Genomic DNA, 144,179 nt, shown 5'->3' with positions numbered 1-144,179 from the left:
TGTGTTTATGTGTATTGTATTTCTCATAGCAGGCCACTTAGCATATTTTATGGTTTGTTTGTTTGTCTCTTTCATTATATTTAAATTATATTGATACAAAGATTTGAAAGAGGGACAAAGGAGATCCACATGGACCACTAGATCCATGTGAACCATGTGAATGAGTCCTGACAAACTATGGGGATTAGGTAAACTAATTTTCTACTAGAAGAGAACACTGTTCTGCTTATCTCTATATTCCTGTCACATGGTGGAATTCTTGACTTTTGGTAGGAATGAATTGAACGTATAGAGTATGAAACAAAGCCCTATAAGCATCCCCTTTCATTTCACTTTGAAACCGTTCAGTATGTTGCCTAAGACCTATTTTTCATAATAATTCTTTCCATACGTGATTTGAAGGGCTTCCTTGGTGGCTCAGCTGGTAAAGAATCGGCCTGCAATGGAGGAGACCTGGGTTCGATCCCTGAATTGGGAAGATCTCCTGGAGAAGGGAATGGCTACCCACCCCAGTATTCTGTCCTGGAGAATTCCAGGGACGGTATAGTCCATGGGGTTGCAAAGAGTCAGAAACAACTGAGTGACTTTCACTTCACTTCACTCCTGTCTGATTTGAAGAATATATTGGATTCCCCTTGGAAATTAATGACATACTGAGCTTACCTTTTTCATTGATTAGACAGAAGTTTTAGATCATTTTGTACTGTTAATCCTTCTAGAGCTTGCTTTAATCTCATAGTGGTAGATAGACTGAAAAAAAAGAAAAGCTGCTATGAGTTCTTCCCTGATTGTATCCATGCCAGGTAGCAATAGTTTTTTCAGGTTCTCCAATAGTTAGAGGAATCTATTTCTCCACCCCATAAATCTGAGCTGGATTTGTGACTTGCTTAAACCAACAAAATGCAGTGAGAATTATGTGTCAGCTCCAAGCCTGCATTTCAAGAGGTTTCACATACATTTTCTCATACCTTTGAAACTCTGCCAATCTGGAAAGTGAACAATCCTGAGTTAGGTTTCCAAGTAATATACCCAAGGTCCAGCCATTTATGTAACCCCAGTCAATAGCCTGAAAAATCTCAGATTTGTGAGAGAGTCCATCCTCAATCAAGCAGTCAAGCCAACCCACCATGTGAGTGTAGATGCATGACTGGATCTAGCCAATATCAGCTGAATGGGGTCTTTACCTGTAAAACTACCTGGCTTTACCCAACTCTCATTCTAAGCTACTAACCCTTGAAGTGGTTTGTTAAGTAATCGTTTCTTACTCAGACTTTACCAAATGACCCTATTGTAAAACAGCAGCTTCTCTTCCCACGTTTTGCTCCAGCATTTCCTGCCCTTTCCCCATATTTCCATGTGCTTCTTCAGGAATATGCATTTATATACCCGTCTGGGGAGTATGCAATTTCCTCAGTTCTGTCTCACCACAGCAAAAAAATTTGAAGCAATGGATGGACCAGTGTCACAGCTCTGTTACAGTTCAGTTTTATTTGGTAAGCAAAGGAAAATACATCCTCGAGATAGGCTGACTCAAAAGAAGTGAAGAGAAGAGAAGGCTCAGCTTTGGCTCCTCTTTTTATATGTTTTTTCTCCTCCCCCTGAGCCTGCCTTATGTAAATTGGGCTAGCCAAGGAGGCTGTTTGCTTCACCTGAGGTTCTTTTTCATTCAGGTCCTTCGACATTTGTTCTATTTTTGCTCACTTTTCCCTGCTTTGTCTTTTAGCCACTACCATTCTGGACTCCTTTTCCTATTCTAACTACCTAATATATCTATATTTTATGTATTTATATGGTTTCTCCCAATCCCAAATCAGAATGGAAACTCCATGTGCACAAGGATCTTCTTTAATTCTGTTTTCTGCTATATCTCCAACAGCTAAAATTGCCTTGAACAGAATGAAAATGCAATTAAGTTTTTGTAATTAATCAATTAATTAATCTTGCCCATTTTATTCATATTATATATGGATTATTTTGCTTCTTTCATCTAAAATCCTCATCTACCTTGCCCCTCACTTGACTAATTCTGTTGCACCTGTCAGGTTTGCTACCCAGCATACTCATTACATTAAACAGAACAAACTGAATGGATGCATAGGTCACTGCAAGATTGCATGAAAACCTGTTCTAATATATAAAAATGACAACTCTTCCTAGTGAGATTCAGCCATAACACTTATTTAGAAAAATTAAATCTCTGAGTTTATCTCAACTTCTTCTTCAAGAAACTAATAAACTTAAGAACTTTACAGAGTATAGGTAGTTGATAGCTTGTTTTCAAGAACTCTCTTCCTGTTATTAATGATTTCACCATCTCCAAAAAAAAACAGAGGAATAGATTGGTGTTTCCAGGAAAACAAGAATGGTTACTTCTACCCTGTATCTCATTCCCTTCAAGTAAGCAAGCACACAGATTAGGAATATGCAGTTTGTTGATGGACATAAAACTAGCCATAGGATGAAACCAATTCTAGAAGGCAATTGATTGTACCTTCCCTGGTGGCTCAGATGGTAAAGAATCTACTTGCAGTGTAAGAGACCCAGGTTTGATCCCTGGGTTGGGAAGATTCCCCGGGGAAGGGAGTGGCTTGTTTGGAGAATTCCAAGAACAGAAGGAACCTGGCAGTCTATGGGGTCACAAGGACATGACTGAGTGACTATTTCTTTTCCTAGTAGATTAGTGTCACATTGTATTATATATGCTATTTAAGATGCAAGAATTTTAAGTTATCATCTAAAATAAATTGGATATATAACAACCTAAAAATGACTCAATTTAATACAAAAATTATTAAATGAGAAAGCATTAATCCACACAAAGTACACTTATGGAGTTGAAAAAATAAAAGATGTCATCAAAAGTTCAGTTGTATTACTTTTATTATTCTATATATATTTTATTCTAATATTCAAAGGTCAATTCAAAATGAAAGTATTTTTAAATCTTTTTCTCAAGAATTAAACATAAAAATTCTGTTTAACAATTTTAGAAGAGTTGTAAAAAATCTGAGAATATTTCAGATTTCTTGATAGTAAAGCAAGCATAATTTTTCAAGTCATAGTAATTATGCTGGCTATCACCCCATTACTAATATAATGTGAAGCTAATAAGCCAAGTAATTAGTATGCTCCAGGTCAGAATCTTCACCTCAGTGACTGGAGGGTAAATGAAGACAAAGCAGTGTAATATTAAACATACAAGCAAAAGAGTAGTAATATATTATAATAAAAATCTGAAAGAAGTTAAGAAGTAGTATATTTTCATTTGTGCATTGAAGAAAAATATAAGCAATTGATTTAGTCTTTATGCTTAGTGAAAGTTAAGACATTCATTTGTGTTGTTAATTGGTGATTATTAAATATATAAATGTTTAAGTGGAATGCACATATACGTATATAGCATGCATTAGATAAGGCTTTCCTGGTAGCTTAGTTGGTAAAGAATCTACCTTTATTGCAGGAGACCTGGGTTCAATCCCTGGGTCAGAAAGCTGCCCTGGAGAAGGAAATGGCAACCCACTCCAGTATTCTTGCCTGGAAAATCCTATGTACAGAGGAGCCTGGCAGGCTACATTCCACAGGGTCACAAAAGTCAGACAGGACTTAGCAACTAAATCACCATGATTAGATCAATATGCAGATCTTAATTAGCTACTGCAGTTTCTTAATTGTAATTAGTTTTTGTTGTTGTTGTTGTCTTGAAGAAAAACATAAAACTTAAACTTGCATCTTAGAGTTGGTGCGCTCATAAAAAGAAAAAAGTCAAACATAATCAGAAGTTTAGAGGAGTTTTCCTATTGTCTAGTTATTGGGGCTAACCACAAGCTGAAGCCGAAAGAGCACATGACTCCCCACTTCTATGTTCATTGTAATACTAGAGATAAGAAACAGCCTCCACTATGTAAGACTTCTTAAGACATACAGAACTAGTACTGAATACACCAGCCCTTACTCCATCCCAGAGAGAGGTTTATTTCTTTCTGGGAAGTACAGTGCTCTAAAAAGAAGTGATTCCCTTCCCTTAAGGGTGGAGGGGTCTTTGCCATCTTCCTCAGGTCAAGGTTCACAGGTAGAAGGATACATATAAGGGAGCACCCTTGAGACCAACACCTGTGAAAGTGAGGGCAAGGAACTAAGAATAGGTCGAGTTAGAAGTTGAGCTGTGATACAATGAAGTTAAGATGAAGGACTCAATCTGCTCTTTAGGGAGTTCTGGAGTTGATGGCTCTTTGGTGGAAAAGTCACAACTGTGGGCTAGGCATTTAACCCAGCCCATTTAGGTTAAATGTGCTAATTTAGCCTATTAGTTTAAACATAGGCATTTAACCTAAAATTCGTAAGAAAACTGAGGACTGGGGTCATTTTCTAGCAACACTCTCAGAGCTGCAGGAATAATCCCTTTTCTTGAGAGTAATTTGGGAAGCATGACGGCATTCATTTTGCTGAACTTTTAAATCTTGGCAAGAGATACAATTGAAAACTTACACATAGAAAAGGGGCAGAATTGCCACCACTGATCCTAGCACCTCTCAAGGTCCAAGTGATAAAAATGATCATTCCTAGAGTTCAAGAACTTACTGAAGAGAGTAGATGAGATCAAGAACATGCAACTTGTACAAAGAAAATTAGTATGAGTGTGTGGAGTTGTACAAAGCTACTGTGGGCATACTCATGGGTATAGGTTGTCACCTAAAAGTGGCTGCCAGATAGCGCAAGGGAAAACCAATTTCTAGGAGGTTTGTAACAATAACTGGTCATTTTGTGCCCTTACTTAGCTGGAGACATGGGGCAACCACAGAGGAAATCACAACATTATATAATTAAATGGGTAAACATAACCTTTTCCTTATTATTTTCTCTTTTCCATAACCAGAGAGGAAGGCTAAGAAAGGAGAGAGGGGAGAGTGAACAAAGCATCATATTTAATTCCCCCTACTCCAAACTATTAAAGCCACAAACAAATCGTAGATTACTCTCAGTCCATATGGTTGCAAAGAGTCAGACATGACTGAAGCAACTTCAGTCAGTTCAGTTCAGTCACTCAGTCATGTCTGACTCTTTGCGACCCCATGGACTGCAGCACGCCAGGCCTTCCTGTCCATCACCAACTCCTGGAGTTTACTCAAACTCATGTCCATTGAGTCGGTGATGCCATCCAACCATCTCATCCTCTAGCGTCCCCTTCTCCTCTCGCCTTCAATCTTTCCCAGCATCAGGGTCTTTTCAAATGAGTCACCTCTTTGCATCAGGTGGCCAAAATTTTGGAGTTTCAGCTTCAACATCAGTCCTTCCAATGAATATTCAGGACTGATTTCTTTTAGGAGGGACTGGTTGGATCTCCTTGCTGTCCAAGTGACTCGCAAGAGTCTTCTCCAACACCACAGTTCAAAAGCATCAATTCTTTGGCACTCAGCTTTCTTTATGGTCCAACTCTCACATCCATACATGAATACTGGAAAAATCATACCTTTGACTAGATGGACCTTTGTTGACAAAGTAATGTCTCTGCTTTTTAATATGCTGTCTAGGTTGGTCATAACTTTTTTTTCCAAGGAGTAAATGTCTTTTTATTTCATGGCTGCAATCACCATCTGCAGTGATTTTGGAGCCCCATAAAATAAAGTCTGCCACTGATTCCCCATCTATTTGCCATGAAGTGATGAGATTGGATGTCATGATCTTAGTTTTCTGAGTGTTGAGCTTTAGGCCAACTTTTTCATTCTCTTTCACTTTTGTCAAGAGGCTCTTTAGTTCTTCTTCACTTTCTGCCATAAGGGTGGTGTCATCTGCATATCTGAGGTTATTGATATTTCTCCCAGCAATCTTGATTCCGGCTTGTGCTTCATCCAGCCCAGCATTTCTCATGATGTACTCTGAATATAAGTTAAATAAGCAGGGTGACAATATATAGCCTTGACGTACTCCTTTTCCTGTTTGGAACTTAGCACACATCATATCTATTCTGGGTACTTCCCTGGTGGCTCATAAGTAAAGAATCTGCCTGCAATGCCAGAGCCACAGGAAACGAAGTTTCCATCCCAGGATCGGGAAGATCCCCTGGAGGAGGAAATGGAAACCCATTCCAGTATTCTTGCCTGGAGAATTCCATGCCTGGCGGGCTATGGTTCATAGGGTTGCAAAGAGTCCAACAGGACTGAAGCAACTTAGCACACACATCATGCACAATACAGAAGTATTGAAGATTTAAGGTCCTCGGGGCCACAGTTGACTTTTAAGGAATTGAAAATAAGAGATTAAAGCCCTACCTTTGTCCTTCAGAGCAGAATATTCTGAGATGCATTATAGGACTCCTTATAATCACCTAAAGGAAATCAGCATGCATGTGTGGCTCAGGCATGTCTGACTACTTTACCCATGGACTGCCAGGCTCCTTTGTCCATGGGGTTTTCCCAGGCAAAAACATGGGAGTGTGCTTGCATTTCCTACTCCAGGGAAACTTCCTGATCCAACCTATGTCTGCTGTGTCTCCTGAATGAGCAGGCAGATTCTGAGACACCTGGGAGGCTGAAAGGAAACCAGCACCAGTGGCTTCTAGAATATCCAACTTAATAAACTTTCTTGCATTTTCCTTCTTTGCTCTCTTGTTTCACTCTACTCCTCTTCTTTAATTTCCTTTCAAGGGTCTTTGTATTGAAAGTATAATTTTGTTCCTCACTGAACTTGATCAAGGAGACTTGATTGTATGTTTTCTCCCCATATCATAGATCTTTGTCAGCTTTATATTGCTGTTTTAGAAATGTGATAGTCTCAGAAATATTTCTACTTAAATTCTCAAGCACCAGAAAACTGCAAAAATAATGTATTACAACCTTGGGTTGGACTTGTATTTAAATAATCACAGACTATTTTAGGCTCTCTTTTTCAGAAACTACAGTTGTAGGACTATCAAAGTCACATTGAAATATTCATGTTATAACTTATATATAATATCAGACCTTCTAATAGCACACACTTTCCCTTCCACTTTATGATTTCTGCATTTTTTTTCTTCTCAGGAAAATGAATACACCTTGGACATTTATATAAATCATCAGTAGAGAAATGTTTGTACCTATCAAGCTGAACAAATGTTCTACACCCCTTTCATTGCCATGAATCTACCAACTGACTGCTTGTTTATTCATTGTGCTTACATGTTTGATTTATAAAGGAACAAAACTACATGATAGGATACATTAAGCATTACATCATTTTTTATAGTGAATCAATGAATAGCTTTGGTAGATTTGAAGGAACTTTCAATTAAAATAAATGCTGAGGATATAAACTTTAAATTAAAAAAAAATTTGATCTGAAAACATATTGAACCATCATTTGCAAAAAAAAAGTCAAGATAAAGCATTTATTTAAAGCATATTTTATGGAAACTTAAAGTAAAGGAGATCAGTCAGTTCATTTCAGTTGCTCAGTCGTGTCCAACTCTTTGCGACCCCATGAATCGCAGCACGCCAGGCCTCCCTGTCCATCACCAACTCCCGGAGTTTACTCAAACTCATGCCTGTCGAGTCGGTGATGCCATCCAGCCATCTCATCCTCTGTCATCCCCTTCTCCTCCTGCCCATATGAAAAAGCTGCCAAATATGACATAGGAGAGGGGCAGAAAGCATGTATAACCATTATGCTTACTCAAAATGCTTCTGAAAATATGGATACTGTGGTGTGATTGTGTATGTTAACATAATGTGTTACATATGATTCATTTGGAATCCATTATATTTGTCACAGTTCAAAAATTTTTCTCTTTTTTTAAATAAGAAATTTCCTTTATTAGAAATAACATTTGTATGTGGTTAGTGGTTCTGACTGATTGATTATATTCTTTGGAGCCAAAGATGGAGAAGCTCTATACAGTCAGTAAAAACAAGACCGGGAGCTTACTGGCTCAGATCATGAAACTCTTATTGCAAAATTCAGGCCTAAATTGAAGAAAGAAGGGAAAACCACTAGACCATTCAGGTATGACCTAAATCAAATCTCTTACCATTATACAGTGGAAGTGACAAATAGATTCAAGGGATTAGATCTGATAGAGTGTTGAAGAACTATGGATGGAGATTTGTAACATTGTACAGGAGGCAGTGATCAAAACTATCCCCAAGAAAAAGAAATGCTAAAAGGCAAAATGGTTGTCTGAGGAGGACTTGCAAAGAGCTGAGAAAAGAAGAGACATGAAAGGAAAAGAAGAAAAGAAAAGATATATCCATCTGAATGCAGAGTTCCAAAGAATAGCAAGGAGAGATAAGAAAGCCTTCGTAAGTGAACAATGCAAAGAAATAGAGGAAAACAATAGAATGGGAAAGACTAGATCTCTTCAAGAAAAGTAGATATATCAAGGGACCGTTTCATGCAAAGATGGGCACAATAAAGGACAGAAACGGTATGGACCTAACAGAAGCAGAAGATATTAAGAAGAAGTGGAAGGATACACAGAAGAGCTATAGAAAAAAGATCTTCATGACCCAGATAAACACAATGGTGTGATCACCAAGCTAGAGCCAGACATCCTAGAATGTGAAGTCAAGTGGGCCTTAGGATGCATCTCTATGAGGAAAGCTAGTGGGGATGATGGAATTCCAGCTGAGCTATTTCAAATCCTAAAGGATGATGCTGTTAAACTGCTGCACGCCATGTACCAGCAAATTTGGAAAACTCAGCAGTGGCCACAGGACTGGAAAAGGTCAGTTTTCACCACAACAGTGGTTCCTATACAATACTGCCTTTTTCAAGAATATACCTTAATATCAAGAATAGTAGTTTGGCTGTTTTGTTTTCCTCTTCTCTTTACCCTGGTACTGACTAATTTCTTCTTCCTTCATCTTGCTCTTAATTGTATATGAGAGTTAAAACAGAAATGTTATTGTCAGATATTTAGCAGTACTTATCAAAAGCAGACCGAATTTAGAGTTCTGTGTTCAAATTTCTCAACCAAGCTCTACAAGAAAAAAGTTGAGGTTACTCCTTAATTTCCCACTCATTTGTTTTGGCTACATGTGAAGAAAAGATCATTTTATGAAGTGAGATTTCCAAATGGATAATCTTCTATCCATATTTCAGAAATCAGGTCCAGCTCCTGAGAGACACAAATACACACATATAATCTAAAAAAAAAAAATATATATATATATATAAGGCAAAAATGAAGCCACATCCTAAAGAAAAGACATATTCACGATGAAGCACAAAGAAACATGTAGATGTTGTATGGACTGGGAGGGAGTATTTCTGGAACTGACCTCTGTGTATTCTATATGTTTATGTAAGAAGAGGTACATGAAAAGCCATTTGTGTTAGGACTGTAAGTGAGAAAATAACAAATAAGCAGGAATAAGTCTCTAATATATTTTTTAAATTGGAGGACAATTTCTTTACAATGTCATGTTAGTTTCTGCCATACAAACATGTGAGTCAGCTATAAGTAAGCAAACATCCCCTCCCTCTTAAGTCTCCCTCCCACTGCTCCCCCTCCATCCCACCCTTCTGGCTCATCATAGAACACTGAGCTGAGATCCCTGTGTTAAGCAGCAGCTCCCTCCTAGCTACCTATTTTACTCATGGTGGCATATATACGTCAAGGCTACTTTCTCAGTTCATTCCACCCTCTCCTCCCTCAGCTGTGTCCACAAGTCTATTCCCTATGTCTGCGTCTCTATTCCTGCCCTGCAAATGATTCATCAGTACCATTTTTCTAGATTCCATATCTACGCATTAATATATGATATTTGTTTCTCTCTTCCTGACTTACTTCATTCTGTATGACAGACTCTAAATTCATCAACATCACTAAATGACCCAATTTTGTTCCTTTATATGGCTGAGTAATATTCCATTTTATACATGTACCACAACTTCTTTATCCATTCATGGACATCTAGGTTGCTTCCCTGTCCTGGCTATTGTGTAAATAAGTAGTGCTGCAATGAACACCGGGGTTCATGTGTCATTTTGAATTATGATTTTCTCAAGATATATGCCCATCAGTGGGATTGCTGGGTCCATATGGAGATTTATCCCTAGTCTCTTAAGGAATTTCCATACTGTTCTCCATAGTGGCTATATCTCTAATGACTTTAAACTTCAGAGCTATTTGGATCTCTTTCTCTCTGTGTGTCTGTTCATGTATGTACGCATGCTCAGTCATGTCTGATTCTGGAACTCATGAGCTGTAGTTCACCAGGCTACTCTGTCCATGGAATTTCCAGGCAAGAATACTGGAGAGGGTTTCCATTTCCTACTCCAGGGGATCTTCCTGACCAAGGGATCGAACCTGCATCTCTTGTGTCTCTTACCTTGGCAGATGGATCCTTTTACCAGCTGAACCACCAGAGAAGCCCCCTTTGCTCTTTACTGCTCATTTATTGCTATACCAACCTATTATTGAATGTCTGTTCCATGCCAGACACTATTTTACTTATTAAATTTCTAGAGTAAATTTATGAAGTAAAATAAATTGTTTAACTTTTAAGAGGGAAGAAACTTAGGTTGGAAAATATTACAAGCTCTATAGTTTTGTACAAACTCTATAACTGATAAATATCAAAGTCAAGATTCTGTCCTTGGTCCTTTGGTTTTAAGAGTCCAGTCTGCTACTGCAACATATTTAAGGCCCTCCACTCCAATTAACAAGAAGTCTATCAATCTGTATCTGTGAAATGTTTCCACCAGAACCACTAGCAGTTCAGTTCACATCATCTTTCTCTAAATTATTTTCAACATATCTCCATCCTTCCAATATTTCCCCACTCCAATTCAATATCCAAATTGCTGCCAAAATTATGTTTATAAAATGCAATTCTGTTCCTGTCTCTCCCTTTTATAACAGCTTCAAATTTATGACCTGTTAGTTCATGACTCATAATTTTCACTGTTAAGCTGTACAGTAACATGGGGCATCCTCTATAATCACTTGTGCACATTTACCTTCCCTACAGGCTTAGAGAATAAACTGAAGAACTTTGAATCCAATGTTGACTTTCATGATGGTGTGCCATTATTTAGTCTAAGACAAACAGTTCAGTGTATACCTACGTGCAGGCTGTGTTCTAATGAGAAGAGCCAAGAAACATCTACCAGGGGGAACTGAGAAGAGAATGGTGGCACCATGAAATCTGTGGGTTTGCTATCCTGTAACTTCTGTATTTGCCTGCAAAGTCTTTGCCCACATACTAAATCAAGCATTGCCTCCTCTTTGAAATCATCATCAATTCTTCTTTAAAGGAGAGTTAAGCAGCCTTCTGGGCTTCTCTGATAGCTCAGTTGGTAAAGAATAAGCAGTCCTCTATGGCTTTGCATGACAATCTTGTAGATCGGTATCTGGCACAGATTATATTAGATTAGTCAAAGGTTTATGTGACTGTCTCTTCAATTTCAGAAATTCTTAAGGGTAAAGACTATATCTTCCTCAATTTTGTATTCCCAATGCATAATACAGATCTGACTTTTTATAGATAGTCACCATATATGTAATTAATTAGATTTTAGTGATCAACTGAAGGCTCTTAGTGGATATTCCTAAAGTTTTCAATCTTGTATGTTTTGCTTTTTTGATGAATTAAGTATATATTTAACACAAGAAAAGGACAACTTCCAAACAAAACAAACATTTATAACTTGAATTTAACATATCTTAAAATACTAGGGGTTTTGCAGTAATAGAGATGTGTATAAACTTTTTAAAAATTGATGCAACAAAATATGAAAACAAAACAAACCAACAAAAATTGCTTAGTATATTAATAATAAGCTTAAAATATAGCTTCATAAAATTATTATTTATTTTGTATCATTGACCGGGCTTCTCTGATAGCTCAGTTGGTAAAGAATTCTCCTGCAATGCAGAAGACCCTGGTTCAATTCCTGGGTTGGGCAGATCTGCTGATGAAGACATAGGCTACCTACTCCAGTATTCTTGGGCTTCCTTGTGACAGCTGGTAAAGAATCCACCTGCAATGTGGGAGACCTGGGTTTGATTCCTGGGTTGGGAAGATATTCTGGAGAGGGGGGAGGCTACCCACTCCAGTATTTTGGCCTGGAGAATTCCATGGACTGTATAGATCATTGATAAAAAAGAAAAGCACTTTTCTTGAATTGTTACACATAAGCAGTAACATAATATTGCAACTTATGCTGCAGTTATATTTTAAACTATAATTTTGGACTAAATTAACTAAATACTGTTAATTATTTACTTAATAATTAAGGAAGTCTATCTATTTCATCTTTTAGATCTCTTTTTTGAATCTCATGACTTCCTGTAACTTCTACAGCAGTTTCATGAATAATAATATATAGGGAATAACACATTTACAGTTTGCATGTGACAAAATATTTGCATATGGCCCTACCATTTAATTGATACTTTAGTTCAACACTGAATTAAATAACAGCTATTATTTCCCTCAAAGACGTCCCAGACATGGCACCATTTTCTTTTAGATTTTCAGGAAGCTCTAATATGTGATGCTGTTGCAATCCCTGATACTCTGATGGAAGGCTTTTTGTTTGAGCTTGGCTTAGGTTTTACTCTCTGCAAACTTATCATTTACTACCTGTTCCCACTATTGTGACACTGGAAAGTGATGTGTCTTTTGGTTTATGATCTCCCAGAAGCAGAGAATGAGATAGAAGTTAAGTGAGCACACCTTGGATAGTTACTTCAGGGAACATAGACAGTGTTTTCAGCAAGTGAAACAAGGGAAGGAAGGAAGTCAGTAAAGGGTTTATTATCAATCCAGTTACCACTGTGGGTAACTGGACCTAATCTACTGGTGAGTTCTGGGTAAAAGCATAGGAAATATCTCAGAGTTATCCTAACCAGAAGTAAAGGGTCTGTATATTTATGCATTAACTGCACATTAGGAAAAAACAGCTTTAAGAGTCAACAAAATCCAAATTTGGTATTGGAAAAACATAGATTAACAAATATGATAGTTTTCTTACAAGACCAATGTGCATGTGTGTGTATATGTATGTGTGTAAGAAAGAAAAAAAGAGAGGGAGGGAGGAAAGGATGGAAAGGGAGATAATATTAGGAATAAACACAAAAATGTCACAAAAAGGAATTAATACTCTAAGTTAAGAGAGTATTGAAATAATTGGATATGACTCGATACCAGTTATATGTCAAAACTCAGCTTATTGAAATTGTACCAACACTGCCAACCCAATACCTCCTTCTATTATATACATAGGTCCATAGCCCACAAAATTTGAGGTGCTGGATAAGACTCTTGAGAGTCACTTGAACAGCATGGAGATCAAACCAGTCAATCCTAAAAGAAATCAACCCTGAATATTCATTGGAAGGACTGATGCTGAAGCTGAAGCTCCAATACTTTGTCCACCTGATGTAACAGCCGGCTCACTGGAAAAGACCCTGATGCTGGAAATAATTGAAGGTAAAAGGAGAGGATGGCAGAGGATGTCATGGTTGGATAGCATCACTGACTTAATGGACATGAACTTGGCAAGCTCCAGAAGATAAAGAGGGTCAGGGAGGCCTGGCGTGCTACAGTCCCTGGGATAACAGAGAGTTGGACACAACTTAGTGACTGAACAATAACTAAAATGCCTTGAAAGCTGTGGTAGTCATCTTGTTACTTTTACCAAAATATCTGAATAACATGTTACTCATTAGTGAATCTTCATTAAGTATTGGGTAATGAGGTGATAAATATATTAATGGCATTATGTTGAATTTAATAAAACAAAAATCAAATGTATCTAACTTATAGGCATAAGAATATTATTTGGCCTAGAAAGATAGACTCTGAATACATCAGTACAGCTAATTGCAATTTCTAGTTTTGAACAGTATTAAATTCTCTTTATCTTGTATTAGGAAGATCAAAATAATTTGAGATGACCACTTAGAAGTTGTTTGCTTCTTAAAAATCACATTTTTTACTACTGGCTATGATCAAACACTCACAATATTGATGAAATGTGTAGTATTTATTATCCAGCATGAAACTATTCAGAGAAATGGCTATATGAAACTATACATTCCTTTGAATAGTTTTATTCACATCTGAATATAAGAAGAGAAGAATTTTCTACAGATCCTTTGAAAGATATTTGAAAGTGTTTCAGTTGCTTTACCACACTTCCCTACAGCCCTCGTCCAACCTTAAAATAAAACTGGAGAACATATCTCCTGTAATAACCTCATGAAAAGTTTTTATTGTCTAAAACTCTTTTATTTGTTAAACAATGTACAGTCGCTGAGCCTGTCTTCAAGAAAAGCACTGTAAACATGCATCTCTGGATGAGAAACAACATGATAATAGCGGACAAGATGGAAAGGTAATGTAAAGAAAGAATATATCTCTGTCTACCAATAGACTGCAATGGAAAATAATTGAGATGAGAAAAAAGTGATTCTATCTGGAAAAGTGAGATAGTTACCATTTTGAATAATCTGAATCACATATTAGTTGAATAGAGAGTAAGTTCATTTTTACTATGCTATGATAAAGCAGGACAGAGCTTGATGATATATAATATAGACATAATAATATAGAATAATAAATTATAGTGTACATTATTTTATTTCCCTTAATCTACACTTTTAGTGTAGTATATTTTAGTACATCTTTATATTACAGAAAGAAAGAAAACTAGGATCTCTGAATATGAGTACTTTCTATTGATTATATTTATGTCATCCAAATATAGTCATTTTCTTGGCAAAAACTATTTTTTTACAAGAAGGTCAAATTGGATGTGTCTGTGTTCTACTTGAGAATTAGCCACTCATTTGAAGAAACTCTATGGTTCATCTCTGTTTTATAGTTTTGTTTGTGTAAGGTTGTCTATTTTCTCAAGTGTAGGGATCTTCATTTCCTTAAATGCAGGAATTTTTTTATGGCACCAAAAACACAACAAAGGCTTTCATTCATTTTCCTGTGATAACAAGAATGTTGTGACATAAAAAAAAAAAAAAAATACTCACTCAATATGTAACCTTTTAAATTGAAAATATACCAAAGAAATAAAAATATTGCACACAATTCATTTCACCACAAAGGCCAATATCTCTATTTGTATACAAAATGAAGAAAAGAGATGGAAAAGAGGGATGATGAGAGACACACAGAGGGAGAGAAAGAAGTGCTTGAAATTAAATTGAAAACATAGACCAGAAAGAAAGATAAGACTCCAACAACACTGAAAAGACACAAAGAATTGAATCTGTTATAAATGATTTATGCTCCAGGATCATGAGGTTAAAAAGGCAAAAGCTTTAATGCTCACTCATGCGAGAATGTCAAGTCACTGGTCTAGATAAAGAATTTGACAGTAATAAGATTTTAAAAGCGGATATTTTCTGGTAGCATTGTCTGCCATAATAAATAGAGGTCATAAAGCTTTGGTCTAAACATATTCAGGGGGGATTAATACTACAAGCAGATCATTCATCTGAACTTTGAGAATGTACTTATAGGCCAATTTAATAAATGGATAATGACATAAAGACTATTTGTGAGTCTTAGGGAAGCACATGTCTCTTCTGAGGTTTTTCTTTTTCCACTATAATTCTTCTAGTTGATATTTTTTATTGCAAATTTGAATAAAGCCATGCTTCTTTTAGAGTCAAAAAATATATAAATCATTTATGTTAACCACAAAAACAGAAATGTCAACAGCACCATCATTAATTCCTATATGCCCAAAAAGGTGCTCAGAAAAGTGAGCCATATAATAGAAATGGATTTATTTTTAAGAAGATAATTTGAATTTTAGTGAATCATTCATTAAAAAAAAAAATCGGTTCGTCTTTTATGAGTTCACCCTTTACAGAGATTGATGCTTGACAAATAATCCCATTCATTTAAGCAACATATCAACTTAAAAGAAAAGTCAAGTTTGTGTCAAGGGATGTGAGTTAATGATTGAGCAAAATGGTTTATCTGGAACATATATTGCAAATATCTGACATTCATTTTGTACAAAAACAAAATTAAAGTTTCCCTTTGACTTCTAATACTAATTTTCATATACTAGCCATTTATTCATAATTTGTAAGTATACTAGCTGTATGTTTACAATTATGATTTATTATCAACTTAATTCACAGCACTTTGGAGATTTTATCACTTCCCTTGTATATAGAGATATAGTTGCCCAATACAACAACATATAAAATTCTTTTAAAAAATTGTACAGGAAAATTTAAATGCTTTAGAAGCATGCCTCTGTCATTGGCCCACAAACAAGCCTATTATTGTATTAGCATTAGACACTGGTAGGTAGGAGAGATATATTTCTTAGAATTTATATATGTATGTGTGTATGTGTTTGTGTGTATTTGCTCACAAAATTACCAAGAATTTGGAATTTGTATGACACAAAAAGAAAACAGCATCACCGCTAACAAAATCCAAAAATAAATTATATTAGGTTTTAATACATATGCCACATTCCAAATAATTCTGTGTATGCAATTTCCCTTTTAAAAAATATCATAAATCACCAACAGTTTACCATTTTGGTGGCTGCAAATATTACTTGTCACTTCACTTTACCCCTATTTAATAAAGTACTATTCTTTCCCCTATTGAATGGTTTTGGGAATTCAACCTGAATACAGATTATATATATTATATAACAGGAACATTTTATATCAATTTTTGATCTCTCAAATATAACTGATATATTTTGAAAGAAAGATGAAAAACCGATATCCTCCTCTGTAAGACAGATCTATCTATGGGAATTTATATACTAAAAGAAATGAAATCTTTACTACAGGTAATTGTTATGAACCATAATAGTTCATAACATTCTATTCACTTCATATTTACACACTCATTAAGTACTTATGAAAGTCATATGGAGTTATATGAAGAAAACTGAAGCAAAATTATTTGTAGCTACCAAAGCTAATCTTAGTAAGAAGTCGAAATAGGATTCCAAACCATCTGACTCTGGACCCAAACTCTTAATCATTATCTAATTACAGTGCAATTTCACTTAAAAATCTTGGTAGGAGATATTTTAGTCTTAGAGTGTTCTTTTATATTATTAAAATTGATATTGGTGTGCATGCATTTCCTTAAGAGAGCTTTGAAAATATTGCTTCCTAACTTGCAGTCCCCAGTGGCTAGCAATCATTTGAATTTTGTTTCTTTTTGCAAATTATATCCCCCCTTTCTCTTTAAATGTTTTAGCATTTTGTATTTATTATTGATATTATGAAATTTGATTATTATAACTCTAGATGTGAACCCTTTCCTCATTTCTGCTCATTCTTTCGCATGTAATTTTTTCAGTTTGGGTGAATTTCCTGTTAATGATTATTCCACTAGGCTCTCTCTTGGCTCTCCCTCATTCTCTTTGCTCTTCCCTAATGGAACTCCTATTATATGCAAGTTGGAATTTCACAATTCACCTCCTTAATATTGATACTTTAATTTTTCACAGTATCAAGCTTTAACACACACTTTTCCTTGTGCTAAGTTCTTTTGAAATCTTTATAATGACTTACTTGAGAAGTTCTTGCAACAACTTTAAGCCTATGCATATCTGGGTGTCATCTGTGAAGTTCTTTGTATGTTCATTCACTTGTTTCAAATAATGGTCTTCTGAATTTCCAAAATCTTAAATTAGTTGATATCCATAAAAATATGTCACCCATGTTCTTGTCATAGGTATGTAATATCCTCTTTCAGAATTCTGAAGTTAAGCATTATATTTATTTTGAAGAATTGGCAAGATTACTCTATTAATCCTAATTAATCAAGTTTCAATGTTTTCAATGATCATTTAATGACTTTTTATGTTGTTTTTCTGATATATTCAATATTCTTTTTCATCCTGCTTAAAATTTTTGGTTTCTTATTTGTTTATTTTCAATTGAAGTATTAATTTACAATGCTGTTTTCTTCTTTGTCTCTAATTTCATTGACATTTGTGTTTTAATAGTAGAGGTAACTTATTGTCAGGCTTCCTGGGTGGCTCAGAATCTTCCTGCCAGTGTCAGAGATGGGGGTTTGACCCCTTGCTGGGGAAGATCCCCTAGTGTAGGAAATAGCAACCCACTCCAGTATTCTCGCCTGGAAAATTCCCTGGACAGAGTAGCCTGACACGCTGCAGTTCATGGGGTTGCAAAGAGTCGGACACAACTTAGCAACTAAAAAAACAAACAAATTTATCATCAGAAGACAATTCTCTATAAATCTCTTGCTTTCTAAAACCTAGTATTAATAGCCCACTTGCCTTACGGCTATCTTTTTAAGAATGTTTGTATAAACAGACATCTCCAGAAAAATGGAGAAGTGACTTCCTCTGAAGGAGATGTATTTACACTCTCAAGTAATGGAGATGGAGATATCCTCCTTACCTGTTATATCTGAGGGTAAGAAGAAAACCTCTCTCCTTTCTTTAGAGAGATTTGCTTACAACTCAGGGTCTTTCTCTCTCCAGAAAGACAGATGCCCAAATTGGTCAGTAACCTTTGTGTAAGTAAGGGTTTTCTAATTTCTGGGTCCTTCTTCTGTAAAATATTTCTACTATATAAGCAGGTAATACTGGACTCCTGGGAACTGGGGCTTAGGTAACTAGCACCAATATGTTACTGGAGTGGGTGGCCACTCCCTTCTCCAGGGGATCTTCTCAACTCAGGAATTGAACCCAGGTCTCCTGCATTGCAGGCAGATTCTTTACCAAATGAGCTATGAGGGAAGCCCTAATATGTCACTACTTCTGTAAGAAATGAACTTTCTAAATTCATTCAGAGTCAGTTTTTTACCAGCTAAATCTTTGGAAGTGTTGCAAGCCAGTGTAATAGCTGCCACCATGCTAATGCTTGGTTGCTGCTTAACTCCTTTATCTTATAGAATTTCCATCCCCACCTGGGATTTTCTGGTGTTTCCTTGTGACTAGGTTCAGCTTGTACATTTTTGGTAGGAATACTACATAATATTGTGTCATTCTCAGCACCATAAGAAAAAGCACGTGATGTTCATTGGTACTACTACTGGTGATGTCAGTTCTGATCATTTAAAATGACTTAGTAAGTAATTTGTGGGGAGAAGTTTTGATTGTGTATAAATAATCTGTTCCTTACTAGTTTTGATATGTTTATTTCTTTAATTAATTATTACTATGATGGCAGGTAAATAGTGATTTTCTATCCTCATCTTCTTTTTTATATGAATGAGTGGTCATCCTATGATGAAGAGCTTTTACTTTTTATATATGTACACATTATCAGTAGGGCTTATGGATTCTCATTTTATTCAATGATGTATAGACTACTGCTGTCTTTATTTTAATATTGTGAATTTGGCCAGTGGCAGTCTCTGGGACTCTTTTCATGTTTTTCTCTTATATTGCTTTTGCTTTAACAATTTATGGAAAATTAATTTTTAAGCTTTTCCTCAGTCCTACTAATTAGTTGAGGGAATCAACTAATTCCCTCAAGGTGCTCTAGATGCTTTAAGTGGAAAATAATACTTAAGAAATCAATATGTGGGTGCTGGGTTTGCTCATTGCTACTGACATGCTATTGCTTATAGGTATTTCCGGAGGTAGAGACAGTGAATAAGTTCAAGATAAACTGTGGGATATTCTGCTATTTGTTTCAAAACAATGCTATGGAAAAGAGGGAGTTTGAGAAGATAAATGCAGAACAAAAAGAGTCATAATCATTGAATGTAATTGATGAAAAGCTGGGGTATATCACGCTATTTTATTTATTTTTGTAAATATTTGAAAAATTCCTTAATACACAACTTTAAATCAACAAAACCCCAGACAAACTCAAAAAACAAAAACAAAATTTCTAGCACTAACAGTCTTTCAGTTTGAAAAGCTATTCAAACGGATATGTAAGTATTTGGCATTGTCACAATACCTAAAGTAAAAAGAATCTTATAAAAATAGCAAAATTCCACTGAATATGTAAACAATTTCATTTCATGTAATTAATTTACTTTCTTATTTCCAAATTTTATTTCTAAATTCCTCTGAGTCAACACTAATTAATTAATGTATTTAATGCCTCTGGATTTCTCTTTTGCATATAGTTTAAATGAGGGGCTCAGTGGTAAAGAAGCCACCTGCCAAGCAGAACACATGGATTCAATTCCTAGGTTGGGAAGATCCCCTGAAGAAGGAAATGACAGCCCACTCAAATATGCTTGTCCTGGTAATCCTATGGACAGAGGATCACAAAAGAGTTGGCACGACTGGCAGACTAAAAACACAGCCTAGTTCAAACAGGTGCTAAAATTCTGGATATTATATAAAACTCCATCATCTGATCAAGTAGCCATATTCTTTTCCATCTACACTTGGGATCTGTGCCCCACTACCAAGTAACTACTTTTCTTCATCATTACATGCTTTGTACCCCTGTGATGCTAGGATACAAACATGGCCCCATTCTCAAGGGGCTCAGGTACCCTCACGGCATCATTCTGTGTTTCACGTCACTGTCTCCCTGTCTTGGGAGATTATATAATGGCTCACATTTAACAGACATTATCTGCAGAGAAAAATAGACCCTATTCCCTTAACTCTCACTTTCTCATAACAAGAAAGCAATTTAATCACCTCAGTCTTTGTCAAGTGTCCAAATTTGTTGCTGAATGTAAGGAAACTATTCTTGGCCATCCTTTCCAGAACCGGAAGAAAAAAAAAAGGAAATTCAAGTCCAAGATGGTAGAAAAATTACTGGTAATATAAAAAAAATTAATATATACTCTCTTATTCTTTTCAATATATGTGAATTTATGTGTTTAATTTATCACTAAAATTTTTCTGCTTTATAAAAATTATGAATTCATTATATTTTATTTAATTCTACTCACCATTAATGGACATTTTTGTTCCTAATTCTATAATCACTTTACAATAAAAATATCACTGGGAATTTAAAATTATGAATTATAATTCTACCATTTTTCAATTATTTAAGATAAAGTTTTCAGTCATTTGGGCTTCCCTTGTGGCTCAACAATATGCAAACCGTGAACTTCCAGATGTTCAAGCTGGTTTTAGAAAACGCAGAGGAACCAGAGATCAAATTGCCAACATCCACTGGATCATCGAAAAACCAAGAGAGTTCCAGAAAAACGTATATTTCTGCTTTATTGACTATACCAAAGCCTTCGACTGTGTGGATCACAATCAACTGTGGAAAATTCTGAAAGAGATGGGCATACCAGACCACCTGACCTCCTCTTGAGAAATCTCTATGCAGGTCAGGAAGCAACAGTTAGAACTGGACATGGAACAACAGACTGGTTCCAAATAGAAACAGGAGTACGTCAAGGCTGAATATTGTCACCCTGCTTATTTAACTTATATGCAGAGTACATCATGAGAAATGCTAGGCTGGAGGAAGCACAAGCTGGAATCAAGATTGCCAGGAGAAATATCAATAACCTCAGATATGCAGATGACACCACCCTTATGGCAGAAAGTGAAGAGGCACTAAAAAGCCTATTGATGAAAGTGAAAGAGGAGAGTGAAAAAGTTGGCTTAAAGCTCAACATTCAGAAAACTAAGATCATGGCATCTAGTCCCATCACCTCATGGGAAATAGATGAGGAGACAGTGGAAATAGTGTCAGACTTTTTATTTTTGGGGGCTCCAAAATCACTGCAGATGGTGACTGCAGCCATGAAATTAAGACTCTTCTTACTCCTTGGAAGGAAAGTTATGACCAACCTAGATAGCATATTAAAAAGCAGAGACATTACTTTGCTAACAAAGGTCCGTCTAGTCAAGGCTATGGTTTTTCCAGTGGTCGTGTATGGATGTGAGAGTTGGACTGTGAAGAAAGCTGAGCGCCGAAAACTTGATGCTTTTGAACGGTGGTGTTGGAGAAGACTCTTGAGAGTCCCTTGGACTGCAAGGAGATCCAACCAGTCCATCCTAAAGGAGATCAATCCTGGGTGTTCATTGGAAGGACTGATGCTGAAGCTGAAACTCCAATACTTCGGCCACCTCATGCGAAGAGTTGACTCATTGGAGAAGACCCTGATGCTGGGAGGGATTGGGGGCAGGAGGAGAAGGGGATGACAGAGGATGAGATGGCTGGATGGCATCACCAACTCGATGGGCATGAGTTTAAGTAAACTCCAGGAGTTGGTGATGCACAGGGAGCCCTGGCGTGCTGCGATTCATGGGGACTCCAAGAGTCAGACATGACTGAGCGACTGAACTGAACTGAACTGTGACTCAGCTGGTAAAGAATCCATCTGCAATGTGGGAGATCTGGCTTCAATCCCTGGGTTGGAAAGATCCCCTGGAGAAGGGAAAGGCTACCCACTCCAGTTTTCTGGCCTGGAGAATTCCATAGACTGTATAGTCCATGTTGTTGCAAATAGTCGGACACAACACTGCGACTTTCACTTTCAGTCATTTTCATCCTCATGTTAAATGATTACTGGAAAATGATTACAGTTAGGTAACAGACTATTTAATAAATACATGTTAATAAAATTTTTATTAATGCAATTATATAAAAATAAGCATTTGTTGAACTAAAAGATTCTTTGTTGAATAACTTTTCCTTATAAATAGTATATATATTAACAAATCTATAAAAGAAAGGATTATTTGGTTATGGTTGAGATACATTTGCAAAGTAATAGCAGAAACCTACTTGCAGTTATAGCTAGAGTGTAACTCAATGCATAGCTTCTTCCTGAAACATACTATACAAACACTACCTTTGTTATCAAATAGACAAAAATGTAAAAATCGCTGAGAAAAAGAAAGTCATAAGAGTTAAGGAGCATGGAAAATTTGTAATGCTACCACTACAGAAAATGTTGGCTTTGGGGTCATTTAAACTTTACAGACTATAGTAATTTCTATCATAATTCTGATATCTGCATTTTTATACTGTCCTGTTAAAGATATTTTTCATTGGTTTGTTGGAGGGCAAAGCTCCTCTGAATCTTTCTTCTTATCCCCTCCCCAAATTAAACACAAATGTTATTTAATATTTTCACACAAAAGAAAACTCCGCAACTCAAAGGGTCCAAGAAATTAACAACAAAATGCAGTTAGTACCTGTATACATATATCATAAGTCCAGTTTCAATTTAAGAAAGATTTGTTTTCCTTTTTTCCCATTTCTTTCTTTGTAAAATAATGTTTCTGTATATGTGTTTTTTTTAAGTACTAAAAATGTAAAACCTATCAGAAGATATCTTTATTTTTATCATAAATTTTTCTTCTTTGGTTTTTTTTGTGTATTACCATATGGCTGTCCATTACTTTATGGCTCAGTGCATAAAGAGTCAGGCTGACTGTGAAACCACATCTTGATAAGAATCGTCCAGCCATGGCATATCCCTAAGCATCTGGTTTGGGAAAATGGAATACATAGCCTAAGCATCTCTACACATCTGCATGAAAACACACTGGAGCTGGTTTCATTTGTTTGTTTCTTTCTACAGTTTAGAAAATGAAATCTGATGCATTTGAGGCTTACAATAATGATAGCAAATATTCTAAAGGCTTTCATATGCAAAATATTTTAATTGTCAAAGACTTGGAATAAATCTTGGCTTGCTTGCACTGAAATTTCTGTCCTTGGGACTTTGTTTCATTTTTCCCAGTTTGTATTATTAGTATTTCATCAAATTTTGCTTAAGATTTCTTTCTCTTGATGCCCTGAACAGTAGATACAAAAATCAACCCCTGCACACCCCCTCAAAAAAAAAGCGAACAAAACCAGAATTCAGTGCCACACTGAAATTGAATTTCATAACTAATGTTCAGGCTACAGTAATGTTCTTAGAAATTTTACATAATAATGAATGAAACAGCAAATCAAGTCTATTCCACTTTGAAGCACCAGGCTTTTGAAATTCTTAAGAAACCGTGATGGTGATATAAAACCTGAAGAGATGTGAAGCCCAACTAAAGCAACATTTCTCTCTGAAAAAAAAAAATATTATGACAGCATCAATTGCTATGAGCTCAAACGCTCTTGGTTTCTAGTACCTGTGTTCTCCTTCTACTTAAGACAGTTGAAATAGATCCACTTTTGCAGTCTCATTTACAACTCGATGAGGTCAGGAGATGTATTTTTGGCCAGTATAGGGTAAGATGAAGTAATACCTACAATATAAATGTCTGGCTCATTAAAAAAAAAAACCATGTTTGATTCTGTCACTATCTTTCTCCATATCCCAGCAGCTGAGACAGAGACCCCATCGCTGTATTCTCGGGCTCCGTGGGACGACCATGCCACAAATAGACTGCCAATGTCATTACTGAGAGTCCTCACACGTCACTAAGTAAAAGAACTTATTTATAAAAGCATTTATTTAATAAAAATAGTTATTAAGCCTCATTTTGATTTTGGGGTTTAATAGCAATAATTATATTCTGACTTTGTCTTCAAGACTATCTTGGCTATTTTTAGTCCTTTAAATTTCCATAACATTTTTCTGGAATCAGCTAGTAAGCTGCCAAACACACATGCACACAGGTGTATGCACACACAAAAAGCACCTGCTAGGACTGGGATTGCAATTGGTTTGAATCTATTTATAGATTAATTTTAGGACAATTTACAGACCAGCCTCAGAATATTAAACTTCTCCCCCAAAGCCATTACATATTCCTTTATTAAGCTCTAGTTATTCTTTACAATATTCCATTATAGTTTTCTATGTAAGTGTCTTGTATATTTTTTATTAGATATGGTATTTGATCATTTTAGCTTTCTAAATTATGTTTTTTTTAATTTCTTTGTTTTTTATCATTTATTGCTAATGTATAGAATAAATATTATTTTTAATTTTTTGAGGCGTAACACACAGCAAAGTGCACTGATCTTAAATGTACAGCTTGCTAAAATGTTACGTAGGTCCATAGTATTGTAACAAACACAAAGATCAAGAAAAAGAACTTTTGCAGAAACCAGTAAGTTCTCTTATGTATATTCTCAGTAAGTAACCATGAAATAGCCCCTCTAACTTCTACCACCTTAGATTATGTATATATATTTTAAATTTCTATAAAGGGAATCATATAATATATACTCTGTGGTCTCTTGTGCTCAATATAAAGTTTGAGATTTATTCATATTATTACATATAACAACCAGTTCAGTCTCTTAGTCGTGTCCGACTCTTTGCAACCCCATGAATCACAGCACACCAGGCCTCCCTGTCCATCACAAACTCCCAGAGTTTACTCAAACTCATGCCCATCGAGTCGATGATGCCATCCAGCCATCTCATCCTCTGTCGTCCCCTTCTCCTCCTGCCCCCAATCCCTCCCAGCATCAGGGTCTTCTCCAATGAGTAAACTCTTCACACGAGGTGGCCAAAGTATTGGAGTTTCAGCTTCAGCATCAGTCCCTCCAGTGAACACCTAGGACTTAGCTCCTTTAGGATGGACTGGTTGGATCTCCTTGCAGTCCAAGAGACTCTCAAGAGTCTTCTCCAACACCACATTTCAAAAGCATCAATTTTTTGGCGCTCAGCTTTCTTCACAGTCCAACTCTCTCATCCATACATGACGACTGGAAAAACCACAGCCTTGACCAGATGGACCTTTGTTGGCAAAGTAATGTCTCTGTTTTTTAATATGCTGTCTAGGTTGGTCATAACTTTCCTTCCAAGGAGTAAACGTATTTTAATTTCATGGCTGCAGTCACCATCCGCAGTGATTTTGGAGCCCCAAAAAATAAAGTCTGACACTGTTTCCACTGTCTCCCCATTTATTCCCTATGAGGTGATGGGACCAGATGCCATGATCTTAGTTTTCTGAATGTTAAGCTTTAAGCCAACTTTTTCACTCTCCTCTTTCAATTTCATCAATAGGCTTTTTAGTTCCGCTTCACTTTCTGCCATAGTGTGGTGTCATCTGCATATCTGAGGTTATTGATATTTCTCCCGGCAATCTTGATTCCAGCTTGTGCTTCTTCCAGCCCAGTGTTTCTCATGATGTATGCTCTGCATGTAAGTTAAATAAGCAGGGCGACAATATACAGTCTTGTTGTACTCCTTTCGCTATTGAAAGGTTGTTGCTGAACCATAAGACGCCAGGATTCTTGGCCTCCAGAGGAGATGAATTCAATCCGGGGCCAGAGACAAGGCTGGATCGCTCAGAGCTTTTGTGTAATAAAGTTTGATTAAAGTATAAAGGAGATAGAGAAAGCTTCTGACATAGGCATCAGAAGGGGGCAGAAAGAGTACTCCCCTCCTAGTCTTTAGCTGTATGTTATATAGTCATTCACAGTCTGTTAATGAAAAGAAAGGAGTGTCATAAAATTGAAAATGGCACCAGATAATTCATCCCTGGCCATAAAACGATTGATTTGAATCTTGTAGAAGGGCAGAATACCAGCAAATAGTTTCATTTACATAGATTAGGGGAACAATACCTGAGTAAGTAAGTTAGGCCATTTGGCGGAACCAACTTGAAGATAGAGTCTGGGGTACATTAACATAGCTTAAGACAACATTTCCATAAGAAAAAGAAATGTATTGGTTAACTCAAGGTTTGAGAGTAGTTAGCTTCAGGTGAAACCAGGTGTCATGGCAACACAGCATTTTAAGAGAAACCTTCTTTTAAATTTGTATAGAGAAGAAAAGAATATCGCTAGTTTTTTTTTTCCTCCTGCCACTTAAGAGAGATAAAAATATCTGGCACTTGCAGCCTCTTTCCTCCATTTGGAGACCCCCTGGCCTTCCTGCCTGTTACCCTCTCACTATTTGGAACCAGTCTGTTGTTCCATGTCCATTTGTAACTGTTGCTTCCTGACCTGCATACAGGTTTCTCAAGAGGCAGATCAGGTGGTCTGGTGTTCTCATCTCCTTCAGAATTTTCCAGTTTGTTGTGATCCACACAGTCAAAGTCTTTGGCGTAGTCAATAAAGCAGACATATATACACATATAACAATAGTCCATCTAATTTCATTGCTATATATGATTATATGAATATACTTTAATTTACTTATATATTCTCATGCTGATGAACTTTTGGTTTATTTCCCATATTAATCCTATACGATTAATATATCTGTATAGATTCTGATTCAGGACAATGACATAAGGTGAACCTGAACCAATGTCCCTCCCACAGACACATCAAATCTACATTCGGAGGAGTTTCTCCGAAAAACAGGAAAATCTGGTGACGTAACTAACCCCTTTACATCAGGCAAATGAGAGAGAAACCACATAGAAGCAGGTAGGAATAGCTGAGATCCAATCTCATTGCAAACCCTACCCCTCCTGCAGCAACCCATAATCGAGAGGAAACTCACAAACCCAGAGCTTTTCCCTAAGAAAAGGTTTATACCCCAGCTTTTAGGAGGAACACGTGAGAGATGAGCCCCCAAAGCATCAGACTTTGAAGACCAGTGGGACTTACAATCTACCAGAACGGCAAGGCTGTGGAGAACTGACCAATGACTGTCTGAGGGGCAAGGGCCTGCTGGGATACTCTCCAGCAATAAAGGCAGAAAGATGCCCTCTTCCCACCCCCTTGCTAAAGCTGGTAGATGTCACCATTTTTTTTCTCCTTCCTTCCCAATCTTTATGCTGTAGCCACAGGCACCATCTTTTATACTTGCCCTCTGCCTGACTAAAACTTTCAGATGCCATCTTTTTAAACATTGTTTTTCTCTTTTCTTTTCTCTATTTTCTTTTTCAAGGGGAGCCATCTTTCCATTCCCCTCTGCCATGCTTGAGAATGACAGTTGTTCCCAGAGGGAGCTTGTGCACATAATCTCAAACCACATTTTTAAACCGGGTGAGCCAGTTTTTGCAGCTGTCCTGCAGGAGATAATTCTTGATTGTTCATTTATAATGTCTTTCAGCATCTCTTCATAGGTCTCTTAAACTAAAATCCTACACGCCTATTATTGGGCCATGCCCCCCAACTCAGACACTGGAACCTGAATGTGAAGGCGGTACTGTTGCAGTCAGTAAGCCGTAGAACACAACATTCTTCTCAGCTAGGGCAACACTTTGTTGTTGCTCAGTAACTAACTTGTGTCCCACTCTTTGTGACCCCATGGGCTGCAGCATGTCAGGCTTCCCTATCCTTCCTTCACCATCTCCCAGAGTTTACTTAATGTCCATCGAGTCAGTGACACCATGCAACCAGTTCATCCTCTGTTGTTCATCCTCTTCTCAGTTCATCCTCTGTTGTTCATCCTCTTCTCAGTTCATCCTCTTCTCCTCCTGCCTTCAGTCTTTCCAGCATCAGGCTTTTTGCCAGTGAGTTGGCTCTTTGCATCAGGTGGCCAAAACACTGGAGCTTCAGCTGCAGCATCAGTCCTTGTAATGAATATTCAGGGTTGATTTTCTTTAAGATTGACTGGTTTGATCTCCTTGCTGTCCAAGGAACTCTCAATTATTTCAAAATTTAGAGATTCCCTTAAAGAACTGGAAATATTCTGTGTTGTCAGCAAACTGAGGCAATAGCTGATTGAAGAATATTTTAATAGGGTCAAATCTAGTTAGTGAATTTTGGTAATAAAGTATTTAAACACACTGGATTTGGCAGGTTAAGAATATTATTTTTCTAGAATTTTAGCTACACCAAAAACTCCATATGAGCAAAATGCATTTAATTAAAAACAAAACATTTCATGCTCAAGAGGTAAACATGGTGAAGAATTACAAACTATGCTATTTCTTTCCTTTTGAAGCAATTTTAACTGGTAATATTACATGACTAATACTTGATTTTATGCATCTACATATCATCCAAAATAAAAATATCAAGATAACCTATAATTTATACAATGCAGAAATGCTAAGTAATGTATGCACAGTCACATTTTTATTATTTAGATAATTGGATTGAATCTAACCATAATGTTTTATACCATGCTGTTTAAAAGCATTTTTATTGTGAAATATGACAGAGAAAATTTCATAAAATTTAAACAATTATTGAGGTGACTTCTCTGTAATTCTCAAGTAAGTTTGAAAAAATAATGTTTTTAGAAACTTTCATATGACTTCTTGACCATAACTTCCTCTATGCCCCCAGCAGTAGCTACTAACCTTTGTGGCATTTACTCCCTTATTTTTCTTATTTATTTTACTAGTATCTAAACAAAGTTTGGATTTTAAGTGTAGTCATACTACATATATTCTTTTGTGTCTTTCAACAGTATGCCCTTAAGCTTCTTATTTGTTTTTTGCTTATTTATGCAGTCATTTCATTTTCATGATTCTACAGATTTCCATAATATCAATGCATGATGATGTGTTTATATATTCTGTGGTTACTTGTGTTGCTTCCAGCTTTGATGTGTTACAAACACTGTTAGCATAAACCTTATGCATGTTTATGAATAAGCTTCCATTCTTGTGGAATATATACCTAAGCATGGGACTGTTGAGTTACATGTCGTGTTTGTTTTTTGCTTTACTAGACAGATACCACCCATTCTTTTCACAATATAGTTCTTACAATTACATATTGGCATTATCAAAGAATTCCAATTCCTCCACATCCTCCCAATATTTGTTCAAACTTTATAATTTCTTCAAATTGCTGGGTGTGTGATGCTATTTAATTGTGTTTGAATTATCAATAGCACTTACCTGATTCCCAGCAAGAGTGAACATATATGTTTATCTTTATTAGGCATTGGGAGTTATTATGTTGTTGTCATGAAGTCACATTTTCTATTCTTTACCAAGATATCTATTTTTCTTTTATTATTTACTGGTTAATATGCTTTGTATATTCTGGATACAACATATTTGCATGTTATAATCATTTAATTTTTTTTCCCACTCTATGACTTGTTTTTTAACTCTGTGTAGTCTCAGGAGAAAAAGAAACTAGGAGTGGCGTTGCAAATGTTACGGGTCACTTTTGTGAAATAAAGAGTTCTTTTAAAAAACACCTAAAATATACAGAAAAGTATTAAAAGAATGAACTACATAAAAGTAAAACCTTCTGTCCATAAAATTTGAAAGATGAGGGAAGGAAGGAAAGGGTAGAGGAGGGAAGAGAAAGGGGGGTCAGGGAAGGGAAAGAATGAAAGAAAGAGAAAAGAACAAGGCCATAAATGGGGAGAATATATTATGAAACATAAATAATAAAAATAAAATGAAATACAGATAGATGATAGTATTAGAAATCACTAATAGAAAATAAAAACAAAGAGAAAATATATGACTAAGATTATTTAGAAAAGAGACACAAATAATTTATAAATATGAATTGAACTTTTAGCCATCATATATATGTGATAGGAAACGCTTACAAGAGCACAATGTCACTGGCTTCTTTTCCTTACCTTTCTCTCAATACCCAGACATATGAAGATAAGATGAGACAAACATTAATTAATCAATATGGCACAAAGTGAAGAGGAACTAAAAAGCCTCTTGATGAAAGTGAAAGAGGAGAGTGAAAAAGTTGGCTTAAAGCTCAACATTCAGAAAACTATGATCATGGCATCTGGTCCCATCACTTCATAGGAAATAGATGGGGAGACAGTGAAAACAGTGGCTGACTATTTTTTAGGCTCCAAAATCACTGCAGATGGTGATTGCAGTCATGAAATTGAAAGACACTTACTCCCTGGAAGGAAAGTTATGACCAACCTAGATAGCATATTCAAAAGCAAAGACATTACTTTGCCAACAAAGGTCTGTCTGGTCAAGGCTATGGTTTTTCCAGTATTCATGTATGGATGTGAGTGTTGGACTATAAAGAAAACTGAGCACTGACGAACTGATGCTTTTGAACTGTGGTGTTGAAGAAGACTCTTGAGAGTCCCTTGGACTGCAAGGAGATCCAAGCAGTCCATCCTAAAGGAGATCAGTCCTGGGTGTTCATTGGAAGGACTGATGCTGAAGCTGAAACTCCAATACTTTGGCCACCTCATGAGAAGAGTTGACTCATTGGAGAAGACCCTGATATTGGGAGGGATTGGGGGCAGGAGGAGAAGGGGACGACAGGGGATGAGATGCCTGAATGGGCTCACCAACTCAATGGGCTTGAATTTGAGTAAACTCCAGGAGTTGGTGATGGACAGGGAGGCCTAGTATGCTGCAATTCATGGGGTCGCAAAGAGTCAGACACGACTGAGTGACTGAACTGAACTGAAATATAAAAACAGAAGGAAAAGGAAATGGAAAGTCTCCAAACTGCTAGGACATAGGCTTTATTACTTTGGTTTTCCTTTATCAAAATACAGAAAAGGGGATATGAAACCTTCCTATATATTAAAAAAAAATTCCAAAAAATCAAAATTCATCGAGAGGAAGTCAACAGATTCTTGGTGAGTTAGCAGTACCCAGACACACTTCTAAAGCAAAGTGCAACACTTTGTGAAGCAGGAACTCTCACAAAAGTTGTATGACAATCTATGTTTTCTGCCATATGTAACAGCAAGAGAAGAGTCTCTAATAATTTGATATTAAGAGTTGCCTCAGAGGATGCCAGAAAATACCAGAACTATGAGTTGCATGGGGGCTCTTTAACAAATACTATTAGACATACAAGTGACAACACCCCTCCTTGTTCCTCTGAGAGACTTTGGTACCACAAAGCCAACACAATCACTTGAGAGTAAGAGCAGAGAGAGAAATGGCCATGTCAACATCAAGTTCTCAAGCAATTTTCCATCTCAGGGGAACTCCACAGTGGAGAACTAGTTGAAAGGATTGCTTCATGAACTCTAAAGACTATGAAAGAACAAGGAGAATGTGTCCCAGATGGGGGCTGATTACATCACCCTTGAATGTTAGAGAGCTCCAATGATGGAATACATTTCAGAGGTTTTAGACACATGATTGGGAGAATCAGATGAGGAACCATCTGGCCGAGTCTCAATTCTAAAGCATTGCCTGAATGTGTCAGGAATGGTGTCACACAAACACCAAGGTGGTGTACAGACACTGAAAAACAGAATCTCTAGGAATCTTTCTCAAATAATCCGAGGGTCCCAGTAAATGTTTGTCCATTGCTCCTCCTCCCAGAAATACATCTTTGAGGGTAAAGATACTTCCAAGGAACTATAAAGAGTTTTCGGAGCGAAAAATAATGAGTTAGAGTTCTGGCTTTGTTTCAAAGGAAGAGAAAACAGACTAGGGCACATCTGACATAGCAAACAGTAGAATACTACCAATGCCTTGTGAAATAAAGATTGAAAAATTGATTCTGATTAAAGAATATATTTTCTTTAATACATTTTATGAGGAATTATGTGGCAGAAGCACCATCCTAAATCTATTATTTTTCAAGTTTTCCTGTCAAAACCTAGGTATTCTTCAAGTATGAGCAGAGATTTCTTTATTTCAGAAAATACAGACTTGGTCCCTAGCCTGGAGTTTAACATGAGGTTGCCTGGCAGTTAATACATTTCAGGAAAATTCACTGAAATGAGAGGTTGTTTTGGAGATAGTTTTTTTTTGTTTGTTTGTTTTGGTTTGGTTTTTTTGCCTTCCTTGATTACAGGCAGACTTTTAAGATTATTTACCTTGAATTCATGTCATTTTGTACATTTGGATGCAAGGTTTGAAGGATCTCTTAAACATGATGAGAAAGGAAAGAAAATTCATACATCAACCACATCTATCATAGATTATTTGAGCTTCTGTAACAAAGATAACATAGAATAGGTGACTTATAAGCCACAGAAATGTATTCCTTGTAGTTCTGAAAACTGGAAAGTTCAAGGTCAAGGTACTAGCAGATGAGGTGCAGTCAACATCTGCTTTCTTGCTCATAGAACCTCAGCTTCTTTCTGTGTCCTCAAGTAGCAGAAGAGGTGAGGGAGTTTTTTGCAGTCTCTTTTATAAAGGGTTTAATCACATCATCTTCCAAAGGCCCCACTTCCAAATGTCATCAGATGGGGAAGAAGTTTCAGCATATGAATTCTGAGAGGACACAAACATTGACAGAAACATCTCTAATTGAAAAATCACTGAACCAATTTGGCATATTAGCAAATTCTAACCTCCAAACTTTATCAACTAAGAAAAGCAAACCCATTTATTTTAGCTTCTTTTCATTGGGTATTCTGTTATTTGCAGCTCCAAACATCTAGATAGATAGATAGATGATTGATAGACCTCTGATTGTGTGGACCTCAACAAACTCAAAAATTCTTAAAGAGATGGAAATACCAGACCACCTGACCTGCTTCTTGAGAAATCTGTATGCAGTTCAGGAAGCAACAGTTAGAACTGGACATGGAACAACAGACTGGTTCCAAATAGGGAAAGGAGTACGTCAAGTCTGTATATTGTCACCCCGCTTATTTAACTTATATGCAGAGTACATCATGAGAAACGCTGAGCTGGAAGAAGCACAAGCTGGAATCAAGATTACTGGGAGAAATATCAATAACCTCAGATGTGCAGATGACACCACCCTTATGGCAGAAAGTGAAGAAGAACTAAAGAGCCTCTTGATGAAAATGAAATAGGAGAGTGAAAAATTGGCTTAAAACTCAACATTCAGAAAACTAAGATCATGGCATCTGGTCTCATCACTTAATGGCAAATAGATGGGGAAACAGTGGCTGACTTAATTCTGGGGATCTCCAAAATCACTGTAGATGGTGACTGCAGCCATGACACTAGCAGATGCTTGCTCCTTGGAAGAAAAGTTATGACCAACCTAGACAGCATATTAAAAAGCAGAGACATTACTTTGCCAACAAAGGTCAGTCTAGTCAAAGCTATGGTTTTTCCAGTAGTCATGTATGGATGTGAGAGTTGGATTATAAAGACAGCTGAGCAGGGAAGAATTGATGCTTTAGGACTGTAGTGTTGGAGAAGACTCTTGAGAGTCCCCTGGACAGCAAGGAAATCCAAGCAGTCCATTCTAAAGGAAATCAGTCCTGGGTGTTCATTGGAGGGACTAATGTTGAAGCTGAAACTCCAATACTTCGGACACCTGATGCAAAGAACTAACTATTGGAAAAGACCCTGATGCTAGGAAAGATTGAAGGCAGGAAAGAAGGGGACGGCAGAGGATGAGATGGTTGGATGACCCCAGCTCAATGGACATGAGTTTGAGTAAACTCCGGGAGTTGCCGATGGACAGGGAGGACTGGCGTGCTGCAGTCCACGGGGTCACAAAGAGTCGGACACGACTGAGTGACTAAACTGAACTGAACTGAACTGAAACATAGATAGGTATATGTAATGAGTAAAATTTCAATGCAATTTTTAAAATATATTTTAATGTAACCTGAGTTTTGTTTTTTTTTTTCCCAATTCTCATTCACCGATAGACACATACAGGACTTTTCTTAATAATATGTTATGGTTTTGATAGTATGCTATTGTGGCTGAACTCTACCCTTACATCTCCAACACATTGCCCAACAATATGATTCTGAGAATCTCAACATAGTATTATCAAGTGATCATTAATTAATTCCATTCTGAATTCCTTTGAACAAGATCACAATTTATTTGGCATTCAAATACAACCAGGAATTCTCTTGCTAGCACTATGTCCATGGACTTTGGACTACTTGTAATAATAAAACTGCAAGATGCTTTATTGCAGGAAGATATATTTATTCCTCTTGTAATATACAAAATAGTCTGCAAAAGTCCAGAGCTCTTATGCCCTGGTGGTTTATTGTTTTAGTGATACAAATACTTTTAGTTTTCACTGACAAAAATTTTGCTCTCTAGAAATGAAACTTGAATCCAAAGAGGCTAATTTTAAATCAATCCAAAAAATACACTCCAAGAGTTAATCATAATTGCTTTTTATAAAGCAGCATAGATATCTCACCCACAGCTCTTTGGGCTCAGTTTTCTTTTCCTGAAGAAACCTAAAAGTACAAATGAACTATTTTTTTTTAATTACTCTAGAGGCCCAAAGCCCAGAATCTGAGATGCTTTGAATTATTTATTCTAAGATACATTCTGCCCATCAAGCCTCACCCCATTTTTCCCATCTTTTTTAGTGATTTACCATCTTGTAAATAACTTGACTTCTTGATTATACTTTTTAATACTTTTTTGAGACAGAAACTCTTAACTCTTGCCTATTTTTGCCAACTGCCTGTGGGAATAGAACTTACTCTCCATATTACAACTTGATAAAATAATGTTCTGTTCAGCAACATATGGAACATTTGGCAATATTAGTTTCCATTGCCTGACTCAGTATTGCAGATTTCCACAGAACCTTGCTGCCTTTCCCACCCCTAAATTAGAACAAATACCAAATTAAATTAATCTTGTTTCTTCACACTAGTGATTGAGATTGCTGACCTCCTGTTCAGAAGTTCACTTCTGCAGTGCTAAACTTCAACTCCAGTCATCCTCGATTTCTCTCCAGGTGTGTCACTGAGTGTCACTAGTAAGCCCATTTTGGCTGAAAAGAAAGTCACTGCATGGCTTTGTTTCCTGATATGGGGATCATCAAACATCTTTATATGCCTTCTTTATTTGATTACTTTTTTTTTTCTTTTTCATGCTTTTCTTTCCTAGATCTATTGTATATATGCCACCTAAAATAGTTTTCAGAAGTAGGTGATATATAAATAATGAAATAAGAAATAAGGTAATCTTTGTTAAAGAGAGCAAATTTATGATACTAGAATGTGAAGTAGGATACATTTTGTTCTTGTTAGTCTCAGTTTACTTCTCTTTTCATTGTGCAAAATTGTTTCTTAAATCTTTAATAAGAATTTTTGTCATTAAAATAGTTATCTTGTGATAATAATTCTATGGAAAAAATACCATTTAATTATTTCTAAACATACCCAGAGAAACAGATTCTAAGATGGTCTTCAGGATTCTGCACCTGTTATGCACTTCCTGTAGAATTCGCTCTCCTTGAGTGTAGGCAGGACCTGTGAATGCGATGACAGGTCTTTCCTTGATTAAGTTATATGTGACAAAGATGAGGGATTTTGAATATGTAATTAATATCCCAGATCATTTGATTTCATGTTAATCAAAAGGACGATTACTCTGTGTAGGTTTGTCTTAATCTGGTGAGTCTTTAAAAGAGGAAGTGGGCTTTCCAGAGAGAGAGATTCTCGGGCTGCTTTGATATAAGAGTAATGTTGAGTGAGTGCTAGCAAAACAACAGGTGGTAAGAAAATGTGGGGTCCTCTAGGATCAGAGAGCAAACTGAAGTCATCCAGAAAGTGGAGACTTAAGTCCCACAACCACAAAAAACTGAATTCTGCTAACAACTTGAATGAACTTGGAAGACTTCTTTAAGCCTAAACGCTAACTGATACCCTAAATAAAAGACTCAGATAATACACACTTGGACTCACTCATGGACCCAAAATAACTGTGAAATATTTAATGTTTTAAGCCACTGTAACAATGTGTTATATAATAATATGAAACTATTACAGTACCCCTTTGAAAATATCCTACACATATTTCACTTTTTATTTCATAAAACCCACTGAGGATACTTTGAAAAACTAGAAGAAATAGAGCATACTTAAACTTTTTTCATATTTTAAAAGCTTCTGCAATTGTCACTGATTTTGTAATATTTACATCTCTCTCTGTCTTAAACTGATTTTATTATGTCATTCCTCTTACAGTTTGCTGATAATTCAGATTTGATTAGTACTTCCTAACAATCTTTTCATTATTGGTTTTGTGCTATTCTCTAAAACAGTGGAAGTGTGTGGAATTTTAAATTATTTGTAAGCTAAGATGCTAGCTTGCCATGATTTCATGGATTCTGGCAGAGACTCAAGCAAGAGATGATAGATTTTATTATTTGGGGCAGAGAAGCAAGCATGAGTGTCATGTTTGCATCACTTTCTCTCAACTCTCAAGTGTCCTATGTAGATTGCTAACGGAGTGAGTCTGTGTCATTGCTGAACTCTGTCTGGTTTTTAGTTGGGCTACTAGAAACCTGCCAGTCTTTCCTCTAGTGGAGGACATTAATTTGTTATTTTTGAAAGCAAACACATTTGCTTTTTGTTTCTGTTACTAAGTTCTGTACTTGCCATGTTAAAAAATTATATTTTACAGTGAAAATTCAGCTTTTTACTAAATTAGGTTACAGATTTTTTAAAAATTAACAGTATTGTAGTTAACTTATTGTTCTTTTCTTTTTTCCTGAAGTCCTTAGTAAATGTATCTTCTCAAGGTAATAATTTCTCCAATGAGAAAATAATAACTAAGACTGGATTTTGTGTGTGTGTGTGTGTTTTAATTGAGTATTCCTGGGGGTACAAAGCTTACCTCAAATGGAAATTTTTAATAGTTCTGATTTGACTAAATTAATAAAAGAATTTGGGAAGGTGAGATTTTACTGATGGTCTCTAAATCATGGGTGAGAGATGGTTAATTATTTAAGCCATTTATAATATCAGGCACTAAGCACCTCTGACATTCTAATATTTTCCACATTTTAAAAGGAATCCCCTTTTTTATACATCTTCAAATTTTTGCTTTTAATTCTTAGGTAAGGTTAATGCCATTGCATTAGAAAGTTCTCTTTAAGCACAATTCAAATGCCAAAAGAAAGCTTTTCGCTGCTTTTAAATTGTTTTGTTTTTTTTTTTTTTTGTCTAACGAGAAGGCTGTACAAAGAATAGTGTCTTATATAATAATTTGTGTATTCAGCATCTCTGTAGAAGCAAGAAAACCAAACAAAAAAGGAAACCAACAACAAAGGAAACCAAACAACAAAAAGGAAAAGAAACAAAATGAGCCAATTACAAATGACAAATTTGAGGGTTATCAAAATTTAGTTTCAAGAGTTTATACATTATTTCTGCTTTATATAATAAGTGTTATGCAAATTTGATTAAATCATGACATCCCTGATAGCTCAGCTGATAAAGAATCCACCTGCAATGTAGGAGACCCTAGTTTAATTCCTGGATTGGGAAGATCTGCTAGAGAGGGGACAGGCTATCCACTCCAGTATTCTTGGGCTTCCCTGGTGGCTCAGCTGGTAAAGAATCTGCTCACGATGCAGGAGACTTGGGTTCAGTCCCTGGGTTTGGAAGATCCCTTGGAGAAGGGGAACAGCTACCCACTCCAGTATTCTCATCTGGAGGAGGACTGTAGAGTCCATGGGGTCCCAAAGAGTTGGACATGACTGAGCCACTTTCACTTTCTACTTTATTTCTGCTTTATAGAATGAGTGCTATGACAAATTTAATTAAATCATGACATTAATTTCTTGAGTTGGACAAATTCAACTAGAAAATTTTAAAATTCCTCAGGCATATAAAAAATAAACATCTCAGTATTGTAGACAAAGTTGTCATATATTTATTATATCTGTTACTGTCTGAAATAAATTAACTTTTTATGTCTTACAAGGTAATTAAACAGAAAAAAAATACAGTAGTGACTTCTTTTTTTCCCCTAAAATTGTCAATAGCATGAGAAGGACCAAAATTGATGACGTAAAAACACTAAGTGAATCATACAATAATATTAATGTAGCCCTTTGGGATGGGAGGGAGTTAATAAAAGGCTCACAGAACTTTTCTCCTAGCTTAATTTCAAATTCAAAAGTAGAAGACTGTTTCTGTAATGCATACAAAATATAAATGAAAATAATAATTTTATAATTTATCTTCCTTCTCACAAGTAAGGTGTTCACTTTTGCTGAAAAAACAATTAATCACTTAGGGGAGATTAATTCTATTGTTTTAGTTCAGTGAATTGTGAATTCTACACTTCCTTGATTTCATCCAATAAGGAATTAGAAATATGACTTACACCACAAATTTTATTGAACATAAGAAAAAGCTACAATTTGAATTAATTCAGAGATCATATCTACTCATATCCCCCTGGGTTAAGAAGAAAAAGAAATGTGGATTTATAGTCTTTCAAATCACTTATATGAAACATTAACAGAACTAACTTTAAACCCCTAACTAGGATTGTGTTAAAAGGGAGATATCTTTCCTCCAAAAACATTGATTCAACAGCATATTAAACAAATCCAAATTTTTTAAATGCATGTTTTATACCTAGGATATACTTATGTAGAACCAGCCAAATGAAAGGTGGTAACCAGAAAAAATAGAAAAAGAGATTAAATGAAGACAAGAAGATCATGTAATCTTGCAAATTATTTTTATAGAAGAGCAAAGTAAAACCCAGGAGATTAAATGTGGCATACTTATCTACATTAGACACAATCTTGAACTATGAATTCTCAATAAAGGCTTGAATCATCTAAAAAATTCTAAGACATGAAATAAGAATTTAACATAAATATCTGCCTATCACCCACCTTAAAATGGGAATCAAGAAACCAATTTTTATACAAAATAAACTTCAAAGATCCTAGAATCATTTTAATTCTATTACATATTATTTTTGCTTTGTCTTAATGTTGTACAAGGATATTTATCTCTAAAAATATATCCTCAAAAATAATACGTTGCCACAATGCATTTCATTTTCTTTAGGAAAGGCACACACAGAAAAGAGACTGTCTCTCTCTTACTTTCTGTCCTCTGGGTTACAGCCTACCCCTTCACTGATTTTCTGGGAGTTCGCTTATTTCCTCCATCATCTTTCTTCCACCTCTTTTTCTACTACTTCAGATTTTTTATTCATTATCACCATAATTTACTGTCAAAACCATAGATATAGTTGTCTGAATCCTCCCATCTCTCCTAGAGAATAAAAGTGTCCTTATTAAGCCAATAAAATGTAAATAAAACTAACAAACAACTACTCTTACAATTTAATGTGACATACTATACTGGAGTTGGCAAACTTTTTCCATAACATTGTAGGTTCTGCAAGCTACACAGTGGATGTCACAACCACTCTACTCTCTGACGTAATATAACAACATATAAAAGTATGAGTATGACTGTGTTAAAATCCAATTTTATTTATGAAGACAAGCCATGGCAAGATTTGCCCTAGGATCATAGCTTGCTGACCACAGTACTAGACCTCTGAAACCTGGTCCCAGCATATTAACCAGATTTACTTCCTATCAATTCCTTCTGAGTGTCATAAGTACAAGAAATAATCAAATGCCCATTATTTCATAAATCTATCATATCTTTTTCCATTTTATTTCTCTATGGTATTTCCCTTGCTTTATTCATCTCTGCTCCTGCACCCATTTTCCTTAAGGAAAAGAAGGAAAACTGCATGAAAGTGCTGAATATGTTTCTGTCTTGAAATCTTAATAGTTAAATCATTTTTTAAGGCAAGTAATTAAGGAAGAGAAATAAGTATGAGTTGAGGAAAAACAGTAACATATATTTGTAAGACGTTAATTCTTTTAGAAATCTTTTAATCAGGTTAGGTGTCCAGAAGAAGTTAGATGACTCAAATCAAGGGAACAATCTTGAGTATTATCATAATGTAAATGTTAAAAAATCATCAGATACTCCAACATGTAAAGAACTTAGAAGTCATCACTTATATTTTTATTACAAGAAAAGTGGGACAAAATGAAAATTAATTACTACTCTTGGATACATCAGGGAACTGAAGTTACAAGGCAAACAACCTCTCCAAAATCTGGAGAGACAAGTTTTCATGAGTTGAATTGTGTTCGCCAACCTCACAAAATATGTGTTGAGTCATAACACCCAGTACTTCATCAGTTCAGTTCAGTTGCTCAGTCGTGTCCAACTCTTTGCAACCCCATGGACTGCAGCACCCCAGGCTTCCCTGTGCATCACCAACTCCTGGAGCTTACTCAAACTCATGTCCATTGAGTCTGTGATGCCATCCAAAAATCTCATCCTCTGCCGTCCCCTTCTCCTCTTGCCTGCAATCATTCCCAGCATCAGGGTCTTTTCAAAAGTGTCAGTCCTTTGCATCAGGTGGCCAAAGTATTGTAATTTCAGCTTCAGTATCAGTCCTTCCAATAAATATTCAGGACTGACTTCCTTTAGGATGTATTGGTTGAATCTCCTTGCAGTCCAAGGGACTCTCAAGAGTCTTCTCCAACACCATAGTTCAAAAGCATCAATTCTTCGGCGCTCAGCTTTCTTTATAGCCCAACGCTCAGTACTTCATAATGTGGCCTTATTTGGAAATAGTATCTCTACAATGTTAAAATAAGATCATTGAAAGGGACCCTAGTCCAAGAAATTAATATAGAGTGATAACATGAGAGATTGAATAAATAATATTTGGAAGTATCTGACATAAATTATTGGTCAAAATCATCTAAATAAATTTATTCCTATTCTAAGAAAGCAAGTCAATCCTGAAGGCCTAGAGAAACCTTTAAAAAATCTGAAGTGTTTCACCTAGTATTTGGGTTTCAGTTTAAAGGAAGTTTAAAAAGGTTTATAGAAAATATTTGGTTATTGCTGAGTAAGAAGTCAAAATTTGAAGTCCTTGTGTATTATACCAATCAGTCTCAGATTTCTCATGGAGGCTAATCATTGTGTTATGTTCTAAAGTCATGCTGCCACTGTTTATAATAGCCAGGACATGGAAGCAACCTAGATGCCCATCAGCAGACGAATGGATAAGGAAGCTGTGGTACATATACACCATGGAATATTACTCAGCTGTTAAAAAGAATTCATTTGAACCAGTTCTAATGAGATGGATGAAACTGGAGCCCATTATACAGAGTGAAGTAAGCCAGAAAGATAAAGACCAATACAGTATACTAATGCATATATATGGAATTTAGAAAGATGGTAACGATAACACTATATGCAAAACAGAAAAAGAGACACAGAAGTACAGAACAGACTTTTGAACTCTGTGGGAGAAGGTGAGGGTGGGATGTTTTGAAAGAACAGCATGTATATTATCTATGGTGAAACAGATCACCAGCCCAGGTGGGATGCATGAGACAAGTGCTCGGGCCTGGTGCACTGGGAAGACCCAGAGGAATCGGGTGGAGAGGGAGGTGGGAGGGGGGATCGGGATGGGGAATACGTGTAAATCTATGGCTGATTCATATCAATGTATGACAAAACCCACTGAAAAAAATAAATAAATAAAGGGGGAAAAAAAGAAAAAAAAAAAGGCAATGAAGAAACTTTAAAAAAACAAAAAACAAACAAAAACAAAATAAAGTCATGCTGCCATATGATCCTGGAGGATAATGTACTGGAGAGTGACAGCTTATGGAGGTGGTACTCCAAAGGAAGGGTGAATTCTTGGAAATCTGAGTTTTAGATGATTATATATATTATTGCTTAGTTGGAGAGTTGCAATTTACTCACATCTGAGAATTTGACAAATGTATATTAGTCATGACCAAGTGTTATCCAACTGAAGAACATTATTTGTAGACTCATTCATTTGTCTTTGGGAAATAAATAATTTTCACGTGATCTATAAATTTTAGGAAAATATAAATATTTTCACAATCAATTAGACTTTAATCCAACTAATAACAGGAATTCTAAGGAAAATAACTAAATAAAATTTAGATGTTCCCTTGAGACATAAATCAAAGAAAGGAAGAACTAACAATTTATCACACAGTATGGACTTGGTAAAATTTCCTTATTGGTGTGAGAATATTATAAAACAACTTTTGTGATATATACTACTGAAAAAATAAAATGAAGTAATAAATAATTTAAAGCAGGTATTTTTATGCAGTGTAGATTATGAATCAAATGGACTGGGATCAGTTCAAGAAAATCTAACATTTTTGTGCTAGGTAAAATGCATTGTACATTGAAGCATTCTGGAAAATATCAGATTAAAAATGAATTGTCCATTTCCAGGTGCAATGAGTCTAGCTTGGTCAACCTATCATAATAAATGATATTCAACCAAGGGAACTTTCAAAAAAGTGAGGTTTATGAAAGTTCAAGGTTTACGAAAACGTCAAGGTTTATGAAAGTTTCTGCAGTTGGATTATAGGTTTGTGATGTGATATATGTATTATACTAGGAAAAAGAAAAGAAAAGAAAGTATATATTGAACACTGCATTACCATGGGAAAAGGGCTGGGAGAAGGGATAGATTGGGAGTTTGGGATTGATTTTTAAATACTTCTATATTTTAAATAAATAACCAACAAGGACTTACTGTATAGCACAGGAAGCTGCTCAACACTCTGTAATAACCTAAATTGGGAAAAGACTTTGAAAAAGAATAGGTTCATGCATATATATAAATGAACCACTTTATTGTACACCTGCCACTAACACAACATTAATCCACTACATTGCAATATAAAATAAAATAAAAAATTTTAAAAACAGTATATAAAAAGAATGTACATCTTATTAAAAGTAACTAGACACTTGGAAACTTCTTGCATACTTTAAGAGCTTTAAGTAAAGGAAAGCTCTGCTACTCTAGGACATTTCTGGACTTTTGGGCATTGTTGTCTAACCACCTTTTTCTAGCAGAAAACAAAAGGAATAAAAATTATGAAGTTTTTTTTTTTAATCACATGAAATCCAAGCAAAGAAGAAAATCTACCTGTGAGGAGCTATGAATATGTAAGTGGTGATGAATAATGCTGACTTCTTACACTTCAGCCTGGAGAAGGAAATGGCAACCCACTCCAGTATCCTTGCCTGGAGAATCCCATGGACAGTGGAGCCTGGTGGGCTACAGCCCATGGGGTCGCAAGAGCTGGACATGACTTGGTGACTAAACCACCACCACCATCTTACACTTCAGGACTATAAAACCATAAGAGGTAGCTTAGATCTTAAGATTAGAGTGGGTGCTATGTTTATATGGTAAGATGTTAGAATTGTTAAAATAAGTTGATGTAACATCACATCTGTTTAATGTAATTTCAAAACGTTTTTGAAACAATTTCAAAAATAAGTGTTAACGTCAGGGTTTGAAGTTGAAGTGGGACTACATTGCACAGCTGTAATGATAGATTAATGCTAACACCAGCCTGTGCAAAATTTATACACATACCCAAGTTTTTATGAAAATTAATTTCTGAAGTTGCTGTGTTTATCAACTTTCTGGCACAGCATCAACTGAGGACCCAGCTTAGTTCTTACAGCATGAAGTGCTAATTATGTTTTTCCCCCAACTTTAATAAAGGTGAAAAATATTGGCAGTTGCCAACAGTTTTACAAAATTTGATCTGTCTTTATGAAGATTTACATATTTTGGAGTATTAGGCTAAAACTTTTCTAAATTTTCATACTCCTATTGTGAGTTTGAAGGCATAATACTTAGGGAAAACTTTTGAATAAAATTATTTATTACTGTGGATGGTGATAGATAAAAAAGCTGCATGATTTAAAAAATAATTTATAATTATCTCCTCCTTAAATGAACCAATTCTAATGGTTTCATTAATTAAAAAACAAGTAAAAAACATTGATGCTATTAAAATCATAAAAATGCACTTTCAGATTTTTATGTTTTAACAGCCTAGGAACCAATAATTGGAGATGACTTAGAGAAAGCATTTTTAGCCTGCTTTCTATATTCGTTTCCTAGGGCCGCCATTACAAAGTACCATAAATTGGAAGTCTGAAACAATAGAACTGTGTGTCAGTTCTGGAGAATAGCAGCCTGAAATCAATATGTCAGCAAGCCTGGGACTTCCGTGGGAGTCCAGTGGTCAAGACTGCATGCTTCCCCTGCAGGTGGCCCGGGTTCAATTCCTGGTCAGGAAACTAAGATACTGCATGCAGCAGGGAATGGCCAAAACAAAACAAAAAATAAATAAATGTATAAATTAAAGATGTCAGCAAGACCGTGTTCTCTCTGAAACCTATGGGAAAATCCTGCCGTGCTTCTTTCTAGCTTCTGGTGGTTTACCAGCAGTCTTCAGCATTTCTTGGATTATTGAAGCATCAGTCTTTTCTCAAGGTTTGCTCTTCTGCTTGTCTGTCTTTACACAGCACTCTTTTTAGAATAGCAGTAGTTGTGTAAACGTCCTGCTACACCCCATCCCACCTACAAATTCATCTTACCCAGTGATTTTGAGGGGAATACACAATTCAACCCACAATATTCACCCATTCTAACAACAGGAAATAAAAAGAGACAAACAGAAAGATAAAGAGACAGAAAAAGGGAGAGAGAAGAAAGAAAAAGAGACTATCACAATTCAAATCACAAGTGACAAATTTTAGTAATCATATAGCGTGATATTTGGGCTGAGTCCAGGGAGGATGGATGCACAGATAAATACATTAGACAGATAGATAGACTCATGTTATCGACCCCAAATACACAAAATCTCCAAAATAAGGAAAACTATCATGTCCTTATTTTAAAAGATATTCTTTGGATAAATGAGAAGGACACATTCTGAGTATCCCTAAGCCCATCTTTATATTGAAGATCAGCAGGTCAACTGAATAAAAATCCTTGTAAATATGCTGTTTGGTGGCAATCATCCTGAAGAAATGCAAGGCAAAATAAGAGAAATGAAAATATAGTCACTAAACAACCACAAAAATATTTCACCACGCATTGAATTTTACTATTCATTGGGCAGAGCTAGTGCTCATATATAAGAGGAGAAAACAGACCAGTGAAAGAAAACACACCTCGAGCCCAAAAGGCACTGTGGATATTGTAATACTGTTTTATGAAGCACTGTATGAAAAAAAGCAATCAAGGTTGCTAACGACTGAGGGCAGGAGGAGGAGGGGATGACAGGATGAGATGGTTGGATGGCATCACTGACTCCATGGACTCGAGTCTGAGCAAACTCCAGGAGATAGTGAAGTGCAGGGAAGTCTGGTGTGCTGAAGTCCATGGGGTCGCAAAGTGTAAGACAGGACTGAGCAAGTGAACAGCAAGGACACCCCTGAGCCGCACTCTGACCTCACAGAAATGTTTGTAACTAGACTGATTTAAGACAACTTATCTAAAAAAGTCATTAATTATAAAAAAAGAGGGTTTTGTGTGATAGTACAAAATTAGTTAAGAAAACATAATATTCCCTATAATTATTTCATGACAATAAAAAGTGCCATGTGCTTCTTTATGGGTCCAATGAAATGAAAGAAACCTGTTATCTTTAAATAATCTTGAGGATGATGTTAGATAGATATTGGGATAACAAAAGCGCAGTATGATAGTAGTAGCTCACACTACATGTGAAGCAATAATTTAAATTTACCACTCAACTCTATAATATAGCTATAATCATATTTTAATCTACAGATGAGAAAATCAGTAAGCAGTTGAGAGGGTAACAGGCAGGAAGGCCAGGAGTCTCCAAACAAAGGAAATAGGCTGCAAGTGCCAGACATTTTTATCTCTCTTAAGCTGCAGGAGGAAACAAACTATCAATATTTTTTTTCTTCTCTATACAGATTTGAAAGGAGGTTTCTCTTAAAATGCTGTGTTGCCATGACACCTGGTTTCACCTGAAGCTAACTATTCTCAAACCTTGAGTTAACCAATACATTTTTTTTTCTTATGGAAATGTTTGTCTTAAGATATGTTAATTTACCCCAGAATCTGTAAGTTCCGCCAAATGGCCCAACCTACTTACTCAGATATTGTTCCCCTAATCTATGTAAATGAAACTATTTGTTTGGTAATCTGCCCTTCTACAAGATTCAAGTCAATCATTTATGGCCGGGGATGAATTATCTGGTGCCATCCTAAATTTTAAGACATTTCTTTCTTTTCATTAATAGACTGCGAGTGACTATATAACATACAGCTGAAGACTAGAAGGGGGGTACTCTTTCTGCCCGCTTCTGATGCCTATGTCAGAAGCTTTCTCTATCTCCTTTGTACTTTAATAAAACTTTATTACACAAAAGCTCTGAGTGATCCAGCCTTGTCTCTGGCCCCGGATTGGATTCATCTCCTTCATAGGCCAAGAATCCCGGCGTCTTATCATTCAGCAACAACCTTTCACAGTGAATGTAAATAACTTGTCCAGGTCAAACATCTAGCAAGTGAGATATTTAGGATTTAAACATGGGCAATGTAGCTCCACATTCCCTCATCTGTACTATTGTCTCTTGCTGCCTTCGTGGATACCAGACTCAACTAGACCTCATTCAAGAGAGAAATGGAAAGCAAAATTAAAGTAAAAAAAATTAATACTACTTTGAAAGCAGAATTATTTTCTTCATCTAATTAAACAAAATTGGCCTTTCTGGACCTTCCTGAGCCAACCACTGGTGAGAAAGATAGATTAATCTTCTTAGGTGGAGAAAATATCTTACATGTCAGCCACAGTATGTCCTAATGAATGATTTTATAGTATATACTCCATTTCAAAGTGGAGCAGTAGATAGTTAATATTAAAGGATCTTATATATGTAGAGAAACATATGAAGCAGCCTGAGAATGAACATAAAGGCAGAATACAGATGGTGGTCACTGAGAGAGCTATCAGGTTAAAGAAAGATCAAGGAGAGCTGCAGCTTCATAGGAGGATTCTTCTATGTCTCTATTCCAAACTCGATAGTGTCCAACCATCACTCCATTAATTATTTTTTTAATCTTGTAAACTCGAAATTTGAAGGAGCAAACTGAGATACTATTACAAATAGATAATAAAGTGGTTGAATACAACCTGACTTCCACAAATAAGGTATTAGTGGTCAGAATGGGGAGAAGATAAATTTGGAGCACCCTGGACAGCATGGTGCCTTAACTGAGTTCCACATCTGTCTGTGTTATAGATGCTAATATGATACTAAAATATAGAGAATAAAATGAAGCATTTGTGGAGAAATATTTCTAAAACATTGGAGAATTATTATTCCTTATTTTGGAAAATACAAACATTTCAGTGTTTCGTTCTGCTGTTCCCTTTACTAACTCTTTTTTTAAATTAAAATATAATTAATTTACAGTATTATTTTTAGATGTATAACACAATGATTTGATATTTGTATACATTATGAAATGATCATCACAATAAATCTAGCTACCATCCATCACCATACAAAGTTATTACAATATTATTGACTATATTCTCCATGCCATACATTACATCCCTGACACATTTTATAGCTGGAAGTTTGTACTTCTTAATCTTATTCATCTATTTCACCTTTTTTACCCACCTACCTCCCCTAGGAACCATCAGTTTGTTCTCTCTATAAACATGAATTTATTTCTGTTATGTTTTGTGTTTTAGATTCCATATATAAGTGAAGTTAAATAGTATTTATCTATCTGTGATTTATTTTACATGGCATAAAGCCCTCAAAGTCTATCCATGTTGTTGCAGATGGCAAAATTTGATTCTTTTTGACTGAGTAATATTTGATACTCAGTCAAAAGTATTTAAACACACACCACAGAGAGTGGTCTGAGTGCCAATGTCATAATGCCTTGGCTCTGTGATCCAAGTCACATCAGTAGAAGTTAACCAGAACATCCTCCTCAAAGGTTTAAGTTTCAGGTCTGAAGTGCCCTCCTTGCATGTTTCTAATTTTCAGTGATCCCATTCTCTTCTATTTTTTCTAGTCCTAGAAATGATAGCTGCTTCCTTCAATCAGTACTTCTGTGACACCTTGATGTTCACTTATTTACTTTGCAGTTACTTAGTTAACAATTTTATGTATAGCTAGCCATTTCTTATATGAAATTTGCTGTAATCATGAGCAGTTTTTCATGTCTTCTGAGTGGTCATTGATTGATACTGAAATCAATATTAGGGGTTCCAGGGAAAAAAAAAGATTCTCAAAGATGAGATTTTGATATATTAATTTTGCCATGTCCTTGAACCTTAGTAGTGTTGATCTCTTCAACAATGGAAAATGGGGTGCTAATAATCCAAATCATTCATTGGCATCACAATTAATCAAATTATTACCTGGAGTTAACGCTGAAAAAATGTCTGCAGAAATACGTGCTTGGGAACCAAGTTGCTGCTACAGTTTAGTATTAGCACAGTAATTACAGTTACATACTGTTGTGTGGAACGGATTCTTCTGAGTACAGTATAATACTTATATGCAGAAGGTGACAAGTTCATGTCTTTAAATTCTCATCTCTGTGATGGTCAAACAATAAGGAAATGTCTAAGGCAGCCATTAAACATTGTTTATTTCTTGTAGCTGCAAGGTCAATACCACTGAAAATCAAATACAGAATTAAACTGTACAGGTTACATGATTACAGCGTGAGTTTTCATAGCCTCACCAAGTGTCTCATGTGAGAAGGTTAAAGCACTGAGTGGAAGGAGTGGAAGTCTGACTCAGACACACTATTCATCATGTAACCTGAGCAGTTTGTCATCCTCTTCCTGAAGGGATGAGCTTTTCTGTTCTTGTGCTTACCAAAATCACCTGAGAAAGTGGACTTAAGAGCAAACACAACATTACAAGCCAAATATGCTCCAATATAAAATGAAAACTTAAAAAAAAAAAGTCATTATCTTCCAGGCACTTCCAGTCATCTTTTGTTTGCAACAGACCAGTAACAATGGTGAGAATTCCCTGCTTTAGGGATAATAATTACAGAAACTGATCTGGTAGAAAAAAAATTACTTATACATCAAAAGAATTGTAAGATTTTTCTAATTTATATCAACAAAAATCAGGTGGCCAACAGGTACATGAAAAGATCCTCAACATCACAAATTTTTAAAGAAATGCAAATCAAAAGTACAGTGAGGTATCACCTCACACAAGTCAGAATGGCCATTATTAAAAAATCTACAATAATAAATGCTGAAGTTCAGTTCAGTTCAGTCACTCAGTTATGTCTGACTATGACACCATGGATTAAAGCACGCTAGGATTCCCTGTCCATCATCAGCTCCTGGAGCTTGCTCAGACTCATGTCCATCAGGTCGGTGATGCCATCCAGCCATCTCATCCTCTGTCATCCCCTTCTACTCCTACCCTCAATCTTTACCAGCATCAAGGTCTTTGGAGATGGTATGGAGAACAAGAACCCTCTTACACAGCTGGTGGATGCAAATTGGGCCACTACTATTACTACTGTGGAGAACAGTATGGAGGTAACTTAAGAAACTAAAGATAGACTTACCATATGGTCTTGCAATCCCACTCCTGAGCACATATTAGAGAAAACTCTAATTCAAAAAGATATATGTACCATAGTGTTCATTGCAGGATTCCATTCTCCTCACTGACATCAAAGAACCTGTCTCAAAGATAGCATCCCCTACAGCTGGCCTATAAAGGAGAGAAACCATAGACTGTTTCAAGAATGCAGGAATGCCCTCAACAATGTATTTCTCAACACCATAATGCAGGGAATGTCTGTCGACCTTTTAGGAGGATGTACTTTAGCAGTAGATGTATAGATCGCATATGATGGGTCCATTCCAACTCTTCTACTTTTGATGCATTCGGATTTCTTCCTCCATATTGTGCTGGGAAAGTTCTGACATATCAATGTCATTAAACGTTGACCTCTGGTAAGTTCACATTTCATCATCAAACCAAGTGACCTGTTAAAGGCAATTCCAAATGTCCAAACTAACACATAAAAACCACTAGTCTCTAGTAAAGTTTGTGAAAGTGAAAATTGCTCAAACATGTCTGACTCTGCCACCCCATGGACTATACAGTCCATGGAATTCTCTAGGCCAGAATACTGGTGTGAGTAACCGTTCCCTTCTCCAGGGGATCTTCCCAACCCAGGGATCAAACCCAGTTCTCCCACATTGCAGGAGGATTCTTTACCAGCTGAGCCACAAGGGAAGCCCCCAGTCTTTAGTAAGTGCACCCTAATTAATACATTTAGGCTCATCCAATATTATATACCCTACCTCTTTGCACTAACACTCTCAGAATCTACTCTCCTGTATATTCCCAAAGTTTCTGCTAATAGGAACATCCTATATTCTTCCATTGGGTAAATAATATTAATATACAAACACAAACATATACAAATATATACAAGTACATACCTATACACACATGCATGTGTACATATTTTATCATTTTTTAATGTGTAAGCTATTTCCTTCCAGGTAATGGTGTAAGCCTGATCTCCAGAAACAACCTGATATTTTATCCTAGTTAAAGGTATACTGGCAACAAAGGGTAGTTGTTTTGGGATTTGAGGGGAATGGCTTACTTCTGCAGGGCATCTGCCCTAAATTACACCACAAGGGTTTCAAGATAGGTAAGTTAATATTTGTAGACATTGCAGGTCAGCCTATTTCCATTAGCAATGAAAACTCACAGTGACTTTGAGTTCCATATTTTTAGTTTAATATGGGCTCAAACAGATGTCCCCATTTAAAGTTTTTGAATCTCATTATTTTTCACTATTGCTCTTTCACATAGAAATATGATGAAACTCTGACTTCAACCCCCTCAATTTAATTTTGTATTTCATTTTAACATCAGCTCTGTGACTGCCAAAATAAGAGATTCTTTTAAGGCAGTCACAGAAACTCCCTGGTTCTCAGATCTTATCTTGAGCTGAGCATTAAATTAACTGGGTATGTCATTTTTTTTCTTCCTAAGAGCCCAGTTCACTCAGGAGATTCCATTCACACTGTAGGACCTGTTGTCACTATTCCGACATAACAGTCAAGTGCAGCTGTTGCTTTGTATCCCAGGGTAGTTGCTTCAGTAGGTAATTCATCAAAATCAAACATAGGTAATAGATTGATTAATTGTGATGCCACTGCATGCCAAGGATTATTATCATCTTATTTCCCATTTACAAAGAGCTCATTATTTCACTGAAGACTAATGATACAACTAAACCAACTTCCGAATCTCATCTTTGTACACATTTTCTTGAACCATTCCTGATACCAATTCTCTATTAGTCAAGGTCTCCGGTGGCTCAGACAGTAAAGAATCCACTTGCCAATGCAGGCGACCTGGGATCAATCCCTGCATAGGGAAGATCCTCTGGAGAAGGGAATGGCAATCCACTCCAGTATTCTTGCCTGGAGAATTCTGTGGTCAGAGGAGCCTGGCGGGCTACAGTCCATGGGGTCACAAAGAGTTTCACTTTCAGTCAGTAAACAAGAATAACACTGGAATTTCAATAGGGGGGAAAAAAACACACCAATGTAAAGAATATTGGCTTCTGAGGTGGCACTAGTGGTAAGGAAACGCCTCCCAATTCAGGAGACGTAAGAGACGTCGGTTTGATCCCTGGATCCGGAAGATCCACTGGAGGAGGGCATGGCAGCCTACCCTAGTATTCTTGCCTGGAGAATCCCATGGACTGTGAAGCCTGGCAGGCTACAGTCCATAGGGTTGCACATAGATTGACACGACTGACGCGACTTAGCACAAACACCTTAAAGAATACATTAACTATTAATCCCTAATACAGATTAACTGCTAAGAGGCTAAGAGAATTCCAAAGAATGCAGAAATTACAGATATAGAGAGCAGTCACTGCCTGAAAGACTGAGGCAGACAACCAAAGAGAGAAACAAATTTTCAAGAGAGCCCACCAAGTCTAAAATTTAGACCTCATTATTGAAAGCGTGGTTGTGATACTGTAGATGATGGAAAAATTCATTGAGATTATGTACTCTGAGTTCAACAAAGAGGAAACTTCCTGTTGGGGAGGAGAATTTACTAGACACTGGCCCCTAGAATTTTCCTGAGACTTTGTTGGGAAGCTACCAGAGAGGTCCTGTCAAAACTCCAGAGAAAACTTCCCCCTTATTGTGCCTGTAAAACTCAGCAAGAAGCCATTGATAAACCAGCAGAACTCAGTAAGGAACCACTTTCCGAGTCTCTACAGATAGCTGCTTGGAGGTGAGAATCATAGGACGATTCAGAAGACCCTGGATGTCATGTGTCACCAGAGCAAGCAGGAGAGAACTCACTGGAACCAGGAAGAGGAAGCCTTTCACCCTGTAGCATTCCTTTTGCCCCCACTACTAACTAAGCTCATGAGCTTAGCATTGTGCCTGCTGACAAGGAAAAAAGGTTTACAGGGTCCAGCTCTACTATAACAGAGCATGGCAAAGATGGATGAACAGATAATCTGAGAGATAATACATTAATTACTGCCGATTTATCAAGTAAAGAATTTTGAAGAGCTGAGATCCTGCCTGAAGGCAAAGAAAATATGAAATGGACAATGGAAAAGGAAGTTATTAACTATGGCTGCACAACTGGCTATAGACTTGAGGACTGCTATAGCAGCAATACATGAACCGTGAACTTCCAGATGTTCGAGCTGGTTTTAGAAAAGGCAGAGGAACCAGAGATCAAATTGCCAACATCCGCTGGATCATCGAAAAAGCAAGAGAGTTCCAGAAAAATATCTTTTTCTGCTTTATTGACTACACCAAAGCCTTCGACTGTGTGGATCACAATAAACTGTGGAAAATTCTGAAAGAGATGGGCATACCAGACCACCTGACCTGCCTCTTGAGAAACCTGTATGCAGGTCAGGAAGGAACAGTTAGAACTGGACATGGAACAACAGACTGGTTCCAAATAGGAAAAAGAGTATGTCAAGGCTGTATATTGTCACCCTGCTTATTTAACTTATATGCAGAGTACATCATGAGAAACGCTGGGCTGGAAGAAGCCCAAGCTGGAATCGAGATTGCCGGAAGAAATATCAATAACCTCAGATATGCAGATGACACTACCCTTATGGCAGAAAGTGAAGATGAACTAAAAAGCCTCTTGATGAAAGTAAAAGAGGAGAGTGGAAAAGTTGCTTTAAGCTTAACATTCAGAAAACTAAGATCATGGCATCTGGTCCCATCACCTCATGGGAAATAGATGGGGAGACAGTGGAAACAGTGTCAGACTTTATTTTGGGGGGCTCCAAAATCACTGCAGATGGTGATTGCAGCCATGCAATTAAAAGACGCTTGCTCCTTGGAAGGAAAGTTATGACCAACCTAGATAGCATATTAAAAAGCAGAGACATTACTTTGCCAACAAAGGTCCTCCTGGTCAAGGCTATGGTTTTTCCAGTGGTCATGTATGGATGAGAGAGTTGGACTGTGAAGAAAGCTGAGCGCTGAAAAATTGATGCTTTTGAACTGTGGTATTGGAGAAGACTCTTGAGAGTCTCTTGGACTGCAAGGAGATCCAACCAGTCCATCCTGAAAGAGATAAGTCCTGGGTTTTCATTGGAAGGACTTATGTTGAAGCTGAAACTCCTATACTTTGGCCACCTCATGTGAAGAGTTGACTCATTGGAAGAGACCCTGATGCTGGGAGGGATTGGGGGCAGGAGGAGAAGGGGACGACAGAAGATGACATGGCTGGATGGGATCACTGACTCGATGGGCATGAGTTTGAGTGAACTTCGGGAGTTGGTGATGGACAGGGAGGCCTGGCATGCTGCAATTCGTGGGGTCGCAAAGAGTTGGACACTACTGAACGACTGAACTGAACTGATAGCTACATTTGGGCTTCTAAAGTGGCCCTTATGATAAAGAACCCACCTGCCAATGCAGGAGACACAAGAGATGTGGGTTTGATGCCTGGATCAAAAAGATATTCCTGGAGGAGGGCATGAGAACCCACTCCAGTATTCTTGCCTGGAGAATCCCATGGATGAGAAGCCTGAAGGGCCAACGTCCAGAGGATCGAACAAAGTCAGACACAACTGAAGCAATTTAGCATACATGCATAGCTACATGTAGTTTATTTTTTGGTTGATGTGTATGCATGTGTGTGTGTGTAGGTATGTATTTGTGTGTATTAGTTTTCTTTCTCCTTTTTCTGTTTTCCCTTAATATATTTTGTTGACAGCTGAACTTTGTTTATAGATTTTCCAAAGCTTACAGTAAAGGCTCATGATGTTTTTCTCTGAGATACCAGCACCAGGCAGCTGGCATTCCCTGTTTAGTTTCATCTCCATGGAGCCACTCCCCCAAGCTTCTAAGTTTCTAAGGTCCAAAAATCAGCTTATTTTGAGTTACTCAAGAGGAAAATCTCCTGGGTGTCTCTGACTTAGGTGAACGTGCTTAAAAGAGGCTCTCCTCCTGGCCTGGAAGAAGCAAGCAGCCATGTAGCCAAGGTCCTGTAGAGAGGGTCTGGCCTCTGCAACCTGGGGTCCTCAGTCCAACAGCTGTAAGAGACTGAGTCAGTCCAATCTCAATGTGCTTGAAGAGTTCCACATGTGAAGGCCATCCTCCCAGCACCTGATTGCAGCCTTGTGAGACCTGAGCAGAGGACTCAGTCAAGCCGTGTCTTAAATCCTGACTGACAGAAATTGTGAAATAATGAAAGTGTGTGGTTTTAAGCCACTACATTTGTCATAGCTTGTTATATGGTGATGGAAAACAAATACATTTTCCTAGGTTTGGCAGTTACATTCATGGTAAGAATGTTCATCAGTTGCTACCTTTGCAGTATTTTACTGTGTCCTTGCTTCTTTTGTTGTTTTGTTAACAACTTTACACCTAGTTAACTATTCCCTATATGAAATTTTCTCTTCAGTTAAATGTTAATTCTGTCTCCTGAACTGACTGATAATAGGATTTCCTTACTTCTTGAAGGACTCCAGTAACTGCCTGTTCAATAAATGTATTGAATTTATGGGCAGTCCTCTACCAAAAATTGTGTACTTTTGAATGTATTACCTGTCATTTTTATAGAATTATAGTCAATACACTTTTATGTTTTACATGCTATAGACATTTTCTTCTGTGCATTTGGGCATGTTCACTGTCTGTAAAGAGTGCCTGAGAGAAACAATTAGATACAAAATAACAATACTCTTTTCTCAAGGTCTGAGTAGCATGTTATGTGTTAATAATCTTAATATGTTAAAAACAATTGACATGTTAAACAATAATGTCAATTAGTCTGTTTTAATTATTCTTTATCAAATAATTTTACAATAAGAAAATTTGTTTCAGTGCAGTTTGGTTCAGATTCAGAAGCTTAGATAAGGGGGAAAGTTTAGTAAAGGGTAACTGGACCACTTTCTTATACACAAAAAATAAACTCAAAATGGATGAAAGCTTTAAATGTAAGACCTGAAACTATAAAACTCCTGGAAGAAAACATGAGCACAGTGTGCTCTTTGACATCCATCTTAGCAATATTTTTCTTTTGTTGGATGTGTCTCCTAAGGCACTTTCCTAAGGCAAGGGCCACAAAAATAAACAAGTAGGGGAACATCAAACTAAAAGGCTTTTGCACAGTGAGGAAAACTATCAACAAACCAAAAAGCAGTCTACTGAGTGGTAGAAGCTGTTTGCAAATGATTTATCCAAAAGGGTTAATATATGAATTATGACTTCTCTGGTGACTCAGTGATAAAGAATATGTTTTCCATGAGGGCACGCTGGTTTGTTTCCTGGGTTGAAAAATCCATTGGAGAAGGAAATGGCAACCCACTCCAGGATTCTTGCCTGGGAAAATCCATGGGCAGAGGAGCCTGGCAGGCTACAGTCCTTGAGGTCACAAAGAGTCAGACACATCTTAGCAAATAAACAACAAAGCAGCAAGAAAATCTGAATTATGGAAAAACCCCACAGAATTCAGTATGAAAATCCCAAACAATCTGAATAAAACTCTGCAAAGGACCTGCACAGACATTTTTCCAAAGAAGACACAGATGACCAACAGGCATGTGAAAAAATGTTCAACAATACTAATCTTCAGGAAAATGCAAATCAAAAACCACAATGAGATACCACTTTACATCTGTCAGAATGAAAATGTTAGTTGCTCAGTCTTGTCTGACTGCTTGCAACCCCATGGAATACAGCCCACCAGGCTCCTCTGTCCATGGAATTCTCCTGGTGAGAATACCTGAGTGGGTTGCCATTTCTTTCTCCAGAGTATCTTCCCTACCAAGGGATTGAACCCACATCTCTTAAGTCTCCTTCTTTGGTAGGCATGATCCTTACTGCTAGGACCACCTGGGAAGCCCCCTATCAGAATGGCTGTCATCAAAAGGACAAGAAATAACATGTTACCAGGGATATTCAGTTCAGTTCAGTCATTCAGTCATGTCTGACTCTTTGCGACCCAATGAACTGCAGCACGCCAGGCCTCCCTGTCCATCACTAACTCCAGGAGTTTACTCAAACTCATGTCCATTGAATCTGTGATCCCATCCAACCTTCAATCTTTCCCAGCATCAAGGTCTTTTCCAATGAGTCAGTTCTTCGCATCAGGTGACCAAAGTATTAGAGATCCAGCTTCACCATCAGTCCTTCCAATGAAAATTCAGGACTAATTTCCTTTAGGATGGACTAGTGAGATCTCCTTGCAGTCCAAAGGACTCTCAAGAGTCTTCTCCAACACCACAGTTTGAAAGCATCAATTCTTCGGCACTCAGCTTTCTTTATAGTCCAGCTCTCACATCCATACATGACTACTGGAAAAATCATAGCTTTGACTAGACTGACCTTTGTTGGTAAAATAATGTCTCTGCTTTTTAATATGCTGTCTAGGTTGGTCATAACTTTCCTTCCAAGGAGCAAGCATCATTTAATTTCATGGCTGCAGTCACCATCTGCAGTGATTTTGGAGCTCAAAAAAATAAAGTCTGTCACTTTTCATTGCTTCCCCACCTATTTGCCATGAAGTGATGGGACCAGATGCCATGATCTTTGTTTTCTGAATGTTGAGATTTAAGCCAATTTTTCACTCTCCTCTTTCACTTTCATCAAGTGGCTCTTTAGTTCTTCTTCACTTTCTGCCATAAGGGTGATGTCATTTGCATATCTGAGGTTATTGATTTCTTCCGGCAATCTTGATTCCAGCTTGTGCTTCATCCAGCCCAGCATTTCTCATGATGTACTCTGCATATAAGTGAAATAAGTAGCGTGACAATATATAGCCTTGAGGCACTCCTTTTCTGATTTGGAACCAGTCTGTTGTTCCATGTCCAGTCCTAACTTTTGCTTCCTGACCTGCATACAGGTTTCTCAGGAGGAAATGGATGTGGAGGATAAGGATGTGAAGGAAAGGAAACCCTCCTTCCCTGTCGGTAGGAATGTAAATTGGTGCAGACAATTTAAATTGAGGTGAAGAGTGATGGCCAGCTGGTTCTGGTTCTTAGAAGGGGTCAAGGATTGCAGAGAGATGATCTAAAAGTGATGGAATAACTGAAAACTGGTCAGCTACTTCTCTAGGAGGAAACTCCCTCTGCTGGGCTGAAGAAGCACTAGAGAGATAACACACACAGCAACAGAAAGTGCACAGTAGACCACAGGAAGCAAATCGGCAGTCTCTTCTTCTTCCCTCAGTTAGCAGTCTCTCCCTAATGGCCTTTTGGCAAAGACTGATAGGAGGACCACTGGTAAAGCAGAAATGGGCTTTCTAGATTCCCAGCCCAAGCATTACAAGGCAGAGTATGGTCTGTTGAGTTTGGAGCTGAAAGGCAATCATGAAATACCCAAAGCAGAAGCCTCACAGAATCTGTTGCAGCTCTATTTTAGAACCAGTATCCAGTATAGCATTCTTGGGGCTTCCCTGGTGGCTCAGCAGTAACGAATTTGCCTGCAGTGCATGCGACACAAGAAATGCTGGTTCAATCCCTGGATCAGAGGATTCCCTGGAAGAGGGCATAACAACTCACTCCAGTATAATTGCCCTGAGAATCCCATGGACAAAGGAGCCCGGTGGGCTACAGTCCATAGGGTCGCACAGATTCAGCCATGATTGAAGCAACTGAGCATGCATGCATGCACACATAGCATTCTTATAGATCTTACATGAAATAAAATTTCTGCACTTGCAATCTGGGCTTTAGAGTTGTGTCCATATGTGTGCTCTTAATTATAATGCATAAGAAAAAGTATATTTACGTTTTCATTTTAGTTATAGATCTTGGCTTACAGAGAAACAAAAAGGATTCTGGACTACTCAAGCAAAAAGAATGACTGGATAGAAATGGAATAGCACACATAACTTGATAAACTTAGCAATCAAAAAGAGAGGCAGAAACCAAGAACTTTTTGCCAAAATCATAAATGAAATGCAACATGCAGAAAATGATCATTGTTTTGTAAGTTTCACAATTATTTTTTAAATGCTAACAACATTAACAATCAGAAGTTCATACCTTTATGTTGCAAAAAAATGTTCAGGTAAAATTGCCATTTTCTTGGTATATATAACTTGAAAGAAGTCATACTAGTTTTGCAAATATATGTATATTATATATGTCACTTACTATAAATGACATAAGGTAGGTTTATTTTGTTATTAACTAACACAGGGTAGTTATTAGGTTGGTACAAAAGTAATAGCATTTTTTATATTGTTAAAATTTACAATTTGAATACATTCTTAATAAGTGTGGTTATGTTATACATCATTTTAATGTGCAGTTCTTGCTTCTTTTTTGTTTTTTTTGCTAATGTCTTATTACTTGCTGTTTATTTTATATTTTTTTAGACTATGGAAATGATGTTAGACAAATAGGAAATTCAAGCAATTTTCTTATTCGAGTTCAAAATGAGTCATAAAGTTCCAGAGACAGCTTACAACATCAACAAGGCATTTGGCTCAGGAATTGTTAACAAGCGGACAGTGCCGTGGTAGCTCAAGAAGTTCTGCAAAGGAGACAAGAGCCTTGAAGATGAGAAGCACAGTGACTGACCATAGAAATTTGACAGCAACCAATTGAGAGCCATCATTGAAACTGATCCTCTTACAGCTACATGAGAAGTTGCTGAAGAACTGAATCTCAACCATTCTATGGGTGTTCAGCATTTGAAGCAAATTGGAAAAGCGAAAAAACTCAATAAGTGGGTGCCTCATGAGCTGACTAAAAATTAAAAAAAAAACATCATTTTGAAGTGTAGTCTTCTCATTCTACTCAACAACAATGAACCATATCTCAATCAGATTGCGACTTGTGATGAAAAGTGGATTTTACACAACCGACTATGACCAACTCAGCGGCTGGACTGAGCAGAAGCTCCCAGCACCTCCGACAGCAGACCTGCCCCACAGTCACTGGTTGGCGGTCTGCTGCCAGGCCAATCCTACGCTTTGTGAGTCCCTCTGACACCACTACCTCTGAGAAGTACACTCAGGAAATCAATGAGATGCACCAAAAACTGCAGTGCCTGCAGGTGGCATTTGTCAACAGAAAGGGCCCAATTCTTCTCCATGCTACGCCCGACCACATGTCCCAAAACAAGCACTTCAAAAGCTGAACGAATTGGGCTATGAAGTTTTGTTTCACCAGCCATATTCACCTGACCTCTCGCCAACTGACTACCAATTCTTCAAGCATCTTGACAACTTCTTTGCAGGAAAAATGCTTCCACAATCCTGGAAAGCAGGATGCAGAAAGTGTGTTCCAAGAGTTCATTGAATCCTGAAGCTTAACTTTTTATGCTACAGGAATAAACAAATTTATTTTTCGCTGGCAAAAGTGTGTTGACTGTAATAGTTCCTATTTTGATTAATAAAGATCTGTTTGAGTTTAGTTATGCTTTAAAATTCACAGTCCAAAACCACAATTATATTTGCACCAACCTAAGAATACAGAGTAATTTTTACCATACTTAAGGAATATTTTAGCTCGCTCACCTCTTGACTTTCATCTATTACCCAACAGAATGCAATTAAAAATAGTACCTATTATTGATCTCTTTATATCAATTACATGATTTAAAATAAATAATAAAAAATAATTAATCTAGCATATTTTGGGTGCTTGACCACAAGTGCTATAATCTAATTTTATTCCAAAAGTCATATAGTTAACTTGACATAAAAATATGTAGTTAATTGAAAATGGACTATACAATTTAATATCAAAAGGAGACTCAGACACACATTTAATTCTATTTTTGACCAGTAAGAAATAAACTTAAATAACTTAAATTATATATCATAACCTGAAGTTGTCAAGAGATTTAAAAGCTTGTTTACTGATCACTTTAAAATGTATAGTAGAAAAAAAAAAGTATAGTAGAAGGATACAAGGATACAGCACAAGATAAAGAGATAACCAATATAATCCTGTCTCATATAAAATTAAATTTTTAACTCAAAATACTAATTATTAATGATAACATTTTAATTCATTCAGTTTTTCAAAATCAAGCAGGGATGTATAAGGCAGTACTAAAATCAGATAAGTATGACCAACTGCTACAATTCTGCTTTACATTAATACATGCCATAAATCGTGTTTTACACTATAAACTTAAGTGCAGAAAGATATAAAAGTATTTTGAAACCTTGCAGGATGTTTCCAAAGTAGGATATTCATTTTCATCAGAGGTATAATGATTACATTGGCAAAAAATCATTGCTGCAAAGCTCAAAATAATCTATAGTTTCAGAAAATGGTGACTCCATTTTTTTCGTATTTAATTCATAATACTGATAAGAAGCTTGCTTTAATATATTATTGCAGGTTTAGGGAGGGACATAATGGTTTTCATCTTATAAAATTTCATTTTATGAAGCTAGTTATTTTTATCACATTAATTAAATCATTAATTATGTATTTCTAGAAGAAGATAGAGAGGTATATAATATGCACAATTATCTCAGTAGCCAATTTCTTAGTTGAACCGACAACCTTGATTTAATTTCCCTTAATATAACTTCTATTTCCAAAAAATAAATGTGAAGATAACAATAGGGTTAAAGAAGAATTGAGAAAGCAAAAAGATATTTTAAATGTGAATAAAGATTTTTTATTTTGAAATTTATAATTATATACTTTTTTCTTGATTTTTAAAAAATATTTTATTGAATATAAAGATGGGACCATTTGTTTCAAGTCATATCATTTGTTTTCTGAGTAGACTTATAAAACATAAATCTGGAAGCACTTATTTAGTAATTAGATTGTGTTTTATCTTAATAGAATATTATTGTAGACTTTAGGTATATAAGGATAGTTTCTGGTCCAAATCACTCCATCATTTTTAATGGTGGTTTAGTCGCTAAGTTGTGTCAAACTTGGGACCCCACGGACTGTATCCTGCCAGGCTCATCTGTCCATGGGATTTCCCAGACAATAACACTGGAGTGGATTGCCATTTCCTTCTTCAGGGGCTCTTCCTAACCCAGGGATCAAACCCGGGTCTACTGTATTGCAGGCACTCTCCTAAATTGCAGGCAGATTCTTTACAGATTGAGCTACCAGGAAAGCTCTTATCATCTTTAATAAATAGTGGCTTAGAGGAACAACATGGCATAACTGAAAACATATTACTAGTTATTAAAAATAGATGATAAAAATGGATACATTTCCATTCCAATATATTTAAAAATTCAGTTCAGTTCAGTTCAGTCCCTCAGTCATGTCCAACTCTTTGTGACCCCATGGACTACAGCACACCAGGCTTCCCTGTCCATCTCCAACTCCTGAAAAAATTATTCTGTGTCAAATACTGCTGCAAGAATAGAAATACAAACAAACAAACAGCACCAATTACTCCAAGTCTTACCTTCATATTACCAAAGCTGAGCTCAATGTGTACACTTGTTTAGATTCATTTGGACTCCCCTGGTGGCCCAGATGGTAAAGAATCCACCTGCAATGTGGGAGACCTGGGTTTGGTCCCTGAGTTAAGAAGATTCCCTGGAGAAGAGCATGGCAACCCACTCCAGTATTCTTCCTTGGAAAATCCCCATGGACAGAGGAGCCTGGTGGGCTACAGTCCATAAAGTCCGAAAGAGTTGGACATGACTGAGTGACTAAGCACATCACTTGGCCAAAGAGTTCTAATTTTTTGCTGATATCCCTGATTCAGTGGTAAAGAATCCACCTGCAATGCAGGAGATGCAGTTTCAATCCTTGGTTCAGGAAGATCCCCTAGAGGAGGGCATGGTAACCCATTCCAGTATTCTTACCAGGAAAATTCCATGGTCAAAGGGGTCTGTAGGGTACGGTCCTTGGGGTCACAAAGAGTCAAACACACCTAAAGCAGCTGAGCAGAGGAACACGACATTAACCACACTCATAGGTGACGGTGAGAAGGTTTCTGTTTCTTTGGAGAAACAGAGTTTCAGCATCACTTTCATCAAGTGGCAGCCTCGCTGCAGTGCTTGCCTGGCTTGTAGAACACAGTGCAGCAGCTACTCCCATAATCATGGAATAACTCAACAGTGCCTGATCTCATGCTCTATACAACCCACCTCTTGATAAAATTCCACAGACTTCCAGATCACTTGTGAAACATGAAATTCTAAAAGATATGCTTGATATGTACACAAATGCACTGCTAGACATGAGCAGGCTACATAACAGTGAGCTCAAGGTAGGCAGGGTGCTACTGGTTTTTCCCTTCTCACTGACTGCTCTGTGCTCACGACTTGTGTTGTAGAAGCCACTACTGATGTCAAATGGATTCTAGCTCTCCTAGAAGCTACCAGAAATGGCTGAATGATGTGGCTTGAAATTGTATGGGTGTTAGCATCCAGAGGATGAACTTTGAACAGTGAGTTACAGGAGATAATAAGGAATTGGCTGATAAAATTAATTTCTTTTTTCCTCTGTGAGAACCTGTTTTAGGACTCAGTATTTTAATATAGATTTTGACATAAGATTTTCTATTTTCCTCAGATGGGACTGTAATCATAAGTTAACCAAGATATGCTTATGGGCGTCCTCTAGGAGACCTTCCATTAGGAGTCCTTGCCAGAATCAAAAGCAAATTCTGACAGTTGATGCTCAGGAAGAATAAATTTGCTATATATTAGTTTCCTCTAGTTATACTCCAAGTGATGAATATAATCATAAAACTAATGTGTGGATGCCAGAATTGTAGGTTGTAGGTCAGCATCACACAATCGTATATGTGTGTGTGTGTGTGTGTGTCCATCCATAACATCACTTCAGAAAAGTGCTTCACAAAAGACATCATTTCATAGAGAAGTCACAAATCCACTTCACAGAGTTGCAATGTACTGCATCTTCACATTCCCTATGTTTACACCACAGAGAAAGTGATGAGCATCATGTTATTATTTTTTTAACCAGAAAATAATTATTTACAGGATGATATACATCAGATAATATTTCAAAATACAGACGCTGAATAAATCAGTTAAAGGAGAAAATCAATACAGATGACTGAGGTTGTATGCTTTGAGACATCAAAAGTTGTCCTTGAGATGTTTCTGTGAAAATAGGCTTCATTTGATTTTACCTCCTCTGTTCTAAGATCATACCATAGTTTATCACACTGACTCGCAATTTTGCTTTTGGTAGGGTACATAGCCAGAATAATTACATTTCATAGATGACTGAGTATAAAATAGTAGCCTTTTCACACTAAATGAATTTACTAAAATTGGATACTCTCTTATGAAACATGCACCAAATCTACATTACAGAAAAAATTGAACTAACAAAGACATAAAAGATGGGATGAGAAAATTTAACCTAAGAGCTGCTTTTAGTGTAGGGGTAGCATATTAAAAAGCAGAGACATTACTTTGCCAACAAAGGTCCATCTTGTCAAGGCTATGGTTTTTCCAGTGGTCATATATGGATGTGAGAGTTAGACTGTGAAGAAAGCTGAGAGCCGAAAAATTGATGCTTTTGAACTGTGGTGTTGGAGAAGACTCTTGAGAGTCCCTTGGACTGCAAGGAGATCCAACCAGTCCATCCTGAAGGAGATCAGTCCTGGGTGTTCATTGGAAGGACTGATGCTGAAGTTGAAACTCCAATACTTTGGCCACCTCATGCGAAGAGTTGACTCATTGGAGAAGACCCTGATGCTGGGAGGGATTGGGGGCAGGAGGAGAAGGGGATGACAGAGGATGAGATGGCTAGATGGCATCACTGACTCAATGGGCCTGAGTTTGAGTGAACTTCGGGAGTTGGTGATGGACAGGGAGGCCTGGTGTGCTGCGATTCATGGGGTCACAAAGAGTCCGACATGAGTGAGCAACTAAACTGAACTGAATTGAACTGAGCAGGTGCATGGCAGTTCTTTATAACACAAAGGGTGAAGATGGCAGTTATCTGATGATTTGGGGGGAAACAGATGATGATTTATGTAACTATATTCAAGTAGAAGTCAGAGATGAAGTTACTGGTTTTGAAGAAAGTTTTCTTTTCAGAAAAGATGCTGAAATTTCATGGCAAAGAGGTAAAGAGGACAAAGTGCCAACCAAAGGGAAAAACTATCTGTGTTAGCAGGTGAGGAATGTGGAATGACTGAAAGTTTTATTCACTTCTGCTATCCTCCTCTAACTGTAGATATTCGCTGTGAAAACACAGCATATTATCAGATAGCACATTAAATATCATAGCCTTAATTTATAGAGAAAATCCACAAATAAGCTGGACTTCATTTTCACTTGAAGGGCCATCTGTTGTGACCTGGAGACCCACTGTCATTCTAAACTCAATATAAGTGAAAACAAACTCATAATTTTTTTTTCACAATTTTTTTTTCAGACTTCACTGCTTCTGTCATTAGTCACTACTTTTCTTCTATTTACCTCATTTGGAAAATTTTGAAATTCTCATGGACATATCATCTAATGCTGCCTCCAACCCAATTAATAATAGATGTTGACTAGTCCATTTTTATGCCATTTGCATTCATCCATTTCTTCTTTTCTATGCCTGCTGCTGAGTTCTATTATAAGCACAGCTTCATATTCATGTTTTTGAATCACATTCAGAAAGATAGTACGAAATTGTGATTATATAAATTCTGCAATTAAATAGACTTCATACAGAAAAATAGTTGCAGCTTGTAATCATTTTGTAGGCCTGGGAATGTTTTGCACCACTTCAAATCACAGTATGATCATCTGTAAAATAAATTAAAGATAAAACAATGAACTCTCCAATTTACTGAGTTTAAATACCATCTTCAAGGAAAGTTACATTACTTTGGTGCTCTGCCTACTTGTTCAACTGCATAATAAGTTTTGATGTTTTTGAATTATCTCTTGAAATTTTAACATGCACTCTTTTAAGCCCTAATATTGGAATAAAGTTTTGGAGAAAAAAAAAAGCAATGATATTTAATACTAAGTCTTTTACCAGAGAAGAGAGAGGTTTATCCCCTGATTGTTTTCAAGAATTTAAGTCGTTTTTCACTAGGCAAGATTGCAGAGTATTTTGCTGTTCATTTTTATTTTTCATAAAGACAGTTGGCTCACTCTCTTTTTGTTTTGTTTTGCATTGCTTTTATTAAATCACTTAGTCTGTGTCTTGCTCTTATAGCCCCAAAGTAACTTGAACTTATGCAGGGGTTATTTTTTAAAGGAAAGGAAAAAGTCAAAATTCTGCCAGCAGAAAACAAATAATTATTTACTTAAAGCATTTTAATGTAAACATTATTTATCACTTAATTCTGACTACCGACATTTTGAAAGGCAGATTTATCCAATAGTGACAGAACAGAAATTTTGGCTATTATTTTAAGGGCATAGCCTTTAAGGGGCTTCCAGTTGGTATTGTAAAAAAGAACTTGCCTGCCAGTGCAGGAGACTAAGAGCAGTGGTCTTGATCCCTGGGTCAGGAAGATCCACTAGAGGAGGGCATGGCAACTCACTCCAGTATTCTTGCCTGGAGAATCCCACGGACAGAGGAGCCTGGCAGGCTATGATCCTAGGGTTGCAAAGAGTCAGACACAACTGAAGTGACTTGGCATGCACACATACATGGCCCTTAAGGACTCAAAATAATGCTTGGAAAGCTTCATTTAATATTGATAAAACTAATACATGCGTTCTTGGCATTCTCAGAAGAAGTTTTGAGGAGGTTATTTACCGGATAGGTTTTAAATAGAAAGATAAAAAATACAGGCAATCATTTATCCAAAGTCTAAGCTTTTACACTAGTTACAATTTCTTCAAAATGTCATAGTAGAAGGACAAAGTTATATGTAAGGGATTTAGTCTTTGACTTTTGAGGGATCTTTGTTTTCCCCCTTTCCTGCCTCCCTCCATTCTTCCATCCTTTCTTTATACAATTAGACACTCTCAAAGCACACTGCACCCTGCTCCCTTCAGACCTCTAGTCAAGTTTTGAAAAGTCTTCTGGGTATAGATAAGAAAACAATAAGGATATAAAAACAATATCTTTCCTTGGTTATTATCATCTGCACCAGATATAGTGTTCCCACGTTCCCATCTGGACAGGATGATATTTTTTTAAACAATTCATAGCATGGTAAATGTGAATTTATCAGAACTATTAATATCCGGGCAACAGTTGAGAAAATTCTAACAACAGTGTCAGAAGAAAGGTGAGCATTCTTAGAACAACTTCAATCAAAAACAGGGAAAACTCAAGTGGATGTTAGTGTCTAAAGCAAGGGTCAAAAAGCTACAGCCTGTCAGCTAAATCTGCCCTGACACCTGTTTGTATAAATAAAGTATTACTGGGTCACAGCCATGTCCATTCATTGATATGTTGTCTATGGCTGTTTAACATTGCAGTACCAGAGTTTACAAAGTTGAGCCATTATGACAGTAAACATATGGCCAGTAAGACAGTACTTGGCTCTTTTAATTTAAAAAAAAAATGCCAACCCTAGTTTAAGGAATCTCTGAAGAACTGGGATAGAACTCAGTATTTTGGGTTAAGTTTAGAGCAGCTGTAGGTATAAGGTGAATTTAGATAAGGAGAACAGAAGTCAGAATCCACTTCTGAGAACACTGTCAGCAATGAATTAATAGAGCCAGACGCTCTCCCCATAACACTCCATCAGGGCAATTTTCTCCAAATTTATTGATCACGGACTTCTACCAGCCAAAGTTTTAAGGAAAATATATTTTTCTTATTTATTCTTATAATGTTTAAATTATATACAAAACATATATGTATATACACACACACACATATACAACACATGCAAAGAAATTGAAATTTTAAAAGAATAAAAAATAATGCAAATATAAGTAAAACCTAATATTTTAGTTACACTTTATTAGTGCCTCTTGGATTTCCCTTCCCACATTTCATTCTGGAAGGCACTGCGCTAGGATAAAAAGCTTGCAATCAAAGTGTTAAGCTTTCTCAACTTTTTTAAGGGTATAAGGTTAATTAGGGGTAGAATACATAAATACATAGACTGACTGGCTTCATGATTTAGGTGACTATTATGGGAGGGAGTCAGTAAGAGTAGGAAGGATGTATGGGTAGGCAAAACTGGGATTGACAGGTCATGTGATATATCTGCTTTTCATCTTTGGGCCATTTGATCTCTACTTTAATTGTCATTTATTCCTCTTAATCCCCTTCATGGATTACAGCCTTGTCATGGCAAAGGGGATTGCATAACTCAGTGAAGCCATGAGCCATGCCATGCAGAGCCACTCAAGATGGTGAGGACAAGCTAGTGAAAATTTCTAACAAAACATGGCCCACTGGAGGAGAAAAAGGCAAACACACTCCAGTACTCTTGCCTGGGAAACCCCATGAACAGTATGAAAAAGCAAAAAGATATGACACTGGAATATGGGTATCCCAGGTTGGAAGATGTCAATACAACTATTGTGAAAGGGCAGAGGGAAGTTACTAATAGCTTCAGAAAAAATGAAGCGGCTGAACTGAACCAGAAACAATCCTTGGTTGAGGATGTGTATGGTAGTGAAAGTAAAGTCTGATGCTATAAAGAACAATATTGCATAGGAATCTGGAATATTAGGTCCATGAATCAAGGTAAATTGGATGTGGTCAAGCAGGAGATGGCAAGATTGAATATTGACATCGTAGTAATCAGTGAACTAAAATGGATGAGAATGGGCAAATTTAATTCAGATGACCATTACATCTACTACTGTGAAGGATCTCTTAGAAGAAATGGATTAACCCTCATAGTCAACAAAAGAGTCCAAAATGCAGTATTTGGATGCAACCCCCAAAACAATAGAATGAGCTGGTCTCCTTTCCAAAGCAAGCCATTTAAGATCCAGTTATCCCACTCTATGCTCCAAACACTGACTCTGAAGAAGCTGAAGTTGAATGGCTCTGTGAAGACTTACAACACTTTCTAGAACTAACATCAAAAAAAGATGTCTTCTTCATCACAGGAGGATGGAATGCAAAAGTAGGAAGCCAGGAAATACCTGGAGTAACAGGCAAGTTTGGCTTTGGAGTACCAAATGAAGCAGGGCAAAGTCTAAGAGAGTTTTGCCAAGAGAATGCACTGGTCATAGCAAACACCCTCTTCCAGCAACAGAAGAGACGACTCTACACCTGGACATCACCAGATAGTCAAAACTGAAATCAGATTGATTATATTCTTTGCAGCCAAAGATGGAGATGCTTTATATAGTCAGCAAAAACAAGACCAGGAGCTGACTGTGGCTCAGATCATGAACTCCTTATTGCCAAATTCAGACTTAAATTGAGGAAGGTAGGGAAAACCACTAGACTATTCAGGTATAACCTAATTCAAATTCCTTATGATTATATAGTAAAGGAGACAAAGAGATTCAAAGGATTGGATCTGGTAGACAGAGTGCCTGAAGAACTATGGACAGAGGTTCATGACATTGTACAGGAGGCACTGACCAAAACCTTCCCAAAGAAAAAGAAATGCAAAAAGGCAAAGTGATTGCCTGAAGATGCTTTACAAATAGCTTAGGAAAGAAGAGAAGTGAAAAGCAAGGGGCAAAAAGAAAGATATACCCAACTGAATGCAGAGTTCCAGAGAATATAAAGAAGGGAAAAGAAGGCTTTATTAAATGAACAATAAATAAGTCAAAAAATAAAAAAAATAGAATGAGAAAGACTAGAGATCCCTGCAAGAAAACTGGAGCTATCAAGGGAATATTTCATGCAAAGATGGGAACAATAAAGGACAAAAAACAGTAAGGACCTAACAGAAGAAGAAGAGATTAAGAAGAGATGGCAAGAATACACAGAAGAACTATTCAAAAAGGTCTTAATGACCATAATCATGATGGTGTGGTCACTCTCCTAGAGCCAGATATCCTGGAGTGTGAAGTCAAGTGGGTTTTAGGAAGCATTACTACAAACAAAGATAGTGGAGATGACAGAATTCCAGCTGAGCTATTTAAAATCCTAAAAGATGATGCTTTTAAAGTACTGCATTCAATAAGCCAGCAAATTTGGAAAACTAGACAGTGACCACAGTTGGAAAAGGTCAGTTTTCATTCCAGTCCCAGAAAGGCAATGACACAGAATGTTCAAACTACCATACAATTGTGCTCATTTCACATGCCAGCAAGGTTATGCTCAAAATCCTTCAAGCTATGCTTCCAAAGCATGTAAACCAAGAACTCCCAGATGTACAAGCTGGGTTTAGAACAGGCAAAGGAACCAGAGATGAAACAGCCAACATTTGTTGGCTCATGGAGAAAGCAAGAGAGTTCCAGAAAATATCCACTTCTGCTTCACTAACTACACTAAAACCTTTGTATGAATCACAACAAGCCATGGGAAATTCTTAGAGACTGAAGTACCAGACTACCTTACCTGTCTCCTGAGAAACCTGTACACAGGTCAAGAAGCAACAGTTAGAACTAAACCCAGAACAACTGACTGAACAAAACTGTGGAAAGAGTACAACAAGGCCATATATTGTTAACTAGCTTATCACAACCTAGGTTCAAGATGGCCAGAAGAAATATCAACAACCTCACATATGCAGAAGATACCACTCTAATGGCAGAAAATGAAGAGAATTAAAGACCCTTTGGTGAGGGTGAAAGAGGAGAGTGAAAAAGCTGGCTAAAAACACAACATTAAAAAACTAAGATTATGGCATGACAGATTTTATTTTCTTGGGCTCCAAAATCACTGTGCAAGGTGACTGTAGCCATGAAATTAAAAGGAGCTTGTTCCTTGCAAGGAAAGCTGTGACAAACCTAGACAGCATATTAAAAAGCAGAGACATCAGTTTGCCGACAAAGGCCCATATAGTCAAAGCTCTGGTTTTTCCAGTGGTCAGGTAAGGATGAGAGAGTGGACCATAAAGAAGGCTGAGTGATGAAGAATTGATGCTTTCAAATTGTGGTACTGTTGAAGACTCTTGAGATTCCCTTAAACACCAAGGAGATCAAACCAGTCAATCTTAAAAGAAATAAATCCTGAATATTCATTGGAAGGACTGATGCTGAAGATGAAGCTCCAATAATTTGGCCAACTGATGTGAAGAGCCGACTCATTGGAAAAGGCCCTGATGCTGGGAAAGATTGAGGAAAGGAGGAGAAGGGGGCGACAGAGGATGAGATGGTTGAATAGCATCACCAACTCAATGGATATGAATTTGAGCAAACTCCAGGAGATAGTGAAGGACAGAGGAGCCTGGCATTCTACAGTCCATGGGGTCACAAAGAGTTGGGCACAACTTAGTGACTGAACACTCTCTTTATAATTATATATGTCATGGGTAAAATGCACAGAAACAGAGTAAAATGGGGGAGATCCTGATTTAAAAATGATAAATATGTTATTTAAAAAGTCATTTTGTATCTTTTAGGGATACAATATTTATTATGGACTTTCATCAAAATTATCAATTGATGAAAAATGTAGGAGGGTATTTCTTATAAGTTCCTCACAAATATCTTAGTATTAATTAAAGATCATGTAATATAAAATTATTTTCTATATAAAAATGTAAAACAAAATTATAGAAGATGGATGATATTTAAAGATAACACATGTGTCAATTCCAGCATTTTGTGATTATAAACTATATATCTATATCAACATATCTGAAACTGTTTATTTACACACTTATATCTATCAATGTATAAATACAAATAAACACTGACAGACATATGTTTTCCACATTTTCTTTAAATCTCAGTTAGCTAAATGACATTGAATCATAAATTCCCATGGTTTGAACACTTCATGAAAATGACTTAAAGTTTAATTTTTATAATGTTTGCCTAATACTAAAGTAGTTTTTTTAAAAAAAATTTGGTACTTCAATGCTGTGAAAAACTGTCCTTAATGGCATTAAACAATTAATATTTTTATACATATTGTACTTTCTACATGCCTATATTAGATTAATTGCATCAGTGGCAGTACTTTTGGATCATGTGTAAGATTTTATCCACATACATTTAAGTTATTGATTTTAAAATAGCTGACCCAATTGTAATCTTTAATTCATCTCTGCCTTGACAGTGTTTTATTCATTGATTTAACTTATACAACTAAAATTTGAGTGAATTTTATGAAAGACTCCTTTAAATAACATTATCTGCAATTATTTTTCAGGAATATGACTTTATTCACAATCCCAAATTCAAAATGTAGAGAGAGTAAAGACAGACAAAAGTGATATTTTCCCATGTCATTGAAGTCTCTCTATACAAAAGAAAGAACATTAGTAGTCCCTTTTCTCTTTTCTATGCATTTGCTAATTGCCAAAGTTGGAACCCATGAGCCTGAAATCGCCATATTTTGAGTGAAAATTAAGATCCTATAATTATAATATGCATTTTTCAATCTCCTGAGAAATTTTCTGTTTAAAAGAGAAGAATCAGTCTCCTAGGGGCATTTGGTTTAGATTAGGACTGTATGTGTGGAATCTTCTCACAGGGAAATTTAATAGTGTTCATGGCATGCTAAATAAGGTAGTTTGAGGAGTTTTGATTATCAATGTTAACGAATATTTGTGCTGAATACATAAATATTTGATTTCCTAAAACACAACAAGAAAAATGTATTAGTTTGTGAAAACTAGTATAGCTTTCTTCTCTCATTTAAGAAAGTTCCATCAGAATAGTGCAAACGGTTCAGTTCAGTTCAGTCACTCAGTGGTGTCTGACTCTTTGGAACCCCATGCACTGCAGCACGCCAGGCTTCCCTGTCCATCACCACCTCCCGGAGTTTACTCAAACTCATGTCCATTATGTCGGTGATGCCATCCAACCATCCCATCCTCTGTTGTCCCCTTATCCTCCCACCTTCAATCCTTCCCAGCATCAGGGTCTTTTCCAATGAGTCAGTTCTTCACATCAGGTGGCCAAAATATTGGAGCTTCATCTTCAGCATCAATCCTTCCAGTGAATGCTCAGGACTGATCTCCTTTAGGATGGACTGGTTGGATCTCCTTGCAGTCTAAGAGACTCTCAAGAGTCTTCTCCAACACCACAGGTCAAAAGCATCAATTCTTTGGCCCTCAGCTTTCTTTATAGTCCAACTCTCACATCCATACATGACCACTGGAAAAACTATAGCTTTGACTAGACAGCCCTTTGTTGGCAAATTAATGTCTCTGCTTTTTAATGTGCTGTCTAGTTTGGTCATAGCTTCTCTTCCAAGGAACATGCAAATGATTAAAGATACTATAAAGTTTGTCCCAATTTTAAAAATGAGATTCCTGCTGGAAATATGGTATCTTAGTTTTCTATTGCTGCTGTAACAAATGACCATGAATTTAGTGGCTTAAAACAACACAATTATATGTTACAGTTCCATATGTCAGAAGTCTGATAAAGGTCTCACTGGACTAAAACTGAAGTGTTACTAGGCTTTGGGGAAGAATCCATTTCTTTGTCTTTTTCAGTTTCTAGAAGCTGTATGCATTTCTTGTGGAGAAGGCAATGGCAACCCATTCCAGTACTCTTGCCTGGAAAATCCTATGGATGGAGGAGCCTGGTGGGCTGCAGTCCATGGGGTCGCTACGAGTCAAGACACGACTGAGCGACTTCACTTTCACTTTTCACTTTCATGCATTGGAGAAGGAAATGGCAACCCACTCTAGTGTTCTTGCCTGAAGAATCCCAGGGATGGGGGAGCCTGGTGGGCTGCCATCTATGGAGTCGCACAGAGTCAGACACGACTCTAGCGACTTAGCAGCAGCAGCATGCATTTCTTGGCTTGTAGCTCTCTTCCTCTATCTTTAAGGCCTATAAAGTTGAATCTCTAACTTTTCTTCCTTTGGTCCCATCTTTTTTCTGACTACACCCAAGAAAATTCCCTACTTTAAACAACTCATGTGATTAGAGTGAGTCCACCCAGATAATCCAGGATAATCTCTTCATCTCAAGGTCCTTAATCTTTATGCATGTGCAAAGTCTCTTTTACCATCTAAAGTAACGCAGTCAATTTCTGGTTTCAGGGATTAATATCCACATCTTGGTGGGGAGGCATGGGGGTTTGGGGGTGGTGTGTGTGTGTGTGTGAATCATTCTGCCTATCACTTATTTTTAAAGCACTGTAGGTTTATATGCATAGTTTGAAATATTATTTGTCAGTGGCAATCACTGGCAGAAAAATAAAGTTTTGGCAGATTTACAGCTATTAATTAATTTGTGTGTGTGTGTGTGTGTGTGTGTGTGTATGTGTGTGTGTGCGTGCTATAGAGGATGACATAGAATTTAACAAAGATACTTGCCTAATATGAATTAAATAAAAGAATCTAATTCCCTACAATATTTTTAAACTCTTACTCTTACTGTTTCCAACTTTAGATTATAACTACAGGATAATGGTGGTGGTGGTGTCCGACTCTTGCAACCCCATGAACTGTAACCCACCAGGCTCCTCTATCCACGGGATTTTCCAGGCAAGAATACTTGAGTGGATTGCCATAACATCATCTAAATTAATTTTTTACCTCTTAAATTATTTGCATTTTTTACTGAACTCATTCATTTAATACAATTTAATTTCAATAACATTAATGACTATAAACACCAAACCTTATTTGGTTTCATAAATGAAGCACCATAAATATAAATAACCTATTGTTCTTGAAAGGATTTTCTCTTCTTAATTGAAAACAAATGGAACCTAAGTTAAACTAAATGAGTGTTTATCTTTCATTCCAACACAAAGGTTATTACTTAGTGCAAGTGTGTACATGGTTATAAACAGAAGAAACAAGCAGTTGATTACTTTAACTTTGGAAAAGTCTAAGCTTAACAATTTGAAATGTCAATATGAAGAAATACACGACTGTATTTTAGGCAGTTCAGAATATTTCTAAATGAATTTCTCAATTTCTGCTTATGACTGTGGGTTTAGTAAAGAATGAGTGTATCTTCTTGTGAAGGGCTATTTATTTGATGTTTTCCTAAAGTGTTTTTCTAAGAACATAGAGATACTTCCTATTTAAATGAAACCAAGTAGTAAAAAGCATTTAGCAAACTCTTGTTGAGGACAGTATGTTCATGCTGTAATTCTTTTAAAACCTAGCTTATTATTTGCTGTGACAAATTTCAGAAGCTATTAACTCAAGTTTTCTATTATAACTTCATTTTCCTCTAACAGGATACATTTATTTCATGAAGCCCAATATTGCCAGATGGTTAAAACTTAACCAAATCCAAGTTATTCACTTAGATTAAAATTCAAAATGTATTAATGAAGACTGCAATATGTATTTCATTCCTGCTCCATGAATGTATATACATTTCAGGCTCTTATAAGCATGAGTGAGAGGTGACTTACCTTTGGCAGCATGATATATACTAAGATCTGAGGCATCTTCCACGTTTGCAACTTGGGCTCAATCAGACACATAAAGGAGATGCTTTGAATCTGCCTCAGGACCATCTCCTTAGGACCTCTGTGCAGCCACCTATTGCTATACTACTTTCTCCAACATGCTGGGAGTTTTCCACCTTCCAGAGCCCCAGAGATCCTGTGTTCCCTCCCTTCTCAAATCCCCCTGCCCATCAGTGTATTCTCTATCCTGAGAATTTGTGTTCCAGTATTTGCTTCTTTCTTAAGTTATTTTTTTATTGAGGTGCATTGGTTTATAAATTATATGTTTCATGTATACAACATTAATTTCTACTTCTGTATACAACATGCTCACCAGCAAAAAGTTAGTTTCCGTCTTTCACCATACAGTTGTTCTGCTTTACCCATTCTTCCCTCCATACCTACCTCTTCCTTTCTGGTAACTGCTACTTTGTACTCTGCATTTACATTCTCCCTTTTGTTTGGTTTGTTCACTTATTTTGTCTGTTTCTTTATAGCCCACATATGAGTGAAATCATATGGTATTTGTCTTTTCCCATATGGCTTATTTTACTTAGCATAATGCCCTCAAGGTCCATCCAAGTTGTTCCAAATGGTAAGACTGTATTCTTTATATAGAATATGGATTTTTTTGGAATATGGATGACTAATATTCCATTGTGCATATGATACACACACACACACACACTAATGGGGCTTCTCAGGTGGCACAGTGGTAAAGAATTCACCTGCCAATGCAAGAGACGTGGGCTCAATCCCTTGATGGGGAGATTCCCCTGGAGGAGGAAATGGCAAACCACTCCAGTATTCTTGCATGGAAAATTCCATGGACAGAGGAGCCTGGTGGGCTACAGTCCATTGAGTCACCAAAGGTGGACACAGCCGAGTGACAGAGCACACATATACACATACACACCACATCTTCTCTATTTACGTGTCTTTTGACAAACACTGAGGTTGCTTCCATCTCTGGGCTATTGTAAATAATGCTGCTATGAGCACTGGAGTGCATGTACCTTATAAGGTATATCGCTACAGAGAATCAGTAAAATAATATGGTAAATAAACTGTGATCAAATCCAAATACCTCAAAACGTTACAAACAACAGCCCAAGTTGACAACACAGAGAAGTTGCAGAGTTGCTCTAAGAAATGCTTTCTCTTAAAGGTGCTTTTATTTTGTTAGTCTCATTCTCTGAATAATCTATCCGATTCCAATGAAGAAATGAGGCTTTTTCACCACTCTTAGAAGCATTTTGCATTGATCTGACTCCAGCTGGAGTTCACTTCTGAGTGTTTCATTTGAGCAAATTGGAGCACATGCAGAAAAGATGGAGTAGGAATAGGAAAGGTTAGCAAACAAAGAAATATAATAAAGTTGTAGGAGGTTGAAAAGGAGCTTACTGGAGATGTGATAGCTGCTTTCAAATATTTTAAAAGCTGTCATGCAGGAAAAGGATTATTAGAGTTGTTCCATACAGTGATACAAGTTGAAAATTTCAGGAAAGTAGTTTTCTAACTAAAATAAGGTGGAGCTTTTCTACAATTAGAGCTGACTTAAATGGAGGAATCATTGTTACAAACTACTTTGGCCACCTGATGCAAAAAAGCTGCTCATTGGAAAAGTCTCTGATGCTGGGAAAAATTGAGGGCAGGAGGAGAAGTGGGCTACAAAGGATGAGATAGTCGGATGGCATCACTGACTCAATGGACGTGAGTTTGAGCAAACTCCAGGAGATAGTGAAGGACAGGGAAGCCTGGTGTGCTGCAGTCCATGGGTCACAGAAAGTTGGACAGGACTTAGTGACAGAACAACAAATGTTATAAAATATTAAATGTTCTAAGCAAATTCCCAAATCATCTATTAAAATATCAAAGAGGGAATTTTTACATTGAGTAAAAACTGGAGTAGATGAGCTCAGGCCACTTTGAATTCTAAGATTCTATTTAGTTCTTCTATAAATTTCTCATGAGAATATTTAAATGGTTTTGTGTTGATACTCCTTTATTTCATCAAAGTTGGCTAAGGTACTCTTTACTTGATGGAAGCAGAGAATGGAGAAGTACACAATTCTATTTCTAGCCTAGCTCACTACACAAATTCTTTATATATTGTAATAAAATATTCAAATTTGTGGTTCAAGGAAAACACATATACACAGATAGTCAGTTAGGAATTTGGGAAGCTTATGCTTAGAATTCAAATTTTATTCTTTTGTAAATTTCTAGAATAGACAATTCATTTTGACAAGGAAGAACAAAGTTAGAAAATTTGTACTACCTGATTACAACTATAACTATAAATTCACAACAAGCAACATAGCTCACAATTAAAATAAGGATAGATGTATAATAGGTCAATAGAATAAATCTAGAAATTAGCACACACATGCATATATTTATATATATATACCAAATTTATTTTTGATGAAATTGCCAAAGTAATTCAGTGAAGAAGATAGTCTAAGTGGTGCTTAAACAAATGGGCATTTACACAGTGAAAAAAAAAAAAACAACACTTCATTCTTTACCTCACATCATAAACAGATATTAACTTGAAATGGAACATAAACCTAAATTTATGTGCTGCAACTATAAAACCAACTAGAAGAAAGTATAGGATAAAATTTTGTGGCCTATTAAGCAAAGGTTTCCTAGATAGGACACAAAATGCACAAACCATAAAGGAAAAAAGATGATAAATTGAACTTCATTAAAACTAAAATATTTTCTTTATAAAACACTTCTAAGGAAATGAAAAGATGAACCATAGACTGGAAGCAATATTTGCATAACACTTATATGATAAAAAGGCTGTATTTAGAATATATAAAGCATTTTTACAACTCAAAAATAAAAGACAAACAACATAATTAAATAGTGGATGAAAGATCTAAAAGGACATGTTATAACAGAAACTACCCTGTTAGCAAATAAGTTTATGAAATGTGCTCAAAATCATTAATACTTAGGGAAGTGCAAACTGAAACCACAACAGGTTTGCACTCTATACCTACTGAAGGGTATACATACACACGTGTGCGCACACACACACACACACACACAAATATAGACACTCACACATAATCTGTTACTCGATCAAGTGCTAGAAAGAATTCAGAGAAGAGTTCTTGGATATTAGAGAGGATGTAAAATGATAAAGCCCTTTGAAAAATGTTTTGAAGCATTGATAGTTATCTAGTTTAAAACACAGTTATCAAAAGACCCACTAGAAATATATATAAAATATATATAAATATATTTTACCCATGAATATAAAAACATATCTACACAAAGATTCTTAGGTGAATAATGTTTACAACAAGTTTATTCATGTTTGTCAATGGCTAAAACAATTCAAATGTCCATTACCCAGGTGATAAATAAACATACAGTGATTTTCCTATGCAACTGAAATACTACTGGTAAGTAAAAATAAATGATCTATTGATACTTGCACCAGCATAAATGAATTTCAAAAATTTTCTGCTAAGTGAAAGAAGCCACACAAATAAGCTGTATAGTGATTCTGTTTATATGTCATATGAGAAAAGCCAAAGTAAAGGAACAAAACGTCAAATAATCCTTGGGGTGGGTGAAGGAAAGAGAGAAAGGAAATTGACTTCCATGGACATGAAAACACTTTTTGGATTAATAGACACATTCTCCATGTTGATTGTGGTGGTGTTTCCATAACTATATGTTTCAAAGTTCATCGATTTATGCTCCAAAATTTAATTATAATAATTTACTGTATGCAAATTATACCTCAATCTCAATACTTGTCTTTAAAAAAGAAAGCATATAGAAGATTTATGCTGTCTATACAAAACAATAATTTACAGAAATCTTACTATAAGTAATGATAGGCTAGAAGCAATAGAATAATATCTTCAAGTACTGAGGGGAAATACCTATTAACCTATCATTTTAATAGCCATTTAAGCTATTATTTAAGAATGGGGGTAAAATGTTAACACTATTAGATAAATATTTGTGCTCAGTTACTGAATCATGTCCTACTCTTTGCAAGCCTCTGGACTACTGCCTGCCAGGCTTCTCTATGGGATTTTTCAGGCAAGAATATTGGCATGGGTTGCCGTTTCCTTCTCCAGGGTATCTTCCCCACCTAGAGGTCAAAACCACATCTCCTGTGCCTCCTGCATTGTAGGCAGATTCTTTACTACTGAGCCATGCAGGAAACCCCACTAGATAAATATAAAAGATTACAAATAAAATCCCAATCAAAGAACTAATAAGGAACATGTCTCAGTGAGAAGAAAATTAAAACCAAGAGAAAGGAGTCTTTTGCAAGAGATGCATAAACAAAACACAGAAAGTGATAACACAAAGGAAGAAATGATATTAATGTCATACTGAGTAGAACTGTGAAGTAAATTTTAAATAAAGAGAAATATTATAAATTGATGTGACATAATTTCTGATAAAAAATACACTGAAAAGAGTGCATTATCTATTGCTGCATGATGAAGTTATCACAAATTTAGAAGCCTAAAACAATATAATTTTTATCTCACAGCTTCTGTGAGTCAGGAGTCTGCATAGATTAACCGAGTCCTCCATTTCCCAGTCTCAAAAAGGCATAATCAAGGTACTGACCAGAACTGGTTCCTCATTCACAAGCTCACCTGATATGACATTCTTTTCCAAGCTCATGTGGATATTGTCAGATTGAGGGCCTCACATTCTTGCTGGTGTTGCTCCAAAACGACCTTCCATCAGTGGCTGTAGGAGCTTACTAAAAGGTTGCTTGCTTCTAAACCAGCAATGATGTATATCACATTAAAAGATGGACATTATAGCTTTACATAACATAACCAAGTACAGCCACATACATCCCATCATCTTTGACATTTCCCAAGAGAAAAATGTAAGACACAGTTTCCACACACACTGAAGAGGACATTTGAATACCTGAAGAGAAGGATCAAGAGGACCACCTTAGTGTCTGTTTGCAACAAGGAGAGTAAACATACCATGAACAAGTTGACATAGCTAAATAAACATCGAATAACTTGGGCAGTTTAAGTACAAAAAATAACACAATATTAAAAATGGTATATAATGATCCATTATATATGCAAATAATTAGATTATGAATGATTAAAAGGAGATAGCAGAGGGTTAACATGTAAAGATTCCCATATTTTTTCAGGAGTAAAAAGATATGCTGATTTATGCAAATATAACAAAAAATAACTGAGTAAAGAAGAAAACTGGAAGGCAAGGGAGAAAGGGAAATTATACTCAACTGAATGCAGAGTTCCAGAGAATAGCAAGGAGATATAAGAAGGCCTTCTTAAATAAACAATGCAAAGAAACAGAGGAGGGAAAAAAGGAATGGGAAAGACTAGAGATCTCTGCAAGAAAATTGGAGATATCAAGGGAATATTTCATAGAAAGACGTGCATGATAAAGGATAGAAAGAATAAGGACCTAACAGAAAAAGAAGAGATTAAGGAGAGGTGGCAAGAATACACAGAAGAATTGTATATATAAAAAGAAAGAAAGGTCTTAACCACAATGGTGTGGTCATTCACCTAGAGCCAGACATCCTGGAGTGTGAAGTCAAGTGGGCTTTAGGAAGCATTACTATGAACAAAACTAGTGGAGGTGACAATTCCAGCTGAGCTGTTCAAAGTCCTAAAAGATGATGTGATTCAAGTGCTGCACTCAATATGTTAGCAAATTTGGAAAACTCAGTAATGGCCATAGAACAGGAAAATGTCAGCTTTCATTCCAAACCCAAAGAAGGGCAATGCCAAAGATTGTTCAAACTACTATACAATTGTATTCACTTCACATGCTAAACAAGGTTAATGCTCAAAATCCTTCAAGCTAGGCTTCAGCAGTATGTGAGCTGAAAACTTGCAGATGTACAAGCTGGGCTAAGAAAAGGCAGAGGAACTAGAGATCAAATTGCTAACAATGGCTGGATCATGGAGAAAGCAGGAAATTCCAGAAAATCATTGACTTCTGCTTAATTGACTACACTTAAGTTTTGACTCTGTGAATCACAATAGACTGTGGAAAATTCTTCAAGAGATGGGTGTACTAGACCACCTTACCTGTCTCCTGAGAAACCTGTATGTGGGTCGAGAAGAAACAGTTAGAATCGAACATGGAACAAGTGACAAGCACAAAATTGAGAAAGAATTATGACAAGGCTGCACTTTGTTATCCTGGTTATTTAGCATATGCAAAGTACATCATGCAAAATGCTGAGCTGGATGAATGACAAAGTGGAGTCAAGATTGCTGGGAGAAATAACAACCTCAGATATTCAGATTATACCACTCTAATGATAGAAATGAAGCAGAATTAAAGAGCCTCTTGATGAGAGTGAAAGAAAAGAGTGAAAAAGCTGGTTTAAAACTCAACATTCAAAAAGCTAAGATCATGACATCGGGTCCCATCATTTAATGGCAAATCAAAGGAGAAAAAGTGAAATCTGACAGATTTTATTTTCTTGGGCTTCAAAATCACTTTGGACAATAACTGAAGCCATGAATTTAGAAAACGCTTGCTCCTTGGAAGGAAAGCTAGGACAAACCTAGACAGCATATTCAAAAGTGGAGATACCACTTTGCTGACAAAGTCCATCTAGTCAAAGCTATAGTTTTTGCCAGTAGTCATGTATGAATGTGAGAGTGGGAACATGAAAAACATGAAGAGCCCTGAAGAATTGATGATTTTGAGCTGTGGTGCTAGAGCAAACCCTTGAGAGTCCCTTGGACAGCAAGGGATATCAAACCAGCCAATCCTAGAGGAAATCAATTCTAAATATTCATTGGAAGGACTGATGCTGAAGCTGAAGCTCCAATATTTTCACCACCTGATGCACAGAGCCAACTCACTGTAAAAGATCCTGATGCTAGGGAAGATTGAAAACAAAAGGAGAAGGGGGGTGGCAGAGTATGAGATGATTAGATAGCATCACTGACTCAATGGACATGAATCTGAACAAACTCCAGGACATAGTGAAGGACAGAAGAGCCTGGCGTGCTGCAGTCCGTGGGGTTGCAAAGTTTTGGCCAAGACTTATTTACTCAACAACAACAAAACAGAGGAGAAAATAACATACAACTTCAAAATCATTAGAGAAAAAATATATTACAGTAATTTATTTCTGATCCATGAGCAGAATTAAAATTAAAATCAGATGTTATTTTATTGTAATAGGTTAATAGTAAAGTGTGTATAAGTGGAATTTGGAGAAACATCTTAAAAGTGCTTCTACTGACTTTTAAAAATTACAGAATTTTAACATGGAAAAAATTACTACCCATAAAATTGTTTCCTTTATATTGCAAAAAAAGAATATCAGAGTCTATAGAAGTATGATTAGCTTGAGGTCACCATAACTCTTATAATACTTTTATTTTTTTCAAGTAATTTATCCCATATATTTGCTTTAAAAAACAGTGTTTTATAACAGCATATATTTCTTACTTTAAAATGCTTTTCATTTTCCACAAATTATTTTTTATTGCCAATTTGGTTTGCCATTTAAATTATAAATTAAATTTCTAATTTAGTTAAAGAATATTCCTTCTATCTTGCTTATCTGTGATAGCTGCCACAAAGTATATTATCATCAAACTGTGGAAATAAACTCGGTAGCAAATGATATATTCTCAATGCTTTCAATGTGGATAGCACTTGAAGTATACCTCATTCCCAATGAAGATAAAGTACAAAGGGATAAAAAACATATATATCTGATTTATGAAGGATGTATTGTGTAGAATACTCCAACCAATGATTTGGAAAATACCCATATCAATATACTATTATGAGTGCAGACTTCAGATTTATTAGAAGCGGTCACACATTACCCAGTTACCATATTTCCAAAGATACTGAAATGCAAATTTTGACATTAGCTACTAAATCACACACACAACAATAACAACAAAACTTCTAGGAATAATTAGAGCAGCAAATCCCTTTTTGTTTTTTAACTATTTGTTAACAAGTTCAGTTCAGTTCAGTCGCTCAGTCATGTCTGACTCTTTGCAACCATGTTAATAAGTTGCTCAAGTTTAAATCTTTTAATGTAGTATATGTTGATTCTACCTCAGCCTCTTTGGAGTAAGTAATGCTACTTATCTTCATTACCAAAATAAAAAAAAAAATTTTTAAGGTGCCTATAAAATTTTAAGTTCTCCTCAAAGTCCTAAGTGACATGTAACCAAGAAAACTTTGGAAAATTTGATTTGAGAAGTATGTACATAAAATAAGGAATTAGATTTAAAGTGCATGTGCTTAAGAAAAAGCTCTTTCTGATGTAAGGGTAATACATAGGGAGGAATGAGAAACAACTCGATTTGTATAACTAAGCTGCACAATCCTTACATATTATGGGCAACATTTAATGTCATTCCATTTTCAAGCAAATGACACCAAAACATTTGAAATAGTTGGACCTTAGAGGAGTTTCATTTATTTTTGTGTCAATACAAAAAACTTAATTGTTTTTTATTGTCTTAGTCTGTATGTCTGGGATTTGTAATATATAAATACATTAATAGCTTAATTAACCATTAGAAATATACAATTTTATAGCAAAATCAGTAAACATCTATCATTACTATAACATATTATTGATGATATTATTAATATGATATACATTTATGTTATTGGCTAATGTTTTAATGGGCTTTTCCTCCAGCAAACAGTGGCCTTCTCATATCACTACTATACTTATTAGTTAGAAAATAGTAGGAAGTAAGCTGTTTATAACACATGGACAGATGCTATTTCCAGGGCCAAATCATACTTACAAAGATACTATAACATTAACAAAGTCAATACCTTCAATACCTTTATGGAAACTTACTCTGTAAATGACTCTTACACACATATTTTATTCCTAATCTTCTTTTCTTCTCTATTTTTAGTAATACTATATATGCTGCTATTTTGTCAAGGGATTTTTGGAAGACTCCAGTGGCAATGGACTCCTTAGGGATGATTATTTACTTTACTTTCTTTTCTGATTTTCCTCATCTAATTAGAAATGAAGTTATCTATAATTAAATAGGTATATACGAACAAAGTACTGTCCACACTTTATACCATGTTATTTGTGTCTGCTTAAGGACAGAGCGTGGCTACAAGCTAACCAGGCATGGGGAGGAAACGTCTTGAGCATAAGGAATGCCTGGCACCACAGACAGAGGGCTAGAGCTCTTCGCTGTCTGCCTGCGTGTCCAGACTGGATCACTGCCTCTTCAGTTGCCTCCGCAAGACAGTGTGATAGCAAAGCCATCCCAGCCTGTCGTGATTGGGGTCTAACACCAGCAATTCACTAGAACCAGGACTGGAAGCAACTGTGGATTACAGCAGGGCCCCTGTAACCAGCCCACCCCATTCCCTCTTTGTTCCTTCATACCTTCAATGTAAGACAAATAAAAACAAGGGAGGAAAGGTCTCAAAGAGAGTGTGTAGAAGGAAGAGAAACAGAATGTCCCTGGAGGGCAGAGTTGTCGCTGACAGGGCAACAAAGAAGGGCGGTCAAGCCCACTCACAGCGACAGCATCTGTCAGGCCCTGGGCTTTGTCTCAGTACGCAACACCTGTTATCAGAGGAGTACATCCTCAAAGGAAAAATAACACAGATCCAAGGTGCTCACTAGTGATCAAGGAAAGATAACGATGAGAGAGAAAGTGAACGAAGAATTGAGACTGAGGAAGGAAGAAGTGTTGGGAGAAGAATGGTACAGAAATGCACAGATGGTGGGAAGATAAAATATGGAGACAGACTGAAAGGAGGGTAGATTAATGGAGGTATAAAAAGGAGAGACATTGAAGAAGAAAAGAAAAACTAAGAATAGAGAAATGTCACGATTGCATATAAAGTGAGAATATTACTGCAGTTAATTATCTCTAGTCATATCTTTCTGTTCACTAGGACCTTGGGCATAAGCATATACTGTCATCAGTTATCAGTACACTTTAAAGTATTCGTTTACTCTTCAGAAATTTTAAAAAGATAATTTCTACTCAGAGAATTATACACTTTTATATTTACAATGTATCATTTAATTTTAGGTAAAACCTCACTTGCTGTTGAAATTCTAAAAAGTTTACACTAATGTATGATTGACTAAGTATATGTTTTTAAAAATAAATGATTTTAATTGGGAAATTAACTTTTAAAACTTCACTATTTCTGTCATTTACAAACAGAGACTCAAAGTGCTTTTGACATTTGAAAGTTGTCAGATTGTCTTATCCTGTTTTTCAGATAGATAAATGCTACTTAGTTCATAACTATTGGAGCCTACGTTTAAAGCAAGTATTTATAGCATTGCACTAAACACTTCTTTCTCTAACAAAAATAAGTTTTAAGTTCTAATAGGTTTTAAAATCTGACAATATTCAGTAAGAATATTATAGCAGATTGCTTTATTATTCCCTATTCCTCACCCTTTTCTGTATCCCAACCTTCTGCTCTGTCAATACCGTATACAGTTCCTCCAACTACAGGCAGAATGTATTTCCTGTCCTTGTTAATTCTGGGCTTAACCATGCCACTTACTCTAGCCAATGGGATATGAGCAGAAGTGCCCATTTCAAGTCTATGTCTTGGAGAAGTCACATATTTCTGCTGATCTCTCCCACACTCTGTCATGGTGTATGTTCATTGGCTCAAGGAAAATAAGTCATGTAGAGTAAATCTGGAACAACCTAAACACAAACTATATCCACCAATCCTGGCTGACGAGAAATTTAGAGAACTTTTGTTACCTGTGATGAAGATTATCCATTAAATTTCTCCTTAATTATAAGGCATTAAACCCAGTTCCCTTAAGGTAAAGAGCAAGGGAAGGGTGGTCACTATCATAACTTCTGTTCAAAAGGTATTTAATGCACTAGTTATAACTAGAAATAGCATTAATAGTTCATACACAATATTTCCTTAGAATTAGAAAAATTCTCTATATTCATGACCACTGTATTTTCCCCTTATTTCTAATTTTTTTAATCTCTCTTTTTCTCTCTTTTTTCCCCTTCCTTGTATTTCCCATAAAACTATTTATTTTATTGGAATTTCCTAAGAAATACATTTTGAATTATTTATTTTACAGATTTTCTATAGTATGTTTCTTATATTTTCTTATTTTTGTTTATAAAATTTATATGCTTAACATGGAAAACAATTGTATCAGGATAGTCCATGAACATTATTTCTGTTTCTAAATATCAAGTTTTAACTTAAATAATTAATAGTATGCAATTTTATTGTTTTACTTCTTGTTTTGATGATTTATCAACATAAAATAGTATATAATGACATTTTCATGCCATAATTAAATGCTCAACACAATGCAGTATGTTCACTTTTAAAAAGAAGAACACAATACTAAATATATATTTGATAGAAACATTTAAATGAACTGTGGAAATTACAGCCAATTATCTTCCATTATTAATTCTGGTAAACTTAATATTATAACTGGCTCATCTAACATAAGTATGCTTGTGTGTGTGCTAAGATGCTTCAGTCCTGTCCAATTCTTTGTGATTCTATGGACTGTAGCCCATCAGGTTCCTCTGTCCATAGGATTCTCAAGGCAAGAATGCTAGTAGGTTGCCATGCCTTCCTCCAAGGGATCTTCCCAACCCAGGGACATACCTGCATTGCAGGCAGATTCTTCACCGCTGAGCTACCGAGGAGTGAGTGAGTAAGTGAGTGAAGTCGCTCAGTCGTGCCCGACTCTTTGTGACCCCATGGACGATAGCCTATCAGGCTCCTCTGTCCATGGGATTCCCCAGGCAAGGATACTGGAGTGGGCTGCCATTTCCTTCTCCAGAGCCACTGAGGAAGCCCCAAACAAAAGTAAAATCACATATAAAAACTATAATTCTTAAAGAGAATCTGAATCTGATATGACCTCTGTGAAGCACTAAATAGTTACAGAGGCATCTGCTTATAATTCACATTTATTTATCTAAAATCTTAAGGTACTGGAGATATATTTTTACATTGTAATGAAAATATTTATTTTCAGCCTAAGTAGATATATTTTATATAATGGTATTGTAACTCATTCCGCACTTGTGAAACAGTGTTCGAACCAGAATAATAGCTAAGATACCTTATAACTATAATTATAGCTACTTATTGAAGGTAATCCCTGGAGAAGGAAATGGCAACCCACTCTAGTATTCTTCCCTGGGAAATCCCATGGACATAAGGGCCTGGCAGGCTACTGTTCACAGGGTCACAAAAGAATCAGACGTGACTTAGTGACTAAACATCATTGAAGGTAGTTAAAAATATATCTCTGTAAAGAAATGTGAAAGAATTGTTTGATTTCAACTGGATTTTCTTAGCATGGGCTTTTCAATCACAAAGATAGTGGACAGGGTAAGAGAGAAGAAGAAGTATAAAGAATGAAGATGTGAACTGTTTACTGAGATCTCAGCAATTCATACCAGTTTAGAGAATGAGAGGTAAGACTCAATCTCTTGTCTTCAACAAAATGAAATGGCTTCATTAAAATGCCTAGCATGATTCACATAAGACAAAATTTACAAAGTTTTGGGTAGTTTTACTTAACTATGAAGATTTAGAAAAAAGCTAACAATACTGTTTGATCTGTTCCAGTTCTGCACAAATCTATTAATTTACTGATAGAAGAGGAGGCACACAGAAAGTTCATGTCCAAGGTTGATGTCTTCAATGACTCTAATATATTACAAGTGAATACAGTGATGTTTTTGAGTTATAACAGACCAAAGGGATATGGCTAAAATAAATAGCCTCTCTAAAGAAGTTTCTCAACTAAAATCTATCAACTAAGATAGAATACTTCCAGAATCCAATGCCTTTTTGAGTACTATCATTTTCATCATACAGGAATAAAAATCAATAAAATTTTTTAAAAAATCAATAGATCGCTTTTTAAACCCCTTACTACCTATTCTGCTCAAGTGGAAAGAAGGTTGTACAGCCTCTGAACATGAAAACTACTGCTTACTGAAGCCAGATCCACTGGTTGGTGACTTATGTTCTTATGTTTTCTAAGTGTTTTTTTCTCTGAAAGTTACAGATGGAGTCCAAGGGCAAGGAGTGAGGGGGGTTGCGGGCCGGGGGGGGAGTAGGAGAAAAGAATCTGAAATCAGAGCTTGGAGAGATCAACATTTCTAGGGAATGTAGCCACCTGTGTGTCTGTAGGTAAGATTCTGCCTGCCCTAAAAACTTTTCAATGAAACTGATGGAAAATTGAGATACACATGATTTCATAAACTCTGATGCTGAGCCTATCAGAAGAAATAAAATGAAAATCTTCCACTGTGATATTTTATGCTTTCAGGGGCCTAACATTATGACAAAATTAAAGTCATAGGAAATTGTATAAAGTTAAACATAAATGGAATACCTAGGTGGAAAAATGTTTATAAGTGGCATTATTGCCTTAACTCTAACAACATGAGCAGAACTACTATAATCATGTTCAGTGGTAATATGGAACCATATGCGGTAAAATAAAATAGAGGACAAATATACAAATACATCTGCTGCTACAGATTTTCAGCCTTTTAACAACCGTAGATGTCTGTTTGGGGTCTGACTCTGACTCTATCCTACTGTTTTATGTATTTTTCTGTAATTTTGTGAGATTAACTGTGCCAACTTGCAGATCTCTCCTAAATGTTAATTCTCCTTGCAACTTTTAGAATGTTGGAACTGGAACACTCTTTTGCTGAATGAGTAATCCTCAAAACCAAACTGTTCTGGTACCATCTTAAGTACTTAGTTAAATAACTCTTTAAAGTCCTTTTTTTGTAATTTCAAAGCATGGACTCCCTCATGCAATCTTCCTATTTTCTGCTGTTTCTTTTTTCCTCTTCTTTGTTTACTTACTGTACCCACATCATACTTTCATGTTTGATGTATTAGGTGTTTTCTTGATTAGGTGGCAGAGTAGTAAAGAAGTCTCCTGACAATGCAGAAGATGTGGATTTGATTCCTGGGTCGGGAAGATCACCTGGAGGAGGAAATGGCAATCCACTCCACTATTCTTGCCTGGAAGATTCCATGGACAGAGGAAACTGGGGACTACAGACCATGGGTTGAAAAAGAGTTAGACATGACTGAGCACACACACACACAGATATTTTAGATAATATATTGTAGTATTTCTGGATATAAATCCTGCCACTCTAGAGCTTATTGTTTGTATTTTTTGCTTGCATATTTATTTAGTGACTTCACTGCAAGAGTTAAGAAAATATTATTTCCTCTACATTGTGCAACTTCTGACTGTCTTCTTGGAAAGAACAGTCTTGGGTATGTGAACAATGCCTTAGACCACCATAGATGGCTGTCACTTTATCCAGGCTCTCTTAGACTGTAGAATATCTCTTTATTTTATCCACTAAACTTCTGACTGGTCTTCTATTTATCAAGTCAATCTTATAGCTTCTGCTAGTCAGTATATGATTATTTTATTGTGTTTAAAAATGTCCTGGTGCTTGCATGCAAAGTTGCTTCAGTCATGTCCAACTCTTTGTGATCCTATGAACTATAGCCTGCCAGGTTCCTCTGTCCATGGAATCCTCCAGGCTAGAATACTGTGGAGTGGGTTGCCATGCCCTCCTCCAGGGGATCTTCCTGACCCAGGGATCAAACCTGTGTCTCTTAGGTCTCTTGCATTGGCAGGTGGGTTCCTTACCGCTAGCCACACTTGGGGAATTTATCAATTGCTCCAGAGTCTGATCCAGTTAAAGTTCAACCCTTTTTACAGGGAAGCTTGTTTTTAGTCTCTGAAGTTTGCTGTGACTGAAGGAGGATTTATCTTACCTCTTTCCCTGCTTCCCTCAATTAAACTAGCTGATTTACCACTATTCTCGTTGCTAATATTAATAGCATCATGGAGCTACAATCCCCTCTCAATTACCCAACAACAAAATGTTGCTTGTTTTCAACACAACCCTTAAGAATAAACTTTATGCTTTTTTTCCAAAATAAAGTCATTCCCCACTTTTGGTCAAGCTATGAAATTCTCAGCTTTTACTGTCTGCCTTTCCCTCTAAGCAGAGCTTCTGAGCCACTGCACTGGAATTGAAAGAGGGACAACAGCCTGCTTCCCTCTGTGAACTATTTCCCACTATTTCTCTATGAACAGTCTGTAAGATGGGGATGGTATCACTGTTCTTATCAGCTTGGCCCTTCTAGTCTAAAATCTGTATGAGCAAGCTAGGGTGGAAACAGTTGGAGCCAAGTATGCTCAACCAGTTGCAACTAAAGCAGACACTGTGCTCCATGAATGAGTTAGATGGCAGAAGAGAGCTCTTGTCCTCTCTTTTTTATCCATGCCTGCTTGGAATAGAGCTACTGCAACAGAAAACTGGGAGATATGACAAATATCTAAGGCTGATCCCTCTGGGGATGAAATCACAATCTTACCTGGGAGCTGGAGGAAGTGGAAGTCTTGTATTAATCCAAAACAGAGATTCCATCACACTTAGCTGGAGTGGACAAGGGAGGAATGGGAGACTTATGGTTCAAATGCCAGAGATGCTCCCTGTTCTTAATGAAAGTTGATTTTCTTGAATAAATCTTTATCCATTTACCATATGCCCTTAAGGCAGTTTTCAGACTTTAACTTTTTCAAAAATAATTTTCACCATTTAAGTGGTTTGTTTCACTGATGAGACAGTCCACTGAGTGCCTTGCACTCTTTACAACTTCATTCTGGAAGTTCACAATTTCTAGGGAGTTGTTATTGTCCATTTTGCAGTCGTAAGTCTATTCATATATGAGATGCAAGACCACTACAGCAAACCTGAAGGTGATGAGTGGTAAAAAGCATAATAGCAATAGTAATCTAAAACCAACTCAGGGAGAACAAGATGGCAGAGGAGTAGGCGGACATGGAGTACATCTCTCTCCACAGATACACCAGGAATGCACCTTCAGACACAGAAGTGCATGCAGAACACCAGCTGAGAGCTGACATGAATACCTGACCAGTGGAAAAGAATATACAGAACCACACAAAACTCAGTAGGACAAAGGAGCTAGGGTGAAAAACAGGAGTATTAGTAGGACTGGACCTGCCTTTGGTGGGGTGGGGGAACTGAAGCAGGGGCCCAATCCCCACATAGGGGCAACTGTCTGATTCAGAGGAGAAACATTTAAGACTGAGAGTGAAACAGCTGATCTGTGGCAGCCTAAATGGAATGAGAGTCAAACAGTCCTTGCTGCAGCCATGCATACCCTGGACAGGGATGCAGGTCCCCTGGTAGGCACCACAGCTAGGAGCTGGAGTTTAGGGATTGTGGAGCAAACCCAGAGCAAGGCTGCTGTTGACTATGGAGAGACAGATCAAGGGGATGTAAGGGAAGAGATTGTGGTGGGAAATACCTGTAGAGGAAAGCCAGGCAGCCATGGAAGCAAGGAGATACTGCTGGGTCACACATAGTGGGTAGAGCCATCACCATAGCCTCTCTCTCCCCGCACTCCAGCATCAGTAGCTGAACAATAGAGAGGTTGGCCATCAAACACCTGACATGCTGAACTACAGAGTAGACCCCACCCAGGTGCCCCTTTAAGTGCCTGATGCGCCAATCTACAGAGTAAGACCCCAGTCAGGGGGGACCCTCTGTATGCCTGATGTGCTGAGCAACAGAGAAGGACCCCAGGCAAGGGAGTCCTCTAAGTGCCTGAAGGGTAGGAGCTATGGAGAAAGACTGGCCAAAGAGGCATTCTGACCGCCAGCTACAAGAGGCTTGAAAAAAGACCCTGCTAGGACCATAACTCCTGGGGTGGGGGCAGCCCGGGTCCCTGCACACTTTGGCCACCAGGGTCCCCGCAAGCCAAGCAGCTGCACCACCTTCGTATTCAACTCTCACTGGGGCAGAGCTGCCACAGGCGAAAACATTCTTGCATCTATGTGCACATAGTCACTTCAGTCATGTCTAACTCTTTGCGACCCTGTAGACTGTGGCCTGCCAGGCTTCTCTGTCAGGGGCGTTCTCCAGGCAAGAATACTGGAGCGTACTGGCCAATACCGGTTGCCACACCCTTCTAGAGTTGCCACACCTTTCCTGCTGCCCTAACCGCCAACTCCCCTGAGTACCTGGTGCTGCCAGAACCCCTGTGAACCAAGCAGCTGCAGCACCTCCACACCTGGCCCTCACAGGGGCAAACCCAAGTCCTCCAGGGCAGCCTCAGGAGCAAACCCCAGTGGACAACCCACAGGAAGAAGTGGAAATAAAACCATAATTGAAATGCAGGGGCAGTGAGGCTAAGGAAGAAGACCCAAAACCTTTCACCAGCTGTACAAGCTTCAGATTAAATACACAAGATCAGTTAGGCAGATTCTGTGTTGATGGAACATATAAAAGGACATTGAGAGCTCCCACAAAAGAAAATGCACTAGTTTTGATAGCTGTGGATATTGGAGGCAAGAACACACAGGAATAGGACCAGTTTAGAATCTGAGCTGCCTCCACAACAGGTTCAGAGATCAGCACAGTGTTGGAGGGCATCCTAGGGAGAGATCAAACCCTGAGCCTTTAGAGTGGGAGCACTGACTCCAAGACCCTAGACTACCAGAGAACTAACCCTAGGGAGTATCAAATAGTGAGAACTCACACAAAGGAACCACTTGAACGCAAGACACAGCATCACCCAACCACCAGTAACACCCTGTGCAGGAGCATCATCTAAAGAACAAACAAAACAAAAATACAAACCCAATCATCAGCAGACAAGATTGCCACCTCACTTGGACTTGCTCATCAGAGGAAAAACAGACAAACAAACAAAACTCAGCACAAACCTCATCCTATAGGAGCTTACACAAACCACTGGACCAAACTTAGGAGGGAAGAAACCAAAAGGAAGAAATACTTAAACCTTGAAGCCTGGAAAAAGGAGACCTCAAACACAATAACTTAAAAAAAAATGAAAAAGCAGAGAAACACTACACAAATGAGGGAACAAACTAGAAACACAGAAGTCCAAATTAATGAAGAGGAAATAGGCAAACTATGTGAAAAAGAGTTCAAAATAATGATAGTAAAGATGATCAAAAACCTTGAAAACAAAATGGAGAAAACACAAAAATCAATTAACAGACCTAGAAGAATTAAAGAATAAACTTACAGAGAAAAACAACACAATTACTGAAATTAAAAATACTCTAGAAGGAATGAATAGCAGAATATCAGAAGCAGAAGAATGAATCAGTGAGCTGGATGATAAAATGGTGGAAATAACTTCTGAAGAGCAGAATAAAGTAAAAAGAATGAAAAGAACTGAGGACAGTCTCAGAAACCTCTGGGTCAATATCAAATGCACAAACATTCAAAGTATAGGGTTCCCAGAAGGAGAATAGAAAAAGAAAGGGTATGAGAAAATATTTAAAGATAGTACAGTTGAAAATTTCCCCAACATGGAAAAGGAAATAGTCAATCAGGACAAAGAGACACAAAGAGTCCCATCCAGGATAAACCCATGGAGAAACACACCAAGACACATACTAATCAAACTAACAAAGACTAAACACAAAGAAAGAATATTAAAAACAGCAAGGAAGAAGCAACAAGTAACATACAAGGGAAACCCCATACACTTAACAGATGATCTTTCAGCAGAAACTCTGCAGGCCAGAAGGGAATGAAAGGATATATTTAAAGTATTGAAAGGGAAAAATCTACAACCAGATTATTGTACCTGCCAAGGAATTCATTCAAAATTGATAGAGAAATAAAAAGCTTTTCAGACAAGCAAAAGTTAAAGAGAATTCAGTACTGTCAAACCAGCTTCACAACAAATGTTAAAGAGACTTATATAGTCAAGAAATACAACAGGAGAAAAAAAATGATCTAGAAAATCAACCCCAAACAATTAAGAAAATGGCAATAGGAACATATATATCAAAAATTACTTTAAATGTAAATGGATTAAATGCTCCAACCAAAAGACACAGACTGGCTGAATGGATACAAAAACAAGACACATATATGCTGTCTACAAGAAAGCCACTACAGACCTCAAGACACACATAGACTGAAAGTGAGAGGATGGAAAAATATATTCCATGCAATGGGAAGCAAAAGAAAGCTGGAGTAGCAATCCTCATGTCAGACAAAATATGCCTTAAAATAAAGAAGATTACAAGAGATAAGGAAGGACACTACATAGTGATTGAGGGATCAATCCAAGAGGAAGACATAACAATTGTAAATATCTATGCACCCAACATAGGAGCACCTCAATACATATGGCAAACACTAACAGACATAAAAGGAGAAATTAACAGCAACACAATAATAGTAGGAGACTTTAACACCCCATTCACACCAATGGACAGATCATCCAAACAGAAAATTAATAAGGAAACACAAGTCTTAAATGATACATTAGATGAGATGGATCTCACTGCTATCTTCAGGACATTCCATCCAAATGCAGAAGAATACACCTTATTCTCAAGTGCACATGGAACATTCTCCAGGATAGATTACATCTTGGGTCACAAATCAAACTTCAGTAAATTTAAGAAAATTGAAATCATATCAAATATTTTTCTGACCACAACGCTATGTGCCTAGATATCAATTACAAGAAAAAAACTGTAATAAACACAAACACATGTAGATTAAACAACACACTTCTAAATAACAAACAGGTTACTGAAGAAATCAAAAAATTTCTAGAAACAAATGACAGTGAAAACATGACACCTCAAAACTTATTGGACACAGCAAAAGCAATTCTAAGGGGGGAAGTTTATAGCAATACAATCCTACCTCAAGTAGACAGCCTAACTTTACACCTAAAACAACTGGAAAAAGAAGAACAAAAAAACCCCAAAATTAGTAGAAGGAAATAAATCATAAAGATCAGAGAAGAAACAATTGAAAAAGAAATGAAAGAGACAGTAGTAAAGATTAATAACACTAAAAGCTGATTCTTTGAGAAGATAAACAAAACTGACAAAACTTTAGCCAGGCTCATCAAGAAAAAAAGAGAAGAATAAAATCAACAAAATTAGAAATGAAAAAGGAGAGGTTACAACAGACAATGGAGAAATACAAAGGATTATATGAGACTATTATGAACAACTATATAGCAATAAAATGGATAACCTGGAAGAAATGGACAAATTCTTAGAAAAGTTCAAATTCCAAGACTAAACCAAGAAGAAATAAAAATTATGAACAACCCAATTACAAGCACTGAAATTGAAGCTGTAATCAAAATCTCCCAAAAAACAAAAGCCCAGGACCAAACAGCTTCACAGGAGTGTTCTATCAAACATTTAGAGAAGATATAATGCCTGTCCTTCTAAAACTCTTTCAAAAAATTGAAGAGGAAGGAACACTTCAAAACTCATTCTATGAGGCCACCATCACCCTGATATCAAAACCAGACAAAGACAACACACAAAAAAAGAAATTATAGGACAATATCACGGATGAACATAGATGCAAAAGTTCTCAACAAAATTTTAACAAAGAGAATTCAGCAACACATCAAAAAGCTCATTCACCATGATCAAGCTGGGATTATTCCAGGGATGCAGGGATTCTTCAATATAGACAAATCAATCAATGTGATACACCATATTAACAAATTGAAAGATAAAAAGCACATGATAATCTCAATAGATGAAAAAAAAGCCTTTGACAAAATTCAGCACCCATTTATGATTAAAGCTCTTCAAAAATTGGGCAAAGAAGGAACCTACCTCAACATAGTAAAGGCCATATATGATAAGCCTACAGCGAACATTATTCTCAATGGTGAAAACCTGAAAGCATCCCGCCTAAGATCAGGAATAAGTCAAGGGTGTCCACTTTTATCACTGTTATTCAACATAATTCTGGTAGTCCTAGATATAGCAATCAGTGAAGAAAAATAAATAAAAGGAAGCCAAATCAGAAAAGAAGTAAAGCTCTCAGTGTTTGCAGATGACATAACACTGTACATATAAAATCCTAAAGATAGTATCAGAAAATTACTAGAGCTAATCAGTGAATTTGGCAAAGTTGCAGGATACAAAATCAATACACAGAAATCACTTGCATTTCTATATACTAACAATGAAAAATCAGAAAGAGAAATGACGGAATCAATCCCCTTCACCAATGCAACAAAAAGAATTAAATGTCTAGGAATAAACTTACCTAAGGAGACAAAAGAATGGTACACAGAAAACCTTAAGACACTATTGAAAGAAATCAAAGATGACATAAGCAGATGGAGAGATATTCCATGTTTCTGGGTAAGAAGAATCAATATTGTGAAAATGACTATACTACCAAATGCAATCTACAGATTCAATGTGATCCCTATCAAATTACCAATACATTTTTTCATAGAACCAGAACAGAGAATTTCACAATTCATATGAAAACACAAAAGACCCTGAATAGCCAAAGCAGTCTTAAGAAAGAAGAACGGAGCTGAAGGAATCAACTTTACTGACTTCAGATTATACTACAAAGCTACAGTCATCAAGACATTATGGTACTGGTACAAAAACAGAGAGATACAGCAATGGAACAAGATAGAAAACCCAGAAATAATCCCATGTACCTATGGTTGCCTTATTTTTGACAAAGGAGGCAAGAATATACAATGGGGCAAAGACAGCCTCAATAAATGGTACTGGAAAAACTGGACAGCTACAAGTAAAAGAACGAAATTAGAACACTTCCTAACACCATATACAAAGATAAATCAAAATAGATTAAAACCCTAAATGTAAGAGCACAAACAATAAAACTCTCAGAGAAAAATACAGGCAGAACACTTGATGACATAAATCAAAGCAAGATCCTCTATAACCCACCTCCTAGAGTAACAGAAATAAAAACAAAAGTAAGCAAGTGGGACCTGATTAAACTTAAAAGCTTTTGCACAGAAAAGGAAACTAGAAGCAAGGTGAAAAGACAGCCATCAGAATCGGAGAATATAATAGCAAATGAAACACTGACAGAGGATTAATTTCCAAGATATACAAGCAGCTCCTACAATTCAATACCAGAAAAACAAACAACCCAATCAAAAAGTGGGAAAACACCCAAACAGACATTTCTCCAAAGAAGACATACAGATGGCTAACAAACACATGAAAAGATGCTCAACATCACTCATTATTGGAGAAATGCAAATCAAAACCACCATGAGATATCACCTCACATTGGTCAGAATGGCCATCATCAAAAAGTCTACAAACAATAAATGCTGGAGAGGGTGTGGAGAAAAGGGAACAAACACTCTTGCACCATTGATGGGAATGCAAATTGATACAGCCACTATGGAAGATGGTATGGAGATTCCTTAAAAAACTAGGAATAAAACCAGCATATGATCCAAGCAATCCCACTCCTAGGCATGTAGCCTGAGGAAACCAAAATTGAAAAAGAAACATATATCCCATTGTTCATTGCAGCATTATTTGCAATAGTTATAACAAGGAAGCAACTTAGATGTCCATCAACAGATGAATGGATAAATAAGTTGTGGTACATATGCACAATGAAATGTTACTCAGCCATAAAAAGAAGCACCTTTGAGGGAGGTGGATGAGCCTAGAATCTATCACACCCAGTAAGTAAGTCAGAAAGAGAAAGATAAATATCATATTCTAATGCATATATACAAAATCTAGAAAAATGATACTGAAGAATTTACTTACAGGGCAGCAACAGAGCAACAGGCATAGGGAATAGACTTGTGGACATGGGGAGAGAGGGGGAGATGGTGAGATGTATGGAAAGAGTAACATGGAAACTTCCATTACCATATGTAAAATAGATAGCCAATGGGAATTTGCTGTATGGCTCAAGAAACTGAAACAGGGGCTCTGTATCAACACAGAGGGGTGGGGTGGGGAGGGAAATGGGAGGGAAGTTCAAAAAGGAGGGGATATATGTACACCTATGGTTGATTCATGCTGAGGTTTGACAGAAAACATCCTTCAATTTAAAAATTAATTAATCAAAATAAATAAATAAAACCAGCTCACAGCTATGCAGGGCCCATGAGTCTCTTCAGTCAAGCCTTCTGGAGAACCCAGCATGTGAAGCTTTGACCTAAGGCCCTCTTCTGCCAGTACCTCAGGCAGGCTGTCTTCTGACCAAAGAGGACAACACTGTGGACCAGAACTCTATCCAGACCTCTCTAGACCATGGACTGACTCACTCGCCAGGTCCCACTGATCTGCCAGACACAGCAGAATTTCTACCCCAGGAAGATATTTGGTGGTTGGACGGGAGTTGTGAAATAAAGTAATATGGACATACTGCCATCTTTACAGAACCTTTTTAAGGAGCCTGTTCCTTTTGGGCATAGGAATGTTACTATTCATACAACTACAAATAAATTTAACATACAAATAAAAGTTCAAAGAGAGTATAAAGAAGAGGGAATGCTCAGAAAATATCTGGCTCCAGATTTCTAAAGTGAATTTAGGATCAGATTTTTAAACGGTAACTTTCTTACTTGTTTAATAGCATTTTACCATCTATTGCAGGTGGTGAATTTCATACTCATTTACCCAGTAGACCTTCATTTTGAAACACAATTAGAGAAATGTGGATATAATTCAATCTTATCCTTAAAATAGCCCATATATGTAATAATGTACCAACCACAAGTTTATGAGCAAGATCCATCAATTTGCTAGACAGCATGAAATCATTATATTAATATAGCATTCATTTTCTAAGGTTGAAACAAGTCACATATTTTACTTCTTGTGATCAGTAATGTTATCATATTTCTCAATCTGTAAGCACATCACTTTTGGATATTAAAATAATTTTGGAATTATCATATGCTCTCAGAATGATTTATTATCTAAATAATAGAATTCATACAGAAATATATAAATATATATGAACTTTTTCCCACTTGTTATACTCCAAATGAGTTGTTTTTTCTTATTTATTTCAAATCCTCTGATCAAATTGTCCTTTTGCATAATGCATTTCTTTTATATCTTCAGTTTAACATCAATTTTAATGCTTAATAACAAATGAGGGAAACAATTCTCTAGAATCTTCATGATATTTTGTGATAATTTGTGTGCTGCTGCAAAATCAAACAAAATATTCACCAAAAATTAAAGTTTAAGCAGACTATATAAAAATAATGGAAAACAAAGCAATTTTGGAACAAAGTTAAGTTATTTCAGGGTATTAATCTAAACAATTTACTTAAAATTTGAAGAAGAATAATAACAAATCTCTTCAAATAAGAGACTCTAGGGTTCAGAATTATATTGCTATTATAAATACACAGGAAACATCAAAGAAAATAAATTTTTCAAACAATTTATTTAATAAAAACAAAAATGTAAATGTTTGTGGCTTTTTGGTGGTCTTGGTTAACTGTGTTTATGTTCTAACTTTAATTGAGGTTGCCAAGTATTTGAAATTTTCACTAAAATCCTAAGACTTATAAGATATATATATTTAAGAAAACTGTTGGATTGGTAGTAAACAAAAAACTGCTTTAGCCATGTATGTCAACATTCTCTGATATTCACACATAAAACATAATACAAAAATTAAAAGTGAATTGATTCATAAAAGCTATAGATTTTAACATGATCTTGGTCCCTCAATAACACTAAATTAAGCTTAATTTACATCATAGGTTTGTTTTATGGTAACAACATGGTTTTATATTTTGGTGACAACTATATTATCTCTTTATTCTGTCCTAGATAGCATCTGCAGCTTGAGAAATCATTAACTTACAACTTTCTTATATACCTATGTCTCTCTGGCCATAGAAGCTACCTCAAGTGGAGCTCAGAATAGGCCAAAACAGGGAGTTTAGGTCCTCAGGAATAACTCTCATAAAATAAAGACAGGAGTTGATGAATCAATATCTCAGCTTCTTTGCCCCTTTTTGGAACAATTTTCAGGTGTTTACTACACACAGACTCTTCGAGGCTTCTCAGAAAGGTTTAACACAGTTGCACATCCTGATCTGGGATTCAAACCCCCATCATTTTTCCTCCCTTCCTTGACTCAATTCTCCATTTCCAATTCACCTATTCACCTCCTTGACATAATCTCCAGAATACATTCCTTGTACTCATCATTATCTCTCGTCCTAACGCTCTCATCAGTGGTGCTTTGTGACAAGGTACAAGGGAAAGGAGAAGCACTGGCATGTACTAGCTCCACCACTTGAAAGACAGGGTAATTAAAATGATTGTAGATTCTGTTCTCCTTTTTAACTGCTTTTTCTAAAAACAAAATACTGTTCAATGTTCAGCTTCAGCAAGCAATTAACTCAAGACACACTATGAAGCCAGGAAACCTCCATGGCATTTAAACATATCTTATTTCTTGCAGCTAGAGCACAGATTGCACTGGCAATAAAACTGAAAGTTTAGTTGTAAAAGTGAAGAAATTACATAGGAGATATGCACAATCTAATGATTGCTTATGCTAAATTGAGGGTCTCGATAGTGAGGAAGTGAACAACTGCTGTCCTGAGCACCAAGATGGATTCACTTGAGCAGCTTAAGCTTCTCAGATTTCCCTAAACCTCCAGACTGGCAGGCAACGGCATTCCCTTCCGTGGTCAGTGGAGACTGCCTGCCTCTAACACCAGGCTGGAGATAAAGGAAATGCCTCACTTGATATGAAGGCCTCCAAAGATAATGCTTAGCTGCCTCAAGTGTCCCTTCTTCCTCTCATTGTTTCCAGACCGACTACTGTCAGTGTTTAGCACAGCCTAAGTAGGGATCCTGGTTCAAAGAGAAATGGATCCTTAACTGAAAAGAGCTGCTGAGTCTGGCATATACCGACCAGCAGGAACCAAGAGAATATACACAGGCTTGAAGCAAAGGAGGTGAAATTCAAGACTGGTAAGCAGAGAGTTTAATAACAAGGAATCACTCTTTGAGTTTGAACTTAACATCTTGGCAGGATACCTGAAGCTGGTTTTATTATGATGGTGCAATGGTTTCTTTAGGTTGACAGATAATGGCATACTATAAAGAACGAGAGTTAGAACTGCTTTGGCAGAGTATTAAGAATGAGGTCAGGGAGCTTGAGAAGTGGAAATACTACAGGGAATTAATTATATAAGACCAGGGAATCAACTGGGTCAAATGTTTCCAGATGGCTCAGAAGACATCTTTTATTACTAAAATGATATCATATCCACTAGTAGGAGTCAGAAGTTTTGAAAATCTATTCAATAGGACTTTCTTCCATAGACCAGGTGGAACAACCTTCTGTGGAGCCATTCATTTTTTGAAAGGGGTGATAGGTTTTAGGAGTAGAATAGGCCAAATAGTGGTGCTTAAAGGCTAATATATTTAGAATAAAAATAGCAAGATCAGAAATGGTAAAGGGTTTCATGACTTACAGGCAATTGCACTAGTGGTAAAGAATCTGCCTGCCAATGCATGAGATGCAAGAGACTCAGGTTTGGTCCCTGGGTCTGGAAGATCCCCTGGAGAAGGAAATGGCAACCCACTCCGATATTCTTGCCTGAGAAATCCCATGGACAAGATAAGCCTGGTGGGTTACAGTTTATGGGGTTGCAAAGTCAGACATGATTGAGAGACTGAATATATGTACATGGTTATTTCCCAAGGGGCAAAATGTTTGGGCAGCCAGTGACATATCTCTTGGCTTATAAAACTAGTGTGATCTACAGTGAGTGAGGTTGAGCAATGATGTCAGCTTTTACAACGGAAAATTGTCATTCCTATCCTTATTTTTATATTTAAACCTATCAATTGAAGCAAAATGTCCTTAAGTGGAGATCCTATAATGCTACTGATAGGCTTAGCAAGAAAAACTCCAATAAGGAAATATTAAGGATGTTAAAAATTGGCACATTTTAGATATAATAGTAACTAATGTACAATAAAAGAATAAACTGAATCAATTTATACCAATAAAAAACAAGAAAGAAAAATACTTAGAATGTTTAAAGAACCTAGAGAATATTAGTATGGCTGAGGAAAGCCTGGAAAAAGATGAAACAAATAGGGTGGAAATCATACGGACTTTTCCATGGGATGCCAAAGAGGTCTGTTGGTATTTTAAAAACAATTTTGGAAGCTAATTAGTAAAGAAAATGACTTGAATTACATATTAAAGTATTACTCAGGCTGCTCAGAATATTTTGTATTTTTGGAGTAGGAAAGAGCTTCCTAAGGATAAAAAAGAAAATAATAAGTCCTAAATAAAGAGAATATGTTTGTCATATTATTTTTTTACTTTTCATATTCCATATTCTGTAAGTAGACAAAGATTTTTAAAAATGATTGATGGAAATTAAGGAACTCTAGAAAACTAACTTAACAGCAAGAATTATTTATCCTTCTTAGTACACAATAGCTGTAGTGAATGAAATTCTACTACTTTTTCCAAAACTTTACTCACAAAGGTTTTGATTTTGTATTTTGGTATGCCACTGTGGGAAGATGTTATGGCAGTAACTGTCAAAATAAAAACCAAGCTTTTCACTCATCAGTTGGGTTCCAATGACTAATCTCTAGAATTTTATTTCAGGTATGGATGTAGCAGTAAGGATTCAAGTAGAGAAGCATAACTGCTGTGAATGATACAGAACTTCATACAGATACAAAGGAATTATAGTATTAGACTCTATACAACCATGGGAGCTGGTGGAGTAGTTTATAAGGCTATTGGCTCTGAATCTAGTATTAAGCCTGACGTCACTGTAGAACAGCTAAATCAGTAATCAGCAAGTATGGTTGGGAGAAGAGCAAACAACCATAACGTCAAATGGAATTTCTAGGAATAAGGATTCATGAGGACAGTAAGAATTTAAGGATGAAAAACTGGAATCTGTGTTTCTTACAGCCTCCAGATCCTGTGCCATAGTTAACTTGAAGAAGCTGGCGCTCTTTGACACGGAGCTGCTGCTGCTGCTAAGTCACTTCAGTCTTGTCCGACTCTGTGAGACCCCATAGACCGCAGCCCACCAGGCTCTCCCGTCCCTGGTATTCTCCAGGCAAGAACACTGGAGTGGGTTGCCATTTCCTTCTCCAGGGCATGAAGGTGAAAAGCGAAAGTGAAGTCGCTCAGTCGTGTCCGACTCCTCTCGACCCCATGGACTGTAGCCCACCAGGCTCCTCGGTCCATGGGATTTCCCAGGCAAGAGGACTGGAGTCGGGTGCCATCGCCTTCACCTTGCCACAGAGCTGCAGCACACTTAGCCCAGGTTTGTAGAATATAAATTAGGAGAAATTAGGAGAGCTGGTTGTAGCTGTTAGTCTAGAATCTTTCCCAGACACATTAGGTAGACTGGCAGGTTAGTGGTAACAGGAGCAAGATGCTAGTCCTCTCATCCATAGTTCCTTGCTTTGTTTTTCTCTTTCAAATTTTGCACAAGAAAACAGATTCTGGAAACACAGTTTCAGATTAGCTAAACAGACACAGGACAAAGCCACTACAACGATCACTTGTTTTGTTGTTGTTGTTGTTGTTTGTTTTTTGTGGTGTGTGGGGTGGTTAGTGGTGTTGGGGATTAGAAGGAGAAGGAAATTGCTAACCATTTTGCAATTCCCCTGACACCACTGTATTGCCTTCCACTTAGGATAGAGTCTCTATCCAAGTGAAGCCAAATAAATGCTCCCTTAAAGGAACCTTTAGCATAGAGGGGATAAGTGCTGGAGATTTATTTAATCGTGTTAAAATATTCTTTCTAATAAGTTCTTGTTCTAGTTCCCGCTCTGGAATTGCATTGATTGCAGCTTCTCCTCCAAGCAGTTGATTGACTTTATGAGCGTTCAGTAAGCTTCTAATAAATTCACTTCTACTTATGGGAGCCACAGTACTTTCTATTGACTGAAAATAAAAAATCTTTAACAAGTACAAGTCCACATGTGCACAACTATGAAAACATAAGAATATGTATTAATTTCAGTACAGTTTATAATTAATAGCAGATAACATATATGCCTAACAATCAAAAGATTAAATAATATACTACAAATATATTAAAGAATATACATTAGTTATCTGTTAATACATTAGAGCAAACATAAAGTCTATGTGAAATACAGAAACAGGCATTTATGTCTCCTTCACAGGTAAGAATTTGCCTGAATGAGCAGATCTCTGTTTTAGTCTGAGGATCCATGGGTTGTTAAGATTCACTTCAGCTGTGGATCTGTGTCACACTGGCATGAGGCAGAGTGATGGTGGCTCCCTAGACTTTGCTCTTGTCATCACTTTGGCAATAATTTACTGGAGTAAGCCCTACCACAAATAACTCGTCAAGACTCTGCTCTTATGCATGAAAATCCCAATGGCCACAGCAAATCACATGGTCATGAGACAAGAAAGTACATCTCATTCACCAGGAGGCCAGAGCAAGTTTTGTGGGCCTAAAATACTACTAGAGGAGAGTTAAGAATAATAATTCAGGTCAGCAAAGACTACAATAAAGTTTTTAGAAGTATAAAGTTTATTTAAATATGCTGTCACAGAAAGATCTCAAGGGTAGTGAAGAGAAAGAAACAAGGTTGAGAAACACATGAATACATTTAGATAATATATGTATATATTTCCTTTCAGACTATATAGGAATATATACAAATGAATAAATATATGCAAAAATATGCATAGTTCTATAAGGACACACACCGACTGATTAGACGTTACCTCTGCTGAGGACACAGGAGGGGTTAGGGCTGCTTTGAAGGGGAGTTTAATTATATCCTTCCATACCTGATTTGTGCAAGTACAATTTTATAAGTGATGCTAAAAAATCTAAAATACGGCATCTCAAAATTCATCCTGCAAATAGACTCTGTCTACTCTATTCTTGTTTAACTAAATCACAATGTCAATCAAGTGAGAATGGAGAGAAAATGATTACTCTGAAATCCTCAAGCTATCTGAGTCCAAAATCACATTTATTAACTTGTGGCTCCCAGGAAACATCCTCTGTGTGGCCATATCATTCCTGGGCCCAAGAACAGACAAGCTCAGTCATCTTACTCATTAAGTCTTTTCATACAATTCCCTATTTTCTCCTTTTATATTATTTCTCATCTTACTCTTAATCTAGCTCCAAACTGTCACTTAACTGGATTTAAAAGGAAAATTTAAAAAATTCCTTAACTGGATAGTTCATCCGCCTCTGCTCAGGCACATGCTTTAAGAACAATCATTTAATCATGTCAAACGATGACTGAAAGCAAACCACAGTACGGCAAACTTTCTTCTATGTGATACCTTTTTAAAATCAAGTCTGATGGCTTGATATTAAAGTTGGTTAAAATTTAGTAGCTACACCTCTTTTCCACTAATTTGGTAAGTATGCCTCTTTTGTGCATATTTGTTAAATACATCCCTCTGGTCTGCTTTTAGCATACCCTCCTTTTTACCAGTTTTCTTTTCTTTTTTTTTTTTTCCATTTATTTTTATTAGTTGGAGGCCAATTACTTTACAATATTGCAGTGGTTTTTGTCATACATTGACATGAATCAGCCATGGATTTACATGTATTCCCCATCCCGATCCCCCCTCCCACCTCCCTCTCCACACGATTCCTCTGGGTCTTCCCAGTCCACCAGGCCCGAGCACTTGTCTCATGCATCCAACCTGGGCTGGTGATCTGTTTCACCCTAGATAATATACATGTTTCGATGCTGTTCTCTTGAAACATCCCACCCTCGCCTTCTCCCACAGAGTCCAAAATTCTGTTCTGTACATCTGTGTCTCTTTTTCTGTTTTGCATATAGGGTTATCATTACCATCTTTCTAAATTCCATATATATGCGTTAGTATGCTGTAATGTTCTTTATCTTTCTGGCTTACTTCACTCTGTATAATGGGCTCCAGTTTCATCCATCTCATTAGAACTGATTCAAATGAATTCTTTTTAATGGCTGAGTAATATTCCATGGTGTATATGTACCACAGCTTCCTTATCCATTCATCTGCTGATGGGCATCTAGGTTGCTTCCATGTCCTGGCCATTATAAACAGTGCTGCGATGAACACTGGGGTGCACGTGTCTCTTTCAGATCTGGTTTCCTCGGTGTGTATGCCCAGAAGTGGGATTGCTGGGTCATATGGCAGTTCTATTTCCAGTTTTTTAAGAAATCTCCACACTGTTCTCCACAGCGGCTGTACTAGTTTGCATTCCCACCAACAGTGTAAGAGGGTTCCCTTTTCTCCACACCCTCTCCAGCATTTATTGCTTGTAGACTTTTGGATAGCAGCCATCCTGACTGGCGTGTAATGGTACCTCATTGTGGTTTTGATTTGCATTTCTCTGATAATGAGTGATGTTGAGCATCTTTTCATTTGCTTTTTGTTTCCTTTCATGTAATCCAAACTGTCTTTTAAGGCTCAGATTACGTTTTATTTGTTCCAGGAGACTCTCCTGAATTCCAAAGGTGCTGTGTTCTACAGATTGCAATTTGAGATTTTTTTTCCCTGCAACAGCATGTTAGTCTTTGTTCTCAAATAAAATTTAAACTCGCTGTACCTCATCTCTATTCCTCACGACCATTTGAACAATGCTAAGTGCTTAGTATATGCTTGATAAGACGTTATGGATCATCAACTGTCTTACTAATCATTTACCCTCTATTAAACAAAGATTCAAATTGTAAATTACCCCTTTGATGTTTTCTTGGGAAAACATATTTATACTCATGCAATGGACCAAACATCTATAAATCATTCTCTTATCATAAATCAACATTCCTGCCATTCATTTGATATATGTTAAACTAAAAAGAATTCCAAATGAGAAAACCAAAAAGGTTGTTTTATATTCCTGACAAAAGAACAATTCCCTAGATTTCCAATAGCAAATAACTACTAAAGAAAGAAAGATTTAGTGCAAAAGAAATCAATGCAATTTGTAAAATTTATGCAAACCCTAATTAGATGTCTCCTCTCTGAGAACTCTTCAACAACAAGAATAAACTCAGAAATACTTCTAGATTTATTGTGTTTGTGTAAGATATGTGTCAAATTATTCAGTTGTATTCTTCCTTGGCAGGATTAATTTTTTTAAAGATTCTTTTCTTTAGAAAAGGTAAACATATTAGATAACCCAGGTTATTTTCACATATTCCTGTTTATGAAAATTCCTTTCCCTTTTCTCATTTGCAGAGCATTCTTTGTGGAAACAAATCACTAAATTCCTAAATCTTTTCTACCTGACTCTGTTCATTTCCTTTCACTGACTTTGCAATGTTATTATTAAAGTTATCCTTTGTAGGATTCTTTTGTCTGTCTTACTTCATTCTCCTTGAATAAAATTCACATTTTCTTCCCAGATATTTATCTGTCATTTTAGTTAAAATTCCTTGACAGTGAACTAATCTAGTTTTTGTTTGGTTTATATGCTCTTTCCAGCAAATTGCAGTACTATTTATAGAAAAACAAGATAGCTGCAAACACCTTGCATTTTTTTCCACAGGAACATACTCTTTAGAGTATTGCTTTGGAGATAAGTGCAAAAGTGACCCATTTTTTCCCCTATGTTTTCACTCCATCTCACATGTCATGAAATAATGAACAGTTTATTAAACCTATTTCTCCCAGTGATAACATTAGCAAGAATGCCCCAAAATATATAAAATCATACAGACTTCACATTCACAACAATAACAAAAAACACTAAGGAAAGATTAACCATGCACCTAAAAATGTATACCTAGCCAGAAATTCCCATGTACTCTTCTAGTGGACTATTCTGGAAAAAAGGAGAATACCATATGGTTATAACTCTGGGCTACCTTGGAAATGAAATGACAGTTTTATTCATAATAATTTTCATTGTATGGCAATTATAATATAAACAGGTGAACAGCAATCTGATTCAGGCTATCTCATCATGTGTGGGCCCATTGGTATAGTGTAACTTGTCAGTCTGGAAAGCCAATTTCACTTGTTCATCGGGGTCTCTAGACACTATGAAACAAAATTATGCTAACAGAAACTAGTTTCTCTGACCCTTTATTCTATTCTCCATTCTTCATGATCCAGTTATGTTATCTTTCTCATTGTTTTACAAATGCATGAAGTGAAATGAAGTGAAAGTGGCTCAGTCATGTCCGACTCTTTGTGACCCCATAGACTGTACAGTCCATGGAATTCTCCAGGCCAGAATACTGGAGTGGGTAACCTTTCCATTCTCTAGGGGATCTTCGCAACCCAGGGATTAAACCCACGTCTCCTGCATTGCAGGCAGATTCTTTACCAGCTGAGCCACAAGGGAAGCCCCTGTTCAAATGCGTATTTGTGATTCAGTGCTTTTTCCTCATGTTTTTCCCTTTGCTTAAAATAGCTTTTCCCATTTTTCCCTGCTGAACAGACTGTTACTCATACTTAAAAACCCAGTTCAAAATGTGAACCACTCTGCAATATTTTTACTTCTTTGGAAAGAGATACTCTCCTATACTTGATTCTTCCTCAATAATGGTGCTCATTACTTATTTACCATGCTGGATCATGGATTTCCCTGGTAGCTCAGCAGTAAAGAATCTACCTACCAAGCAAGACATGCAAATTCAATCCCTGAGTTGGGAAGATCCCCTGGAGAAGGAAATGGTGACCCACTCCAGTATTCTTGCCTGGGAAATCGCACAGACAGAGGAGCCTGGCAGGCTATAGGGCATGGGGTTGCAAAAGAGTCAGAGAAACCTAGAGACTAACAACATGTTTATACAGACTATCCCCAGTTGACCCTCAGAGTTCTTTGTTAATTTCTGCCCAGAATTTTTCCATTAGATTTGTTTCATTTTATGGTCATTAAAGAAAATTATTTTGAGGAAAACAATCTTCAGGTTGTACACAATAGTATATTAACGAAATTATTACAAGGAAGGAAGCTCTGAATTATATCATAAATGCTAACAGAAGAAAGTGATTGTTCTCTTGCTAGTATTACTACATCTGAACACTTGAGACTGTATAATCTTTTTGAGATACCAGAGATCACATAGAATAACTTAACGGTAGGAGTTGTGTACGACTCTTTGCGAGCCCATGGACTGTAGCCCACCAGATTCAGAGCTCTGTCCATTGAATTATCCAAGAAAGAATATTGGAGTGGGTGGCCATTCCCTTCTCCAGGGGATCTTCCCGACCCAGGAATCTAAGCCAGGTCTCCTGCATTGCAGGCAGATTCTTTCCTGTCTGAGCCACCAGGGAAGCCCAGTTCTTTGACACTTGATCTTATGGTTTAGAATTTTTAAAAAAATTTTCTGGAACAAAAATATATGACTATATTTGAGCAATGGGGTATGTTCTAAATTGTGTAACAATTGTTTAAACAAGATACATATTGCTAATGTTTTAATTTATGCATATTAGAAACATACATGTGTCAACAAATATGGTTTTTTTAACTTTAAAAATCCAGAGTAAATACTTTCTTATATAATTACACATTTATAAACTTCCTGTGATGAAAGTATATTCATTTGTGTATTTGGATCTTTTTTCTGATTCTGTTTTATAGTCTGTAAGATAAATCCTCTTATTCACTTGTTTCAGTGGAGCTTGAATAAAGGTCATTTAAACTGGCTCACCTTTCTTATCCTCCTGTGCTTTGCCATAATCCCAACTTCCATTGTAAAAGGATCATAGCTTACTCTCAGTATACCTTTTCAATATGAGAAGAATTGTTAACATTTCATTAAATAAACCTGAGCTTATTGGCTTTAATTCCACATTCTTCTGTGTTTTACTTTTTTTGTATTTGTGTGTGTGTGAAAATTTTTGAGTTTCTCTGCAAACTCAACAGTGTTACTGAGCTTTCTGGATATCAGTTATTTTGCAATTTTGATATACAACTAATAGAGTGCATAAATGTTAAAGTTTAATATTATGGCAGGAAGCTCTTCCAAAGGCAATGTTTTTAATATATTCAATAATAAACTGAGGTCCTTAAGTCATGCTTCAACCCCTGTTGAGTTCCCTAACTTCCTTTACAAGGCTAATTCTTGGTTAAATTCTTTTCCCAATATATAAAAGTTGAGCTGTTAATTTTTAAATATAATGTCCACAGGAAAGACTAAATAATTAAATACATTTTTTCTCTTTCATATAAGAAAGCAATATAATGAATTTTATTTGTGATACCAATAATGAGTTTATTTGCTTTATTGTTGTAAGAAAAAAATATATGCTCTTACTCTTTGTGGTAAGGACAAATATATGTGGAATTCAATTAGTTGAGATAATTTATTTATCATCCACAGTGTGTGCAATACTACAGTCCTAATAAGGATTTAAGTAGGACCAGAAAAAGTCACTACACCTCATCACCTTACTCTTTACATTCAGTTTCTGAGTCTGGCCTATGTTTGAGACTATTCTCAGCATGAGAAAAATACTTTTTGTTGGACTGTATAAGAAGTCCCCACAGCATCAGAAGTGAAGTGAAATGAAGTGAAAGTTGCTCAGTTGTGTCCGACTCTTTGCAACCCCATGGACTATCCATGGAATTCTCCAGGCCAGAACACTGGAGTGGGTAGCCTTTACCTTCTCCAGGGGAATCTTCCCAACCCAGGGATCGAACCTAAGTCTCCCTCATTTCAGGTAGATTCTTTACAAACTATCAGGGAATCCCAGTGGGTTCAGCTGCTAAGCTGCTAAGTCACTTCAGTCGCGTCCGACTCTGTGCGACCCCACAGACGGCAGCCCACCAGGCTCCCCCGCCCCTGGGATTCTCCAGGCAAGAACACTGGAGTGGGTTGCCATTTCCTTCTCCAGTGCAGGAAGGTGAAAAGTGAAAGTGAAGTCGCTCAGTCGTGTCTGACTCTTCACTACCCTATGGACTGCAGCCTACCAGGCTCCGCCCTCCATGGGGTTCTCCGGGCAAGAGTACTGGAGTGGGTTGCCATTGCCTTCTCCAGACCAATGGCTTCAGAGCTTTACTCAAATCAAAACTATCGGTGTCTCTTCACTTGAACACTGTCAGCTTTCTTGAATGAAAAGTCTTGCCCAAATGTCTTGTTACCTAAGATGATCCATTCTCCATCAGATGTCAGATAATCCTCTCTCATCTACGTAATAGTCATCCATTCCTCATCTTTGCTAATAGACCCCTTGATTGTTCATTCTCCTCTGTATTGCCATGCACCTCAGGGATGAATCAAATATCCCTAGAGAAGAATAAAATACGAATGATCTAAGCTTCCCTGGTGGCTCAGTGGTAAAGGATCTGCCTGCCAATGCAGGAGATGCAGGAATTGTGGACTCCATCCCTGGGTTGGGAAAGATCCCCTGGAGAAGAAAATGGCAACCCACTCCAGTATTCTTGCCTGGAAAACTCCATGGACAGAGTAGCATGGCGGGCTACAGTCCATGAGGTTGCAAAGAGTTGGGCATGACTAAGAAACCGAGCGCACGCGCACACACACACACATGCACACATACACACACGCACACACGCGCGCGCGCGCACACACACACACACGCACACAACCTAAACATAGTTGGAGCTCTTCCCTCAAGTTCAGGTATGCAGGATAGCTGTGGTCAATGACACACACAGAGAAGACTTTTAGGCTGCTTCCTTTTTAACTTATTTTGCTAATTATTATATGACTGGGTAATCCTTGAAGCTACTAAATGCATCTTTTTATTCTAGGTAGCCAAAGCAAACATGTTGAGCATAACAGAGCAGAAAGTTGGGGGGAAATCTGTTATTTATGATTTTGTTAACTAATACATTTTCCTTTATATTTAAAGCATAATCAGCTTTAGTTTTATGCAGCCAACAACACTCTGATTTATACAAGCACCCATTTGTTGTGCATTCATTCTTAATTTTAGTGGATATATGCCCTGGATATTCTGTCTAGTAATTCATACACTTGCTAACATAGAATGTTGACAGTTTGAACTAAATATGTCTGAATTTGTTTTGTGTTTCGTAAACAGTACCTCTACTAGAATTTGCCTAACAGAATATTAAAATACGAAGGAATTGTCCACATATGAAGACATTTTAATGTATTTCCAAACAGAATAAGGGGTGTTACCAGTAGCTCTAAAGCTAGTGTTTTCTTGAGTATCTCATAACAATGCAGAATCATCTTTAAATTCAGATGTTTCTCTTTACCTACATCCTACATACTATAACATTGAGAACATTCTCTTTTAATCTAAATGTGGATGGCTACTCTTTAATCCCACATACATTAGCTGTTATAGACCTAATATAACAAAAGATCTAAAATAAATCCTATTTGTTAATGACTACATCAATTTATATATTCTAGGAAGAAAATTAAGAAAGTCATTCAGCCTAAAAATGATTTACTAAGTATATTTGAAGTTACAAAAAAAGCCTTAGCTTTGAAACATATAATATCTAAAATTTTCCAATATGTGCAACATCTGACAAAATATTGCCTTTCATAACTCTGTATCCAAATGGTGGTTAAAGATTTTGCGGTTGTATTTATTGTACATGTGTAAGTTCACAACTGGAAATTCCAATTCTGAAGATGGATATTTGGTATCTTGATTCTAAAAATGATTCTCAGGTAATTCTGATGCTTACTTCATTCGCAGACTACCTACCAAATCCATACAAACATTGAGGAATACTCTATGAGCCAGCAGCACTGAATATCAAAAATAACAATTCAGAATTGACAGAAAAGGGAATAATAATATTCTCTAGATAGGTTCTTGAAACTGAATACAAGGAAGCTATTTGTGAATTTTTTTCCCTAATTGTTGTGGCTTGTTTCTTTTTTAAATGATATGTACATTCTATTTTTCCAGTGTAATATATCTCATTGTTCTGTGTTTCTTGGGGGAAGAGATGACTGAAAATATCTACTAATAAAAGACATAGTTTCCTAGGAACAAATGACATATAAATGCGTATGCACATATACACATATGTGTGTGTGATATGCACATATACACGTGTGTGTGTGTGTGTGTGTGTGTATGTGTATATATATATATATATATATATATATATATATATATATATGTTCTGCTAGCCCTACTGGCTGCAGGCTTGTCCTTGCATTGTTTTGTTCAGTTTTTGGTCAGGGTAACAAACAATTAATAAGAGCACAATAGGTAATTTATATTTACATTTTGGGTTTAAATGAAATGACAGAGAAGTGGAACTGTCTAGGTGAGGTCCACATCTTTAGAAGAGAAAACATGATCGCAGAAACAGGCATTCAAGAGGTTCTAGTCAACACCCTGTCTTATAAAAAGCTATGCTAGGTGGACAAGTGACCCCATGCTGTTTCCAGATTGCTGGTTCAGTTCACTTCAGTTCAGTCACTCAGTCATGTCCGACTATTTGCAACCCCATGAACCGCAGCACGCCAGGCCTTCCTGTCCATCACCAACACCCAGAGTCCACCCAAACCCATGTCCATTGAGTTGGTGATGCCATCCAGCCATCTCATCTGCTGTCGTCCCCTTCTACTCCTGCCCTCAATCTTTCCCAGCATCAGGGTCTTTTCAAATGAGTCAGCACTTCACATCAGGTGGCCAAAGTATTGGAATTTCAGCTTCAACATCAGTCACTCCAATGAACACCTAGGACTGATCTCCTTTAGGATGGACTGATTTGGATCTCCTTGCAGTCCAAGGGACTCTCAAGAGTCTTCTCCAACACCACAGTTCAAAAGCATCAATTCTTCTGCACTCAGCTTTCTTTATAGTCCAGCTCTCACATCCATACATGACCACTGGAAAAACCATAGCCTTAACTAGACAGACCCTTGTTGACAAGTAATGTCTCTGCTTTTTAATATGCTGTCTAGGTTGTCATAACTTTCCTTCCAAGGAGTAAGCATCTTTTAATTTCATGGCTGCAATCACCATCTACAGTGATTTTGGAGCCCAGAAAAATAAAGTCAGCCACTGTTTCCCCATTTATTTGCCATGAAATGATGGGACCGAATGCCCTGATCTTAGTTTTCTGAATGTTGAGCTTTAAGCCAACTTTTTCACTCTCCTCTTTCACCTTCATCAAGAGGCTCTTTAGTTCTTCTTCACTTTCTGCCATAAGGGTGGTGTCATCTGCATATCTGAGGTTATTGATATTTCTCCCAGCAATCTTGATTCCAGTTTGTGTTTCATCCAGCCCAGCCTTTCTCATTATGTACTCTGCATATAAGTCAATAAGCAGGGTGACAATATACAGCCTTGACATACTCCTTTTCCTATTTGGAACCAGTGTGTTGTTCCATGTCCAGTTCCAACTGTTGCTTCCTGACCTGCGTATAGATTTCTCAAGAGGCAGGTCAGGTGGTCTGGTATTTCCATCTCTTTCAGAATTTTCCACCGTTCACTGTGATCCACACAGTCAAAGGCTTTGCATAGACAATAAAGCAGAGATCATGTTTTTCAATGATCCAGCGGATGTTGGCAATTTGATCTCTGGTTCCTCTGCCTTTTCTAAAAGGCCTTAGTTTCTAAAAGATTGCTGGTGATGATTGCCAAAAAGATAGTGCTGTTCATCATTCTTTTTAAAATATAACAAAATTTTCTTTAATCAGTTAACTATAGTATTTCCTCAAAATAGTGAGAAAAACAGACAATAATATCAATGACCAAGCTTATAACTACAAATTCAATGAAGAAAAAACAAAAAATGATGAGTTTAGTATAAAAAATCCAGTTAAAAGAAGGTATTGCCTGGGAGCTTAGTCTATCCCGAGTTGATATTTCAGCTGTAATCTGACAGATCAGTGAAAGATAAGTAGATAAAGATAGGAATGGGGAGTGGATTAAGAGCACCTAAAGGCAACAGAAGGACAACCACTGGTTGTCCAGTGGTAAGAATCCACCTTCCAATACTGGGGATGTGGGCTCAGCCCCAGGTTAGGGAACTAGGATTCCATACACAAGGGAGGAACTAAGCTGGTGCACCTCAAATAAGACCCAGACCTGATGCAACCAAATAAATAAATTTTTTAAAATAATAAATAAATGCAAGAGAAAGTACAAAGGCTCTGGGATTGCAAGGAGAGGTATACATTTGAGAATATGACATATTGAGGAGGAAAACAAAAATACTAGGGGCAGAGAAATGAGGATGAGTTTTGAAAATTGTCCCATCAGTTGCTGGGACTCATATTGGCTAAGAGGAGCATTTGGACAGGGAGTGAAGTGGATATGACACCAGATTGTAAATTATGGAGGTAGCATGAACAATGGAAAAAAGACAACCTCTTTAACAAGTGGTGCTGGGAAAACTGGTCAACCACTTGTAAAAGAATGAAACTAGAACACTTTCTAACACCATACACAAAAATAAACTCAAAATGGATTAAAGATCTAAATGTAAGACCAGAAACTATAAACTCCTAGAGGAGAACATAGGCAAAACACTCTCCGACATAAATCACAGCAAGATCCTCTATGACCCACCTCCCAGAATATTGGAATAAAAGCAAAAATAAACAAATGGGACCTAATGAAACTTAAAAGCTTTTGCACAAGAAAGGAAACTATAAGCAAGGTGAAAAGACAGCCCTCAGATTGGGAGAAAATAATAGCAAATGAAGAAACAGACAAAGGATTAATCTCAAAAATATACAAGCAACTCCTGCAGCTCAATTCCAGAGAAATTAAAAAAAAAAAAAAAAAATGGGCCAAAGAACTAAACAGACATTTCCCAAAGAAGACATACAGATGGCTAACAAACACATGAAAAGATGCTCAACATCACTCATTATCAGAGAAATGCAAATCAAAACCACAATGAGGTACCATTACACGCCAGTCAGGGATGCTGCTTCCAAAAGTCTACAAAATAAATGCTGGAGAGGGTGTGGAGAAAAGGGAACCCTCTTACACTGTTGTGGGAATGCAAACTAGTACAGCCACTATGGAGAACAGTGTGGAGATTCCTTAAAAAACTGGAAATAGAACTGCCATATGACCCAGCAATCCCACTTCTGGGCATACACACTGAGGAAACCAGATCTGAAAGAGACACGTGCACCCCAATGTTCATCGCAGCACTGTTTATAATAGCCAGGACATGGAAGCAACCTAGATGCCCATCAGCAGATGAATGGATAAGGAAGCTGTGGTACATATACACCATGGATATTACTCAGCCATTAAAAAGAATTCATTTGAATCAGTTTTAAATGAGGTGGATGAAACTGGAGCCCATTATACAGAGTGAAGTAAGCCAGAAAGATAAAGAACATTACAGCATACTAACACATATATATGGAATTTAGAAAGATGGTAATGATAACCCTATATGCAAAACAGAAAAAGAGACACAGAAGTACAGAACAGACTTTTGAACTCTGTGGGGGAAGGTGAGGGTGGGATGTTTCGAAAGAACAGCATGTATATTATATAGGGTGAAACAGATCACCAGCCCAGGTAGGATGCATGAGACAAGTGCTCGGGCCTGGTGCACTGGGAAGACCCAGAGGGATCGGGTGGAGAGGGAGGTGGGAGGGGGGATCGGGATGGGGAATGCGTGTAACTCTATGGCTGATTCATATCAATGTATGACAAAACCCACTGAAATGTTGTGAAGTAATTAGCCTCCAACTAATAAAAAATAAAAAATTTAAAAAAAAAAAAAAGGAGAGAGAATACATGGCTTAAAATCAACAGATGTTTGTTTAGATGTGATGGGAGGTAAAGCAGAATTTCTTCCTTCTGCAATTAGAGAGAAGTGTGTGCCATTCACTGAGATAGTGAACACAGGAAAAGGATCGTATTTAGAAGAAAACTTTTTTGGACACATTTGTTTTTGAGAGACCTTTGAAATATCCAAGTGGAAATGTCAGGCCAACTTTTGGATACACATGTTTACAATTCAGAAAAGTCAAAGATCTGGCCAGGACTGACATATCAAGTGTTAAGTGAGGAAATGGTATTAGTGACATTGATAGAGTGCCTGGAAGAGGCCGTGCTATCAAGACATGATGCAAGATTGAAACCGAGTAAAAGTTTATAAAGGAAAAAGTTATTATTGAAGGAGACTCAAATATTCTACCTGCTGAATTCAAAACAGATTTGTATATGGTCAACCTAAGCAAAATTAACAACAAATTGTCAAAGTAGTTATTCATAAATAAAAGGTGGATATGGCTTTAAATACCAGTATTTCACTACTGGTAAGTTATGAGTAAGAAGCTTGCTACAAACTATTTCCCTTATTTTTGTCAGTTTCACTAATACTTTTTCCAAATTGAAATATCTAATGTGCTTCTTTGCCCTGTACCTGTCCAAGTTTGCCCATGTCAGATGGTAACTATTTTTTACTGGAGATGATATATTGATAAAAGAAAAATATGATTCTACATGTCTTCAAATGCTCTAAATTCAATCTCAAAGCAAGATTTTCCCTTTACTACAGAAGCTTCCTCAAATGATGCTTTCATTGCTTTAGCTATTTCTATTCCAATGTGAAAATTCACAAATTTATGAAATACTGTAAATTCTGGAGGTGTGACTCTCCTTCTAGTCTTCTACTTGAAAGAGACTATGAATATCACTCTAAAAATATCTTGTACCCAATGCCTACTGAAGTTTTGCTGATTTTAGGGGGTACGCTGTCTAGATTAAACATTATTGAAAGAGACTTCTTAATTATTCAGAAGCTTCTCTCTCTGTAAGATATTGAATCATTTTGTTATATACCTGAAAATAATATAATGTTATAGGTCAATTGCACGCGTGCTGTGCTATGCTTAATCACTCAGTCATGTCCAACTCTTCGCAACACTATGAACTGCAGTCCGCCAGGCTCCTCTGCCCATGGGGATTATCCGGCAAGAATACTGGAGAGGGTAGCCTTTCCCTCCTCCAGGGGATCTGCCCAACCCAGGGATCGAACACAGGTCTCTCACTTTACAGGCAGATTTTTTACCAACTGAGCCACCAGGGAAGCCAAGAATACTGAAGAGGGTAGCCTATCCCTCCTCCAGCAGATCTTCCTGACCCAGGAGTCAAGCAAGCATCTCCTGTATTGCAGGCAGATTCTTTACCAGCTGCCCTACCAGGGAAGCCCTGCATGGGTGCTAAGTCGTTTCAACTGTGTCTGATTCTTTGAGACCCCATGGACTGTAGCCCCCCAGGGTCTGTCGGATTCTCCAGGCAAGAATACTGCAGTGGGTCGCCATGTCCACCTCCAGGGGATCTTCCCAACCCAGGGATTGAACCCATGTCTCTATGTCTCCTGCATTGGCAAGCAGATTCTTTACCAATAGGCCACCTGGGAAACCTCCAATTAAAGGTCAATCATATCTCAATTAAGAAAAAAAAACAGCCCTCATTGCTTTCTTTCTCATACTGCAAATGACTCTCAAGTTCAGGAACTCAAATTTAACTTCCTATTTCCTTTTCCACAGACTGTGAAATATTTATCTGTGTAAGTAGAACAATTTTGTTGTTGTTCAGTCATGTCTGACTCTTTGCAACCCCATGGAGTGCAGCATGCCAGGCTTCCCTGTCCTTCACCATCTCCTGGAGCTTGCCCACACTCATGTCCATAGAGTTGGTGATGCCATTCAACCATCTCATCCTCTGTCATCCCCTTCTCCTCCTGCCATCTATCTTTCCCAGCATCAGGGACTTTTCCCTTGAGTTGGCTCTTTGCATCAGTTGGCCTAAGTATTGGAACCTCAGCTTCAGTATCAGTCCTTCCAATGAACATCAGGGCTGATTTCCTTTAGGATTGACTGGTTTGGTCTCCTTGCAGTTCAAGTGACTCTCAAGAGTTTTCTCCAACACCACAGTTTGAAAGCATCTATTCTTGGCGCTCAGCCTTATTTATGGTCCAATTCTCACATCCATACATGACTACTGGATAAAACACAGCTTTGACTATGAGTAGAACAATAGGTGTCATATAGTAAGTGCAAAATAACTGTTTAGGAAGTGAAGGAATAAACACTTTTCAGGCATTTTAGATTTAGTTGTTGCATCACTTCCACAACTATGAGTTACGGGTAAGAATACAGAAACTGCTATATGTCATGAGAACCAGATTTGTCTGAATATATGTAAATTAGGGCAAGGATTTCACAGACTATATCAACTCTAATGTGTGTGCAAAATGAAATCATACAACTTTGTGAGTCTGAGTTTTGTTACTGTGAGTTCCTAAGAGAGGCTACTGGAGATGTTATAACAAAGAAAAATTATCCCTCCCAATGTCCCTTCACAAAAACATAAACATTCATCCATCACCCTAGTAAATCTAGACATTAAACTTTCATTTTTTCTGCTACAGTGGATTTTCATTATTCACAATAGTTATATTCTATAAAATTGCCATAAACACTGAATTAGCTTGTTTGAACCATTGCTCCTAGGAGAAATACACAGTTGGGTTTTGCAAGCTACTAGTTATAATATTTTTTCAATCAAACAACACACAACTTGGTTTCTGTGTATTTCTGTTTACAGCCCCTGACCTAACATATATTGCTGATTCACTAACATTGAACTCACAGTCAGAAACACTAGAAAACACGTCTGAATGAAGCCTACCTAACACATGAATTTTCTCTGGAAAGACATTACAGTTTTTTCACACTTAGCATTGCTAGTGTGCACCCCTGTACTATGCTCTGTGGCCATCTTAAACAGTGAATTATCAGCAAAAAAGCACAAAATGCCCCAAACATTAATGGTCACACTAAAAAGACCAACACATAAAGGGCATGCCTTTATAATATGAGGGCTGAAACAAGAAGTCAGTGTTGCCTTGTGGCTTGATCTGCCTCAGCTGGGAGCTTGTACATCAGGCAACTCAACCTTTCTGCTGTCTACACATCTGCCCATGTCTACAAATGACCTCAAAGGAGTCATGAGCATTGGTTTTAGGGTTACAAATGAATATCAAAGAGCAAGCCGATTTGCAAATACAGAACTAATTGATAATGAGATTCACTGTATTTCAGTAGATCTTAAGAGATGTATTTCCTTAAAAATATGTATTGGTGGTCATTTTATTCAAAGACAAGAAGATAGTGACTAATGATTTACTTCTCTTGTAATAATGAAAACAAAATATTTATTAAAAATGGGAGAGTAAAATCCCAAGTAGAACTTAACTGTATGTTGATTCTCAGTAGCTTTTTATCAAATTGAGTAAAAATCAATTAGGCTTTATGGTTTTCCTGCAATAGCAAATGTAAGGCAATGAAAATTGCTGATTCTCTCCCAATATGTTTATTATCAACTAAATAACCTGGTTTCTACCATTGTACCTGGCCTTATTTTCCAATCTTTAAGCATTAGATTACAATGCTTCTAATATTTTTTAGAAATATATGTTTGTTTGATATGTTACTGGAAAACTTTTTTCTTTTTTTATATAATTAATTTATTTATTTTAATTGGAGGCTAATTACAATATTGTAGTGATTTTTGCCATACATTGACATATTGTCTCAACATTACATGCGAGGAAACTGGGGTCAGGAAAAGTTAAGTGATGAACATTTCCACATAGAACTTTTAAAATTAATGTTTAGAATAAATTTGTGGTTAGGATGAGAGTAAAATATCTTATTTACACTGATTATTTTTAAATTCTACTTGTTTTTATTGTTTTTGAGTCACTAAGTCATGTCTGACTCTTTGTGACCCCATGAACTGCAGCATGCCAGGCTCCTCTGTCCTCCACTATCTCCCATAGTTTGCTCAAATTGATGTCCACTGAGTCAGTGATGCTATCTGTCCGCCTTATGCTCTGCTGCCCGCTTCTCCTTTTGCCTTCAAACTTTTCCAGCATCAAGGTCTTTTCCAATGAGTCAGCTTTATAGAGGATGGAAAATTATCATCAGTTTAGAAACTGCCCAGATAATTAAGAAACCAGAAGCAATTCTAAAAGCATCACTCAGTTTTTGAAGGTACACTGTGATTCAAACAATCCCCATGATACTCTTTCTTGTCCCCAGGTTCTTGACCTGACATTTCTTTTTTCCTTTTCAATGCACATTTCTCTCAGTCTTGTATTTTTAATGCAGAACTTTTGCTTTGAAAAAGCACAAACTGGAACAAAGCAAGTTGATACTCCCTAAAAGACTAGATGTGAAAAATAATCATGGGTGACTGCTTGATTTACCTTGAAAATACGCTGAGAATAAAGTTCTACTTTCTGCTCATTATTAGTTGCAAGGTGACTCTGAAATAAATACAGTCTGCTACTCTCTCATACGATCTGGTGGTGTTGCAAAGCTTTTTGACCTTCTGATGCATCATAGTAAGTTGCAGGCATACAGGAGTTATAAAACAATGATTGTTAAATGGCTAAATGATGGCACTGATTTAAATAAGACTTTGAAGTACTTTTATAGGCACATCTGGTTTTTCATTCTCCATCAGCTTTTTAATTCAAATTAATCACTTGAGCCACAACCTGCCCAAATTAGCAGAACATCCAGTTTCTCATTTGGGGGGCCTTAAATTAAATAATGCTGGGATTTTAATCAACCCAAATCTAACTCTGTTTCCAAACACTAGGAAAAGATTTGCTTAGAGAACCTGAATAATCTAAACATGAATATTAATTTTAACCTGTCCTTGCATTTTTCACTGCCATAGAGGTCACGTTTAAAACCAGTGCTACTCTTTGTGATGTGTACCTATTCCTCAAGAAAGCACTTGCTCAGCCCATTTCTTCAAAGAGTAAAATAGTTAGTGAGGAATATGATGCCACTCCCTTAGTTGGCTAGGAGTTTTGCTTGACTGGCATCCAAAGTGAGAGCTCTCTGGTTTATATATTCATGCCCAGCCGTTGCTCCTAAATACAGCCTTGCACTGGGGATGTCGGTACTAGCCAAGAGGAAAACCCTGGTGTCAGTCACAGCTGGGTCAAAACCAGTGCTCCTGTGATGCTGGTCAGACCTAGATTCTAGACTCACAACACCAGCCAGCCTCTCACTCCCTCTTACTGGAGACTTGGACATATTTACAGGCAGCTCAAGTAAGACCGTCTCACTTATCAGAGATCATCAAACACTGAGCCACAGAAGGTAAAGAGGCACCTTCTACTTCCTTTCCTCCTAAGAAAGTTTCTTTGCATCAATACAAAAATAATTCAAAAGACCATCACAAATCATAAAAGATCTATTCCTAGAACAATGGAATGAATTGTGCTTAGATAACAAAGAGGAATATTTAAAGTTGGTCTTTTTTAAATAAAAGGGTTCAGTCCTCTGGATAACTTGCTGTGTCCCTCTGACAGAAAAATTATAGAAAATGTTTAAGTAGCAATCTCTTGAAGTCCTGCTTATTACCTCAATGTCCTGCTTCATAAATATTATTTAATAGTCAACTACTGTATATGCAATGACACAGGTCCTGATTTATTCCAAATCTGGTTTTTCTTCACAATATTCCCTCCTATTCATCTCTTCTGTATTCTTCCTATCTTTACCCTAGATTGAGTCCACATCAGCCTGTATCAAAATTTTTGCTATTATTTGCATTATGAACAATGGTTAAAAAAGTATTTTCATATATCTTACCTCACCAGAATCTTCATCACTAAACTGAAAAAATACAAACAATGACATTGAAAATGCTTCTTCTTCTACACAAAATCTGTATACTTACTTATATATGTGGCCACATTTTTTAACCTTTTTATTTATAAAATTTCTAAAACCAAATATTCAGTAAAATTTGCCTAGAAATTGAAAAGTGTAAGTAAATTATAAATGAACTGTAATCTAGAATGGAAGGTATGCAGATTATTGTGATGATGAAGGAAAATGTTGGATTCATTTTAATATGAGTAATATTTTAAATATTTATAGTGTACCAGACACTGCTATATTATTGTCTCATTTGAAATTCACAAAAAAAAACCCTAAAAGGTATATGTCATTATATCTATATACAGATCAAAAAATGCAGATTTAAGAGTCAAGCCATTAGAGGTCTTCCTTGAGATAGATTCTCCTGCTGGCCTTGAAGAAGCAGGCACCCATGAGTTCTACAGAAGTGAGAAAAGAATTTTGTCAACAACCATGTGAGTTTAGAAGACCCTGAGCCTGGAATGAACCCCCAATCCTGCAGTCCCTTTGAGATTCTGAACAGGGGACCAAGTAGTCTATGCCTTAACTGTGACCCGTGAAAACTGTACAATAATAAACATGTACTCTTTCAAACCATCAAGTTTATGATAATTTAAGTTGCAATAGATTTAATACATCTGATAAGAGTTCATACAATTGGCAGAATCGAAGCCATGGTTGCCAGAGCCCAAAGACCAAATAGTCTTTCTAATGAATAACTGCTATAATTCATATGTGATAGAAAGATGAAATGACGGATAGATAGTTACATAGATGATAGATCGATAGAGATGGCAGGTATACAGAGGCATTTTTATTAAATGGTGAAATACAGGCTGTTCAAACCCCTGGTATGGAAAAAGACTAAAGTCACTAAAGCCAGAGATTTACAGGCCACAAAGGATGTTTTAACCATTGACATAAGTTTTAAAAGGGGACATTTAAACTCTAGGATATAAAAAAGAATGCAACATCATAAGAAATGGAGAAAGTCTATTGAAAATATTACATAATAGTTTTTAAGTGAAATAGAAGCAAGAATTCATTTCATTTGGCATTCTTAAAGTTATGTTTTGAAATCCTATGCTAATTTTTCTCTCAGCAAACATTAACTTGATATTTTAGCTTTGAAAATTGCATTTTTCCTAAACAACTCCAATATTGTTCCTCTTTCCCTAAAATACCATTAATTTTTGGCTAGTGGCTCTAGAGCAGTGCTTCTTGCATGTGAGTAAGGAATTTTAGAATCAGACAATGTAAGTTCAAGTATCAATGCTAACACTTATTGGCATATGGACTTATATATCCTTTAACTCCCCAAAGTTGCACTCTCTCATTTTGAAATGAACAGTAATAGCGCCTGTCAATGTTAGTATAATTATCAAATGTCATAATGTCTTTAGACTGCTTATGTCTAGCTAAGGTGTCAAACGTTCACAGAGTTTCTTTTCTGGTATTACATTTTATCATTGATGGCTATTTAACATTCAGACACAATGACTGAGATCAACTGGCATGTGCAAAAAGCTGTTCTAAAAAGTTATAATGATGTCAGCATCCGCAATCATCATTCTCCTCAGGTAGATTCTCCTCAGGTAGACCACAAGAGCAGATTCATGTTAAGAATGGAAGTAGACATGCCTATTTCATGAGTCATTTTCTTAACCTCTCTGGGTTCATGCATTAATACTTCACTTTACATGTGCAGAAATACCTATAGATAAAGAGCTCCCTATGAGCTAGGACAAAGCACAAAACTAGGGTTGTTTTTTTTTTTTTTTTAATTTGTTTCTGTTGTTTGCACACAGTGAACAGCAAGCCCTAAAATAAAATTAAGATTTCTTGTTAGCGTCATTCTCAAAGCAGCGCTTCTCCAACTTGCAACACAAGCAGAGCACTTGAAGCTACTGCCAGGGTGCTGCAGAAAACGTGTTGGATCACTTTTTTTGCTGGCAAAGCTGAGCTAGTTCTGCTCAACACTCATTTCACACAGAGGTAGTTCTAGAAATTCCTAAATAAGGGCTAGATTCTCAGGCCTTTAGGATGATCCCAAACTAATGGTTCTGGCCAACCCAATACAAAGTAGCCAAAAAGATAGCCTACATAGTGATATATAAAAGCAGCGACTTGAGATACAGAATTACACACATAATTGATATATAATACCCTCATGCATCAAGCAGGAATGAAAAATTGAGAGTTAAGTTCATGTCATTGGTGGACAGAATGGCTAAATTATACTATCTGTATGTCCATAAATTCACCAGACAATGGAACAATTTGTCCAGGACTAATGGAACAGTTGGAATCAGTGAATAATTGAATAAATGCCCATGAAAGCATTTTAGAAACATATTTGAATCCATTTGTATGATCATAGAGAAACTGAGCATGATGCAAAAAAAAAAAAATGCTTATACGTGAATATACCATCTTCCTTACCTCAGCAATACTGTGCTTCATAGTTTAATAATTCTGAGATTGGTGTGACTCACACAATGTATCCTATGACATATATACGGGCAATACTATTTAATACATGCAAGAGTGTCCAAGACTTACGTAACAGCTATTATAGTTACTCCATACAATGTCTGATATGATACTCATTCAGAACTTACTATTTGGAATTGTGTTCCCACAACTGAGGTTTGGGGGCTGGAAATCATCTGCTATCTTAAAGAGTGCTCATTCTTTCTCTGCATCTTGGCTATGACAGCACACTTTTCACAGCTTGGATAAGCAAATCTTGTTTGATTTATTCAAACGTGTTCATCTGCTCTTTCAACTCAGATACTATTGACAGTAGTCAACAGTCATTCTGACACACTATTCTTAAAGTGGTTAATATTCTAATATTGGATATTAATTGACAAGGGAGAATCACTATATATTTTTCTCATATTTTTTAAATATCTAGATACAGACACAAATTTATTTTTCATTGACTGTCTTAAGGAGCATGCATTTGGGGGAAGAAATTTACAACATGGGCTTTAGCTAATGATGTTTAAACTCTAGCATTGGATCTCCATTCTGCTCAGTCCCAATTACAATTCACTTTTTAATGTGTCTCTTCTGTTATACTACAGTTGTCTGTTTGTATCCTTGGGGATTTGGTTCCAAGAGACCGCAGGTATAACCAAATCCATGTAAACCAAATACCTCATATAAAATGGCTTGGTACAGTCCACTCTCCTCATCTGCACAATGCACAGTTGTAGAATCAACCATTTAAATTACAGATTGGTTAAATCTGTGCATGAGAAATTTCCAAACAGAGGGCAAGCTATTCCCTGTGAGGGAAAAACAAAAACAAAAACCTTCCTATAAATGGATCTGTGTATTCCTATCATACAAGAGTCAATTGTATATTGTGGAAATTACATTGTAGCTATCCTTGAAAAACATGGCACGTTTAACTTTTTTATATACTAACATTTAATTAAATATGATATATGCACATTGATTTTGAAATTCACATCTTTTTAAAATGTATTTAAAAATCTTAATTTGTACTGGGTGTTTTAAATACTTCTTTGGATCTTTATTTACTATTTCCTACTCAATAAATAGATTTTTCAATCACGAGGGATTGAGTACTCTTATTTAACAAAATTGGAGACTATTCTAATTATATTATAATGAATGAATATGCATCATCTGTAGTACTTAGCAGGAAACCTTAAAACAGTTAATGTGCAAAACTTTTTTGAGTTGCAGTCCTTGATATAGAAAATATGTAATAATTTTGCTCCCTTTCTCAGACTGAAAATTAAGTAAATTCTAGGGTCTTGAAATGATTGTCATGATTATTTCTTAGTTTCTTATAAAATACTTAATTGATTTTCTAACATGATAAATGCTTTTATCTTTAGAAAAAAAATGATGACAAACCTTTAAACATTAGGTATAAAAATAAAAAAGCAATTTAAGTATGACAAAACCAGCATCAATAAAAGAAGAAAAATGTGTTCAGCTTTATTGTTGAGTTTTGTGGAATTTGAATTCATTTTTGAATTACAGCATATTTAGTACTATACCAAATGGATCATTTTCAATACAGTCATAATGAATATTACCATGTACTGTATAGCAAGGGAATAGAGCTGAGTTTGCCAAAATTTCACTCTTGGAAGTGCTGCCAATGCAAAAATAGTTTCCTCCCCTGGTACAATATTTAAGAGGCTTTAAAATTCTTCAGAGAATTATTGGAAGTTACTTTATAGAAGAAGCAATCAGTTGTGAGTTTGAAACTGCATTGCATTGCTTGTTCCCATCTAAAAATTCTTTCTGCTCCCCCTGGCTGTTCTTTACTTTGCTAGGTCATTTTATATTGTAAAGGAACTATTTTGTGACCATCTGCCACTTATATCTTTGGCCCCAATCTCCTCTGCTCTGATCACTATTGATTTTCCAAATGGACCCAACCATAAACTAAATGTAGCAATCATTACATTTCTGTTAGAAAGTGACTTTGCTACTGTAAGTTGTATCTGGATTACTAAAGCATCAGTGAAAACCAACCAACAAAATGAAAGCATTTCCCAGAGGCATGGGTTTTTTAATTGCTACAATTAAATCTACCATTAAGTCTATATAATCATCATTAGCTCATATTTTCTATTTTTTTAAATAAATTAGCCACAGAAATTCCCACATTTAAGTCCTAAACAAATACTTAACACAGCTGGTACTCCTCATATAATTTTTTAACTTTGTGTCATTTCTTTTCAAAATTGAAACATCATTCAGGAAAAAATAACCCATTTAATATAAAGATGCATTTGAATTAAAATCCTTTATCTACCAAGGTAAAAGGATTGAGACAATAAAAAGATCAGTGGTTGGCAGGAGCTGGGAGGTGGGGGGGGCGGGATGAATAAGTGGAGCACATTTATTTTTAGTACAGTAGACTATTCTGTTCAATACCATAATGGTGTGTACATAACATTATACATTTTGCAAAACTCCTAGGTATGTACAACATAAAGAAATGTAATGTAAACTATGGACTTTAGTTAATAACGTGTCAATAATGATTTATCAACTGTGACAAATGTACCACAGCAAAGCAAGATGCTAGTAACAGAGGAAGCTGGAGTGGGGTCGGTGAACATAACAGTCGCAGGGTGGGGAGAGGGAATAAACAGAAACGCTATGTTCTTCCCACTCAATTTTTCTCTAAACCTACAAGTGCTATAAGAACTAAAGCATATTTATTAAAAAAAAAAAAAAGTCTTCCCTCTCACTTGTCTCTCTATATTGCATTATGATTTTGTGTATCCTTCCCTAAAATTAATGTCAAGGTATTAGGGGAAGAAAATTTTGAAAGTTGGCTATGATATGATCTTACAATCCTACTGGCTATGTTGAAACCTCACAGATGTATCCACTGCTTCCTGATGTTCTTTTTATAATTTTGTTATATGCATCAAAATCACTTCCAGAACAATGTTAACTCTCTCAGTGATCCATAGGTTTAAAATAAAAATGATTGGAAACAAAAAAAAAGAAAAAAAAAGGTCCAGAAACTAAAATGCAAAGAGAAATTCAAGCAAAACTTCTATTAATACATATTATAGCATACATTACATTGACTTGTCCATTTAATTTCATTGTGAAATGGGACAATGGAGCTGAAATAGCCATTGATCCCTCCCTGAAGCAAACCAATTAACTGATTTACTAATAGTACTTTTTACCATACTTTGAAATATTAGTATGACTTAATTGACATCATATAATATAAACAATATATATTTAATAATATAATTAAATATATTTGCTATATGCTTTCTTTTACTTTTAAATACTGTCAGCTTTGTCTTTGGGGATAATTAGAAAGAAGGGGATAAGTATCTTTTGATGAATGAATGTATAAAAAAGATAATACACACACACACACAATCAAATACTATTTAGCCACACACATGAAAAAGATATCTTGCCATTTGTGACATGGATGGGACTTGAGAGCATTATGCTAAGTGAAATAAGTCAGGCAGGGCTAGATGAACACCATAGGATCTCTCTTATATGTGGTATTTAGATATAAAAACAAAACAAACAACAAAAGACTTATTGATACAAAGAACAGATTGGCAGTTTCTAGAGACAGAAGGTAGGGGATGAGTGAAATGAGTGAAGGGGATTAAAAGGTACAAATGTCTAGTCATAAAATAAATAAGTTGTGGGAATATAATATACAGTATGGTGACTATAGTTAATAATAATGTATTGCATTTTTGAAGTTGCTAAAGAGATTAATTTTTAAAAAATTCTCTTCACAAAATAAAAGAAGGAAAGAAAAAAGAGGAAGTATATAAGAAGATAAAAAAGTGGAAGGAGAGAAGTAGAAAAGACGGTCGGGATTCTTAAATGAACTCTTTCTAAAAAATATTTTAAAAAATTAAACCATATCTATCGACATGCTCATGCGCTTAGTCACTTCAGTTGTGTCTGACTCTTTGTGACCTATGGACTGTATACTGGAGTGGGTTGCCATGCCCTCCTCCAGGGGATCTCAACCAAGGACCTGAACCCATATCTCCTTTGTTTCCTGCATTGTAGGCAGGTTCTTTATCCACTGAGCCACCTAGGAAGCCCATATCTATTGACATGTCTAGTCAAACATGTAATAAGAGATTTGAAAGAAACTTACTTATGACACATTCATGAACACATTACTGAACATTGGGAATCCCAGAAATGCATGCCAAATGTGTTCCTAACTCACACCCAAATTCCCCATAAAGGGGTCACACCATTTGTCTCGTTTTCCAAATCTTACTATTTTCTCTGATAAAGAATGCCTTAATTAAGTGATAAAGAAAATTTGCTTCCTTAACCATTCTATTTTTTTAATGGAATAAAAATGATACTCTTAAACAGGGACATGATGTGCAAATGGGGATGAACAAATCCATTATCTCTAAACCAAGAACATTAAAAAAATTTTCCTCTATAGAGTTTCCCACATATTCATCATTCTCAAGTTGAATTGTGAAACTTGTTAAAGTATAGATATGAAAAGCATTGCCAATATGTCAACCACCTTAATACCATCCAAACTTCCTGCAATCGCTGCATTTTCTTCTGTAAGAAATGTCAAGATTTCATCAAAAAGTCTTTTAATTTGGATATTCTCCATACAGTTGTCTGGCTATTTTCACTGTCTAGTTTGCAACTTCTTTTATACCAGTTGTCATTTCTGTAACCTTTCCAACAGCAACTGTGCAGTCTTGGGACCATGATGCAGAATATCTCACTCAACAATCCTCCCACAAACCATCTGTTCCTAAAGACATCAACAACTGTTGGCATTGGGAAACTCTATGAAAAATGGGGGAAAAAATCACTCAAAATGATAAAATGAAACTTTCTCAGAGATCTTAAACCCCTGGCATAATAGGCAAATAATTGACATAAAAATACCAGTATTGTTTGAGTAAAAAACTTCAAGTCTGAAAAAATAAAACAAATGAAGCCCAAAAGACCAAACCTTCTTTACTTACTCTTCCATCACATTCACACAGAGTTGTGCATCAAAAAAATTAAATTATGGTGCTGAATCTCTATAAAATCATGCAATATGCAAGACAAAACATCTACCAAAAATGTGAAAACACTTTATATATGTTTTATATATGTATATGTGTGTGTATATATGTATATATATACATAAAACATATACATGTATACATATACATTTATATTTGTTTCTGAACTCTTCATTCCTCCCAAACCCATCAATTTGATTCGCTGTCACAACTTTCTGTAAGTAATTATACTTAAAACATATAATAAAACAAAACAAAAATTTATTTCTCATTATGATATTAATGCAAAAATGGATTTTTTTTTCTGTCCTTTCAGGTATTAAAGGGAAAGGATTAGACACTTGTGTGCCAATCCCACAAGTATACTTCTGTTCCCTGAAAACATTTCTAGTCTTTAATTATAAAATGACCCACATTAGCCCTTGTGTAAAATCACGAAAGTACCTTTACTATCTTCCTGCATCTATATTTGGAAATCCTACTGCCTTTGAGTTATGAACAATCACTAATGATCTATGATTAATTCTACTTACTTTCAAGGGGCAACTGAATCATTTTGGACAGATTCTGAAAGTCAATACTCTAAATAGACTAATTACTTTAAGAGTTGACATTGTGATTTCTTATATTTTTAATACAACTTCCAAAATAACCTTTGAAATATGTAGGCCAAATCTTATTATTATCAATTTACAGAGAAGTATTTGGGGAGGCAAAGGCATATACCTTAGAGGTAATGGGGGTACTAATAGAACAGAAATCATGTTTTACAATTACAAAAACAGGTTGAATTTATGCAAAAAATATTGTTTGGTTTGACTTTTTCAATAAAATAAGATTTTCTTCCTTAATTTTCTAAGATTACTTATCATCACATCGTCTGGATGCATAGCTAATAAATTGTTTGAATACAACATATAATTAAAAACAAAAATTCTTAAATGTCTAATAAAAATGCCAAGACCTTAAAATGGCAGGATCTTAAAGGTCAGGAATCACATCTGGTTAGTCTTACACAGGATATAATAGCAAAATGACATTATGAAGTGTAAGTCTTATTTTAAAGACTGCTTCTAAAGATCTAAATTGCTGCACAATATAAATTAATTCTGGAAAATAACTCATAGCCAAAATACCTTTCACATTCACTTCCTTCCTTTTTGATGAATTCTACTGTTACTTTGTGTTGGCTCCCAGCCTGCTAAATTTCATGCCATTAATTCCTAATAGTTAATGTTTTGGTCTATTTAAGGCCTAAAGCTTAAACGATTTGGGTCTGATGGTGAGCAAGTCTGTAATCGTGCCGTGCCTCTCTTTGGATCTCAGGTCTCTGAACCAGAGTCAGGACATGTTTTATCTCCTATGTATTATTCATCATCCTCATACTCAGAGGGAATTTTCACAAACATGAAAGCAGTTCATCTTTTTTTTTTTTTTTTTTTTTTTTACTGAGGAAACATTCATGTCCAATTGGACTAATTACCACAGCCAGTTAACTCTCAATTTTGTGGGCAAAACAAATTGTCATTTGACAAGTTGTGATCGTCACTACAAGTGATTTTGTTGTAATTGGGTAACTGAGTCAGACTTACAGTTTTTCCTCTGAGGACTGAGTATAAATCTCCCACGGGTTAACAAATATTGCCAAAGTGATGCTGAACTTGAGCAGTCCATTCCAATGTTTTGGTTCTCAGCTATAGGTGATTTTTGTCTCCTGAGTAATACTTGGCAATGCTTGAAGATATTTTTGGATGTCACACTGGGGAGGGGCATCTAGAGGAGGAAGACCCGGGGAGTTGCTAAACATACTCCAATGCAAAAGATAGCCCCTCACCCAATAGTTATCTGGTTCAAAATGTCAGTAATTCTGAGATTGAGAAACCCTGGCCCAAAAGGGATCATACCTACAATGGCGATTAAAAATAAAATTTCTCTAATCATAATCTTCATGGAGTTGTTTTTTTTTTTAACTTTGAAAACTGAATGAATGTTTAAGTTAATACTTTTCTTCCTTTAGTGTCTGTTTTTTATTTTATTTTTCCCTATTTGTTTCCATGTTACATATGATTCTAAACTTTAGATTGAGTTTCTCTTCTGCAATTTTCAGTGCATAATAAAGTAGAGAAAGGGGCAGTGTAATTTCTTTTATCAGATTGGGAGAGGAGAGGAACAAAGGCTTAGTTTTAGATTCAAGTCATGTGAATTTCAGTGAACTACTCTACCCCTCCTCTCTTACGTTGGTGTATATATGTATATATATATTATACGTATGTATTATACATATATATGTATGTACATATATGTGTGTATTATGTATGTATGTACAATAATACATACAAAGAGACACAGAGAGGGGAAATGGAGTAGATAAAGAGTCTGGGCCCTATAGCCAAACTCCCTAAATGTGGATCCTGGTTTCACTACTTATTAGTTCTGTGTCCTTTGATGAATAACATCTTAGGACTCTATGATTTTGCCTCTATAAAATTGGTACAATATAATATTACCTACTTCATTAGGGCTGTCATTAGGACGAAACACACAAAGCTCCACACATATAATAAATGTTCAAAAATATCAACCCTCTGCATATTTACTTATACAGACATTTTTATTTCCAATATGATACTTTAAAATAATAAATAAAACATTTTATTACTTAAAATGATTTTATCTTTTCTTAAACAGTAAAAGTTCTGAAAATTACTTGATTGCTTTAAATAGCTTCAAATGACAGATATATACAACCTTGTTCCTTTATAAGATCAATCCAATTCTCAATGTACTTTTGGTTATCACTGGAAAGCAGTGAAAACAAAATGAGTGTATCACCAGAAAATAACTAGATACCAAACCTCGTTTTTCATTCATATTTATTAAGGTACTTTTTGATCACAATTTGAAATGTAGAGTGAAAATAAGATGTCTGCATCATCAGAAGTAGCCAGATTGTCGGATGCTGCATTTTCATTTGTATCTACCAGGGTTTTTATGCCTCTGATCTGAATTGCTCAGGCTTTCGTAATTTATTTTCCCAAGCTTATAAAGTGCTTTCGTGGTTTTGATTGAAGTTCCTCACTTTTTCATCACTGTCGTTGATCAAAGTCTCCCTACATTTTTTCTACTACTCCACAGTGACTTAAAATGTATCCTTGTCTCCAACTTCCTGCTTTAATCTTTCTTATCTTAAAACACCTCATCTCCCCATGTTTAGGCTGGCTTGTTTCAAATGACTATCATCTGAGAATTACCCTCTGCTACCACTTCTAACTGATTAAATTTCATAGGTACAGGGATATCTCTACACATTATAGATGCTTTGTTTTCACATATGTACTGTTATAAACATATAGATATAAATATATATTAATATATGTAGATATAGTTGTATTTTAAATACATATTTGTATAAATAACAGAAGAAATAGTGAGTAAAACTTTAGGTTTTCCTTAATTAGTGTTTCTGTTTAACACAAAAAATACTGGGATTACAAAGTGGAGGTTTATAGAAAAGAAAGTTTGGAGTTTTCCCCTATTTAAACAAGATATCCTCCAAATCATGTTGGAAAATTAGTTCAAGAATAAAATGCTCAATTATCTGGAGACTTACCTTCCAATACTCTCACTCTCTAAAGGGGGATTGACTTTAAATAGGAAGGTTGGAGGAGAAGTTGTCCTTGGTGCCCGAAGAGGGCATTTCAGTAGTAAGAAATGGCATTTCAATTTCTTATGTGAATGATAATCACACAATTAGTTTTGTTGGGAGGCTTTAAGTCAGTTTTTCAACATGAAATCTATAAGAAAAGAGAATGGTATTTTTTAAACTCTCAAATTTACAGGAAAATGCCCAGACACAAGAGAGATAACAAAGCCAATGAGCAAGAGAGTATTAGGCAAGTTGCTATTTTAATATGTTAACACTCAAACAGAAAACTCTCTAATATACAATTTTTTATACCATATGAAAGGGAGTGAAGAAACTTCATAAACCTTTCTTGAAATATTCAGTTCAGTTCAGTCACTCAGTCGTGTCCGGCTCTTTGCGACCCCATGAATTGCAGCACGCCAGGCCTCCCTGTCCATCACCAACTCCCAGAGATTACTCAATCTCATTCCATTGAGTCGGTGATGCCATCAGCCATCTCATCCTCTGTCATCCCTTTCTCCTCCTGCCCCCAATCCCTCCCAGCATCGGGGTATTTTCCAATGAGTCAACTCTTCGCATGAGGTGGCCAAAGTATTGGAGTTCCAGCTTCAGCATCAGTCCTGCCAATGAACACCCAGGACTGATCTCCTTGAGGATGGACTGGTTGGATCTCCTTGCAGTACAAGGGACTCTCAAGAGTCTTCTCCAACACCACACTTCAAAAGCATCAATTTTTCGGCTCTCAGCTTTCTTCACAGTCCAACTCTCACATCCATACATGACCACTGGAAAAACCATAGCCTTGACTAGACGGACCTTTGTTGGCAAAGTAATGTCTCTGCTTTTTAATATGCTATCTAGGTTGGTCATAACTTTCCTTCCAAGGAGCAAGCATCTTTTAATTTCATGGCTGCAGTCACCATCTGCAGTGATATTGCAGCCCAAAAAAATAGCCCCAAAAAATAAAGTCTGACACTGCTTCCACTGTTTCTCCATCTATTTGCCATGAAGTGATGGGACCAGATGCCATGATCTTAGTTTTCTGAATGTTTAGCTTTAAGCCAACTTTTTCACTCTCCTCTTTCACTTTCATCCAGAGGCTTTTTAGTTCCTCTTCACTTTCTGCCATAAGCGTGGTGTCATCTGCATATCTGAGGTTATTGATATTTCTCCTGGCAATCTTGATTCCAGCTTGGGCTTCTTCCAGCCCAGCGTTTCTCATGATGTACTCTGCATATAAGTTAAATAAGCAGGGTGACAATATACAGCCTTGACATACTCCTTTTCTGATTTGGAGCCAGTCTGTTGGTCCATGTCCAGTTCTAACTGTTGCTTCCTGACTTCCATACAGGTTTCTCAAGAGGTGGGTCAGGTGGTCTGGTATTCCCATCTCTTTCAGAATTTTCCACAGTTTATTGTGATCACACAATCAAAGGCTTTGGCATAGTCAATAAAGCAGAAATAGATGCTTTTCTGGAACTCTCTTGCTTTTTTGATGACCCAGCAGATGTTGGCAATTTGATCTCTGGTTCCTCTGCCTTTTCTAAAACCAGCTTGAACATCTGGAAGTTCACAGTTCATGTACTGCTGAAGCCTGGCTTGGAGAATTTTAAGCATTACTTTACTAGTATGTGAGATGAGTGCAATTGTCATACAATCTCAAAAAATGGCTACTCCTAGGGATCTAGCTTAACCTTAAATGATTTAACCACATGTCTAAAAATGCTTAGTGTAACATCTCTGCAAAGTATCATTGGAGCTTGAAACGAAAACTCACCTTTTTTTTCTTCATTTCCTGTCTTGCCATTTCCATATAATCACCTCAATGAACCTAGTACAGGAAACTCATTAAGATGCTGTTTCCTTCTTCAACATTAAGGCATATGTTGGCCTTAAGTAGGTGAAACACTTATCTGAGTGTTCTTCCACTCTACAAACTGTCCATTACTTGGAAAGTAACACTACTATTTTTCAGACTTATGTTTTTGAGGGTCTATAAATTATATGATTTTTGAAATACTGTGTGTTTTTTTAAGGGAACAAATAAATTACAGCATTATGAAACAGAATTCAATAGGACTCAGCCCATGTTTGATTCATGAAGTTTTGCAGTGGAGCATTTAATGTACTTTGATAGTGCTTTCATTTGCATATCTTTTATATAGAGCAGCCACTCAAATTCATGACAGCTTCTTTAGGGTTTATCTTGGTCAAGAATTCCCAGAAAATACAGCAGAGTATCCCATGAAATAAGTAGCTTATGAAACAATCTTTGGGAATTTGAGAAAGATCTGTTAAGGCTTTGGAAATATTTTGGGAAATACAAGTTTTTTTATGTCTTTCATTATTTTTTAGTCACTTGTAAGGTCAAATAAAACATGTAGATGAGAAGAATCTTATACTTCAAGGCACAAACAAAATCATGATGGTAATATGCAAATTAAAAATTGAGTTTTTTCCACATATTCAGCAGCAACAACAGTGACAAATGTCCAGTGATGATATCTATAAATTGTTCAATCAATAATATCAATGCTATGAGAGAAGAGTCTAAACATTAAAACAAAGGGCAAAGTGTTATAAGGTTAAAAAAACATGAGTTGATGCTCATTTGTGTTATGAAAGGGCTGTGGGAGGTTCTGAAATATGTGAGGCCAACACAAAGCAGAGTAAGAACATTATCATTGGCCTTAACCAGGCCCTGGTTTTTTTGGTTTTTTTTTTCCTCTCTCTGTGGTGACTGAACTCATATGCTTTTTGTACCACATGAACAAATATTCTCTTAAATATCAAAATAGCTAATTTATATAACAATTCAAATTTATATATAGAATGAACTTTTATTTACAGAGAAAATGCATTTAAAAAAAATTAGCATTGGAAGCTATTGTATTGCAGCCATTTTAGATTGTGATGTTTACCTTAAAGTACAACTGATTCTCCCATGTGCAGCTCTTAAATCTCAACAAGATTCCAGGACCGGCGGGAGGAGGGATCGGGATGGGGAACACATGTAGATCCATGGCTGATTCATGTCAATGTATATCAAAAACCACTACAATATTGTAAAGTAATTAGCCTCCAACTAATAAAAATAAATGAAAAAACAGAAAATCTCAACAAGATTCCAGGACCCTTGTTTTTCACACCAGGTTAAATGCTCCATTTTGCCCATCTCTGTCTCTAATTTTTTCTCAGTCTAGTTGTTTTCTTCAGTTTATTTCATACAGTTTTCACCTCTAATTTTAAATTACATTTTAGAAGACTCTGAAATTGATTAATCTCTTCTCTGCCCAATTCAGAATCTACTGAGAGATAGATGTAAAAATCTGAGAGGGATTTCAGCATCATTAATGATAAAAACCTTTCTGCAAGTTATCCTCTTTTTTTTTTTTTTAAGTTATCCTCTTTATAAACAAACAAGCGATAATATAATCTGAGCAAAATACCGACCAACAAATTAGTAAATTTCTATTTGAAGTAAGGACTTGACGAGCCAGTATCTTGAAGAGAAAGAAGCCCTGGAGGTCAGTCCAACACTACTTTTCCCACTTCAGAATAATTCTTCAATGGCAAGAGTTCACAGGGTAAGAAGATAGAGCAGAGAATGGAAGCTGAGATGGAGGTACTCTGAATTTAGTTTTAGGCAGCCTTACAGAGTTCAATCTCAAAAGTTAATGACTCTAAATCATCCCTTGCATGTATCTATTGATGACATTCAAAACCTCAGTTTAGTTTTAGATTTTCCCTTTATGCTAGATGCTTTTACAGCCATCCATAAACAAGTTCCCTTGACTTCTATCTTCTTACCCCAATACATTTGGACACCCCAAGTGAAATTCCAAAGTAGTCATAAAATTGGCTAAATATCAAAACTTTAAATGCATTTCACTGATGTTTCTAGTTTAAAGCATGTATAAAAGAGTTGTTCTGCCATACTCCTCTGATGTATAATCATTTGTCACCTTGGTTCAGATTACAATCAACAGAAAGTAAAAATAAAATTCTGTTCAGGTAATTTTAGTTTCTATTAATATGTTTAATCCAAAACAATGTACATTTATGTAAATGTAAACCTCCTTCTTATATGCAGATTATATAATTATAAATCTCCTTTTGATATGCTAAACATCTCCCGCATATCTTCTAAGCTATTTCTTTCAACTCTTATCACTTCTAACTACAGAATCAGGTCAGTTTGTATTTATTTATTTATAGTGACTAACTTATCACCTTATAGAGATTTTGTCAGTCAAAATTGCTGAAAAATAGCAAAAGTAAGTCCCTGCAAGACCTAATGACTTTCTATAACTAACACCAAAAAAAAGGGGTCCTTTTCATCATAGGGGACTGGAATGCAAAAGCAGGAAATCACGAGATCTGGAGTAACAGGCAAGATTGGCCTTGGAATACAAAGTGAAGCAGGGCAAAAGCTAACAGAGTTTTGCCAAGAGAATGCACTGGTCATAGCAAACACCCTCTTCCAACTACACAACAGTAGACTCTAAACATGGATATAACCAGATAGTCAATACCAAAATGAGATGCATTATATTCTTTGCAGCCAAAAATGGAGAAGCTCTATACAGTCAGCAAACACAAGACTGGGAACTGACTGTGACTCAGATTATGAACTCCTTATTGCCAAATTCAGACTTAAATTGAAGAAAGTAGGGAAAACCAGTAGACCATTCAGATATGACCTAAATCAAATCCCTCATAACTATACAGTGGAAGTGATAAATAGATTAATGGGATTAGATCTGATAGATAGAGTGCCTGAACAACTACGCACAGAGGTTTGCAACCTTGTACAGGAGGTGATAATCAAGATCATCCCCAAGAAAAAGAAATGCAAAATGGCAAAATGGTTCTCAGAGGAGGCCTTACAAATAGCTGAGAAAAGAAGAGAAGATGAAGACAAAGGAGAAAAGGAAAGATATAGCCATCTGAATGCAGAGTTCCAAAGAATAGCAAGGAGAGAAAGCCCTTCTCAGTGATCAATGCAAAGAAATAGAGGAAAACAATAGAATAGGAAAGACTAGAGATCTCTTCAAGAAAATTAGAGATATCAAGGGAACATTTCATGCAAAAATGGATGCTATAAAGGACAGAAGTGGTAGGGACCTAACATAAGTTGAAGATATCAAGAAGAGGTGGCAAGAATACACAGAAGAACTACACAAATAAGATCTTAATGGCCCAGATAACCACGATGGTGTGATCACTCACCTAGAGCCAGACATTCTGGAGTGTGAAGTCAAGAGGGTCTTGGAAAACATCACTATGAACAAAGCTGGTGGAGGTGATGGAATTCCAGCCAAGCTATTTTAAATTATAAAACATGATGCTGTGAAAGTGCTGCACTCAATATGCCAGCAAATTTGGAAAACTCAGCAATGACCACAGGACTGGAAAAGGTCAGTTTTCATTCCAATTCCAAACAAAGGCAGTGCCAAAGAATGTTCAAACTGCTGCACAATTGCACTCATCTCACATGCTAGGAAAGTAATGCTCAAAATTCTAAAAGTGAGGCTTCAATGTACATGAATCGTGAACTTCCAGATGTTGAAGCTGGATTTAGAAAAAGCAGAGGAACCAGAGATCAAATTGCCAACAACCATTGGATCATAGACAAAGCAAGAGAGTTCCATAAAAGTATCTACTTCTGCTTTATTGACTACACCAAAGCCTTTGATTGTGTAGATCACAAGAAACTGGAAAATTCTTCAAGGATGAACGTACCAGACCACTTTACCTGCCTCTTGAGAAATCTGTATGCAGGTCAAGAAGCAACAGTTAGAACAAGTCTTGTAACAACAGACTTATTCCAAATTGGGAAAGGAGAATGTCAAGGCTCTGTATTGTCACCCTGCTTATTTAACTTATATGCAGAGTACATCATGCAAAATGCTGGGTCGGATAAAGCACAAGCTGAAATCAAGACTGCTGGGAGAAATATCAATAACTTCACATATGAAGATGACACCACCCTTATGGCAGAAAGCAAAGAGGAACTAAAGAGCCTTTTGATGAAAGTGAAAGTGGAGAGTGAAAAAGCTGGCTTAAAACTCAACATTCAAAAAAACTAAGATCATGACATCTGGTCCCATCACTTCATGGAAAATAAATGGGGAAACAATGAAAACAATGACAGACTTTATTTTCTTGGGCTTCAAAATCACTGCAGATGGTGACTGCCACAATGAAATCAAAGGATGCTTGCTCCTTGGAAGACAAGCTATGACCGACTTAGATACCGTATTAAAAAGCAGAGGCATTACTTTGCCAACAAAGTTCCATCTAGTCAGAGCTATGGTTTTTTCAGCAGTCATGTATGGATGTGAGAGATGGACTATAAAGAAAGCTGAGCACTGAAGAATTGATACTTTTTAACTGTGGTGTTGGAGAAGACTCTCAAGAGTCCCTTGGACTGCAAGGAGATCCAACCAGTACATCCTAAAGGAAATAAATCGTGAATATTCATTGGAAGCACTGATGCTGAAGCTGAAGTTCCAATACCTTGGCCACCTGATTCAAAGTTCTGACTCTTTCAAAACACCGTGATGCCTGGAAAGATTGAAGACAGTATGAGAAGGAGAAGCCAGAGGATGATGAGGTGGTTGGCATCACTCCCTTGATGAACATGAGTTTGAGCAAGCTCTGGGATTTGGTGATGGACAGGGAATTCTGGAGTGCTGCTGTCCATGAAGTCTCAAAGAGTTAGACATGACTGAGCAACTGAACTGAACTGAACTGAAGTCCCTGCAGCCAGAAACTTTTTATTAAAAAGTTTAGGTTTCCTATAGGCATATCCATACATGTTATGGTTTTAGTGTGTATTATTGTATTGACCAATTTAACAACAAATATGAATTTTGTAGTGAAAACATTGGGTATTATCTTTCTGAGGGTTTATTTAATGCAAATAATAATGTTATCTTCTATTTTGTAAGTCATTTCTACCTATCATAGGATTCTTGAACCCTTGTTACTATACTATTGATACTAGAGGGACAACTGAAATGAAGAAATGAAATACTAAAACTGCTGTTTACATCTATTTTATCAAAAAGTGAATAAAAATTTAGCTTTGCTAATATTTAATATATAGATTAATATCTGGGTCCTTAGTCACGTTTCATATGGCAAATGGAGTAGAGTAAAATATTTGAAAAGTAATAACTGCTAATGATTCATATGGCCACAGACAGTAAATACATTTGGAGTTAATCAATATTTGAAGGAGACCAAGCATTCAAGATGAATCCAGTTGTAACTGTCAAAAATTTGACTTTTTTTTTTCCCTCACTTGATCAGTCTTTGCAAAGATTAACTTCCTAGTTTCTGTATTCATTCACAAAAAACTGCATTACGATTTCTGTTTTTGGAAACAGGATGGAAACCAGAGAAATGTGCAGAGCATTTGATTAATGCTGAAGCACAATTAATTGGATGGCTAGTCGGTTGGAATTTAGTCATCTCAAGAATTAAATCCTGTGGGGCACAGCTGCCAAAAGCACCCTATATTTCATAGATTAGACAATGTTTAATTAACAGATTAAAGGTAAGCCAAGCAAATCATAACCAGTACTCAGTTTTATATTTTGACTAGACAGATATAAGTATGACAGGAAACTTATTATGCTTATTTAACAAGGATTCACTCAATTTCAAGCTCAAAAGCATTTGTTAGTTTGGTCATCAATCATTCCAGTTCAGTCATCATCTATTTGGGTTTACATCCACTCTTTAATCAGCTCATCACATAATACCATTCATGATACATAATAGAGGCCCTTATTCTGTACAAAAGCATTCTGCCATGGTAGTTTTGAAAAAATATTTCAAAAATATTTGCTTTATGAAAATAGAGGATATCTTTATGATTTGACAAGACACATTTACAATATTATGCTCCTTTTCTGTCTTAATCAACAGATGATTCCTTTTTAAACTGTGAATTCTATAGTTCCATATGTTTTCATCGTATTTATTGGAAGGTATTGTGACATTCTGAAGATGAAAATTACATTACAGAAAGAAACATACATGTGCAGCACCAGTCTAATGACTGGTAAATGTACTACCGTCAACTCTTTGGTAGTCAGATTTTGCCCCACCAGGTAAGCTGTGTTACTGACAGTTAAGGGTGGTAACCAAGCACAGTCTCCAAAAAGCCTTAAAATGGAAGAAAAGCTGTTAAAAAATACAGCTTCAAAATCACAATTAATGCTCATTACCTTTCTTTTCCACCAGCCTGTCTAGATTTCCCTCACCTTCAGCCAACACTTCCAGAAGTCTATGTTTCTTTCTGAGAGGTGTCACCAAGTTTTAAGAGCTGTGAGTCCCTAGTTGTTGCTGTTTAGTCACAAAGTCATGTCCCGGTCTTTCGCCGCCCCATGGACTGTAGCCTACCAGGGCCCTCTGTCCATGGGACTTCCTAGGTAAGAGCACGGGAATGGGTTGCCACTTCCTTCTCCAGGGGATTTTCCCAACTCAGGGACTGAACCTGTGTCTCCTAAACCGGCACAGAGATTCTTTAACCACTGAGCCACCAGGGAAGCCTGAGTTCCTAGTTACCTTGCTCTTATTAGAACTTGACTGATGCAATAATTTATGTTTTCATTATCACATATAGAAACAGCAAGAGGCCCCCCAGTGACTCTCCTGAAAAAAGGAAAAGGTAGTCAATTAAAGTAAGATGATAAAGACCTGGTACAAGGTTGCGAAAAATAAAAATGACAGCAAGAATATGAGCAAAAGCTGGCCCTTTGTAAAGACAGATAAAATCCATAAAACTCTAGCTAGATTAAATGAGACAAAAAAACAAAAGACAAAATTGCTAATATCAGAAATGAAATGATCACTACTTAGCACATGAACTTTAAAAGGATAACTAAAGGAATACTATGAACAATTCTATGACCACAAATTTGGAAACAAATTTGATCATTTAGATGAAAAAGACCAATTTCTTGAAAGACACAAATTAACATAATTTATACAAGGAGAAACAGATAACTCTATACATATTGAAGAAGTTGAATCAATAATTTATAGCCTTCAAAACAATAAAATATCAAGCCAGCATGCTTTCACTGGTAAATATTACCAAACAGCTCAGGGAAAGGTAATACCAATCACCTCAGTCTCTTTCAGAAACTAGAAAAAGGGAATACTTCCTAACTGATTCTGTGAGGCCAAAACTACCCTAACACAGATCAAAATCTCTTAAACACAGATACAACTGTCCTCAACAAAATGTTAGTAAATTGAATTCAACAAAGCATAAAAAGAATTATTGATATATACCAAAACTAAATAAGATTTATTCCAGGTAATCAAGTCAGGGTCAACATTCAGAAATCAACCAATGTAACCCATCATTTTAACAGGCTAATGGTGTAATAATTATATCAATTTATGTACAAAAGCACTGATGTACTCCAATATTCATTCATGATATAACTCTTGGAAAACCAGGAATAGAGGAGTTTCCTCAACTTGATAAAGAACATTTACAAAAAATAGTAGCTAACATTATACTTAATGTTTAGAGATATGATGATTTCAGATAATTTCAGATTCATTATTGGAAACAAAGCAATGATGTTGTCCTTCACCACTTCTATCTAACACTGTACTAGAAGTCAAAGCTAGTGCAATAAGATAGTTTGACATTTTCATACAAACATAAACATATTTTTACCAAAGAATTTAGCATTCATACTCTTAGATACATATCTAATTTATTTAAAAATTATATCCACATATAAATCTGCACATGGATGTCTACAGAAGATTTATTAAAATTTTTCAAAAACTGGAAGCAAACAACATGCCTTTAAGAGGTGAGTGAGAAAAGAAAGCATGGTACACCTATGTAATGGAATACTATTTAGTAATAGAAGTAATGAGCCATTGAGCCATGAAAATGCATGAATGAATATTCAGTGCATATCCACATTTCTAAGTGAGAAAAGTTGGTCTGAAACAGCTATATACTGTGTGACTTAAATTATATGACACTCTGGAAAAGATAAAACTACAGGGAGTATAGTTAAATTATAGAAACTATAGTTCAAAAAATTAGTGATTTATAAAGATTCATAGATGACGAGAGGGCTGAAAAGGTAAATAGACGAATCATACCAGATTTTTTAGTGTGCTGGAAACTATTCTGCATGAAACTGTGATGGTGGAAACATGAAACCATTCATTTGTCAAAAACAATAAGATTTTACAGCACAAAGAGCAAGGTATAATTTATGAAAAAAAAATATTTTTTTAAGCTTAGAAAATTGGGGATCCCAGGATGAAA

General features: G+C 36.5%; 1 pseudogene; it reads left to right on the top strand.

Moving 5' to 3' along the window:
* The first annotated feature begins 59,132 nt into the window (after positions 1–59,132).
* Positions 59,133–60,151, top strand: LOC122426276 (annotated as a pseudogene).
* Positions 60,152–144,179: the final 84,028 nt, after the last annotated feature.

Source organism: Cervus canadensis, chromosome 24 (genome assembly GCF_019320065.1).
Source record: "Cervus canadensis isolate Bull #8, Minnesota chromosome 24, ASM1932006v1, whole genome shotgun sequence".
Taxonomy (NCBI): Eukaryota; Metazoa; Chordata; class Mammalia; order Artiodactyla; family Cervidae; genus Cervus; species Cervus canadensis.
This window is presented reverse-complemented; position numbering and strand designations above follow the sequence as displayed.